This window comes from Chamaea fasciata, unplaced genomic scaffold, assembly GCF_029207755.1.
Source record: "Chamaea fasciata isolate MVZ Bird 193981 ecotype frontalis unplaced genomic scaffold, bChaFas1.0.hap1 SCAF_18, whole genome shotgun sequence".
NCBI lineage: Eukaryota > Metazoa > Chordata > Aves > Passeriformes > Sylviidae > Chamaea > Chamaea fasciata.
In genome coordinates, this window is record NW_027094103.1 from 3,117,801 (window position 1) to 3,231,122 (window position 113,322).

General features: G+C 46.2%; 6 protein-coding genes across 18 annotated transcripts; 3 read left to right on the forward strand and 3 right to left on the reverse strand.

Moving 5' to 3' along the window:
• Positions 1–4,184: 4,184 nt before the first annotated feature.
• PATZ1 (POZ/BTB and AT hook containing zinc finger 1) lies at positions 4,185–28,241 on the forward strand. 5 transcript variants are annotated; one of them, XM_066199853.1, is made up of 6 exons: positions 4,185–5,473; positions 7,843–7,906; positions 11,014–11,085; positions 13,441–13,612; positions 19,302–19,439; positions 21,234–28,241. In XM_066199853.1, the coding sequence occupies exons 1-6, from the start codon at positions 4,185–4,187 to the stop codon at positions 21,650–21,652; spliced, it is 2,154 nt and encodes a 717-aa protein (XP_066055950.1). In that variant the 3' UTR covers positions 21,653–28,241. The 5 variants fall into 5 exon arrangements, with proteins under 5 accessions (XP_066055950.1, XP_066055952.1, XP_066055951.1 ...); XM_066199855.1 differs by lacking the exon at positions 19,302–19,439; XM_066199854.1 differs by lacking the exon at positions 11,014–11,085.
• Positions 28,242–34,391: 6,150 nt separating this feature from the next.
• On the forward strand, positions 34,392–41,162 carry PIK3IP1 (phosphoinositide-3-kinase interacting protein 1). The gene is made up of 6 exons (XM_066199460.1): positions 34,392–34,695; positions 34,836–34,952; positions 35,051–35,167; positions 37,174–37,359; positions 37,475–37,553; positions 39,537–41,162. Exons 1-6 carry the CDS (start codon positions 34,620–34,622, stop codon positions 39,742–39,744), a joined length of 783 nt encoding a protein of 260 aa, XP_066055557.1. The 5' UTR covers positions 34,392–34,619; the 3' UTR covers positions 39,745–41,162.
• Positions 41,163–41,617: 455 nt separating this feature from the next.
• LIMK2 (LIM domain kinase 2) lies at positions 41,618–72,899 on the reverse strand. 4 transcript variants are annotated; one of them, XM_066199452.1, is made up of 16 exons: positions 72,783–72,899; positions 70,203–70,302; positions 57,468–57,603; positions 56,094–56,203; positions 55,683–55,871; positions 55,195–55,300; positions 53,666–53,862; positions 52,762–52,948; positions 50,295–50,381; positions 49,441–49,572; positions 49,121–49,177; positions 48,881–48,946; positions 47,905–48,079; positions 46,449–46,504; positions 44,500–44,657; positions 41,618–43,959 (listed from the first exon to the last, which is right to left on the reverse strand). In XM_066199452.1, the coding sequence occupies exons 1-16, from the start codon at positions 72,796–72,798 to the stop codon at positions 43,803–43,805; spliced, it is 1,929 nt and encodes a 642-aa protein (XP_066055549.1). In that variant the 5' UTR covers positions 72,799–72,899; the 3' UTR covers positions 41,618–43,802. The 4 variants fall into 4 exon arrangements, with proteins under 4 accessions (XP_066055549.1, XP_066055548.1, XP_066055552.1 ...); XM_066199451.1 differs by having other exon boundaries at positions 50,295–50,405; XM_066199455.1 differs by lacking the exons at positions 70,203–70,302; positions 72,783–72,899 and adding an exon at positions 62,522–62,848.
• Positions 72,900–73,062: 163 nt separating this feature from the next.
• Positions 73,063–87,738, reverse strand: RNF185 (ring finger protein 185). Of its 4 annotated transcripts, XR_010723340.1 has the most exons (8): positions 87,359–87,738; positions 81,597–81,830; positions 80,057–80,075; positions 79,299–79,411; positions 78,716–78,770; positions 76,671–76,788; positions 74,294–75,557; positions 73,063–73,900 (listed from the first exon to the last, which is right to left on the reverse strand). XR_010723340.1 is itself a non-coding variant. In XM_066199461.1 (7 exons), exons 2-7 carry the CDS (start codon positions 81,776–81,778, stop codon positions 75,460–75,462), a joined length of 585 nt encoding a protein of 194 aa, XP_066055558.1. In that variant the 5' UTR covers positions 81,779–81,830; positions 87,359–87,738; the 3' UTR covers positions 73,063–75,459. The 4 variants fall into 4 exon arrangements, 3 of the variants coding, with proteins under 3 accessions (XP_066055558.1, XP_066055559.1, XP_066055560.1); XM_066199461.1 differs by having other exon boundaries at positions 73,063–75,557; XM_066199462.1 differs by lacking the exon at positions 87,359–87,738 and adding an exon at positions 87,164–87,252 and having other exon boundaries at positions 73,063–75,557.
• A 472-nt stretch (positions 87,739–88,210) lies between these two features.
• On the forward strand, positions 88,211–109,195 carry CUNH12orf43 (chromosome unknown C12orf43 homolog). Of its 3 annotated transcripts, XM_066199458.1 has the most exons (10): positions 88,211–88,678; positions 89,050–89,097; positions 89,347–89,446; positions 90,076–90,149; positions 90,464–90,551; positions 90,938–96,191; positions 96,305–96,835; positions 97,642–97,799; positions 103,361–103,522; positions 108,967–109,195. In XM_066199458.1, the coding sequence occupies exons 1-6, from the start codon at positions 88,426–88,428 to the stop codon at positions 91,281–91,283; spliced, it is 909 nt and encodes a 302-aa protein (XP_066055555.1). In that variant the 5' UTR covers positions 88,211–88,425; the 3' UTR covers positions 91,284–96,191; positions 96,305–96,835; positions 97,642–97,799; positions 103,361–103,522; positions 108,967–109,195. The 3 variants fall into 3 exon arrangements, with proteins under 3 accessions (XP_066055555.1, XP_066055554.1, XP_066055556.1); XM_066199457.1 differs by having other exon boundaries at positions 90,938–96,835; XM_066199459.1 differs by lacking the exon at positions 90,076–90,149 and having other exon boundaries at positions 88,486–88,678; positions 89,050–89,098; positions 89,355–89,446; positions 90,938–96,835.
• On the reverse strand, positions 94,006–107,713 carry HNF1A (HNF1 homeobox A). The gene is made up of 10 exons (XM_066199456.1): positions 107,083–107,713; positions 100,289–100,488; positions 99,982–100,168; positions 99,434–99,672; positions 98,567–98,724; positions 96,954–97,155; positions 95,543–95,734; positions 95,159–95,280; positions 94,725–94,866; positions 94,006–94,133 (listed from the first exon to the last, which is right to left on the reverse strand). Exons 1-10 carry the CDS (start codon positions 107,415–107,417, stop codon positions 94,006–94,008), a joined length of 1,905 nt encoding a protein of 634 aa, XP_066055553.1. The 5' UTR covers positions 107,418–107,713.
• Positions 109,196–113,322: the final 4,127 nt, after the last annotated feature.

Here is a 113,322-nt window from a genome sequence, read left to right on the forward strand (position 1 = left end):
CTGAGAATCCTTGCTGCTAGGGTTGGCATTCTCATGGAACGATTCCCAATAATAAACTGAGCAAGCTTTAAAAACTGAATTTAAGTAATAATCAACCTAATAAGTAATGAATGCTGAATTAATTGCTTGTTATATCAGTGACAGTTAATTAAAATACCAGTGAAAGCTCAGAAAAACTGACAGCTACTCACTGAAATTGCAAGTGTGCCACGAACTGCGAAGTGCTGCGTGTTTCTGTGGAACACACACACAAAGGAAATGGTTCATATGACTGATTAGCTGGCACAAGTGCTATGCACAAATGTCTCTGCTAATATTATAATCCATGTGAAATTGTGACTAACCTTCTTAAAGAGTATAATAATGGGACTATTCTGAAAAGTTTCAGTAGCCTCAAGACCTACACAGATTCACGAGTTGAAAGTGTTGAACAAATAGGTATGACTCAACTCTAATTAACATATACCCAAATATGTTTGAACAGATTCGACTGTAACAGTCTTTTGTTACCTCCTATATTTGCACACCAATTTAAGGTCTGCACTTCTGAGTAAGGCCAGTAGCAATTGATCTGCAGTGAAGCGAGCAATGTACAATGTGGAGTCCCAAATGGTACACACATGTTTGGAGAAAAGGAGGATTATTAATACTATTGAAATACCAATCAAAGTGCTTCAGCAGGCACCAGGCAGCTGCAAAACATTTAGGGACACCTCAGGAATTCCCTTGAGCAGAAGTGAGACAGGAAATAGTGAGAAGCTGAATAAAGTAGCTGGGGAAAGCGCCTTTATTTAAAAGAGGGATGGATTCAAAAGAAGTTCAGCACATTCCAGTGCAGAAGATGTCTAAGAAAATAGATTAGGAATCATCTGAAAAGGAGAGGAAATACTGGATACAGGAAACGTAAATTTTAAAATGGAAATTTAAAACTTTCTTTCACATTATCTGGAACTTTGTCTTCAAAAAGTAACTTGCTAGTTGTGGTGGTCATTGAGTTCAAAGGTAATCATTCCTGTCTGTTACAGAGTTATATACGGAGAAATGCCATTTAGTCATCACACTAAATTTAGGGAACTTCACCTTACAAGTGTGTTCATAGTGATGAGCCAAATTTTTGCTCGGTGTGTTTAGTACCTGTTCATTTTCAGAAGAATTTTGGCAAGGCTGTAACAAATGCTAGCTGAGTGGCTACTTCGATAGTCTCATCCTCTGAGACAGGTTAAGTTTGGGACCAGAAAATGTTCTAAGCAGCAGTCCTGTAAATGTGCTGGTGGAGCTATAGGGTAAGCCAGTGTAGAAAGGCTGTAAGTTCCAAGAGGAGAGCTGCAGCCACTGCCATGGCAGAGTGCTGAGGAGCCAAGGCAAAGGGCTGCGTCTGTGTCCTTGTGGCTACCCGGGAGCGCGAGGTGCTGGCGGTCATCTCGAGCGAGCACCCAGCAACTGCTCGGAGTGTGAGCTCCCAGTGTGCTGGTCTGGCGTCCTCGTGGCAAGTGGGAGTGGGTCACTTGCCAAGAAACAGCCACGCTTTGGGCTTTTTTCAGCTTTTACCCAGAGAAGCAGGCAGGGTGTGTTGGATGGTGCCTTTTAAACAGGAGGGCTGGAAGCTGAAACCAGAACATTCCGTGGCAACTGGAGAAAGTTCTGAGGAAAGTGCTGTGAGAGAGGCAGGACCCCCCTCCCCCTGCCTAGAGGAGAGACAAAGAACAGGCGAGGAGGGAACTGAAATAGGAAGCAGGAACCATGTCAGGAGGCTGGGGGCTAAAAGAAAGCAAATTAATAAACCAGTGGGGGAAAGGCACACAACTGTCCAAAGCCACTAGCAAAGATAAGCAAATTCCAGATTCTTTAACTGCTCCATGAGTGTGTGTATGCGCTTGCAGCCTGGCTAGTGAGTTAAACATAATCATTTTCCTCACTGTAGCAAGTACAACTTGCATGTCTGTGGCACACAGACTTAGGAGAACACGAGCACTGTGTTATCTGTATAATAGGGTGTATTTAAGCTGGGTTTGTCAGCATTGCTACCACTGCACCTCGAATTTCTCAAGTATATGTTCGTACCAGGGTGTGTGCACACATAGTGCAGTAATAAAAAGTTACTAGTAATATTCTGACTGCAGTAGACACAAACAGTTCCTATCAAAAGCAGGAGAAATCTGGTGTACGGGCTGAGGGCACTGTGTGGCCTTAAGTGTTAAATGTAGTATTTTGGAAGTTAGAAGCTTGGTGCGCTCATTAGCACATCAGTACCCAGAATGCTTTTTCAGTTCCACCACTATTTAATTCAAGTGCTGGGTTTGAGCTTTTGGAAGGCTCTGTAGTTTGTGATGCCCTCACATGTGCCAAGTTCAGTATTTTCCACAGAATAGTTTAAGTGACGATATTAGACCGTGAATAGGTGGTCCAAGCATTCTTAATTAGGCTTGACGTTACAAATGCAAAAAAGTGTCCTTGAACACTTTTTTCCAAGCGTTGTCTTTAACAAAACAAAGAACTCTGTTTGGGGAGTGTGTGTGTGTGTGTGTGTGTGTGTGTGATAGTGTGATATGTGTGGGGGGAGATGTTTCTTCAAAAGTAGAGAAAAATTCTTGTCTGAGACAGAAAGCAGATTTCAGCTGCAAACGAGTAATGATAATGATGATGTTGAAATAGCAGCTCTTCATAGAGAGACCTCGAGCACACAGGGAAGATTCAGCACTAGGACAGTCCAGGCAACCCCGCGCAGTGAATTCGGCGGCGCATTTTGGGAGCGTTTAACCTGGGCCCGGGGAAGGGTAACTTGAGGGAGCGGGAGCCCGGCCGCGCTGGGGCGCGGGGCGCTCCGGGGGCCGTGGGAACCCGGCGGCGCGGGCGGGGCTCCGCGGGAAGCGGTTCCCCCAACATGGACGCGCTCGGGGCTGCGAGGTGCCCGTGCCTCCCGCAGCCCCCGGCCCGCGGGTACCGTTCCTCCCAACCGCTCCCGAGGGGAGGGCATTTTCGCACTGCAAGAATTCCCGCTGTACCCCTTCCCTCCCCCACAATGCCGGCGCCTCGCTCCTCCAGCGAGGCTGAGAGTTGATCGCGTGCGGGGGGTGGGGGTGAGAAATGCAATGAAAGACCGGGGGGAGGCCGGTCCGCGCTGCAGCCCCTGGCCCCTCTGGGATCGGCTCTCCTCAGGCGAGCCGAGGAGGTGGGGGCCGCTCTGCGCCTCTGCAGCTCCGGGAGGGTTTGCATTGGACGATTCGCGCCTGGGGAGGGGGGAAGGTTGCCTGCAGCCCCCCCCGCCGGCCCCTCCTCCTCTCTCCAGCGGGAGGGGGGCCTGGGGGGCGAGCTGCAGCCCGGATATTTGGGGGAGGGGGCGAGCGCAGCCCCACCACCCCCGTGAGCCGCGGGCGGGGGCCTCACTGCCGGCTCGGCATTGGAGGATCGGTGCTGGGGAAGGGGGAGACTGCAGCCCCCAGCCCCCGCGGGCGGGCGGGGTGGGGGCCGGCCTGCTGGCTCTGGCTGCTCTTGCATTGGCGGATGCGGGGAGGGAGGGGGGCAGGAAGCGGGGGGGCAGGGGGGGAGCCCGAGTGGCTGGAGGGGGGGGGGGTCTCTGTGAATAGGGTGGGGGTCTTCTCGTCTAAAGAAGAGAGGAAAGTTTGCGGCGCCGGCGGTGAGGGTGCGTCGAAGCGGGCGGGGCCCGGACCGGGGCCGGCGGCGGCGGCGCTTGGTCGGGGAGCAGCAGCCGGGGGGCCCCCGCTGGATTTTTGTAGGGGGGGTGGTATCGCCCCCTCCTTCTCCTCCCCCCAGGGGTGAAAGTGCAAGAGGAAGTGCAGCCGCTGCCATCTTTCCTCCGCTCCAAACACACAGGGACGGACGGAGCCGGCAGCCCGGAGCCGCCGCCGGACCCCCGTCCCTCCCGGCTGCCGCCGCCGCCGCGCCGCGCCCGCCCCTTCCCGCGGCGGCCCCGCGGCCGCAGCGCCTCGTGGCGGCCGGGCCCGGGCGGGGCTCGCGCGGCCGCGCGCGCGCCTCGGCCGCCCGAGCCTTTTGTCTCGCCCCCCCCGCGCCGCGCGAGCCCCTCGCGCCGTGCAGGGAGCGCCGCGCGCGCGCCGCCGCCGGCCCGGGCAGGGGCGGGGAACGAGCAGGAGGAGGCGGCGCGCGCCGCCGGGCGGCCCGAGAGCGCGCGCGCCCCCTGCGGGCGCCGGCGGGGCGGCGCAGCCCCCATGGAGCGGGTGAGCGAGGCCGCCGCCTGCGGCCCCTCGTCGGGCTGCTACACCTACCAGGTGAGCCGGCACAGCGCCGACGTGCTGCACAGCCTCAACCAGCAGCGCAAGAACGGCGGCCGCTTCTGCGACGTGCTCCTGCGCGTGGGCGACGAGAGCTTCCCGGCGCACCGCGCCGTGCTGGCCGCTTGCAGCGAGTACTTCGAGTCGGTGTTCAGCGCGCAGCTCGGCGACGGGGCAGGTGGCGGCGGCGGCGGCGGCGCGGAGGGGAGCGCGGCGGAGGCGGCGGCCGGCGGGGCCGCGGCGGCGGCCGGCGGCGCCCCCGGGGGCGGGCGGGAGCTGGAGATGCACACCATCAGCTCCAAGGTGTTCGGAGACATCCTGGACTTCGCCTACACGTCGCGCATCGTGGTCCGGCTGGAGAGCTTCCCGGAGCTCATGACGGCCGCCAAGTTCCTGCTGATGCGCTCTGTGATCGACATCTGCCAGGAGGTCATCAAGCAGTCCAACGTGCAGCTCCTCGTGCCCCCCGCACGCCCTGACATTATGCTGTTCCGTCCGGGGGCTGCCGACCTCGGCTTCCCTCTGGACATGACCAACGGTGCCAGTTTGGCCCCCAATGGCAATGGCATTGCCGGCATGCCTGAAGACGAGGCCACGCGGGCTGCGCTCACCGCGGCACAGTCCTCCCTACCGGTCCTGCAGGGTGTGGACCGCCTGCCCATGGTGGCAGGACCTCTGTCCCCACCGCTGCTGGCCTCGCCCTTCCAGAATGTTGCTGCTAGTGCCCCCACTTTAAGCACCAAGAGGGGCAGAGGGCGTCCCCGTAAAGCCAATCTCTTGGACTCCATGATGTTTGGTACCCCAGGGGGCCTGCGAGAGGCCGGTATCCTGCCTTGTGGTCTCTGTGGGAAAGTATTCACGGATGCTAATCGTCTGCGGCAGCACGAGGCTCAACATGGGGTGACAAGCTTGCAGCTGGGCTACATAGACATCCCACCCCCGCGACTGGGTGAAAACGGTGTTCCTGGTCAGGATGATCCCGACGCTCCTCGAAAAAGAAGCAGGACGAGGAAACAGGTGGCCTGTGAGATCTGTGGCAAGATTTTTCGGGACGTGTACCACCTGAATCGGCACAAGCTGTCACACTCTGGCGAAAAGCCTTACTCTTGTCCGGTGTGTGGCTTGCGGTTCAAGCGGAAAGACAGGATGTCCTATCACGTTCGATCGCATGATGGCTCTGTGGGAAAGCCCTACATCTGCCAGAGCTGTGGAAAAGGCTTCTCCAGGTAAGAGAGTGCTTGGATGGACCACTGACACAGGCAGAGACCTAGGAAGTTGATTTTCCTATCCCTTGGAAATGTTCTTAGGATAGTTTGACTGTTCCGCTTTAGAATGTTTCAAGGAATGAGACTTCCATCATTTCCTCTGGGAGGCTATTCTGCAGTCTCTTGGAAGGGTTTAAAAGTAATTAAGACATCGAACTGGGAGTCAGCTGGCTTCTGGCTGACGTTCCCAGCTTTGTCCCAGAGTTGGCTGTATGCGTGTCCTTGGGCATATCAGTTAGTGTCTCCCTCAGATGACTCTTCTGTGAAATGGGTATTGAAATAATTACCTGCCTCACAGAAGTGTCTCGAGATCGCTGATGTGTAGATAGTTTGAAGGTGCCGTTGAAGTGCAAAATAATACATCTCAAGATTATTATTTTTTCTCGTATCCATTTTAAATTTTCTTTTTCTTAACTTCCCTTCATTTCTCTTAGTTCGTAATGTTTTTTATCACCCAAATGTGAAGGAAGAGGTGAGATTTCAAAGGCTGCAGCATCAAGTATCTTTTAATACATGATCTTTGTGTCCTTTGGGTTTACATCCTTCTGAAGGGGATCCTGTTTCTGCCCTGCAACATACGTAAGATCTGTGCATTTAATGTTGCTGATTTTTTGTTGTCGCTGTTTGTGGGAGCTAATTTAATAAGTAGTTTGGTACACGTAGTTGTGTTAGTGGTATCTTATAGTCTGAGTTAATGAATTTGAAACTTTTTTGGAAGTTTGCCGCTCGCTTTGAGTGTAGAAGTAGTGGGGGGAGGGGGATGCATACACTCTGCTATTTCTGTGCAAGCAGTCGGTTTTCTACAGCAGTCGATTTGCTCTAACGTGAGGGAAGGAATCGAGATCTGAAAACAAATCAGAAGGCCACCGGGCTGTGTAAATTGTGGAATTGTGCCCCTGCTCTCTTTTTGACAGAGGGACTTTCTGTTATTGAAATAAATTATGAAAATGTAGCCCCACCCCCCGTTTTTTCTTTTAGATCGGCAGTAATTAGGGATGCATTTTCATAAGGACTGCAGATTCAGTGATGGAAGGTCACAAAATGAAAATTGCACCTGTGGCTAGAAGTGAAAGTACTTTTTTTATGATAGCGCTACCTGGGATCGTGTGCCAAGTTTTATTGTTTTTACTGACACTTAAAGATCTCTGCTGTTGCTGTGTGAAAGGTTTTTGTCATTGAGGGGAAGTGAGAAATACATGTTGAGGTCCTATTTTCCCCAGTAAGTTAATGTGAACAGGCGGGAACGCCGTTACAAAAGTTAACAACAAATCCGTTTGCGTATCTGTAAAACCCAAAGTATGAATGAAAACGAGAGACTCCTAAGTTTCAGCATTCACTCTTAGGAGCAGCCAGAGGAAGTTGGAAGCGTGGTGTCTGATTTTAGTGTCCTTTCCTGTATTCGGCAGCGCAGCACGTGAGGTTGCTGGGCTGGAGGTACCCGGAGGGTCCCCAACCAGTCTGTCCGGTTACACCGCTCCAGCCCAGCGCCGGGGCATCGGCTGTGAGAGCCTCGCTGCACAGTCCAGCCTGTTTTGTGTCTGCGCTGCCTGAATTCCAGCCCGTGCCCTCTCATTGGTGCGCCGGGGAAGTTGGGGGAGGAGAGGGTGGAGAACTTGTTTCCAAGCAGTTTTGGTCTCATACAATGAAAAGCTTTCTTCCCACTAGGAGAAACTCCCACCAGGACAATCTGCAGCTCTTCAGTCCTTTCTCCTTCCAAGTAGGCTTTGCTGGTTGTGAAGGATGGTCTAACTTTTTACAGTGATAATTTGCTCTTCCATTGCACCTTCTAGTTGGAATGTTCGGAGCACTTTATTCGTATTAATACAGTCTCCCTACCAAGGTGTCAGTTAGGAGTATTTTTTCATCCTGCAGGTGGAAAATGTGTCACAGCAACAGAGTTTAGATAGTCTTTTTTGCAAGAGGTGCTTAAAGTTGGCTTTTTACGTCTGTGTTCAGGTCGTAAACCAAAAGGGTCTGATTTTCAAATATTCGGCAACTAAATCAAAGTGCCCTGATTGTTAAGGTCTAAATAAGATTTTGGATGGGGACATGCAGGCTTGAAACTCATAAACCTGTATTTCCTGTCCCCTCTGATCATTCAGTCATGATTTCTTCCTGAGAAAATGCTGCTTTTTAGCCAGTTGGAGAGGGTACATAACAAGGTAGAATCCCAGTTATTGGCCATCTGGTTCTTGGAAAGTTAAAAATCACTATATTTGTAATAGACACAGCACTGGGATCTTTTTTTTTTCTTTCTTTCTTTCTTGTTAAAATTGTAACTTTACTTTTAGTATTTGTTTTAAGTGTGCTTATGTGTATTTTCCTTTAAGGCCAGACCACTTGAATGGACACATCAAACAGGTGCATACCTCAGAGAGACCTCACAAGTGTCAGGTAGGAGCCAGACTGATGTTGTGGGCAACCTTTGGCATTGCATTTATGTGTGCAGACCATTTGGAAGTACCAGTGGAAATACCATGTGATTGTGATTTGGGATGAATGTTTGTAAAGAACAGTGTTCCATAGTGACATCTGCTTTACATCCCTCACCTCATCTACAGCCTTGGTCCTCCTGCCTCCTCCCCTTCTTCCAGATGTTCTTCCACACTGTGCTGTCCCAATCTCACCCTGGATCTCTTACCTAGCCCCCTGGGCTTGGGTCCATGTCACTGATGATTCCCTCCCCTCCTTGTTTTTTTAATTGCAGTTGTTGCCATCAGGAGGCTCCAGTGCTGACTTCATTTTTTTTAGAATAACTTCAATAAAAAAAATAGTAAATTGTAATTATCGTAACTTGTCAAGATACTATTTTTTTTAATTGCATAGCCTTCAGAACATTGCACTGAGCAAAATTGGAAGCTTTTTTATCTCAGGGAGAATATAAATAATGGCATCACAAAATCCTTTGTTGTACAATGTCATAATGTTGTATATAGTTTTTTACTGTTAATAAGGTTTGAAAGAGCAAATGAAGGAAGATATTTTGTAATCCATTTATAGAGAGATTTAAAAGGTGCCTGGATGTATCAATTAAAACAAAGTTGAGAATCAGCTTCCACCATCACGCACTGCCATCAGAGAGATGTTGGGCAAACTTTTAAAACAGTTGTTGGGCTAACAATCTCCATGCTTGGCTTCTGAAGAAATATTTAATATTTATTTCAAGAAGCTGAAGCAAGATTATTTTCCTTTTTTTTTTTTTCTTTTGAAGACAGTGAAGGTTAGAGGATTTTTTGTTCTAAAATATTTAACCACTTTTTATGAACCTAGACAATCCTACATGATTGCTGCCTCCTGATCTGCATTGTTGCACATTTTGACACACCTATATTTCCTTCAAATTGTGCGAGTTTTGAAACATTTTGAAATTTTAAGAATCCTGAGAAGTTTTCCAGGCAGCTGGAGCCATCTAAAGGCTTCTGTTGACATCCATGTGATCTGTGAAAGCCCAGCACATTGGAAAGTCAGGCCATAGAGCTGTCACATTGATTTAACTCTGTCCTATATAAAGCCTTACATTGGCTCGAGCTTCTTGAGATGATTTATGGGTTACAGATTTATACAAATTGGAAAATTCCACTCATGAAAAGAATTGACAATGTGGGGGCAGCAAGAGGTCTGTGGATGAACTGATGATGAATGTTTGCCTCCCAACATGAACAGACACTCATCAGTCCTTTGCCAGTTGATGCCAAGATTACTAGATGAACACTGCTTACAAATAACACGGAATTATTATTAGCTGTGAATTGTCCTTTGCCAGCTGATGACCGATAATGCTTTTAGAGTTTAACATGGATTTAAGAATATTAAATATCAACTCTGTGTGAATCAGAGGATGCACTAAGAGCTCAGAAGTAGAGAAATATGGAAGCTAAGATGGCACAGCCCAGCTCAACTCCATTTCCTTGCACACATGTGTTTTGTGACAGCAGTTTCCAAGAACAGTCTTTCTTACTGTGTGTTGTCTAAAGTGCCATAATACTGTATGCACTGTTCATTTCAGTTAAAAGGTACAGGCTGTAGGTTACAATCATCAGGACAGAGTTGAGATTGAACTTCAGGCTTGGTTTGTTCTAGATTTTTGATTGCTTAGCCCTGCAAAGTTAATTTTTCATGAATCTTAAGGTGCAGAAAATTTGTTAATGACCTGTTGTGTGTCTTTGCAGAAAATGCTTTGTAATATCCTATCAGATTTAGAAACTCTTCTTGAATATGCACAGATCTGGCAGAAACCACAGAAGGGATGCAGTCACTGAGAACTTGTTTCAAATATGAAAACTGATGTGTAAAGGGATAAAGTTCTCCCTGTGATTATCTCATAACCAGTTATGTGTCTGTTCCATTATATGTATCTAACACAGGATCTGGCCACCAAGAAGGAAAATAATAATGTTGTTTGCCCATTTTCCATTCTCTTCTTCCATCGATTTTGTTTGGCAAATCCGCTCCCCCTGAGAGCAGCCTGAACAGCATTGAGCATCCTTTTTGAATCTGTTCAGTTCCTGTTTAAAATTCCTGTCATTGTCACGCTTTGTTTATGTTTACTGGAAAAGAGAATTACTCCGTCAGTAAACAGAAGAGCACCCCAGAATCCTTTATTGTAATGGCATTTTTGGAATTTGTGCTCTGTTATGATTTAAGCAAAGTGGCCATTTACCTGAGCTCTCAGGTATCTTTGCAAACTGGTGATATGTAATGTTTTGTTGGTGTGGCATCACAGTGCACTTTGGAGTACCAAAACAAAAGTGGGAAGGTGTCAATCCAACTTCAGAATAAATCAAAGTGTGAGAAACAGGACAATTTTAAGCTGAACATCCCTGCAACAGCCGTAGTTTTCAGTGCTCAGTTTGTAATCCTGCACTCATCCCTGTGAAATAATGGCTGTGCTTCACAGATCTTTCACAAGTATCCTAACTTCCAGCACCTCTAGCACCTGATGCCAAAGTCTTGACTCCAACTTTTTCATTTCTGTTAAGATAGACTCAGATTAGGGAAGATCTCCACAGAGCCAAAGCAGCTGAGAAATCAGATCCAAGAAGTTGTCTTGGTGTCCAGGCAAATGGCACTCTGGATCTTTTTCCTTGGATTGTTGCACTGGTGAATTTATTTTTTCCCCCCAGTCTGACAGTTGAGTTCTGGCTATAGGAGAAGGAGTGAGTCGTTTTTATGGCCAGAATGGGGCAGCCCAGTTACTGACCCCATGGGACGGGGTGAAGCTGTCAGCTTTGGCACATCAATGTACGAAAGTCAGGCTGCAGTTTGGGAGCAAACAGTGATCTGGAAATCTGTGGACATGAAAGAACAAGGGGAGAAAACAGAAGTTTGCTCTTCTCAGAGACAAGACAGGTTGTTCTTCTGGCAAATTAAATAAAAAAGAAAAATGCAGGTTAAATTAAAGCACAACTTAATTGGCATCCCAAGTCCAGTGCGTATCCCATTGATTTCAATGCAGAATGAGTTTCTTCCTGTCCTAATTTCTCTTACTTCCTGCCTATTAGCAGGAAAATGGCAGCCACCATGGAATAAGCTCAGAGACATCCACATCCATAGAAAAGTTGAAACTTCAAGAGGTATTTCTTAAACAATGTTTTTTAAACTTTATATATTCTTATTGATCTATTTATATACCTGTGCAATGTTTGATAGGAAAGCACTGGAGAGTTTTCTTCTATAATTAACAATTAATGATAAATACTTAGCACTCATTTAGCACTTCAGATCTTTCATAAAATAAAGCTTTTTTTTTTCTCTATACCTTTTATAAATATTAACTATTTGAATATTAACTTTGGGGTTTTCTTTTACCCTAGTCCTGTCTCCCATTGTTATGATTCAGCTAAACTGGTTCTTGCTTTCTCCACTGGACTTAATTATTGTTTTTAAGCTTTGTTGCAGATATATTTACTATATAGCTTATCCAAAGGCGAGCTTTACACAGCTCAGCAGCAACAGTGAGAAATCAAACACATAAATTTTTATATTGCTCTTCCCTAAGCTTTCAACTTGCTGAGTTCACTGTGGGATAGATTTGGTTTTACTTCTGGCATTGCTGTATTTATGTGATTTGTCTCTGGTCTGCTTCTCATCGGCTAATGCACTCCCAGTGCTGGGGTATGGACCTTCCTGCAGCTCCATAGCTTTAGAGTTATTGCTGATGGATCTCTTGGCTGTCATTGTTGATAGCCCAGTCATACATCTTTAGTTAACATCCAACAGATTGATTAGTATCAGTGCTGCAATCCTGCCTTAGGAGAGTGCTTACCTCTAAGAGCACTTTAGTAAGTGAAAGCTGCACCTGTTTTGCTCAGCGCTGTGTACTGAGATTACAAATGAAGAGAAATCATTCATGTTCAAGAGTTTGCCTCTTAAACCTCCATATTTGTAATTTATAAATCTTTGTCTGGTGGGCCTAGTTAAACTGTTTATGTCGCAGAAATCCAGATAATTTTACTGTTGCCTTTTTAATTTCATGAAGTCCTGACCCTCGGAGGTGTTAAGTCTCGTACTTGCTGTGGGACAGCTTCAGCCTCCATGGGGGTTTTCCACACTTAAGCATCTCACAGGATCCAATGAGTGTAAAGCCTGTTGAAATTGATAGGTGCTTTTCTGCTGCCTTCAATGGTTTTTGGATTGAGCTCTTGATTAACTGAATTCCATGTAATTACGTTATCCTCTTCTGTATTATCAATTCCACTTACTTGAATTATGATTTTGGAATTTTACTAAGATTGTTACAAGTCTTATCTCAATTGAAACAGTGGTTTAATTACACACTGATATTTAAAAATGCAGATTATACCCAGTTCCCAAGACATTGAACAGCCTCATATTATTTCTTTGGGGATTCTGGTTATAGCTCTTAAAACTGTGTTACTTTATATGAAGTTGGTATAAACAGACCGCTGTAAACTCTTGAATGTCACTGCTCTGGCTTGGTCTGGTCATTCTGATGGGTGTTTGGTTTGTTTCTCCTCTTGCACTTGTGAAATGGTTTCGACTATAACTCTAATACCTTGTGCAGCATATTGCTGGTGATCTATTTCCCTTCACACATTAGAGACAGAGCAAGCCTTTCAGAACTGGCAGGCCACTGTGGGCACAGCCTGCCTGCCTGCCCATTGCTGCGGTTATAAAAATGGGAGGGAGCCTTCACTTAGCATGCAGATTTCAGCTGGAAAGTGGGCAAATAGAATCAATATTATCTTACGACAAATCAAGGTTGTTTTGTGGTAGTAAGTGGAATATGATACCTTGACCAGGGGTAAGTTAAAACAGGTTACTATGTCATGCAGTTATTTTGATACCTGCTCAGTTTTGAGGCTTCACTTCTACGGTTTGTTTGCTATAATGCTGTGGATGCCAGGATGACTCTTCCACTGTCTCTGGTCATATTGTCATCCCAGATAATTCTCTGAGCCTTTGTTGGTATGTCTTCACACTCCAAAAGAATTCTGTGTACTGCAGTTAGATTTATCACATCAAAGAGTAGCATTTAGGAAAATGACAGAGAGGACATTTGAGTGGTTTAAAGTGATTGTAATGGCTCAGTGAAATGGCAGAACTTATTGTAAATGGAGCAAAGTGGTTTCTGCTATTTCTTCTGTTAAAAAATACTTAAGATTTTAGTATCTTCATCCTCAGAAAGGAGCTAAAGCCTTACAAGTCTATCTTGGTGTAAGTTTTATTGTCTGTAGTGTGTCAGAGCTGTTTTCTTGCTGCTTTAGTTCTTTTGAGTAGTAACACTACATCTTGTGCAATGTGTTGGTGTTCTGAATTTATCTGGGGGAAAGTGGCTTGTGCATCGTGTCATTTTTTGTGTTTGCACAGGATCTAAGGTATTCACTCTAAAGAATACTAAATCTATTCAACAATATCCGTGCTGTTAGCAGAGTTGATGAGTCACATGGTTCTCGTTGTACCTGCAGACTTGCAATGCTTCCTTTGCCACTCGCGACCGGCTGCGTTCACACCTGGCATGTCATGAAGACAAAGTTCCATGCCAAGTGTGTGGGAAGTACTTGAGAGCAGCATATATGGCAGATCACTTGAAGAAGCATAGTGAAGGACCAAGCAATTTCTGCACTATCTGTAACCGAGGTAATGAAGAAACTCTTTTTTTATTCCAGTGGGATGGGGCAGCACTCGAGGGGAGCTCTAAGGCTGCGTGACTCTCTGCAACAGGAGGAGGTTATACCCTATTGATGTACATACTCTGCTTTTCCTACTGAATACTTAACCCTGAAACTGATGGAGTATAGGTCTGGCCGTTTCACATGGCAGATCATTCCCAAAGAAATTCAGATCAAATCTGAAGCAAATTTTATTTGCTGAAGAGCCAGATCCTTATACAATAACCATGATAAGTTGCCTTGATGCTGTTCAACACACATCTAATTTTTTTTCTATACCTGGTTAGACTTGAGCCCTTGCAGTCAGTTTGGAAGAAGAATGTTTTTGTATCTTTCAACATCAGGTTGAAAATCATACACTGAACATAAATCTACATTATGTTCCTAAGTCTTACTTAACCTCCTGGTGCAGTAGAGTCAAGCTGCTTCTCCCTCTTAACACAAGAAATTGCTTTGTGCTAGTGTACCTTTCTAAAGCATACTTTATAAAGAGCACTAGAGATGTGCTTTACCTTTATTTGCACAAATATGGCTTTTCACAGTTGGAATGGACCCATAAAGGTCACCGAGTCCAATTCCCTGCTCCGTGCAGCACCGTGTAAAACTAAACCATATGACTGAGCTTGTGAAGCTGTTCCATCTCTTTGTGGTACTCTTCAGTTGGAGAGAGTTGGAAATTTAGGCTTTGTGGATGTACACCCAAGCTGGAAAAATTACTTTGATTTATTGGTGTCTTTTGTTTGAGGGATTAATTCACAACTTCCAAGTGCCTTTTTGGCTCACACAGATATACATAGCTAGTAGGTGTTAGAAGAGATTGCTGCTGTGTTCTGGGATCTTGTTTTTTCTGATGAGTCTTTTTTCCTGACCTATGTTCTGTTTTCTAGTTGAAGAGAGGTGAAATCTTTGGAGAAAAAGCTCTTTTGTGTTTAATATGCAGACTGTACAGGGAGCTTTTGGAGTTGATGAATAATGAGACATTAAATTGCAAGGGAGGTGTTTCCACTAGTTGAACAGTCTGTAAATCCTGAAAGTGATGTTATCAGTGTGAGTGGAAAAGGCATCTGGGTTGAAAATCTTTAGGTTTTGAAGCTCCAGGTAGATGGTGTGAAATGAAGCTTGCCCTCCTTTTCTTCTGAAGGCCTGGCTTCTGACAAAACTGCTTAAGTTTATCCCGATTGTTTTTGTGACAACAACATGGAAGATACTGTTTGAGATCCAGGTGCTATCCTGCTCTCCTTCCACTGAACGTGGTGCTGGACAGAAACTCCGATGGGTTGGGGGGAATTGTCTTGTTTCCACGATTTGTAAGCTTGAATTTCAGCTTAACTACCACTGGATGTCACTGCAGTTCTTTGGAAATGGAGCCAGCGTGACAAAGACAGACCCGGCACTCAAACAATAAAATGACTGAGTGGTTTATTCACATTTTACAAGTCTAGATGTACAGTGGCAACTTAAATAAAATACACCTCTGTAAAAGGATAGGGAACCTGTTGTACAGCGAACTTTAAGCAACTACTTTCTTCTTACAGTTTGTGTATTTCATGGGAGTTGTCAGAAATTATCTGCTGTGAATTTCAGCTGACATCAGGATTTTAAAATGTAATAGTGAATAATGTTAAATTTCATAGGAAGTGTTAAAATTCATAGGAGGGAGAAGCTACAAGACTGGATTTGTCAAACAGTTGTGTTGTAAACTCATTGTTTTATGCTGTAAATTTTGGTTATAGATGTATGATCAATGAGAGCAGAATTTTCAATCCCAGGTGTTCTAGAATCAAAGGATAATGTTCATTGTTTTAAATAGTTATTTTTTAAGTTGTAGAGCCTGGCAAGATTAGGTCTAATGGAAAATTCCTGGATTAGAAATACCTATTTGATAGGCATTGGTGCAGCCAGAAGCCACACAGTAACCTGATCACAGCTGTGCCATGGCTGAGGTGCTTGTGCAGTGGAATTTTGTTTACTCTTCCCTTGGCTAATGTGCTGATGTATTTTTTAATTGAAACTTAGCTGGTTCTGGATATAGTAATTGTCAAGCAAGAATGCTCTACAAGCTCAAGCTGCTTGTGCAGAGAATTTTGGATGTTGGCCACTTAAAGTGGATGAAAAGGTGACTCTACACAGCTCAACATTCCCAGTGTTAATGACAGAGTTTAGACTCCCTCAGTTTATCCCACTGGACTGAAAGCTTTTCTGTGCAACTTAATCAAGTGTCTCATGTTGTTTTAAAGGTTTAATGGGTTTAGGAGTTGGGAATGGATCTCAGTACCTGGCAGAAAGCAGTAGCCAGTGGTTGGCCATTTCATGTGGGTTCATTTGTTGATCATACTTAGTTCTTTTACAACGTGGCAGCACAATTTTAAAAAACTACCAGCTGTGATTTGGTGTTTTTTTCCAGGTTGTTTTCTTACTTGAGGGTTTTATGCTTAGAGTAATCATGGAAGCAACTAAATCTTGTTAAATCAGGGGAACAGTAACATGGTTTGGGGGGGTTTTGTGTTGGTTCTTTTTTCCCCCTGAGATTTTGGGGTTTGTTTTTCTTCCTTTTTTGGTTGGGTATTTTGTTGGGTTTTGGTTTTTTTCTTAAAGAATTTGTCTAAAATGTGCTTAAAAAACGAATCCTCAAGCCTCACTTTTTAAGACAGATGCTCTTTAGTCGGTTTAAATGAAGGAGACACGCTCCTGTTGCATTGTTACGCAACCTTCTATTACCATCCTTAGGAACTTTATTTTCCTTGTGTGGGCTTTTACAAAGAATTCAAGAGATTAATGACTTTGACAGGTCTAGAGCTGGTACTTCGCAATAACACCTGCAACTCGGAAGTTTGGGGTTGTGTTTCAAACACATACGCATTGTTTGTTTCACAGAATCAAATTAGTTAGGAAAAGGGCAAATATTCCAATCACAAATGGGAATTTATTTTTATAATTCTGAGGTTTTAAAAATTTAAAAAATTCCGAGTTCTTGTACATTTCGTAGTGGACACAGTCCATTAAAGCAAGACACATTCTCCTCATGTTCCCACTAAATCCAATTACCATTTTTGAACAAGGAGCATCCTGCAATTATTTCTATAGGTTATCTCCTTATAGATCTTATCTAAGAGATCAAGGGAGAGGTCCCATTTAAATAAAGGAGATCATTTCCTTGCTACACATATTTTTAATATTGGTTCTTCTAGTATGAAGAAATAATTTGCCCTGCAAAGTAGAGAAATGTGTATGAGTAAAGCAATGAATACATTCCTTCTCTGAAAAATACTGCCGCTTTATCCTCTGGATTAGTTTGACTCTGCTCTGAAAGAGACTTTTAAGAGTGAAGGATTATGGTCTATGAACCCCCATCTTCCTAGGACAGGCATTCATAATTAAAGTCTGGTGGAGATAAAAAGGCCAGTGCTAAGTGCTTCAGGAAAAAATTAGGATGAAAACAACCCCAAAAAAGTCTCCCTTTATACAGTTTCCCATGAAGCAGTTGGCATTCTTATGGTTTTGATGGAAGTTGATGACTCACATGTTCATCTGCCAAGTGCATAAAGGGGAGCTAACACACTTTGCAGCAGTTTTCATTATATAAAACAATGTACTCTACAAATAGAACTGCAGAGTTCAGAAAAAAACACTGCCGGCAGAGATTACAAGTTCAGATTTTCCTGTGTCAGTTGTGGTGTAGAAAAACACTGAATACCTGCATGGAGTCCTTTTTAATGGCTGGCAGTGGGATTTTAATGCATTGCTGCATCAAAGAGGTCGATCTCAGCATGCATGTGGTTATTAGCCACGTGTGTGAAATAAGGAAAGCATCTCGTAGGTGGAAGTGTCACCACTGTATCTGTACACTGTGCCCTTTTCTCTGCCAGTCAGACTGGTTCTTTCAGGTCTGCAGTGAATTTTTGGTATTTGTAAGAATTTTCAGTGCAGCATTTTGTGTCTGAGGGTAGGTCTTGCATTGTTTCAGAGGATAATATCCTTACATTAATTCCCCAGATGACTTGGCCTTGGCGATTCTACTCCATTGTATTTTGAGAGCCTTGTGTTCTTGGTTTCTTCAGTTGTTTTGTATCTACTTCTCTGAACTTTTATCTTCAGCTCAGGGGTCCACAGTAACTACCTCTTGTTCATTCTCAGCAGCCTGCCCCCTTTCCCTTCAGCAGGTTGCTGTGGAGTTCTTGCTTTGCAGGTCCTGTATATATAATTCTTAAAACCCCCTGAATAAAAGTCGGGGTAGAGGGATATTCTGTGTGCTAGGCACAGGGAAATCTAGTGTAAAGCCACATTCAGTGTTAAATTCAGCAGCTGAAACTAACAGCTGCAGTCAGAAAATCCACCTCAGAGAGGTGTGTAGTATTTGGTTTGCAGGCTTCCTAATATATTATTATATATCATCAAATGTCAATGCAGTTATATCACTACAAAAATGGCTTTATGGTAGGACATCTATTCGTATTTTAAGCAAAGTATTTTTATGAAAGTTCTCTTGCAAGGACTTGAGCTGAAAATGCTTTTAAAAAATCTAGGGCTTGGGTTTTCTCTCTCCAGAAAGGGAACCTGCAACTCTGGGTCTGTGATGGTGAACCTTGTGTTGTGTTCTTAGTTGTTAGTGGAAATGTTTCTAACATGAAAGAGCCATAATACTCTGTTCAAAATATAACAGAAATTTAGCTGGTTGGTGGTGGTAGCTTCACCTCTGTAGGAAGTCTTTGAAACTCTCTCCTCCTTGTGCCTTATATGTGGTCCAAATGTGCCAGTAGTAATTGCAAATCTTACTGAGGTTGAATTTAAAAACATTCCAAAGTACATGTGAGACAATTTATCGCATTAAAGAAAAACAACGTATTTGTGACACTTAAAAAAAAAATTTAAAAAGCACATGCACAAATGTAAAAATCTGGTTTGTTCAGCAATCAATTGTTTGATATATATGTTTTTATTTTCAGTGTTTGGCGCTTACAGATCAGAGCTAATAAAAATACTGAAATTTATTTTTAGTACTTATTGTTAACTACAGACAAAATATGAGTTCTAGTATATTTTTTTAAAACCCAGGATGAGCTGACTGCAGGAAATGTTTTTTAAAAATTAGAGCAAAAACTGTATGTCTTAAAAAGTCAATAGTTTGAGCTTTCTGCCTTCTAGAAGTCAGTATAAGTGCTAGAAACCTAAGGGGAAAGTGCTTAAAACTCAGCAAGGGTTGTTACTAGATAGCATTCCTTCAGATCTTAACAGCATAAAATCAACAAATTGGAACTATCTTCCAAAGTATTATCAGATGGCAAAAGTATTTTTAATTAAAATAAATAAAACAGCACAAAAATGGTGAAGAGACATGGGTGCCTTTTTGTATGATGTCTCTTCTGCCTTTTTTTCCAGAAAGTTTCGTATCACCTACTAGGTTTGCTTACACAAAATTTGTTTTTTAAGGAGGCTGTTCTCTCTTTGTGACTAACAAAAAGCAAACCCAGTCTGATGAAAAGTGTGCATTGCATTACTGCCTGATGATGACAGGACTCCTACGTGAGCATGTCAGAGGGAGCTGGCGGAACAGCAGCTTTGCAGTAGGGAGCAGGAGCAAGACAAAGATTAAAGGAACAGGGAAGGCAGATGTGTGTCTTTGCTGGTGGCAGGATCTCATCTCCTTTTATCTTGTTTAGGTTTCTCCTCTGCCTCCTACTTAAAGGTCCATGTTAAAACCCACCACGGTGTTCCCCTTCCCCAGGTCTCCAGGCACCAGGAGTCCATCCCGAATGGGGGAGCAGCGTTCCACTGCGTCAGGACCTATGGCATCAAAGGCAAGAGACTCGCTGCTCTGCACCTTGCTGCTCTGGGCAGAGCTTTGTGTTGTGGGGCGTTGGGCTGGGCACGAGAAAGGGGAGGGAGGAAGGACAGGGAAAACACCGGAGAGAAGCTTAGGGAGATGCAGAGAAATTCCAGAGCATCACGCAGGATGTAATAACACCTGTCATTGGAGAGCCAATTTTACAAGTCTAGGGGAAGGAAATGGACACAGAAGAGTATGTGAAGTTTTGGCAGCTTCTTCAGTTTGGAAAATTGGAAAAGCCACGTTAGTTCATCTTGACCCTCTTCCTTGGAGCAATCAGCATCTGAACTTTGCCTGAGGGCCAGTTCGTCAGTCCCATTCCACCTGAGTCTCGCGTCAGTCAAACCCCGTTTCTGGTTTTGATAGGAGCCATCCTGTACATGCAGCCAGCTGTCTGTAGCTAAACTTACCCTTCCAAATGCAGTTGTTGGGGAAGAGAGGTAAAGGGTGATAGTGCTGGTGCTTTCTTGTTGGTTTTGCCATTCATTTAACTTGGGCGGGGGGAGAAGAAGGTGTTACTGTAAGCATAGCTGAGGAGTATTTAACTTCTGAACAAGTAAAGCAGTGTGTTTATCTCTGTAGAATAGGATTTTGCTTCCTGGTTTGAGCTGTCAGTATTCCTGGTGAAAGTGAAACATCAGAAAATTCTTCAAAGCCGCAGTTCTTCTGGGTTTTTCCTTGCTCAGGAGAACACAGTGGGCTGGGTGAAACAAAGTCTGTGCTAGCAGAAAGCTCGAGTTGTGTAATTTTTACTGTTAAAGTCTTGATAGTTACTACAGAAACCCTTTTAGTTTTGGGTGGTGTGCTGACTTAACAAGAGGTTTATTCCAGCTCAGTGGTGTATTGATTTCATGCATATCCTGTTAGGTTTGTAATGCTGAGTCCAGAGCAAATCTGTCTTTTGGGTTGTGCCAAGTGCTTCTTTGGTCTCTTAGAGTTAATAGTAGGTACAACCTATTTGTATTCAGAGACTCCTTTAGTGAGCATGTCTGGGTTTCTCACGCTCATTCACATGCGCTGAGCAAAAAAGTGTGGACAAACTTCCTTGGCATAATGCCAGAGGAGAATGGGGAAGACTCCAAACATACCAATGGCTTTGCCAGGACATGTATCCAAATAACTTAAATAACATCCCTAACCTCTGTGCTGTTTCACACTGTAGTATTTAAAGATAGAACAATTTTAGGCTGTGAAGTGAACTTCTAATAGTGTTGCACTTGTGAGAAAGAGTTCCTTGAGACTAAATGGAATTGCACTTCTTAAATTGCAGTAGCTCGCTGCTGTTTTGCTGAGTGTTTCCAGGTTTCTTCACATCTTACTGCAGCCTGTTGGACTTCGTGAAGTTTCTAGGCTCTCCCCCAAAGTATCAACAGCATTTCAGAAGCGTGCAAGTGAATTGTACAGTTGAAAACTCATCATTAGGTCCATCCTTTTGTAGTGTCTGAGTTGTAAACATTGTGAGACATCCTTGGGATTCACAAAGTGTTATATAAACCAGAGACCCATTGTGGTTGCATTCAGTATCGTGACAAATCCCTAATGAAACCCCAGCTGTTGCTCTGATGGCAGCCTGGTGGTTTGGAAAGGTGACCTATGCTCAAGGGCTTTAGAATATGAGGGGTTGGATGTTAAGTGTGTATCATTCTGTTGTGACAGGCATTAATGTGATCAGGTGGTAACCAGTCTAATTCATTTTGATGCATGTTAAATGTCTTCCTTTGGGGGCTAAGATTCTGAAAACTTCCCTCTTTCCTTTTTCCCATAGAAGGCCAGAAATGTTCACATTCGGACGCGATTGAGAGTTCTGATTCCTATGGAGACCTCTCTGACACCAGTGACCTCAAGACTCCTGAGAAGCAGAGCACCAATGGGTCCTTCTCGTGTGACCTGGCAGTCAGCAAAAACAAAATGGAGACGGAAGGAGAGAAGAAGTACCCGTGCCCTGAATGCGGCAGCTTTTTCAGATCCAAGTCTTACCTGAACAAACACATACAGAAAGTTCACGTCAGGGCCCTTGGTGGCCCCCTGGGGGACCTGGGTCCTGCTCTAGGATCCCCCTTCTCACCCCAACAGAACATGTCTCTTCTGGAGTCCTTTGGGTTTCAGATCGTCCAGTCAGCATTTGCATCATCCCTAGTGGATCCAGAGGTCGACCAGCAACCAATGGGGCCAGAGGGGAAATGAGATCAGTTGGATCTCAACAAAGCAAAGCAGCAGTCTGGCTATAATGATAAGATGCTGTGAATGAAAGAGGAAATAATGGAATTTGGTTCTATAGCTGAGAATTTTTTATTCATTTTAGCTTCCCTCTTTGTCTCATGCCCTACCCCACCTTTAAACCTTCACTGGGGAGAGGGAGAACATGCTTCTTTAGCTGAGAAATTACAGAAGATGGTGGCCTTGAATAGGAGACATGACCCAACACAAATTGAGCTCTAGAGGCTGCTGCTGGTGTTTTGTTTGTGTTCTTTGAGAGTAATCAAAAGTTACCAGCACTGGTCTGAGAATGAGACAGTCCTAGTGACCGAGGCACCTGGGGAGCTGCAGCTACAGGGAGCTGTGATTTTGTCCTCTCTCTATTCCCCCACCCTCCCTAAACTCCCCCAGGAAAACAGTAAGTTTAAAAAACAGACCCATTATTGAATATAATGTTAAGTAAAATGCCCCATGGTTCCTAGCAGGTTACAACGCAGTTGTCCTTTTAAAACCAGAAACATTTAAAGAAGGTGAATTTGAACCCCTTCTGCCTTTGTGAGGCTGTGAGTGCTGCAGCAGGACTGAGCTGCTGAGAAAAATCACCTTTCAGAACAGGTTGTTTTTATTACTTTTGACCATTAAACTTGCTGTCAGGTTTTTAATTCTTTATTATTATTATTATTATTATTTTAGGACCTGTTGTAATGAATTGCTACTGAAAAGCCAGTCTAAGGCGATACACAGAGCACTCGTAAAGCAGCAGTCACATTAGGGTTAGTATTAATTTTTTTTTTAGATGTACCATAATTAATAACTTGGCTAGTTGGTTGTTTTAAGTTTATGAAAGAAATAGTTTTTATGAAAAAAAAAAAAAGAAAGAAAAAAAAAGGAAGGAAAAATACCATTACAGTCTGGTTGGCTGGTGCTCATTTTTCATGTGGGGACCTAGGGGATGAACACGATCAGCTATCGGGTTAACATGATGTACCACTGACTTGTTTAGTGTGAATAAACCCAGGGGTTCACAGAGTGATTTTGGTTTAATTGGATTGGACTCTATTAAAGAAGTTAGTATGTTACTTTGCATCCCCTCGTTTTGTCTGGTTTTTGAGCAATTTAGCCACCTGTCCAAAAGGTGTGCAAATGAGAGCCAGTAAATAATATGTGAATCCCACTCTGCACTGTGCTGTTTTCTCAGTGAGCTGGGCTTTTTGGCCACAGTTGTGCTCTCCTGATTTGTCTCTAGTCAGGTTTGCAAAAGCCACTGTTACTCCTTTCTTTTCCAAATGAGAAGGGTTTCTAGTATAAGAGGTGGGAATTGCAAACAGCATATCTTTGAAAAAGAATTGATTACAAAATGCAAAGAAGCTGCGTTCCAGGCTGTTGGACATTCCATTTAATCTGAAAATACCACTTGTGCAGAAATAATGTCCTTTCTTGACCCTCCCTTTCCTTCCATGTAACTAGTCACGGTTTTATGTACCAAACCCAGGTATAAATGTTGTTTAACACAGGGTTAGGAGTTAGGAATACTCTGAGTTTTAATTATGGTTCTGCTGTTGATGCTCAAGGTCACATAGAGCAGTTTCCTGAATTTATTCCTTCATTTCATACCTGTGAAGAATCTCCTCTACATCACAATTGCCGAGAGGGTTATTGAGCAAAGGTTTAGCAGTGATTTGGTAAACTGCTTTGTGTACTGAATGTTTCTAAAGGCCACTCTGAAGAGCCCATGTCCTGCACCAAACTTGCATCCCATGAAACAGTATCTGTCTCCTTGGACCAGGTTCTCATTTGCTGATCTGTCTGTGTAAACGTGCAGAGACACAAACTGTTATTGCACCACAGCCTGCATTGCCCAGGTGCTTATTAGCCAAACCCTGTAGCTGATGCTTACCTGATTTTCCATTTGGTTTTTATGTTAAAATTAGAGAGCCCTTTGTAAGTATGGATTTTGGAATTACGTTCTAAATTCTACAGAGTTAGAAGACCCAGATTCTCTCTTGTAAGAAGCTACTTTTTATACTTGCTCTCGACTATTATAAATCAAGGATGAATAATCAATGGCTTTCTCTTTATAGCACCAGCACTTTCTAAATTGAGAGCATGTTGCAGTGGACTTGATGTTTTGCTATTAATCTGTGTTGGGAGACTGAAGGACATGTTCTTCTCCAGTCATCTCCTCCCAGAATCCTGGAATAGGTATGAGCCTCATTTAAAAGGAAAAACCAGTGAAACAAACAAACCACACCACTAAAGCTTCATGGAATTTCTCTTGTACTGGTAAGATTAGTAGACAGGTAAAACCAGAACATCTTAGAAAAGTGGCAAAACATTTTAAAATACCTTACAAATCTAGTGCTGAGGCAACCTTGTAAACTGCCAAGCAAATCAGGAGAGAGTAGGCTTTCCAGTCAGCATAACAGTTTGTTGGGATTTGCAAATGCAGCTGCAGTCACTAATTTACTAATAGCTCATAATTAATCCACAAGGGAAATTTCTGTTGAACTGAGGCTGTATGCTGAAAGACAGAAGGTTTTGTCCCCAGTGTTCTTATATGCACTCAAAGAAGGTGCATTAGTCATAAAATTCAACTTCAAAAGCTGAGTCCAGAGTATAGAATACTTTGATCCTACATTTAGCTCCCCTGACTTTAGTGTTACAAGTGGGTTGAATTTTGGCTGTATCTATCAGAATTTAATTTTGAATGCTACAGAATTTGACCTGAAACAAAAGAAAAGCCTCTATCTGAAAACGAAGCCTTCTAAAACACTGTGTATTCTGCTTGTCAAAGAAAATGCTTACTAAGTTGTCATGAATACATTGAATGAAAACTACTTACTTCTCAGTCTAGTGGACAGGGAAACAATTAGGCAGGAGGTTAACAATCCTGAAATGACAGTTCTAGATCATCCTAGTGTTAATGGGAGAGATTTGTAACAACAGAGGAGGCTGGTGCAGCCTAGTGTCAGTAGGAAGTTGGGCAGATCTTTAGCTGGGGTGTGTTTTCAGTGCTTTTTGCTTCTTCAGGGCCATACTGTTCCATTCTGGACAGTAATTTAATCTACATGCAAATTCTTTCTATTCTGTACTTTGGGAAATGCCTGTTTCTCATAGGACATGAGACAGATCCAAACAGAAAACTCAGCCTCGCAAGTTCAGAGTTCAAGGGGAAGTTATGCAACGTGCCCTGAATTGCAGCTTGTTGCTATTTTATTTGATTTTTAATTGGCATATAAGTGTCTAGATGATAGTTCTGATTTTGGGCCACCTTCCCTTCCTTGCCTTCCCTTTTGGAGGGACTGCAAGCCAATGTTTGAGCTGGTGCACTTATCAAGAAGGAAACTTCAGTTCATGCAAATTTATATAATCAGACTTGTAGTATTTGTTTGTTTTATAGGAGTCCCATAACCTCTCATCTGAGGCTTAGAGCCTTGTGTATTAGGTACGATGAAAACATCTTCAGTAATTCATGATCTCTAATATCTAAAGACAGACAAGAAAGGAATAGATGCTTATAAGACAATGAGTGAAAGATAAAGGACTAAAAACCACTTGCATGCATAATTAAGTGTTGTGTTAAATGTGGGGGCACAAACTTCTCAGGCGTCTTTTATTGCCTGGATTTATAAATGTTAATCCAGAACAAATGCAAGGTAAAGCAATTTAATGTGAATTTATTCCATACTGAGTTTAATTAAGTGACGTGACCTTGCATTTGTCATGTCTTAAATGTGTGCAAGCAGTGTGGCCCACCTGACACATGGCAATGTGCATGTGAGTTCTCAATCCTAAAGGATTTGCCCATGGTGATATGGGAAATTGATAGCAGAACCAGAAATTGAACACAGATTTTTCCTTCTCTCAATCCAGTGCCTTAATTATAGTAGGGCAAAGTATTATATGTTGGGGGGGATGGGGGTTTTTTTGGTTTTTAAAGCCTAGAACTATTAAGATGGTGTGGAGTTGGTCTTCCTACCAATCTTTTGAATAATTGTAAATGCCCAGTCACAATTTTAGACCTGTTTGAGTGCCAGTGACTTAGGGAATATTTGTCATTTCCCATGTATTCCCTGAAATTATTGTTTCTCCCTCAACTGCTGTCAGCAGTAAGGAATGACTTGAATAGAAGAGCTGTGTAACTGAATGTCTATAACTCAACTAATTGAATTGCTAGTATGAAAGCTAACCTAGATTTTGTAGGCTCTGTTGTAACTTTAGTGTCTTGTTTTTTCACTAAATCTTTGTTCCTAGAATTCAGTATCTAAACTTACGTCTTGAGTCGGGAGTGGGGTACCACTTTCAGCTTTAATTTTTTTTAAGGTGCTTGCTTGAGGAAGTAGATGCCAAAGTAAACTTCAAAGGAACTCCAGACTTCAGTGTTGGAAGAATGAATGGAGAGCAAGAGCTCTCCTTGGGTTTCATGAGAGATAAATGGACAAAGTAAAAAACAGCCACCAAAATTCTAAGTAATGACACTGGAAAGGCTTTTCTTTACCACCCACAAAAATAATAAAATATTTTCAATTGTCACCAGGGCAGAAAGTCTGAGAGCAAGTGCCAAACAACACCATGGAATGTGCTGGCTTTTTCAGCATTATGATTATACCTTAACAGCATTGTCGATACCCGAATGTAAATCAAGCCAGCTTAGTACTGCTCACCTTTTTCTTGGGCACAATACCTGAGTTTTATTTGAACAGAGCAGAAGCTCGCAGTGAATCTCTGAGCTTAGGCTCTCAGTTCCACCCTGAGAGACAAAATAAATGAGCAAAGAGGGGGGGAAAAAAACTCACTAGGAAAACTTAAAAAGGAAAACAGATCCTGGAAGGCTCCGGTGTCTCCTAAAAGAGCCATGTTTTTTTATCCTGAACATCCTTTTCAAAACAAGATCCTTCAGCTGTTGTGAATGAGCCCTTGGGAACAGATTTGGCTTCCAGCCCAATGTGCTGCAGCTCCCCGTCCCTGTGAGAAAGCAGCATGTTCCAGAGCACAGTCTGAGACCCAGAGGGAGGGGGGCAGGCAGTGCTCCTGGGCTGCAGCCACAGGTCAGCACCAGCACTGGACAAGTGTCTGCCTGCTGCTTTGGCCCACACCCTCCACACATCCTGTGCAGTGTGCTGCCTGCTTGGATGCGTGCAGCCCTGCAGATGTTGGCTGTAAAACAAAGCAGGGAGCTATTTGGCTAAAAAGAAACGAGAGGAAGCACCACTTAAAAGGAGTGCTATGACACAAGTCAGTGATGCAGCCCAGGAGCAGGAGCCCTGGCTGTGAGGGGCTGTGGTGATGGTTGGAGTGGTTATGGCACAGCAGTGAGAAAGCACAGCTGTGCGCTCTATGGTGGCCTGTTTGCCAAGAATTAACACCCTGTGTCATCTCTAGCCTCTTTCTGTGTTGTGCTCCTTGTCTGTAAGAGGAGATGATGATAACCTTTAGGTAAGAATGTGCCAATATTTAATTGACATGCCAAATTGTGCTGCTGAACTCTGGCATAAATGTTTGGCCTCGCTGACTTCAGGTGTAATGCAAAGTTAAACAAACATTTGGCCACATTTTTCCTGAAAGGTGTGATATTTAAATTTATTTAAAGACTGCCTGGCACTATTGAACTGCTCTCAGGGTTTATGTGAATGAAGCTTTTCCTGGGTGGCCTCCATACTTGCACTGCAATTCTTGAGGCCTGGAAGTGCTCTGAGCGGAGATATGCTGAAGGAAGGAGGTAACTGGAGTCTCACTGATGTTCCAGTGACTCCCTCCCAGCTCCTGTGTTCCATGTGGACCATGGAGTCACTTCATGCAGCCACTGGCAGCCATAAATGCTCTTGAGCATCCTGCAGTCACATAGTGACCTTGGGTAAGTGATTTTAGAATAAATCAATCTCCTGCTTGCTAATACCTTTTTGTCTGCTGTGTCTACAAACTGGTGCCTTCTCCAGGCAAATTTTACATGCCCTCTGCAAAGTTGTCAGACTGACTGCTGGCTCTTAAGGAACCAACCAAGCCTTGCTCTTGGGCTCAGAATTTTTCTTCGGTACTGTTGTAATCTGAAAGTTTGCTGCAATTAGTGCAAATACCAGAGTAAGAGAGAAAATAAAAGGCTGTTCTTAGATGTCTTGTAGAGTGAACAACTGAAACATGAGTGTGGGATGAGTCAGGAAAACTGGTATTTTTCCCTGGCTGCACGCCATATGGAAGAGACAGTGCCTTGGAAGGGAAGGAGCAGAAAAGTTTGCCATTGGCTCTGATGAATCCCAATCCTGCTTCTACTGAAGTTGTTGGGAATCCTCCCATGGTCTTCAGTGGAGCAAGAAAGGATCTTAGGTGAGGATGGATGACTCTTTCCCTACTTGAATGAAGTCTCTTGCCTATTTATGGGCCTGCTTCTATTGAAACCGAGCCTGTTTTAGCCTTTTTGGGTTCTTAGGGACCTGTTTGTATAAAGCAACTTACCTACCTATCTTTTTTTTTTTTTTTCTATTGTGTGTATTTTTTGTATGTTCTGTTGGAAGGTGAAGCCTCTGTAGAAGGGGATACAAAACCTGATTTTTAAATAGTAATAAACCAAAAGAGAATTAAACTCCGCAGGCTGCATGCATTCATTTCCTGGAGATGGAGAGTAGAGACCATGGGTGCACAGAGAGATGGCCTGGACTTCTCATATCTCAAAATTTTCCCCTTTTCAGGGGCAGTTCTGCCTTTGCACATTTCCACAGCTCCATGTGAGAATTCATACTGGGGTGGGCAGGTTGCAACACTGCATCAGGATGGCCTGATTTCCACTAGGACAACCTTTCTCTGGCACTGTGTGGTGAGATTTCTTGGTTTACCATAAGTGGGTGGAGTAACAAGTGTCTGTGAAATTTGGTATTGTCCTCACTGAATGGCAGTGAAATAAAACTGAGGTCAAATAAATAGAGTTTTGCTTCTGGCCTGCCCACCTCAGGTGCTGGAGTGTTGGTCAAACGCACAGTGTTTTAACTCCACACCCTTACATACTAAAGAAACAAGTGTAAGTATTAAGTGAAACTTTATTAAGCCTTTGTTTCTTCCTGGCTTTTTATCTCCTCATGGTGTTACCAGTTGGAGCCATAACTTTCTAAAAGAATGGCAAACTCAAGACCAAAGTAACAACAAAGATTTGCCCTGTTCTCTAAACATATTTGAAGGAACAGTGTCTTTGCTTTTGTAAATAGATGTAAAAAAGTCCACATGCCTGTGTCAGTCATGAAAAGGGCTATCTCTGCATGCTTATGGCATGTGTGTAACCCAGAGAAAATACAGATTTGCCTTTCTACACAAGAAAGAAAGAAAGGGCAGCTTCCCAAAATTAACAACTCCTCCCACAGCCTTCAGACAAACACCTGTGAAGAGAGGCCTTCTGCAGTACCTGTGTGCCAGTGGTTTTATCTGCTTTCAGGTCAGCTAAGAAATAAAATCCAGAGGTGTGAGCTCTGCATTGTAAATGTCCCTGAATCCTACACTTCATGAGGAAACAGCAGTAGCTCCACTGCAAGGTTTGGTCTCTGCTTCTCTGCTCACATGTTGAATTACAGAGACCCATTACAAAATGAGTCTCTGCTTCTGCTCTTATGTTGATGACTCCACTCCTAGTCCCAAAGCCCTAAAGAGAGAAGAAAATACACGTCTGGCTTTTTTATGTGTCCAAGTTTATAACCTTACAGCCTTTCTGATGGCTTGGGATAGAGGTCACATGAGTGTTTGTGCTATTTAGAGTAGGAGTTTTGCATATTTAAGTGCAACTTTAACCTCATGTTTTTCACAATGAAATCTAACTGTTACTGTGGTAATATTCCATTACTACTGAAGTTTAAACAACAGAGTTTTGGGCTTTCACTTCTGTTTAACTGTGAAATTGGCTTCCATGGAGAGTGGAAGATTGGTAGAAGGATATTTAATAATCCCATCCAATTCACTGGAGGTTAATTTGAACAGATATCAGAACAGAGATCTTTATTCCTTTTGACTGAAGTCTCCAGATATTTTGATGCTGCCTTTTCACGTTCCTCATGTGCAAATAATAAACAGTTATTTTTAGATAGGCATCTTCTAACAAGAACAAATTGGGTTATCAGACTGCTTAGCTTTGCCAGGCACTGCTGGGCACAACTGTGGTTTGAGAAACAAGAAAGTTACAAAAGTACTTTTATACCTTGAAAAACAACCAAGCAACACATTCTTCTATTTTAATGAATTCCTGTATTAACGCTTGTTTGTGCTTTCATCTAAGTCAGCACTACACATGTAGAACTTGAGAACGTCTCATGCCTATCTCTCTCCAGGATTCCTTCCCCTACAAAACCATTTCGTAAGGTAGGTATTGGATGTCTGAAGCTTTCAAAGCACTTTGCAGACATATAATCATTTCTGCCTCTGTGACATAAGTAATATTAACATGGGAAACCAAGGCAGAAGCTTCCCTAAGGTCAGGCAAAGATCAGTTAAAGAATTGACAGTAAGGCTCCTGTTCTTGGCTCAGACTTATGTGTTCTCTGAGTAGATCACAGTATGTTTCAAAATAGCTTCCCTTCCTCCACACTTAGAAATGTGTGCTCTGGTTTTTGTCAGTGGCAGCCTGCATCTGTAGCATAAAAACAATCAAACAAACAAAAAACTCAACAACAACCAGTGCAACTGGAGACGAAAACATCTTTAGAAGCTGTACCCAATTCCTAACAATATTGCTATGGTTTTATGGTTTATCCTGCTACGATACACACCCACCCATTGGATAGCAGGTAAAGCAATCTGTGATCCAGATCCCGAGATTGGAATGCTGCAGCCAGGGGAAGAGCTGAGGGATGATCCATGGGGACCTTCACAAGTGCTGCAGTGGGCCAGTGTGAACACAGATATCTGTCAGCACTTGGGCTCTTCAAAACGGCTGAGGAGACTGGAAAGGCACTGGGCAGTTCTTGACAAAAAGGGACAAAAAAATGATGCTGTTAGAGAAGAGTCTGTGAAATTTCTTCAGTCACCGACTGCCGAGAGTATTTAGTGCTAATCTCTTAATGCTGGAGAAGTGTAGCTGCAGTGCTTCTCCCCAGTAAACAATAGGACCCAGATTGCCCTCCCGAGGCCTCTGGCCTTGTCTTACAGCTCACACACAAAACTCATCTGAGAGAGCACTCTGAGTTAGTGGAGCAAACTCTGAACCAGTCTGAACCAGTTCAAATATCGCATATGGTTGTTTTGCTTCTGCAGACTTCCTTGTTAGTCCTTGGAGGCTGTGGCTGGCATTTACTTAGCAATAGCTCATGCTGTCAGACTGAAGGGGGAGGAGAAAGCCTCTCTCTCCTCGAGCATGTAAGCAGCACGATGCAACAGTGCCAGCAGCTACTCGTGTCGCTCCACACCGACTCCTTTGTAGTCACTGCCTCTGCCTTGATTTTGGGTTATACTCGGCTCAGTTTCATAAAGTCAATATCTGATCCTTTTGTTGCAGCCCTGATGTTCCGTTATTAAGTTCAAATTGTATCTAGGTTAGAAATGAAACACATTTGTTTCCAACTCATACATCACTGCTTACAGAAGGCTTCTTACAGGTGAGACCCACAGTTGCTTTCATGATCAAGAGAGAGGCCAGAAATTAAACCCCTGCTTTTGTTGGAGTTGCAAGTACTCAAGTACTTAATAGCGTTTAGTAACATTCGATGGTCGCAGCTTTTTAAGCTTAAGCACAAACTGTTCATGGTGAGGTCTCAGAATTGTACTATCATTCTCAAGCATTGCCATTTATGAAAGACGCAGAAATTTGAGAAAAATGAGTTTTGGGGAAAACTGGAACAATTATTTTGGTTACCTAGGAAGAAGGACGGGGAGGTTATGGGAACATGACGTATGTCCTGTTAAAAGGAGGGCAATGGTCAACTTTTTCCATTTTAAGCAATCCATGTTAATTTGGCTAGGAGGGATTACTCAGATTAGAAAACTCATTTTGTTTACTCCCCTCCATGTCTTATTTAGTAAGATTAAGTAATAAAGCATGTTAGTTCTTGCATAGGAGGTTAGATGAACTTCTGCCTCACAAGATCTGAACACATTTGGCTGTGGCCAGAGGAGGAGGGTGGGTTTGATGGCTTCTTATGGAGTCATCCCAGAGCTGTAGGTCTGGGGCTACCTCCCTTGGCACAGAGTGTTACATGTTAGATTTCTTTTTTTTCTTTTTTTTTAATAGAAGTCTCAAAACACTTTTGATTTTTCCCCAGGTGAAAAAGTAGAACAAACAAACAAGAAAGAGCAGCTGACAGACAAGAGAGAGAGAAAGCAGACATTGTTCATTCTGGAACCTGTATAAAGAAAGGTACCAGCTCACAGCTGAAACTGGTTCACACTGAGTTTAGGGAGGATGCTCGATGTCCCTTATTCCTAAAAATAGCATATATATTCTCCTGTAAAACATGGGGATGTGTTGTGATACATGTATTTTTATATACCTACAGACATCTAAGTGTAACCTATGTGAGGAAGGAGCTGCAAAGCTATTAACTTACAGTTTGGGTGGTTTAAAATTAAGTCTTAGGAAATAACGTCATGTTTAATTTTTCTAAAAGTGTAGCAAGAAGAGCAAACCCATTCCCCAGCAGTGGAAAGAGCAATTGAGTCTGCCTCTGACAGCTGCCACCTGGCATCCTATTAAACTTAACTCTGTGAAACTGCCAGGCATAAATCATCCCTCATCCTGGAGAAAGCTAGAGATGAAAGAAAAAATTATGCTTAGAAGTCAGTTGTGGAAAAGACTTTGATCTTTACCATTAATGTGAAGGTTTTTGCATTTCTCCCAGATTCCCCATTGTCCTGTGGACTAGAAACTCAAATTGTTTGCTGAAACTTGGCTGAGTGTAATGAGAAGTGCAAACTTATCTTGTTACATGGTAGGAGAGAGATCTGGGAAGGTCTGAGGTTTGTTTCCACAGAGATTACTGCAGTTCTTGGATCAGTATGTACAGAAGGAGGTGCTTTCTGTGCTAGGTGGCATGGAAGCATTAGTTAGTCTCATGAAATGAGCAAAAAGAAATTAATTGTGCAGGTTGGCAGCCCATCTGCAAAGTTTTGCATCCAGTGCCTCTGGATGCATGTGTGGCCCTGCAGTTTCTGCTGAATGGAATTTGTCCCATGAAATCTGTGATGAAGAGCTATTACAAACAGGCAGCTTGATTGAATAGCCCTTATTAAAAATTCCTGCTGACTCCAGTTAGCCTTGCCTTTACAGAGAGTAACTGGAGAGCATCAGGAATGCAGGAACAGGGTGTCTGTGCAGACAATGAGCATAATGGCACAAAGGCTGCATCTTAGCTGGTGATGTCAGTCAGGACTGGCACATACCGTTGGGTTTTGGTTTTCTGTTTTGATTTTTTGCAACCTTTTTTAAAAAAAATCTGACCTTACTAAACTAAATTTTCTCTAGTGGTAAATCATGCTGTTAGAGCGTGAGTCACCCAAATGTGTGCTAAGACCTGTGGTTTCATACTTGGCAGTAGTGCCTCTTAATTGACGTTTCCTCATTACCCACCTTTCATGCTGGTACATCTGGGGTTTTGTGGCTCCATTGTGGACTGGATGCAGCAGATGACCTGGCTGTAAAGGGCTTAAAGTGCTCAAGACCTGGAGAAAAAGGGGCAAAAGTTGGGTTGGATCAGAACCTTGAGCAGGTTTGTTACACAATTACCTGTAGCAGCCTGACAGAGAGCACTGCCAGGATGGAAACATCTGGGAGTGGAAAAGAAAGACCACTGCTCCAGCCAGCGCTGCCTTGAAAAGCGATTCATCAAACACTGAAGCAGCTTCCTGGCATAGAAATACTTCTTATGTATTTAATGGTTTCCACGTGATTTCAAAGAACTTGAAAAGAAGGGAACTTCCCTGTCCTATTCTAAGAAGGAAGGTTTGATTTTACCTCATATGAGAGAAAGGAAGGGAAGGCGCAAAGGAGTGAGGCAGGCAGGTTGGCCAAGGTCAGGGAAAACTCTGTGGGAAGGCCAGAAATAGCACCTTGTGCTGCAGGCCTGTGCCTTGGCTACAAACCCATCAGTTGGCCCCGGCTGCTTTGCAAGCTCATTGTCGAACAGGACCAGCTATTCTGTGGCTTGTTTTTCACTGGTGTAAAACTGAAACAGTGCTGAGGACTTCAGATGCTTGTGTACAGACACCGGCACTGCACTGCCCGAACCCCTTGGCATGTTCAGAAAGAGAAGTATCTATTATAAGCCGTGTGAAATACCTGCAGACAGGCTTTCTCACAGTGGCTGGATGCCAGCAGTAGAGCTACTGTAAACCATCTTCATGCTGTTTACCTTGTTTTTTTCTACAAGCAGGCACAGCTCTTAGAGCAAGTACATGGAGTAAATGAAAAGTAATGGATTAGCAGAGGCGAGAACGTAAATCCTTTTAAGGTGGAGGTGCACAGCCTCCGTGGCAGTGTGTACCCCCCACAACGTCTCTTTAGAGCTAAGGGAACCCAAAGGACAGCAGGATTTAGTCCTTCATGATAATTCTCTAGGAGAGAGCGCAGTTTTAGTTCTCAGAAGATAAACACTTCTGCCACAGGCAGTAGTTCAAGCGTAGTTCCGTGTGGAAAGTCTCCTCTTCTGGTCCAAGACTTTTCCTGCGACTGTAGGAGACAAGCCGAGGGACGCGGAGTTCTCTGGAGCCCAAGAGCCCCGCGGCACCGAGCACCCACCGCCGGGCTCGGTCCCGGGGCAGAGGGTTCCCGGCTGCCCCGAGCCCTGCCCCGCGGCAGCCGCCCCTTCCCCTCCTGGGGGCGGGCGGCGGCAGCGGCAGCGTTAGGACCCGGCGGCGGCCGCGGGGCGGGGGGGGAAGCGCAGCCCGGCGGTTGTTTACCGGGGAGGGGAGTGCCGGGGCAGGTCTCGCCGCGGCGCCGAGCGGAGCCGAGCTGCGCGGCCGGGCTGGCGGCGGCTCCTCGCCCTCCGCGCCGAGGATGCTGCGCGCCGTGCTGCTGCTGGGCTCGCTGCTGCTGGGCTCGCTGCTGCTGGGGGCCGCCCGCGGCGCCGAGGGTGAGTGCTTTGTGGGGGACAAAGGCCGGTCTCGGGAGGGGGAGCACCCCCGTGGGAAAGGCGGCGGCCGTGTTGGGGAGCGGCCCGGAGCGGCGGGGGCTGCCCGGGCCGCTCGCAAGGCTCGGCTCGTCTCTCCGCAGAGTGCCTCCGCGGCAACGGCGCGTCCTACCGCGGCAGCCGGCAAGTGGCCTCCGGCGGCGCCCCGTGCCTCAACTGGCTGACGGTGCGGAGCGGCCCCGGCGCCGCGCTCCCGGCAGGTGGGTCCGGGGCCGGGGGACGCGGCGGGGGAGGGGGGGGGCTCTCGGGGCAGCGGAGGGTGCCGCGGCCGCGCTGACGGCCCGCTGCTCCCCGGCAGTCGATGAGGACCACAACAGCTGCAGGAACCCGGACGGCGACGCCGCGCCCTGGTGCTACATCCAAGGCGCTACCGGGATTCCCGAGCGGCGATCCTGCGACATCGCCCAGTGCTCAGGTAAGAGTGGCCGCCGCCGCTCCCCCCCGTTTTCCTGCCCTCCCTGGCGTGCCCCCTACCGCGGGGAGCTGGGGTTGTCACCGGGGTGGGGTCCCCGATGCGCACAAACAACCCCGGGCTACGCCGGCACCTCCCTCGGAAACGCCGCGTACCCAGGGCTCCCCTCCGGCCCCCGCCTGTGTGTGCACATCTGCCTCCCAGCTATGCCGTGCTCCGCCCCTAGAAAATGGCTTTTCCATTAGTGCCAGAAAAGGCCTGTGCAAAGCCCCCACTCCCCATAATTCACTTAATCACTATAGCGCTCTCTAGCCGCGTTGCAAAAGGCTGAGGTCTGGACATCTAGGAACTGCTGAGGTGGGGGTAGACTGTTGCTGTGGGACATATTACAGCTGACTAAAGAAGCTTCCTGCTGTTAAAGGATTGCCAGTGGGAATTTGAGTACGAGGCGCAGGGGAAGAATGTGGGGAAAAAATGAGAACTAGAAGGGAGGACAGTAAGAAATGGAAACACTGGATTCCTCCTGTATTATAGTCACAGTGAGAAACAGTTGGCCAAAACAACTGTAGTGGAAGCCTGTTTCAGGGAGAGGAGGTGTCAGTATTGACTGACACCAGAGTAACCACTTGGGGTTTTTTGAACTGTTTACTACTTTCTGAGCCCTGCAAGATTTACTCACACCACTGTCCCTTGAGACTGCTATCCTTGCATATAAATACTTTTCCCACGCACAAACACCCTCCCCTTTTTTTCACTTTGCTCTTTTTTTTTGCCTGTTTTTTCCTAAAGATGAAGGGAAAAAAAAAAAAAAAGTTCTGCTGCCAAGATCCTTACTCAGAACACTCTTGCAGCTTTAGGATCAGAAGAGTTACCTGACCTTTCAGCCGTTTGCATGTTTAATAGGTTTCATATTTTTGCATCTCAGAGTGGGCACCTTTTCATGGCCCAGCAGTTCAGTTTGGTTCAGTTGCCTGGGCTGACCCTACGTGAAGTTACTGTCTGAAGTTACCCTGATTTCCTGTCTCTGACTCGCTTCTGTACTTCCATTTCACATTCCACTGAGGACTCAAAATGGCTGCAGGTAGAAAATCCACATGGACTTACTGCCTGCTGTGGGGGGAGATGCAGGTGGGGTGAGTTTCCAGGTGTGGATGCATACTGTGAACAGCGTTTCCAAGAAGGAGGGGGCTTTGTGTAGAACAGGTGATAGATACCTACTTTACACTGTTTTTACAGCTTTTTCAATGCTACAGCTTCTGTTTAAACTCTGTGTCATGGAAGAGGGAGCTACTTTGAAAAACTTCCAATGCTGTTGATGAAAAAGAGCACTGATAAAAACCAGGGCTGGGAAGGAACTTTTCTGTATCCTTGGGTACCTTTCCTGGGCCTTGGCTGAGGAGGAGCTTGTCCTTTGTCAGTGGTTGTGCTGCCTGAGGGCTGCTCTGACTTAGCCTGTCCAGTGGTGTCTCAGACTATCAGAGTTTGGTACACCACTGCAAAGAGGGGCTAGGGAAGAATATCCCCAGGTTGCTTTCACACCAGCTGGAGTCTCCTGTCAAACTTTCCTGTGTCAGGAAGATTGAGGTAGAGATAAATAGGCTCCTGGGAGATTTGGGATGGAGATTCTCATAATCGTGTTCACGTCTGTTCAGCATGATTGAAGCTGCAGCCTGTATATCGATCTGTACACCAAATGAAGTCATTGTGCATCCTCTGGACTCATGCCCTGAACCTGGGTTTCATTCTGCTGTCTGACTTCTCCCATCTGTGGTGGTACCTTGGACTCTTAGTTAAATAGGTTCATGTTGAAGGAAAATGGGGGGAGGAGTACATTTCTTGTCTGCTCTGGGAACAACTTAAGGGGGAACGAGTGTTTTTCAGTGTGCTTTGAAGGCAGTTCAGTGATACCAGTCTAGAGCTGTCCCACTCTCAAGGCACATGCTGTTTTGAAGTACTTGTAAGTGCTTGGTATGTTGTATATATATATTTTTTTTTTCCCCTCTCAACAGATGCTACAGCTACCACAGCCCCAGTCCCTACAGCAGAAGTTGGTGCTTCCCAGGAGGATGAGCAGGTGTTTGAACCAGCTGATACTTTGCCCTCCCGGAGCGAGGCAGCCGCGGTGCAGCCCGTCATTGGCATCAGTCAGAGGGTACAGATGAACTCCAAAGAAAAGAAGGACTTAGGGACACTAGGTACAAACCCAGGACCACGTGATTCCTGGAATTCTAGCAGGACAGACCTGCTTTGATATTCTTATAGATGGATCTGCTGCCTGTAATTTTGGCTCTTTTCTTCCTCTTTCCACAGGTTATGTGCTGGGGCTGATCATGATGGTGATAATCATTGCCATCGGGGCTGGCATTGTGGTGGGATACATCTATAAGAGGTGAGTGGCTGTTCTTTGTTCAGAAGCTGGTGTATATAGAGCAGGAATGTCTGAGCACCTGCAGACCCAACCAGATCCCAAGGAAATGGGACAGAAGTATATGTTTGCACATTAAGCAAGTTTGCTTGTCACACTGAGGAAAGAACTACTGAAGAGTTAGTTCTGTTCTTCTCCATTTCCCCCATTATTATGATGTTCTGCCTCACTTAAAGTTTCAAATTGCCCTCTTTAATATTTGGGGTTTTGTGTGTGTATGTGCACCTTGATGTGGCTTTTTCAGATGTATCCAGGGGAGCTGGATTTTGTCAGAACTGGAAAGAGCAGGCCCCAGGTGCCCTCACAGGGAGTTTTTTTTGATCAGAAAAAGAACAATCCTCCCAGCAGGCCACCTGTTCCCCTGATTTCTCTAGTTTATCTTTAGAGGAAAACCAATTGGCAATTTTTTTTCCTACTCATGCATTGTATCCTATGAAGCTGACTATCAGGTAGCACTTTTTTTTGGTCAAAGTTCATTTTAGCAAAGCTCCTGTATACTTTAAGGTCAGTTTTGATTTGGACTTCAGTTACTATTTCTTCAGCCGCTTCTGTTGGGCAGAAATGTTTCTGTAGCTCAGCAGTGTTTGAGGGTAGTGGCAGTAGCAAGCTGCTTAGTTGTAAGAGAAGAGGGCAGGATTAACAAATAGCAGTGATTGTCCCTGCAGCAAGCAAAGGCCCAGGCTCCCTCCTCTGGGAGGGTTTGTTCTATGTTTTGGCTGTTTGACAACAGTCTGACACAAGCAAGCAGAAGGAGCCCTTTCCCAAGCTGGGACATGTCCTTATGTAAGTGTTTATAATAAATGCTGACAAAAAAAAAGCAGAGGGAGGAGTGTTACATAAGGGGCAAAACACAGAATGCTGCTTGTCGAGGAATCTGATTTGAGGTGTCACTTCAGAGAACAGTGTCTTGTGTGCTGGCAGCAATGGCAGCCACTGCTGCACGCTTGTAGGCAGCTTTGAAAAGCAGCCAAAATGCTGACAGGAAACCCCAGCAGCTCTGCCTGCTTGAGATCACGAGCCTCAGGAGGAGCAAGTGGTGCCTGTCCCACCTCTCTCCTATCCTCAGCGGGAGGAAACAATGGACCAATGTTGGGCTTTGTCCAGATGGGCTTCTCCAGTCACACGGAGCTGACAGCAGGGCTGTAGTGCAGGTTTACCGTCTCCCTTCTTGCCTTGATCTCAAAATTGCATGTGCAAGCTGGCAGGTTTGGGTAGTAGGTGTGGTGAGAAACCTTTAATGGGTTTAGTAGCTTTTGGTATACACAGCTCTTATGGAGACAACATGCTATTAATGCCAAATCCATTTTTAAAGCAAGGCAGTTCTTCCGCAGCACAAATTACAGAGGTGTTCCTTCCCTTAGCAACAGGCTGGAGTCTGAGGTAGGCTTGAGGAGCTGGTTGTGGCATTAAGCTGTTATAGCTGCAGTGGCAGAAAGCAGGGCCAGCTCTGAAGTCAGCTTTAATACTTTCTGGATAGCTTAATTTGCTGCAACAAAAGGCAGAAGCTGTCAGCACCTCCAGTATTTGTTTCAGATGAAGCAGGTTCCAGAAGCTCTTTTCCACAGCAGTGGCCTCTGCACTGTCTCACTTCTCCCCTGGGCCTGCACAAGGCAGTGCTGTAGGACTGTAAAGGATAAGGAAACATGGCAGCTCTGTGGTTTGAAGGAGGGGCCTGGCCTTACAGTCATTTATCAGCAGCAATGTCAGTGAATGAGCCAGTTTGAGGGAGTGACAGACTTCACTTGGCTGCTTGTTTTTTGGAGATGCTCAGCTGTGGTCCTCTGCTTACAGTAGGGAATATTTCTGGCCCTTTGTATGCAGCAGAAACCTCTGTTTATCTTAAAGAGCAGAGTCCCTTCTTCTATACTCTATCAACTTTACTGAGACTCTCCCCCCAAGCAGCAGCACTCACCCCACGTATGTATTCTGGTTTTTGTTTTAATGCAGGGGGAAAGACCTGAAGGAGAAGCATGAACAGAAGGTTTATGAGCGTGAAATGCAGCGCATCACGCTGCCGCTGTCCGCGTTCACCAACCCCGCGTGCGAGCTGGTGGACGAGAACACCATCGTGGTGCACACCAACCAGACACCCGTGGAGGACACACGGGACGGCAGCGGGCCCCTCATGGGGCAGGCAGGGACTCCTGGTGCCTGAGCAGCTCAGGCAGGAGCTCTACAGGCTGAGCAAAGCCTCCAGCTTCCCACTGTGAGTGCAGGGGTTGCGTGTGTTCATTTCTATTTTGTTTTCTTTTTGATGAACGCCGGATGAAGGTGATGCGGAGGAACAGAACAATGGGCTATTCATCATCTGTTTGAGGGGCACCATTCGGTGCATGACCAGCTGGGGACTGGTGTGGTGGACCCTGCTGCTTCCTCCCACCTGTCTCCATGGTGTGCCAAGGAGCTGGGAAGGATGATGGGCCAGGCTTACAACTGGCCACAGATCCCATAGCCCGGAGTGTGGTCGTGGCTTCCTCTTTTTCTGTTCTTTTCCTATTTAACGGTGTGCACTGTTACTTAAGTTTCAGCCTGGAACCTCAGGAGAGAACAGTACTGCAGGGACTGAGGGGAGCTTCATGTCAGATTTAGCTAGATAATTACACTCTGATTGTAGTTCCTGCCTTCTTGCTTTAGTGGCTGAGAGCTGGAAGCACTGTCCAGAATCCTGCTACTGGATCAGGGTTTTTTTTTCCAAGGAAGAGCTTATTTGAGGGATGTCTTTGGCCAGAAGCAGTATGTTTAGCCCCAGTGCTCTCCTCAAGCTCTTGACAAATCCAGGTCTTCCAGGGCTGAGGCCACTTCTCCATTCTCCTGTGGTGCTACGTGCACAGCCACAGTTACAGGTGTCGAGGGGGTCTGTCTGTGTCTCCTGCTCACTTACACCAATCAGGAAAGCAAGGACGACTGGTAGTTGTGGAGTGAAGAAAACAAACTGCCCTTCAGTTCCTTACAGCAGGTTAAACATTGAGGATAGGTAACATCCTCTTTGGAACTCCCTTGGCTTCCTACAGACCCAGTGCTGTGGGACTGTGGGCCACAGAGTGGCCAGGCTGTGGAGGTCACCCTGATCACACTGCAGCAGTTCTGGCTCTAAGGGCAGAACAGGGCAGCTGTTTTGTAAGATACTGAAGTTCTGGCGTGGCTCCTGGCCCAGCCTCTGTCACACACTCAGCTTGTGCAGCAAGACTACTTACTTACAGAGCCTGGTCCTATTAGAGAGGTTTTGTAACAACTTTTATTAGCATTTCAGGGGGTTTGGAAGGGATGGTTGCTGCAGTGTCTCCCTAATGGCATCAAGGCAAGGCCAGTTCAGGGAAACATCTGTCCCTGCTTCCGGGGATTCAAGCCATTCAAGTAAGTTTTCTAGCCATCTGCTTTATAGCTGTGGGCATAACAGGGAGCAGCACTTGGCAGCAGGGGTTTTAGTGTTAATGTTTGATTCAGAAAAGGGAAATATTTTATTTTTAAATGCCTTTGAATACCATTTCTTTGTAAAATGTTTTAAATACCTCATTATAAGAAGGTGAAGACTGTGCTACCTTGTATTAAAGCTTAAAAGAAGAATGCTCTGTAGACCTGTGTGGACTGTGGCTCATCTGTGCATTCCTCCTGCCAGAGCAGCATCCTTTGCCTTGTTTCAGACTGTGAATTGAGGAGAAGGGAAGATGCCACTTCACTTTGCCAGGCCCAAAGGTAAACCCCTACAAGCAGTGCCTGCACTCCCCAGCACTGACAAGGGGCCTGGAGCTTGTCTCCCTACTGCCAGCAGCTGTTCTCAGACTGGGACTGTTCCTGAAAAGCAGCTGTGGGGGTGTGAGCTGTGGGTGACTCAGCGGGCTGGCCCATGGGAGCACACTCTTGGTTACAGCCCCTTCCTGCACTGACCTGGGTCAGTTCTGCTTTGGTGCTGCTCGACAGCAACTCCATCCCTTGAGAAGTGCAATGGAGACAGAGCACAGCAGGTTACAGGAGGTACTAACAGAGTCTTAACAACTGTCCCCTGAACTCTGTATTTCAGAATAAGATGTTGCCAAGAACAGGCTGTATTTTTATCCCTGGATTAGAAAAGGAAAATGGAGAGAGGCTCCATGATCTGCTGCCTCCCGTCCACCCTTAAAAACCAACCAGTGAATGAACAGAACTTCACTTCTTCCCTTTCCCTCACTCCAGGTAAACAGTCCTACAGAGCACTGCACTGTGTTTCTGCAGTTCTGTGAATGTGGCAGAGTCCAGTGACTCAAGCAAGGGTGTTCTAGCTGGTACCTCATCTGAGCACTGCCGCTGTTGCCATTTTGTGACTACAATAGAAACCCGAGAAAGTTACAGCTTCCGGCTTTATTCAACACAGAGACCACAAACTCTTGTTCTCAATAGCATACAGTTACTGCTTTTTAATGGAGCTAGAACATGGACCTGTGCAAATCACAGTTCATAAACCCCACCCACACATCACTCAGGACTCTCCCTCCAGGGATCCCCTCACAAACCAGCCTGGGAGAGGGAATGAAAGGGCGAATCCTGTTAACAATCCTGGATCCACTGGACCCACTTTAGAGAGGCTCCTGCCTGACTCACAGCACAGGGAGTCCCCAGTGTTTCTAAAACACCACTACACAGACTAAAAACACCCCCCCTTGCATACCTGATGTCAGGTGATGGCTGGTCCCATGTTATTTTACATAATACTTTAAACTCATGGGTACGGGGAGGGAACCAAAATAACAGCAAAGACTAACACCCACTCCCCTCCATTCAATGCTGAAGGGAGGAGGAGGAGGGAAAAAGGAGAAATCCAGTTCAACCGTGATGTTTGTGAGACGTAGGAGCAGAACTTGATCCAGCTTTTTGTTCAGTTCTGACAACCATGTGAGCTACTGCAGCAGTAGCTTCCTTCCTTCCTTCTCCCACCAAGGGAGGAAGCAGAGAAGTACTGGAAGAAAATACACCCCTACCCAACCTCCCAATGACTCCAAGCCCTTTTTTTCCCCCCCAGAGCAGGGAATGACCCTGAGGAAAATTTCTGTTTGGAGAATCAGCTCAGGTGCTGCAGCAGCAGCTGCAAGAAGGACCTTCAAAGGGAGCAACTTGCACAATCTGCAGGAAAGGATGAGGTAGTGGCAACTGAATTATTACTTCTTCAGCTGCCACTGCAGGGAGGATGGGACATTCTCCAGCACTTTTCTATTCATGACAAGTCCATCCTTTAGTTAACCTCGGGCAAGTCCCCTTTTGCCATTGTCCATGCCCGAGGTTTGGGCCACTTCAAACCTTTGGCTTTTTGACAAGCACCTTCTGCTGCCATTTCTGTCACCTCACATCCACAGGCCAAGAGCTCAAGCACTCAGGAATGTCCACACCCGGTGCCTAGTGCAGAACTACACATTCAGGTTCAAATACTTTCACCTAGGTTAAGGTTTTGGGCAGGCAAACTCACTGCAGGCGCAGGGTCTGAAAATGCTCCAGTGGCTCATTTGCAGCCTGCCTCATTCGCCATCAGGAGGGGCAAGCAGAGCTCAGTCTTAGTGTTTCTAGGCAGGCTTTTGGAGGTATTCAGAGACAGAGAAGGAATAAAAGCCCACAAAACCAAAACAACAATTCATATGTGCTTCCCCAGAGACAAGGTATTTCAGGAGAGCTGCCCAATTCCTGGGGCTTTTTACTCCTTCCTCTGATGCATGTCAGAGGCCAAAATCTCAGTGGGTTGCTCTGGGAAACACATGCAAATACATACATGTGCTGTCCTGGTGGGACATATTGCTGGATGTTCGATTTCCCCACCGTTCTGGGCAGGGCAGTCAGTGGGGGAAGCTGTTCCAGAAGTGCTGGTCCTTACCCAGGAGAGTCTCCTATAGCAATTCCCTCCCTGGCAGACAGGCCAGGGTGGCTTCACAGCTTGCAGCCAAGTTCTAAGGCACCATAGTAAAGAAGCCTGAAAAGGCCAGAGAAATATTTCTCAAGCCAGAAGAGTAGTGTTCAGAGGCTTTCCTAGGTGCAGCTGGCAGGAAACAATCCTTTTAGCTTCTGAAACACGCCAGAAATCCACAGTGAATCAGGATATCCAAGAGGAGGGAAGCTGGCTGGGGAGAGAGAGGCAGTGCAGCAGATGCACAGCGTGGTGCCCCGTTAATGCCCTGGAAGTGGCTGAAGTGCATCTCCCTCCCTGACGCTCGTGCCAGCTCCATTGGAAGTGATGCAGGCAGCAGGACGAGCAGACTAGGTTGTGTTCTCAGGTAGCTTGTCGCGGTTCAGTCCATACTGCACACTCACATTGTGGTCCAGCTCCTCCAGCTCAGATGGAAGGGGGATGGCAAGTTCTCCCAGGTACAGAGAGAGAGCTTCAAAGGAATCTTCCAGCTTGGAAAAAGGGGGCCTAGAAGCAGCAGTGAGGAAACATGAGTAGGAAAGAGGAAGCAGAACAGCATCTGGAAAGGCTGAGCTAGCTGTCCATCCCAGTCCCTGTACCATGTACGGAGTGGTGAACAAGGCCATCATTTCCCCCCCATTCAGCTTCCAAGACTGCAAAACCCCCATCTGTCTAGGCTGCCCTTTTTTATAGCCAGTGAGTGACCAGGGAGGGCTGGCTCTTGGGAACCTACTTGGCAACACTGTTCTGAAGCTACAAGTTTCATAACTGAAACCAAATGAAGTATTTACCTTACTGTCAAAGTCTGCCCCTATTCTTTGTACCTAAGAAATCCTGAACAATCATTCCTCCTTTATCCTCTCTGCCTTGGAATTGTTTCAGACATCTCCACCATACAGCAGTCTCTCTCCCAAGTCTCTCACTCATGGAAGCCTTTCAGCATTCCCAGAGAAGGCTGGAGCTGCCCCCTGTGCAGAGCATCCACAATGGGAACACAGACACATCCTGCAGGCTGCTGAAGAGGAGTCCTCCAGACCCCAAACCTACCTGCTCTCTGGTTCCAGTCTGCAGCAAATAGCAGCCAGGGGGAAAAAGGCCGGAGGACAATCAGCAGGAACAAACTTCTCCCAGAACAGCTTGACATTAAGGCCGAAATCCAGTGTGCGTGGGAGACAGTCCGGGTCAGCATAAACCTGGCCTATGATCTAGGGAAAATTGAGAGAAGCACTTAAGTACTGCAACAGTTCCAGAGTGTTCATAGCCAGGGAACTTCTGCATCAGGCAGGGGCTCCTTCAAAGTATTATGGTGGAAAGGAAACAACAGAAACGCTGTTCTTCCTTTCCAACGAAGCCGCTAGCTCACGGCACTGGGTACAGACAAGCTTCACTGGAAACTTTTTCAAGACCTGGCGATGTGTCCATGGCTGTGGAGGAAGTCCCAGATGCCTTCTCCTTCTGCCCAGGGTCTCTCTGCCAGAAGACACAGCATGATGTGCCCCTCTCGGGGAACTCCACAGTGTCTTGCAGCTGGGGATGATGCAGGCCCTCCTGATTGCAGGCAATCAAGGCAACCCGCATCACCATCCCGTCCCCTCTCTAACCATCTTACCGCGCCATCAGCAAAGCCCCCAGGTACAGAGCCTGTCCTGAACAACGCTGGGAAGCCAACAGCAACTCTGAGCTGTTCTGCCAGTGACAGACTGAAGCCCCACCACAGCCAGAGGGCTGGGACAGACAAGAACAACCATACCTGACACCCAGGAGGCTGCAGGTAAAGGAGAGCCAGCTAAGAGCTGGGTGGACAGGGAAGCCCTGCCCCAGAACTGCCCCAGTGCTCACCACCTCCAGCACAAGTGTAGGAGGGAAGGAGCCCACAGCAGAGAGCTGTGGGGTCATCTGGACTCACAAGGTCAATACAAACTTTCACATGGACAGAGCATGAAGTTTAAAGCCTCATCAGGTATCGCAGAAGGGGTGTTATTTATAACCACCCAGGCTTTTCTATGCCAATAACTCAGCATGACAGCCACATCCTGTAACTACACAGAAACGCCCATTATGTATTTTGGCAGGTTTATTTCCTTATCTGTTTGAGTGTTTAATTTTAATTTTTTTTAGCATCATTGTTTTGATGACAAGAAGAATGTTCATATGCTATTAACATTTTATTTGTCTTTTTTTCTAGATGAAACAATTGTTTTAATCCCACATATAGATTCTTCAAGTTCCTAAATCTATCACTCACAACCACAACATTCTCTGAGAGGAGGGCCCAATGTAAACAGAGCTCCAGATGAGGCCACAAAGATTTATGCACAGGCATTTTCTGTCCCCTTCATCCAAACACTGAAAATGAAACTCTGCTGGCATCCCCTGGTGTTCCTGCAACTGCCGTGTTACACAAAACACCCTGCCTTTCATCTGTATTTCCATTATCATACACACCTTTTAAACTGAAAATACCTTGCAGATTTCAAGTGCTGCTTTTTGCTCTGCAGATGGAAAAGCCTGATATAACAGTCAGACTCTGCATTGGCTCAGAAATAAACTAAGCCAACAGACTTCAGGGTGCAAGCTTCATTAATCGACCTGCAAAGAGGTTTCTGTTTCCACTTCTTTGAAGTGAAGTGCCATCCCCAGTGGAGGCCCTGAATTTGCTGAGATTATGCAGCTGATTGTTCTTCTAATCAGGCAGAAAAAGAAAAAAACATCGCAGTTCTAGGGAATACATCTACTTTCAAATGGATACCAGGCTCAGTCAGAACCTGATGACCTTTTCTACAGTTTCTCTCAGTGCAGGAAGAAGCTGGGACCAGAAAACTACAAGACAGTGAGGAAACAGAGGCAGGTAAGCTTGTTCTCCCAGTCTAATTCACTAATAATGTGCTGTTAGGTCACAGGCTGCACACTCAGATGCAGAGGTCTGGGTGATACCATGTGTGCACAGAGATGGGGACAAGGTCCATTAAAGATGCCATGTAATGTCCTTGTCTTACCTCGCAGAGAACAATCCCAAATGAAAAGATGTCCACCATCTCATCGTAGCTCTGTCCTGTAGGAAACATGAAACATTCAGCTCTGTAAAGAGAGAGTTACCCATCCAGCTATTTCAGGAGCTGCCAGTACAGAGCTTAACTAAGACTATTCCCTGGAGGGCCCTAAAACAGGAGACAAAGCAAGGCTTAAACCTGAGCAGGATCAGCCACCCCAAGATCTGTATGTACCAGCTGCATTACACTGCCATTACAGATTTTCAGCCTGCTTCTCCCTTGTACTGGGGAATTACAGGATAACACCGTATCAGGTCTGAGCAAATGCTAAGGATGACAATGGAAAGCTTCTGCCCATTTCCATTGATTGCTGTTCTTGTGCATCTCTACAGTGCATGGAGGCAGTGCTCAGCTTCCCCAGCAGCCAGCGAGTCCCTGCTGCAGTGACTGCAGAGATAATAAATTACACACCAGCAGCACTTTGATCCCGGGAAAGCTGGCGGGCTCCAGCATGCCATGCTCTGCCTACAGACACACCCCTCCCAGGCCAGTAGCTGGTAAACAGCCTTGCTTTCAGAGGTGATGTCAGACTTTGCCTTTGCTGTTCTCTTGGCAAATGCCAGGACTGAGACGAGCTCTGAAAAGCAGCCTCAGACTCCTTTAGGGCTGGAGGCCTTGAGGAAAGGCAAACAGAACAGTACACAAGAAAGCAACACGGAGAACTGAGCTGGGGGAGAGGAGCCCAGTCCTCCCTTCCCCTGGAGACTGTGCTGGTCAGTGCAGATATCCCAGCCAGCCAAACTGCCCAAGCTGCTCAGAGACCTGCTCCTTAGGAGGGAATTGTATCCACTCTATGTCACCCTCACCTCAACTCCTGCAGGGGCAGCTTTTCCTCTAAGGGTCACAGCTCAACCTTAATGCAACTGAGGGCTGCATGTCAAAACCCAGATTTCCCTGCACTTGGGTAACTCCCACTTGAATCCTGAGGCTTCAGCAAACCTGGCAGCAGATGGCCTCTCCCTAGATCTATGCCACATCACATGTAAAGCTCATCTCACAGTGTAATGATTCCCTGTTCCAAGGGGCAGTTCCAAAGCATAAGGCTACAACAGAAATTGATCTCGGGTTCAGCTTTATCTCAGGTCTCTTTTGTCTTCCCTTTCACTTGGATTGTAGCAAGTTTACTTCTGTTGCCCTCCTGAAAAACCCTGTTGTCAAGCCAGAAACACTACCTGGGCTGGTACAAAGGCTTATCAGGTCTGCAGGGCTGCAGCTATGGCCTCTGTGTGTATAAAAAAGTTTCCACATTAGCAGGTCTAAAACCACAGGCTCTAAAAGGTTTAGGTGTTACTGGGGCGCAGAAATTTAAGTATTATATATATTATATGTCCTGAAAGTATTATAAATCCTGTGCCTTGTCCCAGGCTGTGTCCTTGCCTGCTCCCTGCTGCTGGACTCTTACCGTTGAGCATCTCTGGGGCCATCCAGTACGGGTTCCCCACCACCGTGTAGCGCTTCTTCCTGTCGCTCTTGCGCAGCGTTCGTTTCTTGGCAGACGGCTTCTCCAACGTGGGCTTCTTCCTCTCCTCCACAATCAGCCGGGACAGGCCAAAGTCAGCCACCACCACTGTCTTATCCTGCACAGGGCATTTAGGACAAACCACTGATTACTCTCAGCCCCTTTCAGGAGCAAAGAGGCTGCAGTTCCTGTTCACTACCAACTACAGTCTAAGGGCAACTGTCCAGGTTTCCTGCAGCCATGTGAGCAAAGCAAGATGTCCAGACAGGTGTATGATACCCAATTCATGATCCCAGCTCATCATTTCCTCCCTTCATTGTCTTATTTCCTCTGTGGTTGCTAGCAATTATCCCATCAATTTGACTACACTTGCCAGGGGAAACCTGGACCTTTCCTTCTAGATCTTCCTCTTTCGCCTGGTCAGGAATTAACTTGGACTTTTATCCTGGGTTGTCTGAAGCCAAGTGAAAAAGGGCAAGATTGAGGGAATGAAACTACACAAAAATCTTGTGACCCAGCATTTAAAAAAAGAGAGAACACACACACGTGCACACACCGACACACTTGTGTGAATCCTGAGCGCCAGTAAAAAGTCGTCAAGTGGTTAAAAGAACAGAAACAGCTGCAAGAGAACATCTCATAGTTGAGATAAAGAACAGAGCTGTACTAACTCTCAGAAAGTGACTCTTATAGGAGCTGCTACCAGAGAAGGGTGGTAAGAAAACAGAACACAGAAACAGTGAAAGCTAGGTCAGTCAGGAAAATCCTGTGTCAGAATAAAGCTCCTTTGCCTGGGGCACAAAGCCTCTCTGAAATCAGCTCCACCCTGACAAAAGAGGGAACATCATGTGGAGAAAACCAAGGCAGGAAGATGCCAAATAGAGGAGCAGCATGCTGTGGGAACTGAGGTGTAACTCACCAGCTTGATCAGGCAATTGTGTGAATTCAGGTCTCTGTGAATGATGCACATGGAGTGCAAGTAAGCCTGGAACAGGAAGGAGAAAAGCTGGTGTTAGGGATTCCCAGCTGAGCATTTACACACTCAACAACCCAATTCTAGTAGTCAGGCAGCGTCCACAGCCCCTCATACACCACCCTCCTGAAGCCACTAAGCCTGACCCCAGAGTTTGCTCCATAATGAAGTGACAGTCCAACTCACCATTCCAGAGGCAATCCCTTTGGCAAAGCTGACCTTCTGCTGCCAGGGGAATGGGTCCTGAAAGACAAACCCTCAATGGTCAGGGACCATCTGTCAGGGACTGGTGACAGCAGTTCCTTCACAAGAGGGACTCTCACAGCAGTCAGAGACACACGATACAGCCCTGGAAAGAAGAGGCTTCCTGCCTCAAGCTCACCCACGGCTACGAAGCAGCTTCACTACACAGCTCCAAAGAAGACTAATAACAAGTACATAAGGCTGGTAGAACCATCAGCACAGTCAGGCTCACTGAGCACAGGTCTCCAGGTGTCCATACTCACTGCATTGCGGAGGAAATCCTTCAGCGTGCCCCCCTCGATGTACTCGGTGAGGAGATTCAGCTTCTTGTCCTTGTACAGCACACCAATGAACTTCAGCACATTGGGGTGGTCCAGGCTGCGCATCACCTTCACCTGCAAGCAGACACATCCCACCCCAAAGAGTGAATGCAACAAGTCCTGACAGATCCATTCTGTGGTGAAAAGCACTGCAGTGCTCAAAGTCCTGTTCAGAGATCACACAGAACACTCAAACCCCAACCTTATGGCAGTCAATTAACTGTTGCCTCTTCATTTTCATGCTGTGCAATTAACCTGATCTTAGTCTTTAAGGAAAGCACCCTTGAGTTTGGCTAACTTCTCAGAGTGAGAAACCCTCCAGGGCAGCTGTGCTGTGTGTGTCAGGGCCACAGCAGCAGTGTCAGGTGTTTAGGGAGCTGCCTTTAAGCTAAATCCGACTTTGAAAAACACGGTAGCAGCCACAAAGAAAATAGTTTTGCTTAAATACAGCATGAGTCTTAAATATCTTACAAATATTGGCCTTCATCCTTTGTACTTATGCACAAGGCTCAAGGGATAAATCCTTTATGCACTGCACAGCTCAATTTGCCTCTGACTGAAGCTGCTCTTATCACTGAAAAATTAATGAACTGGAGCTGAAGCAATGTCTATTGCCCAGTGTGAGTCACACTTCACTGCAGCAAACATTCAGCTCATGTCAGCTTTTCCCCACGCAATGTCTCCCTCCTCAGCACCTTCATTCCTGCCAGGTTGCTGGCAGGATCTCTCTCTCTGGGGAAGATGGGAGAGTTCCACCACAATGCTGGCTCGGAAGCTTTTTGAAATCCTGCTCCTACCTCTGTCAGGAAAGTCTTCTGTGTTTCCTCATCACAGCGAATCAGTTCTTTCATCACCATCACCTTTCCTGTTGCTTTGTGAGTCACCTGGTGGAAAACAAAAACCCACAACTACAGGCAAGGCTCAAGAATACACAGCTCCGATGCTCCTGCAACTTCTGAAAAAGTGTAACATTCCCCTCCCTCCAGAGAACAGAGATGGGAGGAAATTCAGAGCCCAGGGATCTGCCAAAAACCGTGTGAAACTTCTCCTTTTGGAATCCACTGAAGGTGCTGCATGTGAAACAGAAACTACCTAAAGCTGACAGAGGATCATGCCAAGACTCAGAGCTGAAGGCTCCAGTTTGGGTTGACAGGGCTGAGTGTGCACACAGGCTGCCAAAGCCTCCACACTGGTGCATGCCTCAAAGTTCCCTTTGGAACACATTTGTCCAGCAGGATGCTCACATTTTGCACACAGGCTTTACCAGCTACATTCTGCATCAGCAAAGGAATCAATATTCACCTGCATCAGAGACCAAAACAAACAACCCAAAACTGCATTATAAATGCTTTGGTTTTATGGGGAATCTGAATCCCATCCACATGTAAGTGGAACTGGAGTGCACAGGCTGTTCAGTTAAGGCAGGAAGCAGTTAACTTTGCCTTGCTCCTTTGGAGCAGTGTGTCTCAACCTGCAAGGAATGTCCTAGAACAGTGGAAAACATAAAGAAATCCATCATAATAAAAAGGTAATAAATTTCCTGGCTCTTGACATGGAAAGCATTTCCAGTTCCTCAAGAACTGTTTGCCTGTCTCCAACTAGTTCCTGGCATTTTGCTGTGTTATGGAGGGTTTTTGTAACCAGCTCAGGCTTGCTTGCATGGGGTGCAGGAGTTGGTAGAAAGAGTCCAAATTCCTATGAGCACATTTTCCTGGAAATCCTCTCCTCTTTGTTTGCTTAACTTGGACAGCTCTGGCTCCCTGAGATCTGCAGGGAACTAAACAACCACCTTGCCTCTCTGATCAGAAGAGAATTATGGGACCAGATACAGCACTTGCTGCATCACACCCAGTCAATCTGAAGCCAAAGAAAAATGTCCCTTTTTCTTTTTTTTTTTTTTTTTTTTTTTTTTTAAGGTAGGAGGCAAAAAAAAGTCCTTTAGAAAACCTCTAAAACTAAAATCCAGAACACATGACCCAGCTATAGTATTTAGGAAGCTTATGAGTTCTTGCAAACACTGTGACACACTGGTTCTGTTTGGAGCCATGGACATAACAAAGCTGACGTAGGTGGAATGTGAGTGCATGGAATAACACAACAGAAGCAAGAGTACAATATTCTTCTGCTCCTGTCTGAAATCAAGCATCCATACACAAGGAATGAGCCAGGGAACACTGCATGTTTCAGCCAGGGATATGAAAGCCAGGGACATCTAATATCCAATGATAAAGGGAAGTGAAGAGACAAAGGCAAGGCTAAGTGGAATTCTTAAGCTGACATACCAGCAAAACTGAAACAAGTGTCACATGAAACTCCACGGGGGCAAATTTAACTCCCAGAGCATGCACCAGAACAGGATAGCCATGGGGTAATTTGAGCAGAAAAGAAATGCCTTTGTGCCAGTAACTGCTGGGACACAGATGACAAAAGCATGCGACAGAGCAAAGGTTCCACTTACCTGCACCTGTTATTTCTCTATGAGCAGAGGAGAAGAGAAATATGCTCATTAGTACGGATCAAGCGTTGGGTTTGTAGTGCTGGCTCATCACCTCCCGTGGAAGCATGAGATGAACGTGGTGGCTGGACACCTCAAGTTTATACCAGTGTAAGGGGAGAAGTCCCACCCCTGGGTAAGTGCAGTCTGAGGAGCTCACAGAACCTTAATGAGGCAGAGGAAGTTGCCCCTGATGCTGTCAGGAATGCTGGGATAGGAACTGCTGGAGTACCCTCAGTCAAGATCAGAGAGTTGAAATGCAAGAGAACTGCTATTGATTGAGATTAGAACTGTGAGAGTCATGCTGGACCTGACCACTACCCCCACACTGACAAGCCATTTAGGCTGTGCCAGGGGTTCAGACATGGTCACTGCATCAGCCTGAACATGCCCCACTAAGGGTGGGTAAGAAATGCTGGTGAGCTGAATGCACCTCATCCTAAGAAAGATGCTCGTAAGAGGAAGCACAGCCTGTTCCCTGTTCTCCCCACCTCATCCAGGAGGCTGCTGGGACAGGCACCCTGGAGTGCTAAATCTGACATGTATGGCCAAGGCTGACATTCAAAGGGGACAAAGTCAAAACCATGTGCAGTCAGAGACACTCATGGTCAGGGAATGAAACAGAAATGGATCTCAGAGCAAACCAGGGAAGATCCAAGACCGATCACTACCGGTAAGGCAAAACCACCGAGACTGTGGTGAAGGATGCCAAGACAGGCAGACGTTGCTGGACTCAAAGTAATTGATGAATGTTTGAGGACCTCCCTCACCTTGATTGCTTGGCCAAAAAATCCTTTTCCTAGAACTTCGCCATGGATCAGGTCACAGGGCCGGAAGATTTGCTGGGAGCAGCTGGAAGAGGAGCGCAGGGACTCAGAACGACTGATGTCCCGGCTCAGGAGGAGCGGTTCCTTTGGAGAGCTGGGGCCAGGAGACTTCGAAATGCTGTTACTTCGCCTGGAAAACAAGGATGACAGGAAGATCAGGGAAGCTGCTGGGTAACCTTTGATCCAGCATATCCCATCTTTCACTGCTAAGGGACCAGTTTCTAATGTGCTCCAGTGCTTTTACTGTCTCCAAAGTCAGATGCTCCCCCAGCACTGTGAAAGCTCCTTATGAATCCAGAGCAGCTTCCAAGTCAGAGCTGCCTAACAACAACAACAATAACAACAACCTCTCCTGCACTGGCAGTTTGAGGTGGAGCTCTGAGAACAGGGGGAGGAAGCTGTGAAGACACATCACTTGCTATCCCTAAACAAAGTACTGGTAAAAGACTAAATGAGCAGCTGAGTGCTCCACTCTTAAAAAGACTTTTTCCCAAGTCCCAGGTCTCAGCCAGATTCCCCTTAAGGACACGTTCTTCCCCAGTCATCTGAGGCTGGTAAAAACCTGACCTTTACATTTTCTGACTCTGAAACTTAGTAGCTTTTCTCTGTTAACAGCTCCTTATTTTTATTGAGGCAAGTTTGTCATCCTGAAAGGGAATGGAGAGAGAGTACACATCAACAGCAGAATCCAAAGCTTTCCATGACTTCTCCAGTGGTTTATACCACGGCTCACATCAGAGATAAGCCCTGTCCCCACGGTCATTGCGATCACAAGGCCTAAGCTGCCCCGCCAGGGAGCACAGGGCAAAGGCAAGACAGGTGAGAGGCAGTGCTTCCAAGCCTCTACCTGAGGGAGCGCCGTCGGAGTGTTCCTTCCAGGTTCTCCTTGATGTCCAGGGGAGAGAGGGAGCGTGGGGACATGGGTGTCTTCATGTGGCTGGGAAGACGGGAGTCCAGGCGGAGCCTGTCCAGGCGCTGCGACACCGGGTCGTGTTCGATCAGCAGCTGAAGGGTCTGGCTTGTCTTGCGAATCAACTCCTCCACCTGAAATCAAACCAAAGGGCAGGGTAGCAGCAGGCAGGAGGGATGCAAACGGCAGGAGACAGAGGAGACACAGGGAATGCTCCTCAGGAAGCAGAGGAGAGAGTTCAGTGAGATCACTCCACAGCTGTGGTTTAGTTGTGTGCACCACAACTGTCTACCAGACAAATCAGGCTGGCAACACAGCCGTTCTTGTGCTAGCCAATACTTCTTTCTGATCAGCTACAAGTAACCTATATAGACAAGATGTGGACAGGCTGGAGAGGGTCCAGAAAGGGCCCACAAAGAGGACTGAAGTGCTGTGAAGCTGCCACATGAGGAAAGGCTGAGATAACTGGGTGAGTTCAGCCTTGAGAACAGAAGGTTTAGGGGACACCTTAGCACCACGTTCCAGTATTTAAAGAGTAGCTACAAAGAAGGAGACTCCCTTTTTACAGGGAGTTACATGGAAAATACAAGGGGTAACGGGTACAAATTAATCCTGGAAAGATTCCAGGTAGACACAAAGACAGTTTTTCACAGAAAACAATCAGCCCATGGAATAATGTCCCCAGCAAAGTGGTGGATTCCCCAACACTGGACACATTTATATTTCAGCTGGACACAGTGCTCTAGATAGTGCTTTTGCCAAAGAAGATTGGACCAGATGATCCTTGAGGTGCTTTCCAGTCTGGTATGTTATGACTCTATTGAATACTTTTTTTTTTCTGAGAAGTGTTCAAAAACTACACAACTTTCCACCTCGAATGGTGCTGCAAAAAAACAGCTTTGCAAAAGCTACATGGAGATTTATCTGAGAGATGCCTTGTGCTCCTCATGTCTTCCTCAGCACCAACAGTAAATAAAACCCTTGGGAAGTGAAGGTAATGGTGCCCCCCTTACACTCTTGCAGCATCATCTGATATCTGTAGAAAGCATCTACTTGTAAGGACAGAGAGCAAATGGGTTTTTTGCAATGGGAAATGTCCCTAGGATCAGCTGTGTCCTCGTGTATTAGCAGTGCCTCTGAAAGGATCAGAACTCTGCACTTCACCAGCAGTACATGGGAAAGTCTTCACAGCCTCTCTGCCCTCTGTCACAGCCCCAGACTTTCCTTATTACCTCCCTTCACATTTGAACGCCACAAAATCAGGACTGAATCCTAACTGCATTTCCATCTGTTACATTCTCCCCTCCGGCTGGAAGGCAAAGCTTGCCCTCGCGTTCATTCCTCCTGTCAGCACGAGTACTAGTGGTGTACACACACTGTGTGTAGGGTGGGAGAACGGTGCCAGGAAAGAGAAAAGGTGTAGGAAGGCAGAGGAGAAGGAGGCTTCACAACAGAACTCTACCCACCTCCTCCACCTGTAGTGTACGAATAGGAGCTCCATTGATCTCCAGGATACGGTCTGCAGGGTGGATGGCGTTTCGGACATCTGGGCTGATGTGCATCCTGTTAACTCTGAATATGGGAATTACAGTCTGTACGTGAAGTCAGTTTAGCCAAAATTATCATAAATATGCTCAAAGTATCAGTGTTTTGAAATAAAACAATGCTAATCTACCAACACGGGGAGCTACCATTAGACCCAGTGCTTAGGTCTGAGCTGGTTTGGAGAGAGCTCTTCGTATCACCAGTGGTAAAATTTTAGTCCAAATGTTTTGTGTTCACTGGAGGAGACAGCACTGAGAGATACAATTATCAGTTAAGGCTGTCACAAGACTGAATAACTATTAGCCAGCCTACGTCCCTGTAATGCCAAGATTCCCTCAGGACAACAGTGCTGAAGGATTTTTACCAGCTCCCTCTGCACAGACACGTACAAAAATCTGGTCATACTCACTCTTTCACCTGGACACCAGTGGCATAGCTGGAGCAGCCACCTTCAACAGACACAGAGAAGCCCCTCTTGCCATCCGTGGCTGCTGGCATGGAGATGAGGGTCAGTGTATAAGGCAGCTGCTCACGCAGAGACTCAGTGGAGTGTTTTTCTATCATCGGTGTCAGCACAATCTGGTTATGGCATTTTCCACTGGAAGAAGTGAAGAAAGTCATAGTAATGTCCCATCCCTCCCTGCCAAACTCACACATCCGGGCTCTCTCACTGACCACAAGCCATAGTTTTAGAGTTTACACCACTCCTTCCTCCCTCCCTCAAAGGCAGCTTCCTGGCATTCCTCAGAGTAGCACCGGGCTGAACCACTCTGAGCCAGCAGCACACAGCTTACACTCAGCAGGAAGCGGCTCCTCTTACCAGTAGAGGGTGGAATGTTGCACCAGTGCATAGGTGTCCCCATCTTCGATGATCACTTTGCAGCTCATACAAGCAAAGCACTCGGGGTGATACTTGTATTCACCAGCCACCTACAGACAGAAAAGGGAGTAGCTTAGGAGGGCCAAAACCTGTCAGCAGATGCAGCTCCTGCTTTCCTCTCCAATTAACGTGGTCGTACACATCTCCAAGGCAAGTGGCAGTTTTTTACTGGAGAGTTATATTCGCCCATTCTGTCCTTCCTGAACCCCATCCATGGCACCTTGTTTGCAGAACTCCAAAACAAACACATCAACACTGTAAGCAAAGCTCGTGTCCCAGGAACCACTGCTGTATTTGGCAGCTGCTCAACTATCAAAAATAGTTGATAGTCTGCTGCAGACTAGTAAACAAGGTATTAGACCTTCCTGTTCAGTTGCTCTTGGCAAGATAACTAATGTTACGCCTGAATTCATAAAGCTGAAAGGGCTTTTTTTTGGCAGACAGACAGTGCACAAATTCAGATATTTAACCAGCCAGCTGACAGAGAAAAAAAAAAAGTGTGAACTGAGACAAAAAAATACCTTTAAAGAATATTTTTATTTATTGTTCTGTTTTCCTTATGAGAACTTCCTTTAGTGACATTATTACCCAAAGACTTTTGCAGGCAATGAGAAACTGTCTGCACATTTCTCAGTATTTCCTTTTGAGTTAGCAATCGTATTACTGAGTACCATCCTGCTTTTTATTTAGGTTCTGGAAAAATAGTGGTTTTGTTTCATTCTTGGCAATTTTAAAGTTTCAATATTTGCAAGGTTGTGGCAGGAGGGGAACATTTAGATGAGCCCATATTGGGCAGGAAGAGTTCAATGCATCAAAGCAGTTGGGGCGAACACTGCTTCTCAAGACACCATCAGCCTGAAAAAGCACTCTGGCCACAACCCAGGTGGGACTTGGATGGCAACCTCGCCACAGCCAGAACCTGCTGCTTATCCTGAGCCAAGAGCTTTGACTCCACAGCGCAGTGGAAAATCCCCCCTGGAGACACTGAGGCACTGTGCTACAGAAACTGAACAATGCCCCCTGAATCACCTTTCTGCTCCTCAGGTCTGTACTTTTCAGTACCTGAATTGTTCATATGCTTCAGATCCTCACATCTCCCTCCTGTAACAGCTACCCGCATTCAAAATTAATTTTTATCTAGAATCTGCACACACAAGCTTCATTTCTAATCTTTGATTAGAGATTAGGTAACAAGGAGATTATTATCCTCAGTTTATTTGGTTATCTGAATAACTAAGATAACTCCCAACTAAGTTTGAGGAGATGGAGGCAGGCACGTCCTGCCCCCAGGCAGGAGTGCTGCAAAGTCCTTACCATCACAGGTCCAGTCATCAGCAGAGAGCAGCCATGGCAAGATTCCCCAAACTTCCCCCAGTAGTCTTTGTGACAGTACAGCTTCCCATCCTTCTCATAGTACCAGTTAGTGAGGGCATCCTGGCATTCAGAGCACCTTGAGGGAAACAAAGGAACAAAGTTCCAGTTGGCAACAAGCCACAAATCAACGATCCTTTCCTGCATGGAGAACACGGACATCCAGCAGCAGCTCACCACCAGCTAGGTCTGCCAGCAATGGATGTACTAAACCCTTCTGAAAATTAGCACCAAACCCAAGGCTTGTAACACGAGGTGGATTCAACCAGTACAAAGAAGAAGAAGCTTCCAAAGTTTAAAACAAATCCCACACATTGAAACACATCAGTAGGTTTATAAATTCGGCTTTGTAAATTTTGCTCCTCTGCTTTCTCCCTCTTTCTGGATACAAGTTTCCAGCTGCAGAGCTGCCCAGCACAGCAAGAGCTCTGCTCTGTTTCTGTTCAGTGTTTCTACAGCATCACTCGTGTACCAGGGCACTTGCCTCCTCAGCCAGCTTAGGAAGTGGGACAGAGAGGCAGGATCCACTTCCCTTTGAAATACAAAGCCAGTTCTGCACCAACCTTTCTGGAAAGCTTTTCTTTTGTTCTGCACGGAGGCCTCTCCCAAAAGGTAAACTGCAGCTCTCTGCATTTGAGGGAGAGTTTTCAAAGCAGTTCATCCCTTGAGCTCCATGTACCTACTGCATCCACCAATTAACTGTGATGAAATCCACCTCTTCCAGGCTATTGCTCTCCCTTCTGCTGATCACAGTGCATGAGAAAATAACCACAACCAACCCACCAAAAAAAACCCTAAATAAAACTAATTCTCTGATTTCATTAAGAGAATCCCCAAATCCTTCACATATCTGTCAGCCTCTATTTCAACAAGAAGCCATTATTAATTGTCTATCTACATCTTTTCAAGACACAAACCTCCCTCTCAAAAAAAAAAAAAAATCAAGGAAAAAAATGCAGCAATTCTACTGCAGATACCTTTTCAGCAAATCACAAGCAGAACCCAGGCTTGCTGAATGCAAAATAATCCTGCCTCAGCAAGATGCACTGGGCAAGGGAGTTTAACTTCAGCAGCATGGAGGTGTGACTTACTGGAAAGATAAGGCACAGACAGGAGTTGCATCAGTGAGGATTATTACATTAGCCCTGGGCAGCATGTTCTCAGACTTTAAAAGGAAAATAAGTCTGGCACAGGTCATTTCTAAGTGCAGAATCCAAAGCAGGCTAGTCACCAGTAACTGGTTCAAAGAAACACCTTGAGGATCAGCGGTGTCATTGGTACAATGGTTTCCCAAATCTGAGAAGAAGACTATTTTCTATCCCCTCCCCAATGCCTGTCCCAGTTGCTGCCCAAGGGGGGGACCACTGCAGTGGGGTGGGCCTTCAGGTGGGTGTCCCTCAGCACCCAGTGTGCTGGAGTCTGCCGGTGGCACTGGAGGAGCACTTTTTCCACGCTCCCAGGGCTAAGACGAGAGCTACAGCTGACTTCACCTCTCACGAGCTTCCTGAAAGCTTATTTGTGCCAAAGACATTCCTTGTAAACTCCAGCAGCTTGTAACGAGCGCGATGATATGTGAGGCTGGTCGTGCTCCAAGAGAGCACGGAGAGAGTTATTTGCTCCATCTCAAGAGACTGCAAAGCAACGAGGGAAAGCTGCTTGGAAGCAGCCGCTGGCTTTAGGGAAAAACACACCTCATGGAGTATTCAGTGCCGTACCCTCCCCTCAGGAAGACTGCTCCTTAAAATGTATCTGGCTTCTGCGGTGTTTGTTCTCCCAGCTGAGGAGCATCAAGTCCTGTCCCCCCTCCAAGTGATGGGAAAGAACTCCAGCACATGCAACAGCCCCTGCCAGTTTTGTGTGAAGCAGAGGGAACAGTAATTTAAGATTGCTGTAGGTGGTACATACATCACTAGAGCCCCAGCCTGGGGGCACTGTCATGGTTACACCCTGCTCCTGGTATGCAGGAGACCCAGAGGGCATCCCAGTGCATTCTGCCTTCAACCACTGGCCTTTGGCTCCCATTTGCAGTAAATACCCCGTGCTGAATGAGCAAATAGGTGAGTGGGAGGGAAAAAAGAGCAAGTGGAGACTAACAGCAAAGATTTCTATCACTTTGTGGCAGAAACATCTGGCTCAGCACGGGCAAATCGGATCCCTGAGACTTATCCAACTCCTCCATGCGTGCCTGTACCAGTGTGTGTGCTCCAGCAGTGATTACATCTTCAAACAGGGAGCTGTGACCAGACCTGCACTTGGGATGCAGACAGCAATGCTGGAGACTGCTTCACCACGATTTCAGGACTTGTCTTTCTATGTTCCCTCCACGCAGGTGGGTCACTTATTTGTGCTTAAGTACAACACCTTCCCCTCCTCATCTCTCTTCAATTTCACTTTCAACCCCTTCCTTTTTCTCCCTAAGTAAATGTAAAATTTCTTCAAAAGCAATACAAACTGCAATTCTGTTTAGGTGGGCTCCATGGGATCATGTGCATCTGTCTTCCCTTTACCCTTCCTCTGGTACTAAACGGTCTGATTCCACCTTATAGCACTTAGTTAAGCTTGCTTCTATCCGGAAATAAGCACTGGTATCTAATTTGGAACACACCCCTAGCAAAATGAAGGTGAGGAGGTGGAGCCAGCAAGCAGTCACTTCTCTGCTATGTAATTAAACAAATCTGGGCAGGACAAGTTTGCAGCTTAAGGCTCAGAACCCCACCCTGGGCAATGAGGCAACAGGAACAGAGCAAGCAGCCCTGCAGAGGCTGGATGCTGGAATGGGTCTAACTGGCTGCTTTGTTAATCCCTGGAACAGGACACTGCAGCCCCTGCTGCCCAGCAGCACCTCTGTTACTTACCGTGCATTCTGGAACCTTGAAAAGACTTAGGTCTGGCAGGTGTGGGAAACTGGCTGACAGCACACAGGTACACAGGCTTTGATGCCTTCACCAAATGATAAAAGCATCCCATGGTTGTTCCACAAGGCTCTCATTGAAGGGATCTGTCAGAATTTTATCCCAGAGGATACAAGAGTTGCCATTTCTTCCTCTCCCGCCTCACTGGAGCTGTGCCCTTGCACCAAGGTTCACATCAGCTGAGACAGGAATACAATCACTGCTACAAGTATTAAGGAAGCTAACCTTTGCCAGTCACCACAACCAAAAGAAAGGAGTACGCCATGCTCCTCTATCTAATATAGATTAGAAACCACTAATCTTCTCCTAGATTATTTGCTACTCTTATTACAGAGTAGCAAACCTCGGTAATCAGGTTTCATGGAGGACTGGTAACAGCCATACCTGACATGTTTCCTCTTGCTGCCCAGCCACCATTTTCAGAGCTGCAGAACTCTGCTCTGATTTTACAGACCAGACATTATAATCCTTCACTTCCCAGCTTTGCCAGTAAATTAATCTGCCTCCCACAGCCATCCTCCAGGAACCGCAGGCAGCACCTGGGTGCAGAGTTCAGCCCTGATGCTCTCCAGCACAGCAAGTGCAGAGAGAGCTCACAAATCACTGCTCCGTGGACTCTTGGTTTTGTGGGGGGTGGTAGGAGGATCGGGTCACAACAGGTAACCAGCCTAATTTCAGTTGAAAAGCAGCACTGGTGCCTGGTGGCATCTCTTTTATAGCTAAATGAAAGCCAATACCTTCGTGGAAGCAAAGACTTCCCTGGCACTGAGGAGACAGATCCCTTGGAGAAGGGCTCATTAACGAAATGCCCCCCTCACACACACTGACTGTCAGGCCAGATCAGTTAACGCCAGACAGGCTCGGGAGAGCCGTGGCTCCAATTCTGCAGGCAGGGCAGGGAGAGGACAGTCACACAGCCAGAGAGCTGCAGAATAAAGCATTACCCCAGCCTGTAACTCACCCAAAGGCTTACTCACCCCGGCTTAGCAGCATTGTGTGCACTGGCTACGTAAGAGACACCAGACAAGGAAGAACAGACGCTAGAAAACAGACCACTAGAAAGACAGAGTGCTTAAGCTCTGACTATGCAAAACCATTTCCACACACACAGGAGAAGGTGTATCTATGGCTTAGAGTAATACCCTACACATATTACAAATAACGAGCGTCTGCTCCCTTTCCTTCTGAAAGCAGCTGCTCTTTCAGAAAGTTGCCTGAAGAAGCTCAGCAACTGTGCAGCAGTATCTACTCCTATCCCAGACTGTTTTACCAATTCCTCCCAAACCACTACTAAAGTGTTTGCAGAACAGGATCAAGAACAAGCAAATCCGAGCAGAGGGGATAGGAGGGAGACAATGAAAGTGCAAGCTGTGCCTTTCCCCATCCATCCACCTAATCAGCACATCAGTGTCAATCCCCAGCCGGGCTGTGTTCAGCCCCACTGATCTCTCACTGTGGAGATGCAGTGCAACCACAGTCTTGTTCTGGAACTGTCGCCCTTCTCGATTCTCATTTGTTCAATTGGACCAAAACCGATTAAAAGTTGAATTAACCAAAATACCACAGAAGAATGCTTTCCATGTAAGGGAAGTGTGCTGCTCATCCCTAGTTACCTGCAAAGTGCCTGATTTCTTAAACAGGATTATGTGCTGCCTCGGTGCAGATTACATCACCTTCCTGAACTCCCACAGCAGCACCTCACCTCACCCAGTCACAAGGAGCTTTGGAAGAGAAGCAGCAGCAGCCACATTAATCCCATTGCTCTGCTGGCGAGCAAAGCACAGGGGCACAGGGTACAGTGGCACAGGGTACAGCGGCACAGCGAGTGCTCTCGGGAAGGGAGCCTGCCTGGCTGTGCACACACTGGAGCTGTTCCCTCGAACCAGGGGGCTGGGAAGGGACTGGCCATAGGAACCTTCCCTGTCACCTCCTCAAAGCAATTCGGGATCCCAGTTCGAGGCCGGCTGTTTCCGGCACACGAACACAGGACCTCGTTCCTCCAGCCTCACACACTGACTGCCTGGGATGGCATCGCAGGGGGAAACCGCACTCTGAAGGCCCACTGCTAACCTGTGCAAGACTTACCGAAAGGGATCCTTGGGAGCAAAGTAAGCTGGAGCAGACAAGTAACTTCCCATCTTCAACACTGGATAAACCGGATCAGCCACAAACTTGTCCAACTGCCTCTGAAGAGCTCTGTTCTGCCAACATGGCAGCAACCAGGGCTCATTTACTCTTGCGCTGATTCAGATACTTCACCTCCCTTTGAAGCTGCCCAAGGAATGCCAGGTCTCTCGGCTGCTCCTTCCTTTTCAGAATTTTCCTGGCTCCCATTGCTGTGACCATCTCGTCCTGCGCTCAGCAGCAGCAGCAGCACCTCGGGAAGGACAGGATCACTGCTAACCGGGCTAGTGGGACATGCTGCTGCCGGAGCTCTGCGAGCTCTGCTGCCTGCGAACTACTGGCCAGTTTTCCCTTCTCTGGTTCCACCCAAGGGTGGGAGGGGAGGAGGAGCCATGGCAGGCGGACAGCGGCGGCTCCGGAGCCTCAACAGGCTCTGCTCCTTCACAGGGGTGGAGCTCCGACCCAAAGAGGGGCTGCGTACGTAGTGCTGAAAGAGAGCAGCTCTGGCCAAAGAATACAAGCACACACACGTGAAACTTGTCTTCGCAGCAGCCGCACGTTCTCATGGAGGAGTCAAAGACGGCAACGAGCCACATCTACAAGTATATCAAATTAACTATATCCATTCCTGAACCCTTCACAGTGAGCGGGGTTATCCTGCACCTGTTCACCCTGCCGCATGAGATAACTCAGTGTGCTTCATCCGAGGAAAAACTGCTTTCTTTCCAATACTCTTTTAGGACATCATTAGAATCCTTTCACTGAATCATCATCTCCTGAATGGAAGCTGAGAGGTATAAATCAGCACGGAGTACTCTCTCCGGCTCCAGCACACGGAGTTGTATCACTGTGCTTGTGTGAAGCCAAGCATGATCTCTAGTGACCTAATCAGCTAAAGCTGCTCGCAAGGCACTCAAAAATGCAGCAAACATATGCTGCTGCACCAAGCCCGCCCATTTCTGTACAGTCAGCAAAGCCTGGCATGCCTGAACACAGCCTGAAAACCATGCTCTGTTCCAGAGGCAAGAGCACTCCAATGTGCTTTTCCTGGAGATGCTCGTCTCAGCTGGCACACTGTTCCAGGGACGCTTGGGGCTGGAACAAGGCTGTCTTGGCTGCAGATTTGACAGCTGCTACTCGCTGTTGAAGTATGCAGAATTCTAGGCAACTTTTTGTGTTCTTTTTTTCTCCTTTCTTAAACATTTTTTTTAAATTTAACTTTTAATAAGAAGCCACCTTTCTGAAGGGAAAAAAAAAAAAAAAAAAACAAAGAAAAACTTCTCCATTTTCCCCATTCAGCGTAGTTGGTAAGCTTGGCTGTAAAAGTGCAGCGAAGCCTCGTGCTGCAGAGCCCGACGTGCTTGTCAGTTCCAGCACGGGTCTAATTCCTTCTGACATTTCACACAGCTCCACTGGAAGCAGCAACACGGTGAGTCTGTGTCTAGGAATGCGCTCTGGTCTCCCACAATCTCTGCATGTTGCGCGCTGAAAAGGGGCCAGCGCTGGCAGTCCTGCGCTTCCCCGGCCATCAGCACCTCCCCAGCGCACACACCTCCAGCGCAGCCCCGGCCCCTGCCGCCTCTAGCACCGACACACAAAAGCCTTTCCCCACAACCCTGCTGCCGTGGGCTCGGCGCCCTCCGAGGGCCATTCCACGTGACCTCATAAATCCCAGCTCTTCAGACGAAACCTTTGAAGATTTGATCCACAGATGTGATAAGCAGCCAGCTAGTCTGTGAATGAAGCCAGCAGATAAAGCCGAACTTCAAAGTAATAAAAACCACCCAGACAGCTAAGCAACTAGGAAAGGATTTTTAAAACTTCCTTAAAGCCAAAGGACACATAGTCAAATGTCTATTTAAACAGGAAACTTCTTATCAAAATGATTTTATTTCTGCAGCAAGACCCAGCAGCAGCAGCCAGTAAGTTACTTTGGCTACACAGAAATGTCTTGTTACTTCTTGCTTTTTCTGTTGTCGCTATGACCTATCTGAGAACACAATGTCTCTGATAAAAGGGCTCTGGAAAAGGTGTTAATGTGTTCATACATTCTAGATCTGAATTCCTGCCAGAATGACTGTACTTCAAAAATGCTGATAACAGGTGTGTGTGCAGGGGGGAGGGGGACCTTTTGCAATTTTACCGATACCATCTCTGGGGGCCAAAATGCACAGGAGTAAGTTTCTTTTGCACCAAGTAAAGTCAGACATCAGCAACTTCTCTCTTGGAAATGCTGACAGCATTTCCACTACAAACAGGTAGTCCTCACGGAGGAAGCTTTTTTCCTCATTACGGTTTCAAACCGTGCAGTAACTTCTGCCAGAGAGACTATAACTAACAAATGAAAAGGAACACAAGAAAAGCCTCGCCAACATGATATTTATCACTCAGTCTCGGCCATTACAGATTTATCCCCACAGAAATGAATCACACAGCTGTTGTGATATTCCAGTGGTGAATACCTTGAGCCAGCTGGGGCTGGGCAGCCTCTCCACACTCTCTGCCACACATCCCGTGCTGCGTATCTGCAGACAGATGGATTGCTCAGCACATCCGCCAGCCCTAAGACACACAAACTCATCCTGGCACAGACAGACACTTGGAGATGTGTGGGACCGAGGGAAGAGGAATCTGCTTGATGCCTGAAGAGTTTGCAGCAAGCCTTTCCTTCAGCATGGGCGCAGCTTGGAGGCATTCCAAATACCTCAGTGCAATCCCAACACCTCATTGTATTTCCAAGGCACTTAACGTGTAACACGTGCTTTGCTGCTGTTGAAAGACAAGAGTCAGCTCCTGAAACCAGCACCGTTTGGATCTGCACGTAGCTCCGAGAGGTCCTGTACGTGGATCTTGAGTAAACTAAAACAAACAGTGCCGTGAAGCTCAGCTCCATCACTGCATCTCACTTCTAAGCAGCAGCCGCACTTCAGAACAACACCGTGGTGCTCCCAGTACATCACCAAGCACATTAGGAAGGAGAGTTTTTATCCCCACCTGATGGCTGCAGCTCTCCTGAATGTGTGCGGGCTGAGGAGCAAACCAAGGAAATTCAACCCACTGAAATCTCATCGGTTATACAGGGTTTGGGAAGCAGTGGCTTCTGCTCTGTAAATGCAGCAGATGTGGCAGGAAGACTGGCCCTGACACCACTGCATCCTCACTCCTCCTTAACGTGCTGCTTTGGTCTGTGAAGACCAACCTCCTCATGGAAGGATCCTGCCTCACTCCTGTGAAAGCCTGCCACATTCTGGGCTGCCTGAGTAATTCCAATTACCTTGATGTAACACTGCTCGATAACAGCGCCCTAAAGGACAAGCTGCCAATTCAACCAAAAGAAAGTCTGGACTGGAATGCTCCGTTCCTCCTTAAAGGCTGGTCATTGATACCCTGCAGCTGATAGATGCCCCTGAGGAATTCGGCCACCTGCGAAGTGCTGCATTGTTCCTTTGAATGTGTAAACTCCTGGGTCATAGTGATCTGTGTGCCAATAGGCAGCTATTTCTCCCCGAATCTGATAGTGAGCTCCTGAATTTCAATGCTGAAGAAGACACCACCAACAGGAACGTTCCCAGGAGTCTGCAGGATTAGTGAAGAGCTCTCACCTCTGAGGCCCCATCATGAACTTTCTGTAACTGCCAGAAACTGGAGAGAGGGAAGAGGGGATTTTTATCTTCCTGCTTCTACCTTAATTCAGCTGCCTTTTGTTACTACTGCTCTTTCTTCCCGCTCTCAAACTCAGCTGCTGTGTGTATAAACCTGCTCACAGGAGAAAAGCTAAAGGAAAATTCAAAGCACCAAACATCCCACCATTTAAATTCCTCCTAATACATATCATTGCTTACATCTTCATTTGTCCACATTTGTGCTTCAGATCCTGTTCAATCATTCGTCCTCTGGGGAGGGAACTGCTTTTGGAAAACGAAGGCCTGTGCCAAAGAGATTGAACCGACAGAAGTGATCTAAAGTCTGGAAAATCCAGTCTGGAGAAAAGGCAAAGTCTGCTGAGTGCAGGGCTTCTGCCTTGTACGAGGGACTGATGGGAGACACAATCTGCTTTCGGACAGGGGAAGGTTACGTGCGGAACAGAAGCAGGGGAAAAGCTTGTTTCTCATGAAGATGGCTAGAAGAAAAGGATTTAAATTGCAACACGGGATTTCTGAAGATAGTGGACAGAAGGCTCTAACCCTGAGGATAATGAAGTGCCACTACACAGTCTGGGAGACCAAAATCCTTCAGTCACCGGAGGTTGTTTGATGACCAACTTCTCGATCATCCCTAAGCTACAAAAATTACTTGACTCAAATGTAAGTTGATAGTAAATACACTAGAAACAGAAAACAGATTTATAAAAGAACCCTCAGAAATCATCTCGTTTATCCTGCATCCCCAGACCAGGTTTAATTATATATAGTCTTCATACAAGTTTGCCTGGCTTGCTTTCCCCTGCCCCCAAATGTAAAAAGAATCAAAGAGATTTACTGAGTTTTGTTGAGAAAAAAAAATATTTCTGTAGCACACAAAATATGGCATTCAGCATCGAAAAACCACATCTCTGTAAGACAGTCAAATCATAAGAGCTGGGAAATTAAGTGTTTTCCTTTCTGTTCAGTAGGCTGGAGCTTAGAGCACCCCCTTGATCCATGGATACCAGTGCTCTTCAAACTCCTGACGATTTTTCAGCTTTTAATTAACTGCTTTGGGTATAAACGGTATATTTTAAATCTGTGACTGTAAAATCACCAGTAATCCATCACCTTCTGTTACTTTTGAAGATATACCGTGAACATTTTTTTTGGCTTTGGCTTTTGGTTGAGATTTCTGCAGCAAGCCAGTGTTGCTTGGCTACTTAAATTAGGTTTATTTTATAGACCACAGAACTAGACATGCTCTGTCATTTCATGGTTAAGAAGGAACTGAGCCTCAGCTGTCTTCCTTCCGAAAAAGTGCTTAAGCACCCTGCTGCAGTAGGAATTCCTCCCACCATTTCCAATGATTTTCTTCCTATGTATCCATTTCCCACCTGGATCTAGTCTTGACCTGAAGTTGTGGTTTTCAAATAATCAAAACTGGATTTTTAACAAATACCATGTCCTTCAGATAAAGCCATACAGCTATATCGGGGTGTTCTCATTCCATCCTACTGCACTTCAAATACACAACGTCCCTACAGAAAGTGGGGATTGTCTTTAATTTCATTTGTCATTAACTGCAGAAAAACAACACGAAACACCAAAAATAAACACTGCTAACAATACTTTATTCAAAAGTATAATTCAAGGTGTTACCTTCTCTTTTGCAATATGGAAAAAAGTTGGACAGAAAACAACAAAACCAGCAACCTCTTGGTCAAAAAAAGGCTTTTCCAATAATCCCCTGAGGTAAAAGTGATCCAGACCTAGGAAAAAGGCACCTTTTCACTTCTGTCTTTCCCTTTCTTGGTACAATGTTTGAAGTTCCGTGCAATGCAACTTCCAAATCCAGTCAAACTGTGCAAAGCAGTGACCTTTGAAAGCGTGTGCTGTCCCAACAGAACTCAGAGGCACAAAAGCGTATTCAGAGTTAATTCTCAACAGACACTGTGACAGAAGCATCTAAGAAACTTCCTCAGCCAGATCCAACCCATCAGATTCAGGCCTAAGGAACCAGCTGGCCAAAGAACAGTTTAAAATATCCGAGATCTACAAACAGGGACTTGCTCTTCCTTCAAGCCACAGCAGAGAAAATGCAGGATTCAGAGACAAAAGCTCCTGTAGATGCAGTTTGAGGAAGAAGGGAAGGGACAAACTTAAATCCTCAGAGACGCTCATGTACGTACGTCAGCTCCTGCCAGCGCCAAGCCTGACCAAGAATAAACAGAGCTAACGAGCCTGGAGCAGTGCCAATCAGCATTAGAGAAATTATGTGCCAGGCCAGGGAGTCAGCTAATCCACAGGAAGACTGTAAAAAACACTCCACAAGAGCTGCCGGAACTCACAGCTCCCAGCTGCCAAAGCCTCCTACCCTCAGAGGCTTTTTAAAGTTTGCCTTTGGGATAGCAGGCACAAGACTGCTGCTCAGCATGGTTTGGTGACAGCAGAAGAAAAGGAGGAACACAGTGCAAACTGGAAACTTGTTTTCATGTGCAGTCCTACCCTGGAACTAGGAAAAAGGGAAGGGCAGCTTCCTTTCCTGCAGCTTCCTTTCCTGCAGGTTCCAACTGTCCACTGAGCACAGCAGCCTCAGTGGGTGCTCGAGCTCATCAAAAGCACAGAGCACAACAAGTGGATCAGTAAATGCAAAAAGTGACTACACAGCTCAGAGAAAGGTTGGTGTCATCACTGGTACAAAAAAAACCAAACCAGCCCAGAACCAACAACCAAACTTCCATTATACACTATAACCCATGAAAACAAATCCTCTGTAAAGTGTCCCAAAGGCAGGATTTGCATCCAGCTCAGCTTTTCCCCACCTAAACAGCCCCAACAGCAAGAAGAACCAAGACATTTGCAAATCAAGACCCACAAGAGAAATACGTTCACTGGCAGGAGGGACAGATTTCCCAGCACACACAGCTTGAGGTCTGGATACTGGCACAATCAAGGAAAGCTCAACAACAGGATACTAGTCCTTCAGGGAGAAGACAAAACCAGGATTAAAAGCTGCTTCATTATAGCTAAACATGAACGCTACAAACCCAACAGAAATCCAAAATACTGGGGTTTGTCATGATATCAAAGCGTAATTGTGATTATTAATGTGTCACTGTAACAGCATTTTCCAACTCAACTGAGCCTGCACTGCTTTAGCAGCATGAGACACTTTATTTTTTAAAAATATACCAATAACCACAATCCTCACTTCAACAAAGTTGGGGTATTTTGTTGGGTTGTTTTGGTTTTTTTTTTTGTCCTTTAAACGAGGACTATAGATGCTTATTTTGGCACAGAAAACATTTCTCTAAAACCACACTTTGGCTTCCTTTCCCCCTATTTTCTTTAACAGTATCCAAAACATTAGCCTCCCTTTATTCAAAGAAGCCAGTAGGAGCTAAGGTACTCAACCCCTCTCAAAAATACAGACCCCTTCAGAAACGAGATTCTGGAGCATGAAAACTGGACTGAGGATTGATGGAACATCAAAAAGAGGCATTACTCCTAGCACCAGGAAAAAGCATGGCAGACATCCCTTTTTGTCCTTGCCGACAGAAACCTTATCTAACATATTTCATAAGTTTGTCTGTCCTAAGTCTGAAAAGGAGAGAAAGCAAAAGGTGAGATCTCTCTCCTCCCTCCTCTCTATCAGCACCCTGATAAACACCCTTGCACCTACCACACGTGGAAAAAGCAACAGGCTGTGCAAATTGCCTGGGCACTACTTTGGAATGCTGCAGAAGACAAACATGGAGCCCATGGCTTCTGCCACCAGCAGTAAATCAGAGCTTTTATTTGCACTTTATCTGCATCCCGTTTGCGTCAGCACAGCCGCGCTCTGCCAGGCGGTGTCAGCTGCTGCTGGGACTGGATGCTGTCCCCGAGGTAAGGCCACAAACGCGAGCTGGGAACAGGTCAGGCACACACATCACTGCAGGAATTCCCAGCTCATGCTGATCCCTCACCGCCAGATCCCAACACAAGGAGGGTTTAAAGGCTGGAGCTTCACCTACCGGAAACAGGAGATGTGCCAAGCTTCATTGACAGTCTTGTGGAGGCGCTGCCCAGCAGCAATGCTGTCCCCACATCCCAGACATCTCCAGACTTCTTCACCTGCATGCAGCAAGAGGGGACAAACAGCAACCAGTTCACACCAGAGAAAACAAAGATTGGAACACCCTTCATAAAGAACAACCTTAAATTTAGTAACTGACAGGAAAGCCTTCCCACGTGGAAAGCTGCAGGCAGCCTATAACCCCAGAGTGGGAGCTCCCAAATCAAACTCTGATATCTTGTACGGTTTTTTTTTCTCCAGATGTGACATCTGCTCCTTCACATTCTTCAGGAGAAAAAAATAAGACTTTTCCCATAAAACAGCTCAGTTACAGCTCTGTCAGAGCAGATATTTCAGGAAGCAACACGGTCTAGTGTAACAATTCCAACAGAGAACCATGCTAGGCCAGGAAGCCACACTACTGCTTCCCCCACACCACTGACTCAGCACATAACGTTTGCTCTCATTTGTATAATTAACTGGATTTCCCAGAACTGAAAGAAAGGAAAGGCAAACTTTATTCAGTAGAGAACAACTAGACTACCAGGAAGGAATTACACTCTTGAATGAATATTCCCATAGAGACTGTACAGCCAACACCAGACTACTGTCAGGCTTAGGAAGGGGGAGTGATGCTACTGGCCTATTGCCCTTCCAGAAAATACTTACAATAGTTATAATAGAGCTATAATGGTTTTTGCTAGAACTGCCAGAAAGCCCCAGAGAGAGCTGGTTACTTAGATGCAGGCAAGCTAGGAAAACAGAATGAAAGCTTGTGCACAAAAGAACATTTGGCACACAGATAAATGCTATCCAAAATCCCAAGGGCAGTGCAGGCATATTAAAGAGTCAAGAATCTTAGTTGAGCACAGGATGGCACAAGAAATGTGTCACAGAGCTGAGCAGATCCCAAACCTGTTTCTGCCTGCTACCAACAGCTTGCTTGCAGCAAGGCTGCATTAAAGAAAAAGGTGCATTTAGACAAGGAAAACCACAAACCACGGACTTCCCTTTTCCAAAGAATGGTACAACTTGGTAGTTGCTTAGGCAAGCTGATATCACTGTTAAGTTCCTTGAAGCTACACCAAACAGAAGCCATCAGCCTTCCATGCACCTTTACCCCACTGTGTAGCTCAACGAGAACGTTTAAAATTAACCAAGATGAATATCTTGCACTTTTCACAGGAATAGGTATTTCAGGGAAAAAAACTATTTGTTGCTCAGCTACAAGCACCACAACTACCAGCAGTGCCCAGAAAGGTTTCCATGCAGATTGTAAGGCTCAAAGGGTTCCTTCAAATGTGACCAGCGGTGTAGGTTGTTACTTCAGTTCCCAGGTGTGCATCAGCTGCACACTGGAGCACCTGCCCCTGTGCCCTCCTGCTAATCCAGAACACCAAGAGCTCCACCTGAGCTCAGACCTGCACAGCAGAGCGAAGGTCGGGAGAACCTCGGAAAAACCCGACCCTCCCCGTGTTGTCCTACAAAGCAAATGGCTTTTCAGCACACCAGACGGGCTAGGGAATAAAAGGCCAAGTTGCGTGTGCCTGTGCCTCCATTCACAGGCAGCCACCGCTCTCCCCTCCAAGCAGGACAAGCCCTGGAAGTCAGCTGAACTTCTGAAATAGCTGCAAGCCAAAAACACCTGCTAACCAGACATTCTGCAGCTCCATCCCCTGCCATTCAGTGCCACCAGCACAACACACACGTGTCAAAACGGTGGATCCTCTTAAAGACATTTAAAGATCAGTGACCACAGCCGACTAAAAGCAACGAATTACTCCCCGACCATCTTACAGAATCTGACCCGTCGGCTTCAGAACTCCACGAAGCAGACACCTACTCTCAGCTGTAGCGCTACATCTGTTAAAGTGTGCCCAGGAAGGCTGATTAGCTCACGAACGGAAACGAACGGTCCTCAGTCCTCAATCCAACAGAAACTGCTCCAGTATGCAGGAGAAACGACGGAAATGAACAAAACAGAGCAGGAAACAGTGCGAAGGAAACGCGAGCGGACATAATCCATGTAACAGGTCTGCCGAGCTCCCCAGGACGGGAGGAATGTGTCAGAGGCGGCCAGCGAGGAGCAGCCGCAGCGGCCCCGCCGAACCTCGGGGGCACCGCGGGACCCGGAGCGGGACAACAGGGCCGGGCTGAGCGGCACCGGCAGCCCCGCGCTGCCGGACCCCGTGCCGCCCGCGGCCGCCTGGGGCCGGGGCGCGCCGCATCCCCCACGGCCCTCACCGCACCGCGGCTGCGGGGACCCGCCGGGAGCCCGCGGGCCGCGCGGTGCCACCCGCGGGAGGGAGCCGCGGGCCGGCTCCACAGTGTCCCCCTGCCCGGGGCTGACGTCCGGCCAGGGCGCGGGCCCGGAGGCAGCGGCCCCATCGAGTCCCGCAGGGGCCGCCCCGCGACACCGCCGACACACCAGCGGCCGCATAACGGGAGCCGCGGCCTCGCGTACGCGCGCCCGGCCCGCGGCGGCGGAGGGCGGCTCCTCCCGCGGGGGCGCGCCCGGCCCGGCCCGGCCCGAGCTCACCTGGCAGCGCCTCCATCCCGCGCCCGCCGCCCGCCCGACGCCAGCGGCGGCCGCCGCACCTGGGCCGGGCTCCCCGCGCCGCCGAGCCCCGCCCCCCGGCACGGGCCAATCGGCGGCGCCCTCTCCGCGCCCCGGCCAATCCCCGCGCCGCCCCTCCCCGCGCCGCCCCGCCCTTTCCGCGCCGGTGACCAATGGTAGCGCCCCCCGCCCGTGCCGTGAAGGGCGTGGCCCCGCCGCTCCCGGCCCCGAGGCAGCGCAAAGGAACGGCGGCGCACTCCGCTCAATGTAAAACCATTTTTTAATTCTAAATCACTTTCACAACAGTGAAAATTAGTGAGGAGGAACGGAAACGCACTAACCGAGCCGTCCGGGCCGTGTGCGGTCGGGTTACGGGGCAGGGGTACATACAAAAGCACACCACGGAAAGGGGGAACCAAGCGTTAACACTTTTAGACTATTTCATCCTTGAATTGCCGGAAAAGAAGAGCTCTGTCATGTTTCTTCTAAAAAGAAAGGCAGCCTTCCCTAAATCCATTATCTCTCTCATTCCTAGATGGAAATCCCCCCGAGCCATTAAAATTGTGGTTTTTAAAATGTATTACTTAAATATATTTCAGTACCTCTTTAATCCATTGCAGTCACTTCTCTATCCTCTTCATGGGATAAAGGCTTCAAAGGGCTACCCTTCTCCTCCCTGCATAACCTCCCAGCATCAAGTTTCTCCGTACAAAAGGAGAAAGAATCCAACCCTTACCGCCACACGAACCTTCCCTTCCCATCAGCAGGTGGTGCTGACTGCGCAGGAGAGGAACCCAAAGCTGCGACATTGCGGGACAACCAAAGCAAGCCAGCCTTTCTCCTGGGAAGGGCCCCAGTTATTAAGTTACGCACTTGAGAAGAACCCCATCCCGAAGTTCAACTTCTCAGAAGTGTCGAACAACAAAAGCTGAAGCACCACCTCAACTATAAATAGTTGAGCATTATATTCTGTCAGATTATCATCGAGTCAGGTATAAATCTGACGTGACAAAACACTGCAGAAGCTTTGCAACATTCTACTTGCCAGTTGGAATTCTGGAGGTAGGCAAGTTAAACTTCAGTCATCCTCTGCCTTGACACTAAAAGGGAACAGTTTATAATTACATAAATAAACTTCTATAACAATTAATCAAAGGTGTCCTGCCCAGGAAACTCTTCCATACGCTAAAAAATCCCAAGCTATTGAAACAAAATTTCTATTAATTGATTTATCAGTTTTCTGTCTACTGCCAGGGAAGTCACAACATTCATCTTGCAGGAAATCATTATGACTATGAGTGACCTGAATCAAAAAAATCTAATAATATTTAAGAGGAAAAAAAAATGGAATTGCCTAGTCAGAGAAATATGAACTGTTCATCTTGCTTGGGAATCTCTCATACCTGTTTTGAAGGAATCTACACAAATACATCAGGAGTACTCTTTAAAGCTGAATACCCAACAGGATTCCAAAGTGGCTGCAGAGTGCTCACCTTCTGAAATATCCCCTCAGCACATTAATGGTTGTGGTCTCCTCCAGCACTTCAAATTAAAATCTTTGGTAGATACTGCAGAGACTCTTGCACTGTAGCTGTTCTGCTGTGGCACGGAGGTCTGTGTGCACCTGCAGAGAGAAGGTCTTCCCAATGTTCCCTACCGAGCATGTGCTGGCAAAGGCAGGACCTCATGTCTCCTGTGTAATTTTACAGTATGACAAGTTTTACCTCAAAACTCAAGTAAAGATGCCTTTTGTTCCTCTCCCCAAACAAGCTGATCTCAGATCTGTAATAGGATTTAATCTGGAGTACATGACCTTGTGTAGAAAGTCTCAAAGCCTTGGGAAAGATAAATGTGGCTACAGTGATGAGGTTGTGAGGGGATTATCCGTGAGTGCAGCCACAGGTGCTGCACAGAGCTGGGGAAGACAACACTGTTTGTCAGTGAGGGACTGGGCTGGCTCCAGCAGCCCCACCTGGCTCCACAGCCAGAGAATCTTCCAGTGTCTGGCTCCAGCACGCTCAGGCTTTAAAAAACTGCAGCATAAATTTGTATCCCTTCTTCTAACAGCCACCAGAACCATCAGGAAGGGTTTTCCATCACGCCGGGAAATAACAGACGGAAAAGAAACCAGTCTGCAGCCCTGGTTCCGTTTGCATCACGAGCTGTGCCCCAGAGAGTCCCAGCAGTGCTGCAGATGATTTCCTGGAGAAGGTCAGATGCTGCTGGAGACATTAAACAACATCTGCAGCTCTGGCAGATCCATCGTGGCTGCAAAGCAGGAGATCCTGGTCGCACTGGAGAAGTTTCCTTACCTGCCCAGTCTACCTTGGGATAACTGTCTATCCCGCAGACCTGGTGTCACAGGATTTCAAAGCAGCACTCCCTTTCAGAGTGCAGCTCAACACTAGGCCCGTGGTTTGTGGCAGGAACCTGTTGTACAAGATATCTGAGCTGAAATATGCTTTTAAACCAATGTTTTAATTCCCAACTCTGGTGCAAAATGTGAGATTCCTCATTGTGCTGTAGTACCAGCAATTCCTGAAGCCCATAGTTAGCTATGGAACCAGACACCAAGAAGTTTAAAATGGGATGGGGATGCAGTTTGTAACTTGTTTCAGTGGCCTTGTTGGTCATGAATATATAGAATAATGGAAAAGACTTATGCAATCAACAGCCAGAACATTATCACCAGTGCCACAAACAGGAAGAGGCGGGAAAGGAACTGCTCATCCACATATTGAGGAGTCCCTGGAACAGCTGGAAAACAGGAAGTAAAAAAAAAACAACAGTTCAGCTCCTTCCTCTTCTCTGTGATTGTGTATATTCTGAATATAGTACACTCATACATTGAAAAAGATGCAAAGAATCTGCTTGGTGAGAAAGTTGCTATTTCCTACCCTCAGCCCGGCTGGCTGCATGGGAAGATCAGAAGGAAGACAAGTATAAGACCCCTGAAGCAGGACTCCTTAGTTCAGTCCCATCCCCAACAGATTTCCAGGGGACACTGAACTATAGTGAATAGGGAAGAGCATTTGACCCAAGGGCAGCACAGGACCATGGCAACGTGACGTGTGTGACACGAAGAACGAGTTTGTTCCTCATAATTACTGTGCCAAAAGACACGGTGGAAGATTTGCCAGGCACAACCTTTCATAAAAGAAGTTCAGAAAACCCTGGGCAGTAGGTGTTCTTGTTCAAAACAGATTCAGTTTGTCTACAGTGAAGACAGGGAGAGGTTCCCTAGGGATTACTTAATTATTAGAGAGCAAGGTCACCCCTTGGAGTAACCCAACTGTTTTTTGTTAATTAAAAATGTGAAGTAATTTCACTGGAAAGTTACTTCTTGTAGAATACAGATGATTGTCCAAGAGATAAATATCTGAAAAATGAACAATCTTTGCAGTCATTATTTTGTGGTACAGAGCACCATTTTAAATTTTCCCTTCTTGTCTTTCAGGAAATGGTCCTTTCCTGCTGTTTTTAAAATCTGGGTCTCCTTCGTACCCACCTAGTGACTCCTTTTCATTATTATTAGAAAGTCTAGTCCAATTTGTCTCACTTTTCAGGAGGAGTCTGCTGAGATCTGAATTAAAGGAGAGTAGTCTCCAGTGCCACTGTTTCTCTGCAGACACTGGTCTCCCAGGAGGGCCTTAAGCAAATTACATGGATGTGACAAACCCGCTTCTTTTATAAGTCTGTGTACAAAACATATCAGCCACAGACCACGTTCTCTACTGAGTGTTTCTGCCCCCATTTCATGTTTCCACTGACAACACTGGTTACTGTTCAGAATATTTTGTTGTTCAGCAGGTTATTTAGGAGTTTGTAAAATGTCTGTTTGTGACAGGACAGGAGAAGGATCCGTGGTACCTGGAGGAGGTCGCCCATCGTTTATGTTGAAGGCTGTTGCAAATATACCAAAGGGAAATGCCCCAATTCCGAAGGACATCTGGAAGCCGCCATCGCCAAACCCAAAGCCCTGAAATCCCTGCAGAGAACAAAGAACGGAAGACAAAAAAGGTACCAATCATTTCGAGCCTATTTCAGAGTATTTTGTGGAAGTGCAGACATTCCCTCTCCCCGGCTGAAGGAGGGCCACGCTGCCTGGCAACTTTCAGTCTGACCCACTTTTGTAGATATCCCCTTGGCTCGCCTGGGTTTAAAATGTTTCAGACAGCAACAAATTTGCCAAGCAACCCAAAGGTTTGAGAAAAATGAAAAATTAGCAACTGCAATTCTTGCTTGAGGGCCACAAATTAGGACAGTGTTTCTCAACTGTAACCTTTCTCAATTTAAAGTAGAGGGTATCTGCCAGTGTATCAAAATCAATAGAACAAATTCTACTTAGAATGTCTTAACAATGTATCATGTGTTAACAGCTGTTAGTCATATGAGAAAGGTACTTAAGGAAACAATCTAAATTTATTTTTGTGATCCCTGCGCATCATTGAAACACTCAGTGAAATGATAAGTTGCCAGTGGGATGCATAGAGCATTTGAAGGAAAAGTACAAAAAAAATTTCCCAGGGGGACTCAAATCAAGGTGGCAAAATCACCTGGGGTAGGAATGCAAGATGTAAGGAAAGGAGGAAAAAAAGGAATTACAATGCAATAACGCTGACCCCGTGGGATCCAGACTAAAATACCACATCAAGTCCCAAGATAAGTGCTCTGAACTGAGATGCATCCTGCTCTGCAGAAGCAGTGTGCTGTTTGAGAACCAACAGTGCGTGAATCCAGGGGCTTGTGTCATGCCTAACAACTGTGGAGAACCCACAGTTCTGTAACCCCACAATCTGTCCTCTCACCTCAGGATTAAAACAATGACAACCAGTTCTGAAAGGCCCTCTGGTTTATCACCACCAACAACGGGAGGACAAAGATGATTTTACTCATCTAATAAAGGCCAAGTGTATCTTGATTGAGCCTTGATTTGAGGAGTTGGTCTTTTGACCGTACTCTCTCAAGCATTTTGCCACTAACTCTGAGGGACAGCAAAGCTCTCTGTAGCCGGTACAGGATCTGAAGAGAACAGGGAAGCAGCACCACTACTGCCCTGCTTTCACACCCATCCCTCTCATTTACAGCAGCACCAGCTGAAAGGTTCAAGTAAGGTACAGGAGCTGATTTAATAAGGCAGCAATGCCCTAGTAAAAGAGCTCCCAATACATTCAATACAGACGTGCACCTTAATCACACCCTGCAGAGTTGTTTGCTTGGAGCATGAGGGAGATGATCCTCTCCAAGGACCCTGGGCTGGTTACATGCAGATGTGCCATTGTTTCATCAGGTCACGCTCGCTGCCATCGTGCTGAAGAACACTGTGGTCTGTCCTACCGCCTACTCCCACGTCTGCTCCATCTGCCAGCTGCTGTCTACATTCACCCTATGTCATCTCCTCAACAAAACCACAGATGTCTCTTCAAATTAACATGTATCCAATAGTTTTTCACTTCCTCTTGCGTCCAGTAACATCCCATCAAAATGAGAGAAGCAGGTTTTTGTCAGTGTCAAAAATCTGAGTTCATACGCGGACTACATATTTCAACGCCACGTATGTTTTAACAGAAATACACTTGCACAAAGACTTTTCAAAGCCAAGCATTCCTTGTATTTAAGCATGGAGAACAATCTAGCATGAAAAGCTTTTCCAGGGATATCACACTGGGCTGGGCTCATGAAGCATGATCCAAGTTGGGCTGTTCTTTGGGAAGCTAAAGGGTACCAAGGGAATGGAGCTCCCTGCCACACCACAGCTACCAATGATCCATGAACAACCAACTGGGGAAGAGCAGGATGTGTAAGCTGCAGGATCCTCCTGCAGGATCTCTCACACACATTTCTGTCCTCCAGGACGAATAAATATCACTATCAATAAAAACAACTAAGCCACTCAAGCTTGTTTGATCACTTACCCCTCTGTTCTCTGGTTCAGGTCTCTGTCCTTGGGGTCGTGGTGGAGTTTTCTCTCTGCAGGAAGTTGCGGAATTAGCTCAAGTGCAAGGAGATGTGACAACAGTACCTGCAGTAGCCTGGCTAATAACACAGAACCTCCATAAAACACAGTCTCCTGGGGCCATCCAGCAGAGCTGGAGCAACGTGTGACAGAGCCAACCATGCGGCTTTAGACCTTAGCAGCACATCACTGAATCAACGCTGCACTTCTGAATAACCAACACCCATTGCAAAGGCTAAAACTGAGGACATGAACATTTAATATAAGCTTCTCTGGTCAGATAACAATCATTGCAACCTGTCACTTGTAACTGATAATTAATACTTGACTCAAATTAAAATGAATTGCCAGTTGAAGAAGACATGTCTGCAAACCCAGGCTCTGAAAAAGCCGGAAGTATTTGGCAGAAATATCAGATCTATGTCTTTCGACAAAGTATTTAAAATTGTGAATCCAGCACTTTAACAGCTTATTCTTAAGACCCTAAACTGAAGTTTCATCCTTCATTTTCAAATGAAAATAGTTGCATTTAGGTTTCTTACCTGGGGTCCTGTTGCCCAGTGCTACCTCTTCCATACAGAGGAATAACTTTATCTCGACTGATTCCTGCTTTGCACACAGGACACACTTGTCTGTTTGGCCTGGTTTCTAGCCACTAAAAGAAAGGAAATTATAAGAAAATGACTAAAATACCACAAAAACAACTATGCAAACCTCCTTTGCAGCCAGGCAGAAAGACTTTAGCAATTTCTCACAAATGTCTGGAGCAAAACATTTCAATAAGTGCCAAGTACTCCCCAAAGTGGAGTTGGCACTTTGGCTGTTGTTCTGGTGGGAACAACTTGCTGGTGTGTACATATTCAGACCTGTGCTGGAGTAAAATAAGAAATTAAGACTACCAGCAGTTCTGCATAGGCCAAGGGCTAGTGCACACAGCCTTCCTGTCACCCACCTTTTCTATAATGGTACCACAATGTAAAACACTATGCACACAAAGAGAAGTACACTCAGCACTTATACCTGCAAACTAAACCCTGCAAGCTCCAGCAGTAATTGTACCAAAACTGGAATTATGCAGGGTTTAAGAAACTCCAAAGTGGAGGCAAGTGGGACAGAATCTAAGTTTTCCTGTTGCTCGAAGAGCAGATTGCAAGGTGTTGCACATGGAGCTGCATGAGCAGGTTGTGATTGCCCTGGAGAGAAAAGCGCATTTGAAAAGAGAGGGAGACTCCAGAGAACCAAGGGCTTTACTGAGCAACTGGAGCTGATGAAAGACAAAGTAAAAGAAAAGCTGTCTTACCTGGTGTAAACAAGGCCAACTGTGAGCATTCCCAGGACGATTTGTTCCCAGAGCAGAAAAAGAGAAGAAAATGGAATTAGGTACAGAACTCGATATGACAAACGTGCAGCATACAGGGATAGCACAGCTTGGTGACAACAGAATCCTGGAATCCAGCTGGGCCAGTTCTGCAGCCTCTCACTAAAATAATTTTTGCAAGCACAGCCCAAGATTGATCTCCACTGTTTTTTTTCAGGTTACACAATCTAAATTCCTAATGTGCTTCTGTGCATCTCCCATTCCCAGGTCCTCATCCATACCAAAGGCCCAGACAGAGGCTGTGTTAATCTTAGGGTTTATTGTACCAATTTTCTCTTCTGATACCATGAAAAGATATCCCAGAGCCAAGATGCAAATGAGCAAGACGTCAGTAATGAGACTTCAGGATCTTAGAAGACTGAGCTGAAACATCAGCCACATTCCCAGATTCATGGAATAACTCAGGCTGGATGGCACCTCAGATAGCCTCCAGTCCAACCTGATGCTCAGAGCAGGGTCAGCTACTGAGATCAGATTCAGTAGCTCAGGGCATAGAGATTCCCATTATATAGATTAAATTGCTGTGATAAATTAAGAAAAGGTGAAAGACAAGCATGCTACAAGATAAAACTGATAAACAGCCTGATAAATAATCTGCAAAATGGTCTCAATAACAGCATTCAGACAAGACACCTGGTATCTTTAAGGTTCCATTCTGCCGAATCCTTTTGTGCAATAATTTAATCTTACTTCATCTTAACATGCCCTAAGCAGTGACTTTCCATCTCCCCAGATAAAAATCCGGATTTTCAGATGTTATGTATATTTACACAGGAGAAAAGCACTTTCAGGCCTTTTTTTATTAAAGATTTAGCCTACTGTGTGAAACAAACTCCAACCCTCCCACATTTGTCAATCTTTAACTTCTTAACATTCAAGAAAGGGTATGCTCAAACCAGGTTACCCGTAACAGAAATTCTGCACATGTACATCTGTGCTGTACATTATTTCCAAGTCAAATTAAAGAACTGAAAAGTTCCTAACACAAGTGCAATATCATGGGAAAAGAGAAATAACCCATATGTAAAAAGCTTATTGCCTATTTTTTCTTTTTTATGGTTAAAAAAGAAAAAAAGAGCAAGCTTGTAGGAGAAACTACTCTAGAACCTAGATCCATATCCAGGTTTAGGTATGCAGAGGTTAGAAAGGAATTTAGGTCTAAAGAACACATCTGTGGCAGGCCAGACAGCACAAATAAAATAACACACATAAGCAAACAGTGTCAATGAGCACTGAACTGTCTGTGTGGGGCTGCTTGTTTGTTTGCTTTTACACAATAATCCAGAAGTACAGGGGGTTTAAGACACAGGAAACCCACTCCCTGGAACACAAGCAGAGAAAAACAGACGAGGAGCAAACCCAACCTCTAAACCAAAGCCATAGGCCCTCTAGAATGACAAACAGGTTTTTCTGGGATCAGACAGATGGTGCTCTGGCTGATGTGTGGGGCTGCAGCACTCACCAGAAGAGGTGCCCACACAAGCTGATAACTGCATCCTTGGCAGTGTCTAAACAGATGTTGCATTCGAAAGTGTTGTCCTGATTAATGTTGTCCCCAGAACCATTACTGCTGCTGCTGCCACTGGTCCCTCCAGTGCTGGAGCTCTTTGTCGATGCAGAAGCCGTGGGTCCTTTGCTTGCCATCCTCAGGAACTACCCAGACAAGGTCAAGAGAATTCTCCTCTTGGAATCCTAGCTGTGAGAAAGGGAAAAAAACCAAACAAACCTCAACAACTCATTGGCATTATAAACATTGCATTCTGGCCCCATTCCAAACTGGTAGTGATTTATCTAAGAAGCTCTTGAATCCTGCTGTTGATGGTTTTAGTTTAAGGTAGCCAAGAGGGATCTTTTTTTAGAAACTAAGCTACTTTACAGTCCCATAGTATGACCTGGCTGATGTGTGACCTCCATTTTGCTGTTACTGATAAGCATCCACAGCCAAAACAACCCCCCTGTACTTTCTTATAAATGCCATTTGCTGTAAGGAGAATGAGCTCACCTAGTCATACATGCTCTTCCAAAATCCAACACAGCTTGTATCTGAGAATGCAGCCTGAAGCAGACTTTAATCGTGAAGTGATTAACAGTTTGAACAGACCGACAATGCAGAGTTTTAAGTTCAATGTTCATTAGTTTGGAATATTAATGACAATCATGGCAAAGGTGGCTCAGAACTCGACTTGTCTCCTGAGCAGTATGTTGCTGCTATCACGGCAGCCTCGATATGACTATCAAACATTCCTAGTACTTTCAAACTATCCAACATTTCTAGTCTAGGAGTAAGGTAGTAATGCAGAAGTATTAAAAGCTTTACCTTAATGTGCTTGAATTTTACTTCAATGCTTTTGCCTCTCATTAACACAACCATATTTACCAAAGAACAGCATTTATTTTATTTCAGTAGCAACAACCTCTACAGCATAATTCCTTGATAAGTAAATTCCACACAACCTAAAACTTTGAGACTCAGCACAAGGCATTTACATTTCTAGAAACACTTTTACCAGTACAAGATTTTTTAATCCAAGAACCAAGAGAGTTTCAGTAGCTACAGAAATTAATTCACTAAAACAAAAACGTTTAAATTATTCCACTGTGCTTTTCATAACACTCTAACATCACGTTGATGCTGCAGGAACAGGAATACTTAGATAAAGCTGTGAGAAACAAACAGGTGATTATCTGAACTTTTTGCAAGTGTACAAACAGTGAGGAGTTTTCAAAGGGCAACCCGAATTTTTCAGAAGGTAATTTCTTTGCAAACTTACCCCCCAGGCACTAAAGGCTTCCCTTTGTGCTGCCTTTGTAGCAGAGCTGCAGCACAGGTGCAGGGCAGCAAACTAAAGCCTCAGGATTTCCAGCTGTTATTGGCAACAGCTTTTTTCCTACAATACAATCCCACTGCACAGTCAGGAAAGCATCGCACTGGAGGCTTGTGAAGTATTGCAGCAAAGACTCAGTTACAGCGGGTAAAATCTATTTCTGCAGAGCTTTTTCACTCTGTTACATCATTTTACACAGTGTCCCAGAAGGGCAGATTTGTATTCACAGATGCTGCACTTCAACATACGCTGCTTTCAGCAGTGCTGACTCTTAGCATTTCACACCACCACTCCATTTACACTCAGTTCATTGTACAAAATTAAAATCCCTGTTAGATCAAGGCAGATGGAAGTGCTGCCAACCCACAAACTGTAAGCCAAAGACACTTGGATTTTTCACACATCCTTACAACCAGAATCTTCAGCCTGTCTTGCTCAGTAGTTGAAGTGAAAACGTATCAACTTGGACCTATATATATTAATATAAAAATTGAGAAAACCTCCTTAAAACTAAGGAGTTCAACAAACTGTAAAAAATACAGCATGCCTGTATGGAATGGTCACAAGAAACATCTTGACATATAACACAAGGAAAGGATGTGTACAAGAGGCAAATAAAAAAAATTCTGACTCCCTAACACCAATGTGGAAAAAAAGTTCCCTTTCCAAATTAAATTCCGTATATTAATACAATGAATCTGGAGAGTTGTCAAAAGGATAAAATCTGTATCTCCACAAAAACTTACTGAAAAAGTCCTCTCAGTTTTTAGTAACTACAACAAATAAATAAAATGTTATGAAGAAGGATGACAAAGAAATCCTGAGAAAAATCAACAATGGAATGGAATAAAGATGGCTGAGACAGAGGAAAGATTAAAATGACATCATGCAACAGGCACTGAATCTTCTTTCCCAGAAGAGGGTCATTCCTTAATCTCCACTGGGGATCCTCTCCTAAGTATTTGTTCATTGGCTGATGGAGCCCAGCAACCTATTAGGCTATAACCAATTTAAAATAACAAAACCATAGCAAAAGGCAACAGTAAAAATAATAAAAGCCTTCTCAAACATTTCTCTTGTCCCTGAAATATTGTTTAACATAACTGGGTCTGTAAGAAGTGCTGCTGGGCTCTGCACATCTGCACATCTACAAAGAAGCAAACATGAAACAGCTTCCAGTGGCTAAATTTACATTTGATAATCATATATTGTGCAGCTTGCGAGCGTACTCTGAATCCTAAAGTAGGAATTCGACTGCAAGTGGAACTTGTTCTGAGTGCAGAATGAGCTCAAAACTGAACAGTCACTCGAACTTCTTAAACTCGGAGATGAAACTCTCTAGGAAAAAAAAAAACCCAACAAACCATAAGCAAATCCCAAACTAAAAAAATCAACAACTAACACAGCAGGCCAAACCAACCCCATTTTCATTTTGCTTTAGGGTTTGGGAGGAGAACTATGAGTACACTGGGACAGAACATGACTTCTGGGGTTAAGTAAACACAATTGAGAGATGCCAGTCAAGGTCTGATAGCAAACCTTGTCCTTCAGATCAGGTCTCCAAATCAACCCTAGAGGCATGATGAACAACAAACAAAACAAGGGAAAGGATATAAAAATCTGCTGATACCTAAATGCAGGCATTCAGACGTCTTTTTCTTACTTCTTTGCTCTCTATGTATTTACAGGAAAACAGTATCTTTGCTCCACAAAAGCCATCCAGATTAGCTGTTTATTTCCTTTAAACCACGACCCCTATGTCATAACCCAACAGGCTGTTGTGCAAATGACTGACTGACATTTACTACACCCAAGAACCAAGAGCGGCGGCAGATGAAGGTTAAGGAGCAATTTGCAAGCAGGCTTCCTAAATAAATACAGAAATCTGGCGGAGCGTGAAGACATGGAAATGGAGCTACACGAGAGGGTGAAACTCCAAAAGGGCAGCCGGGACCTGAGCGTGTCCTGACGGCCAAGAGCACAGGACGCCCACGACAGGAGTAAGTGCAGGGCGCTGCCAGTGTCCACGGGCTGGGGGTGGGTACTGGGCAGAGATCTCCTTAACAGCCAGGAAGAAAGACAGTTGCCTCTAGTGTTTTAAAAACTTGATCTGTAAATCTGCTGCGAGCAACTGCACAGCAGGAAAGCAGCGGCTGCGTGGCTGCTGTCAAAGGTCACAGTTCTGAACTCGGCAAATGACAATGACTGCATCTGCCAAAGTACACCGGCCCAACCCTCAAAACACAGGAAAAACACTTTAAGACAGGCTAGAGGAGTCTAGCCTGTACTTTTCGCCACAAGTTAAAGTACACAAAAAATATCTGCTGGAAACAGCAGGCGAACATTAACATTCAACCTGGGAAAGGCAGAGAGGGAATATAAATAACAAGGTAATTTCACCTATACAAAACACTCCTGGAATACCTGTTCACAGCATGACATTAGGATATCCCAAGTATTTAATTGTTTTCATGAACAATGAGAAGAAGTTCTGGTGAGGATACAGAAGTCTGGCTAGTTTATTAACAGAACTCAAAGTTTGTTCCTCTTTGCCATAACAATGAAATAAAAAGAGCAGCACTGTTGGATGTCAATTCCTCTGGAAAGATCCTTTTCCATATTTCTTTCCTAATGAATCTTATTTTAGCAAAGATCAGTGAAATTGAAATAATCCAAATCTAGTTTGTTTATGAAACAAGTTCCGATTTAGTTTCTGAACCTTTTGCAGTTTGAATCAAAAAGACTGGTCAGTGTATTTTTCTTATCACTAAGGTAACAGTATCATTTTCTGACACTTAAAAAATTTTATAAAAGGAATATTAACATTAGAAAATCAATTTAAATCTCAAACTGCTACTGAGAGTTTATATAAATACACCCACTCACAAGTTTAACAACAATCCAACACACAACATATTACAATTGCCTGGGCTTCAAGTACAGCAATCAGGTAACCTTAGCTGAAAACTGCTGACAGTGCTTAGAAGAAAGTGCACTGGCTTCTTGACAGTCATTTTAGACATTCTTAACAAACACATGACTGTCCTGCTGTTAATCATTAAATACATATTTATCACCCACTACCTTTTTACTCTTTTCTGTCCCCCAAACACGTTACATTTTAACTCCTTGGAAACATTCCTTGAGTTCATCCTTCCACTTCCTGTAACCTGCACAGCATTGGGCACCTGCTTTTTATTATCACCCTACAGTGGTCCCAAAACATGAATTCATGTGATCACTTGCTCTTGCAAAACCAGCCTTTTGCCTTGCAGCCCAACGTGCCCTTGCCTGGCCTGGCTTCACGAACTGGGATTCTGCAATGCACATCTGCGTTACAGTCGGTGCTGCCAGGGCAAGGGCTGCTTCGGGAACGCTGAGGAGTCCGCGTGTTTGGAAATGCCAACAGTAAAAACCCTGAGGTGATGACAGCAGTTGCTTTTTTACCCGTTCCATAAGGGTTTAACAGAGACTCCGAGAAAAATCTTTTAACAAAGATTTTATCCTCTTACCTCGCAAAGTCCAAAGGAAAAAAAAAATATATATATATGTGTATATATATATATATATATATATATATATATATAAAACCAGTTGGGTGATGCTGCCCCAGAGTTTTCCTGGTCTGCAGTGCCATGTGAGACAAACGTACCCGGCTAACCCAGGTTAGCAGCAAAACGTCAAAATATCCAACACTTATTACATACAACAGATGCAATTTAAAAAGTAACAAGCGAATGTTAATATATGAGCAATTCTCCAAATATAACCAATGCCATGTACCAGCAGCTGACGCCTCGCGACATAACCACTGCCAGACCCATCTATCGCGACAGAGGCGCCGCTGCCGGCAGCGCAACCCCGGGCGGGCACCTGCGGCCCCGGGACGGCGCCTTCGGGGGCAAACCCCGGCCGGAGCTCGGGGACACCCACCGGGACACCGGGCCGAGGGTCCCGAGCTCGGGGACACCCACCGGGACACCGGGCCGAGGGTCCGGAGCTCGGGGACACCCACCGGGACACCGGGCCGAGGGTCCGGAGCTCGGGGACACCCACCGGGGCACCGGGCCGCGGCTCCGGAGGCACCGGGCGAGGCCGGGGGTCCCGCGGCGTCCCCGCCCCGCCCGTCTGGAGCAGGCACAGGCGGTTCCGGCCTCCCGAGGCCGAGGCCGAGCCCGGCTCCCCCCGGCCCGGCCCTGCTCACCGGCGGTGCGGGCTCCTCCGCCGCAGGTGCCGAGGCGCCGCTCCGCCGGGCCCCGTCAGCTGACCCCCCGGAAGCGCGGCCGGCGGAAAGGCCCGGCCCCCGCCCCGCCGACCGCGGCCGCTCCGCCAAGCGGGGGGGACACGGGCAGCGACGCCGCCCGCCGCGGCCCCTGCCCGGCCCGCGGGCGCTCCTCACCTCGGCCTCCTCCGCGGCTGCTCCGCCCGCGCCCGGCCCCCGCCGCGACCCCCGGCTGGGCGGCTCCGCGGCCGGGGACGCGTCCGAACGGCCTCCGGGAACTGCCGCAGGTTCCTACCGACGGCTCGGCCCAAGCAGGAAGGGAGGAAAGAAAAGGAAGGACGGAAAAGGAAGGACGGAAAGGGAAGGAAGGAAGTTCGAGGGAAAGGAATTGGTGACTTGCGAGTGTAGAGTGCTAGAATCTGAGCTGAGAAACATCTCCAGGATGGAAACAGAGAGCTCGATAAAGGTATTTCGAGCTTGATAAAGGTGTTTCCACGGTTGTGAGAAACCAAAGAAACAGAGGGAGGGGAGGAGGCCTGCCCGAGAAGGCACTTCTGCAGGGTTTGTCCCAGCTCTGAGGGCACCCCACCAGTCCTGAGGGCTCCAAGGTACAAACCAGCCCAAAACTGCTGCTTCTTTTACGCAGTGGGGAATGGGCGAATCCTAAACCAAGGTCTTCCACTAAAGAAGGTGAGTTTTACGAGGAAATAGTGAAGAAATGAAGGGAACCCGGTGCCAAGGGAGCCCATCGGAAAGAGCCCGAGGATATTGTCCGCAGCCTGCGTGCTGCCAGGTGGCCTGAGACTGCACAGCTGTGGTGTGAAGGTGCAAGCCGAGAAGTGTCCAGCAGGATAAAAACATACACGGAGCCTTCCTGCTGCTTTCTGCAGGAAGCTTGGCAAAACGCACTGCAAAATGGTTATCCAGAATCCCGCCTGGAACCACCAAACGCGTTGTTGTATCACAGCAGAAAATTTCAAGGTGGGATGAAAATATGGTATGTAACGTGATAGTGCTGATGGAATGAGGAACACACAAAGCAGTTCTGCCTGCACGAGCAGTGAAAATCTCTAACAAAGCAGCTCTCTCATTTTCAACCAGTTAGAAAAGCAGCAGAGTTGGGCACAGCTTCTACATTCAAGCAAAAATTTGCCACGTCAGTGTAGTAGCTGATTAGGAAGTTACCAGGCCCCCAAAGACATGAACCGTACCCTCCAGGAGCTGGTTAAAACAAGGATGGGTTTATGAAATTCGGCTGTGGGGGGCCGTGTGGGACTACAGCCCCCGGCATGCAATGCGGCCGGACTACAGCGCCCGGCATGCACCGCGGCCGCACCGCAGCGCCCAGCGTGTCCCGCGCCTGTAAGATGGCGGCGCCCAGGGGCGGCTCGGGCCCGGGCAGCGACAGCGGCTCGGACTCGGACAGCGGCGGTGAAGCGGCCGCGCGGTTCCGGGAGGCCGCCTGGGACTGCACCGCGCAGGCGGAGCCGCGCGGCGGTGAGGGCGGCAGACAGGCTGGGCTCTCCTTCCCCTCTGTTCCCCGCCCCGCCCCGCCGCTCCGGTCCGGCCCCCTCGGCAGCTCCTCCTGGCCCGCGGGGATTCCTCTCGGCCGCGGTGCCGGTGTCAGGGCTGAAGGCGGCTCTGCCCGGCCCTCCCCAGGCCGTGTCCGGCGTCCAGGCGGGCCCACAGCCCCTTCCCGGCAGTCCTGGCCGAGGGAAGTTTCCCTTTCCCCTCATAACTGTTCTCCCCCAAAGTGGGCCGGGGCTGTCTTTCTGGCATTATTCTTTATGCGCTAACATGTGCCTGACGGGGGTTAAAGGGATCCTGGCCGCAGGTCTCTAAATGTGCCTTTGCTACTCTCTTTTCAGGGGGCTTTAGAAAGGATCGGTTGCTGCCTAAAGATCAGCCAAGCCTGAGGTATTTTTGCTTCTGGATTCAGACTTAATGTTTCCCTGAAGAAAAAATTAATGTTTATTAATTCATGCTGCTTTTACTTTGTACCTTGTGATACTTCATACTGAAAGGGCCAGTTCTGTTTGGGTAATTAGTCTAACCATAATCTGAAATTATGCTTAAAGCTGAACAGACTAATACATTTTTAAGGGTTTGGGTGAGAGGGCCAGATGTTAGTGGCCTCGAGTTAATCCTTGTTCTTATTTCAAACGGGCGTGAGGCAATGGGCCGCCAGGAGGGTGACAATGAGCTCCAGACCACGCCAGAGTTCAGAGCACACGTTGCAAAGAAACTGGGAACCATGCTGGACAGGTACTGCTGTGCAAGGCTGGGAACGTTCGTTCTGTGGGTCACTGACACTGATGTGTTTGTGTGCTAAACCTGGGAAATTCAACATCTTGTCTCCTTCATCCCTGTATCAAGCACGAGCTTCCAGTATTCTGTGACCTAACCTCGCTGAGGTGCTGTGCCCATCTGGTCAGAACTCTCTGTGCAGCACTGCCTGTCTCCATTTGCCTCTGTGGTGAACGTCTTGTGGGGAGAAAAGAGAATCTGGGTGCCTTAGCACTTCCATCGTGTAAAGGCTGGCAGGAGAATCTTTGATTCGTTCTTACAGCCTGTAGCAGTACCTGATTCGGGGTTGTGCTGGCAGAATGCCTGGGACTGGGCTGCCACTCTCTATTGTGGAAGCGTGGCCCTGGAGAACTGGAATTCCTGCTGTTCAGAGCTGGCTTTACAAATGCTGGTTTTAAACCATTCTTGTGGCTTGCATTGCTGAGGAGAGAAGGCCTGGTCTGCTCTGGAAACAGGGAGCTGGGGCAGCCTCACTAACAAAAAAGGATCCATGCAACATCTCCCTCTAGTCTTGTTTCCCAGAAATACCCACGTTTAGCTCAGTTTGCACAAGCCTGTCTGAGATCTGACTGGGGTTTTCTGTTTAGTTTCATCACTGTCTTGAAGGACTCATCAGGACCATCCCAGGCTTTGGTGGCACAGTCTGACTCTGAGGATGATGGTGAGTTCCAGTCTCAGCCATGGTGGCTGTTCTGTGACTCTGACTGCTGCCTGGTGGGCTGGATCCTGTCCACCACCAGCTGTACATCCAGCTGACTAGTAAACATTTGCACCAGAAGGATTTCTGTTGGTGTCTGGGGGCTGCTCCTTTGCAGCTCTGACCTCTGTGCCCCAGCTCCTCCCACACAGTCCCAAATAATTGCTGTGAGCACTGTGGCAATACAGGAACAGCACTGAGGCTTCCAGGGAAACAGCAGTTGGCTGCTTCCACCTCTGTTTTATTTTCTGCCTAAAACCCCCCTTTCCATCCTTCAGGTTTTCGCCTCTTCTCCTCCTCTGTCCCTGGAGACTGTGGGAAACCAGAGCCCTGCCCTGCAAGGAGGAGGAGGCCAGTTAGCTCCAGGTGAGGTGCTGCCAGCTGCTCTGCTCCTCAGGTACTGTTACATCCCACGTTTCAGAGGCAGCTGGCACTCCCACAAGGGAATAGGAAACTGAAGAGCTTGAGAAGAGTGTATTTATGGCTCTAATATTTGTCTAGACCAGAATATTGTTTCTTTTTTAGTGCTGGGGAACTAGAAATGTTTGTGGGAAATTTTCTTTCCCCTCCTAGAGTGTGTGAAGAACACGTTGGCCTTCAGACTGGTCAAATGCAAACTGTAGGTGTGGGGGTCCCAGAGCCACTGAGTGTTTATTGTGTGTTCTCATCTCAGATCACTCTGCTGTCCAAGTTTTGGGTGAATTCAAGGCAAAAGTACAACACAAGTTCCTTCCCTCTTGTTACCTTTGCAGTGACACAGACAGTGACCAAGAGTGGCAGAGGTTCCAGGAGGCTGCTGTGTCAGCTGCAGATATTCTGAAGCAAAGTGCTTTTCCTGCATTGTCCCAGGGTTCCAGCCAGGAGCAGAGTCAGGCTAATGTAGAGCCCAAGCAGAAAAAAAAGAAGAAGAAGAAAATTAGGAAAGAGAACAATATTCAAGAGCAAATAATAGACCCGGCAGAGTGTGCCCAGATCTGCAAAGATTTGCCTCGGTTGGTGTCTGCAAATGGCCAGCAGGAGAGACAGAACAGCAATCACAGAGAGAACGCTGTGCTGCCAGGAGCTGTGAAGAAGAAAAAGAAGAAGAAAAAAGAATGATGATTTTGCTCTGCAAACAGCAGGTGGTTGTGATGGGTGAAGGAAACTGAAAGAAAAACCTAACAACAAGACTTGCTGCAGATGAGGGAAAATTAATTGGCAGAGCTTCTGTTCTAAAAGCTCAGTGGCCTGAGAGACTAATTAAGTGACTTCCTGTGCTGCTGGCGTCCCTGAGGAAGGGAACATTGTTCTCCTCACACAGCAGTTGTCTGTGCTGCTGCTTAGGCAGGCCCAATCTAAAAGGATTAAATACCGTGCCAGACTTGCATGGCAGAGGGATGTGATCATAGCTGCATTCCTCCTGCTCTGTTCCTTCACATCGTGAAACCTTTCTGGAGAAAGTATGTGATGAATTCAATTTGGTTTACATGGCAACAGGTGATGAACTGCTTTTTCTCTTTGCAGACTACTAAGAACAGCTCCAGCCCTTGGGAGACTCATTTATCAAAAGCATCCTGTCAGAAATCAGGGCCCCTTACTTTTTCTCTGCAATCATCATAACAATCTGTTGGTGAAACCTGCTGTGTTGCTAATCCCTCTGCAATCTGCACCTCTCCAGGGCCCCTGCACATAAACAGTGTGTGGTGAGCTGATTTCAGGCTTGATGTAAATGCTGTTCCAGTTGTGTCCACTGAATTTTTTTTTTTTCGTGTATAGGGGTTTTTTATGGCATCTGTTGTTATTAAATTTTACTACACTCTTGGACCTACTTAATTTGATAGGTTTTGTACAACAGTGGTTTTCTTGCTGTATTCTGATCTCCCCAGCAGAGATTGAGGTGGCTCAGGGTGGCTCTTTAGCTGCTGGGTGAGCAATGCTATGAAATTGCTACAGGAAGGACTTAAGCCTAGTTTAAAAACCACCTTTCAGTCCTTCTTTGGGGTGGTTAATGACTTCTGTCTGAAATTTTGTGAGGTTTGGTAGTTTTCAGTGTGACTCTTTGTCTGCTTATTCTTCACTTCCAGTCTTTCAGGAAATTAACTGTTGCTGATAAATACTTCTGTTTTTAAGATTCCTGGGTTTCAGTAAATCTAATTTACTGGCCCACTTCAGAAGATCAGAAAGCCAGATTTGAGAAACCAAAAGAGTGAAGTGTAACTCTTTGAGCATGGGAAACTGTTGTAAGATTCTTGCTGGTTTTTAGTCAAGAAAACACAGCTGACATCCAAAAATAGAAAAGCTAAGTAGAAACTTGGCTTGTAATCTAACAGAATGTGCCAGCAGAAGTTACTTGTCTTATGTGCAGTTAAAACTTCAGTGTACTGAATTTTCAACCTGGCCTCTCAAATGCATGGTGGCCTAAACATTTCCTTTTGCTTTGTTTTGGGTTTATTTTTATGCTAACTGGAAATTAGATATATTTGCAACTGATGCACATGGGAAATTAGGAAACAATTCTAGGATAAAATTCCTCAGGGAACCTAGTTACTGAAATTGTTGATGGTATCTAGAGGAAGCTCTTATCAATGAAACTTTTCACAGACATCTGCAATTTTGACATTCCCAGATATGATAACTGAAGAGTTCACTGTTGGGCTTTTTCAATTCTCCCTTCCAGTCTCAAGGTTTTTTCATCCATTTCACAGTTGAAAGAGTAGCTCAGTTTCAGTCCCAGACAAAAACCTGTTAGCTGGGGCTGTTTTCACATCTGGCTAATGACCTATCAGTGATGTGGATGTTGAGAGTAAATAGACAGGAATGATTAGACGAGGAATGACAAAACCAGATCCTTGGGACTCAAACCCTTCACTTAGTGCAAGCAAGACTCTTAGACCCCAGGGTAGTTATTTGCATACCAAGAACTACAATTCAAGCCTACATGGAAGCTGAGAAGGAGCCATGTTCTGTAAAATGAATCCAGGCTGAGTGTTTGTAGAAAAAAACTGGAGGAACCTCTACTCTGTGTGGAGCATGGAAACCTCCCAGGTGCTGGGCAGTGCCAGGGACCAGTGGGGAATGCCATCCTGCAAATCATTCAGGAAGATTAGAATCCATAGGGTTAATGCAGAGAACTGGAATCTCCTTGCAGCTGTTAAACTTTAATTTCTGCATTTAAAACAAAGCAGAGCTATATCAAAAACAACCAAGCCATTTCCATTAGGATAGCATGATTTTGGAGCAGGTCGTTTTTAACTGAGAATGTTTGGTATTTCGGTAGTTAATTATGGATTTGTAGCTTGTCAATGATCCCATACTGACAGGTTAGTGCCAAGCCATTCCCAAATGTTTCTTCGTTATTCTCATTGCAAAGTCAGGAACTTCCAAGGTGCTGTTGTTTCTCCTAGTTCCTGTTGGTGCTTCCTTGCAGCAAAGGAGAGTGTTTAAAGGTGGTGTCCCTTCTTTGGCAGCTCAGCTTTGCTCTTTCCCACATGATTTAGTCTGGTGCTGGCAGGTCAGTACAGGCCCAGCTTGATGAAAGCTGAGCTGAATGAAAGTCCCATCCACGTCCTGGCACTGTTGGGATTCCTTCTTGGGCAGCCACAAAAGGATATCTGGCCATTCTGAGCTGGCTCCTGGAGTTTAGGTTTGTTGGTTTTGTGGGGGGGCAGTGGATTTTAGCAGTGCCAGCATCATCTTTCCATGTTTCCTCTCCTGAGCCTGAGCCGTTTTCCCTCCTGAAGGCAGCTGAGCAGGGGTTTGTGTGAGGCTGTGGTGGCAAACACGGCTGGAGTCGCACCTGGCAGGTTGGTTGTGGCAGTCACTCAGGAGCTGCTGGTGGTGGTTACTGGGTGGAAGATGCCATCTGTGTGGAGATGAAGGTCTCAATGACGTTGTGAGTGGATGGCAGCAGCTGGCTGTGGCTGTTGGTGGAGTCAGAGTTTTGGTAGAGCACCAGGCTGCTGGAGGACACTGCCAAAGGTACAGGCAGAGGTCAATTGCAGATTCTCATCAGTCCCCTTACTGTGCAGGTACACCCCCCATTCCCAGCGTGGCTGTGCTCTCCTGGCTTAGGGGCATAACTGCTTTTGTCTGGGTGGTTTGTGTGCTGCTAAATACCTGCCTTGGGTCCACAGCCAGCCTGAAAACATTGAGGGCAGCAATCTCCAGAGTATTCAGTTCTTAGAATTCTAGTTGATGTCCTAGTTCTCCTCTTAGAACTGGGAACACCCAATTGGAGTCATCACGAGGGAATCTTGGGCTTCTCATCCCTGAAAACTGCCCACAGGACTGGGTACTCAATGACACTGATTTTGTTGATATTTTTCAAGGTATTTTCCTTTCTAGATTCTGAAGGGGCAAATCTCCACAGTCTGGCCTTACACGGACCCTGCTCTGAATCTTTTCCTTGTATTGACTTTTCAAACCCCTCAGGACACTGGCAGAGCCAATTTAGGGAATTGTGAGCCCCAATTACCATTTTCTAACTGGATTTTGCAGTGTTGGCAAGAAAAACTAGCTAATACGTGGCCTAAGAGCCACAATAGTGGCAGCTGATCTTACCAGCAGGGCTCGAGGTGAGGCGTGGGCCCGGCTGAAGGTGCTGGATGGTTGTGTCTTGGTTCTGTAGATGAATTGTTGGTGCCTGTGACACTGGTGTGTGCATCCCAGACTCGGTGTGAGTCTCTGAGTCAGGTGTGAATGCCTAGAGAAAAGAGAGTTAATAGCGCCTGGCTTCTGCATCCCTTCGGACAGCTGGGAGAGAAGCATTGAGCAGGGGCAGTTTCTGGGGAGATGAAATCCTCCTTGATGATGCAGTGAAGAACTTGCTTTAGTGCCTCCAGTACTGCAGCTGGTACCAGCAGGGCCAGGAGATAAGAAAGATGCTTCTGCTGGGATGGAAGGGACACACCCAAAACCTCTTTGACGTGCAAGGAGCTGCCTGCGGACTGGTGCAGCTCTCAGGAGGGGGAACAAAGGCAAATCAAGGCTGTTACCTGTTTAGTTGGTGTCAGGTTGGTCAGGGCGCTGAGATTGGCTGTGTCTGTTATCACCATGGTTTGTGGTAAGAGGCCTGTGTGTGCGTATTGAGTCACTTCGGATTTGGGGCCATAGAGAGCTGTACGTGAAAGAAAACAACATCGTGTGGATGCTGGAGCTTTGGCTGAGTTGTTCTGCTCATGCAGTGGGACCTGCTGTCTGTCTCCAAAATGCTGGGAGTGGAGGGACAGGGAGATAAATGCAATAGAAAAATAACTTCATCATTAGAGTGACAATAGCAGAGGAGGGAAACAGAGTGCTGCAAGCCCAAGGACCCAGGAAATGCTCCAGAACAGTATGTTCCTTCTTGTTTATTTAAACAAGTGAGTTCACGTTCTTACCGTGAGGGTTCTGTATCTGAGCCATGGTAGCCATGAAGGGGCTCTGGTTGATGTGGCTCTGGACTTGCTGCATGAGGGGCTGCTGGTAGGATGGGTGCAGTTGCTGGGAGAACTGGACAGGCTGCAGGGTGGTGAGGCTGCTCCCCATGCTGTTGATTACAGGAACACTCTGGGGCTGGGTTGAGGCCAGGCCTGGAAAACAAGGACTGATGGCAGTGGTGTCCCACACTGCAGGAGTGTGGCTGCTCTGCCATAGGGGCATCTGAACAGCCCTTGTGGCAGCCTGGCACTGCAGGGGGACTTCAGATCCTGCTTTTCAGGTGTTCCCTTGGTTGTCTGTGATTAAGAATAGATTTCACGCCTGTGAGAGCGAAGTGGAAATGTCCAAAAACTGCGTAAACCCACCTCTGGTTTCCTATGTACATCCTTGTGTACCAGTATAGCCCCTTTTCCAGTTTAGTGATCACCAGGGAGGCTTCCTCAAAAATAAATTCAGAGCATCACCTCAGTGCCCAGTTAATTTACACTTTTTATTTTATGAAGCTATTGGCAACAGAGACAACTAGGCTGCAGCTGTCTGGCCATGTGAAATGGAGTTTCAAGTCTTTGCTGGGGCTGCCAAATTAAGGAATTTGGATCAGTGAGAGAGGTAGAGGGTTTCACACATTACTGCCCATTTCCTACAACTGTCCAGACCCTGCTCCTGTAAATCAGCAGGTCTCTCCAGCACTCCAGTCTGATTTTTTTTTTTTGTTTGCACAGAATTCAAATCCATATCATAATCTTGGGAAGCAATGGAAATTAGTTCACAGCTGTCACCGTGGAACAAAACACGGCCTCTCTCTTTCTGGGAAGAAAGTGTAAGAGAAGAGTATACATTTTATTTGCCTTTCTCTAATGAGATGCACTTTGGCAGTAGACTAGTCTTGGAATGAAAAGAAATCTCATAAAAGTCCAGAAAAGCTGTCAAAGTGAAAAATACAAAAAAATAGTAATTACTGCTGTGGATTCCAAAGGCATATGCTGCTCTTTGCAGGAAGTGAAACAGGATGTTTTGTCTTTCAAGCACTATGAACATGCTTCAATTTTCATATTTTTAAGGAAGTATTGTATTTATACTTGGAAAGATGAAGAGCAGCAAACCAAAACATTGGCATAGGAATAGACTGTAAAGGGCCCTACTCTTAACATGCGGGTTTTGTGTGTAACTCTAACGTGAATGAGGAACATCTCTCCTTAATCCCACTGGCGCGTGCCAACAGTGCTGCTGACCTTCGGTGACCGTTTCCTCAGGTTTGTATCGCTGCCAGCACAGAGGTAAGGCTCCGGGGATGGGGCAGGTATCTGTAGCAGCGGGAGGCAGCTGTTGCTGTGGGTGCTGGCCCAGGGTCACTGCTCAGGCCCTACTCACCGATCACCAGCGTGGAGGCCGCGGTGTTGGTGAAGGCGGGCGCCAGGGACGGCGTCTCGCCCGCGCCGATCGCCATCACCCCCGGCAGGGAGGCCATGATCAGGTTCTGGGTCTGCTGGCTCAGCGTGTGGGGGCTTTGCTCCAGGCTGTGCAGGGCAGTCAGGGTGCTGACAGGAGGGAGAGTTCCTCCAGAAGCTGATACCTGTGGGAAAGGAGAGCCCTGAACGTGCCGCCTGCAGCAGGCGAGTCCCAAAGCTGCGATAAACACCTTTCTTCCTGCTCTTCCCCCTTGCTAGCTGGAAAGGCTCCACATGCCCTTGTCTGCAGTTCCTGTGTGCTCGTCGATTAACTAGCACAGGTCAGCTGTTGACATACTAAGAGTAAATCCCTGCTTGTTTAGTTCTTCCACATTTAAGAAATTGCAAGAAGGAGATTAAGCCCACTGCATTCTCTATAGGGAAAGATCATCTGTTTCACAGCTGAGGGCAGAAGGTGAAGCTCAGAGAAATTAAGAGGCTCAGGTAACTTTACGTAGTAATTCTAGTAGCAGAGTTCAGCATGGAATCCAGGAGTTCCTCTTTCCTTTAGAGACTTGTAGTCATAGTATTGTGGAAGAGCAAAAAATGATCAGCATAATTTGGCTGATAGAGAAAGTTAAATGCTTTATACTTCTTTTCTCTCCCCTCAGACAAAAAGTTGTAAGGAATCTTTAGTAAGAATAAGCACAAAGAAGTTAAACAGTGGGACAAGCCACCTTGATATCAGTTTTAGAAGACAGACATAGAAGATGTCCAGGACCCCGTGAAAGACTTACATTCTTCAGCAAAAGACCAGAAAGCCAGCAAAGTGAGTGACTGATGAGATTTAAATCATGTTTATTTTTAGCAACCTCAACTTTGCCTCTGGCCAGCCTGTGCTAATGCAAACTTCTGCTGACTGTTTCTCTGAACGCAAGGGAACATGTGCAGACTGAAAATGATCACTCATGCAGTTCTGATGCTTCGTTGTTAATGATGTGGGAAAAGGTCTGGTCACATCTCAGGAGGAAATTTGCTTTCAGGATGCAATCTAGTTATCCAGTACGTGTCTGCATCAGGCTGTTTGGCTTCATTTTTGCAGATAAGACAGATGTAAGTATGGGTTTGTGTTGTGGTAATCCCACTGGTTTGATAAACCCTCTTGAGATGGGTAGAGTCCAAATAAGAGAGAAGAGATGAGAATCTCTCTGTGGAAAGGAGAGGAGAGCAGGGTTTCCAGGGTACAAGGAAATCTTGTCATACCTTGAGTGCTGTGTTTTCAGAGTAGACTGTTTTAATTGCTCATAAAAAGAAATGTCTTTGTGTTTTCATGCTCTAATACCTGCCCTCACCACAGTCTAGAGGGCACATGTATCTCAGGACTATTGATCTTACATGGGCAGTGCAAAGGGACTCTAATATAACAAATTGTTACATAACACGTTATGCAATAATATGTTACATATGACTATGGAACATAAGAAGGTGAATTTAAGAACATTCTAGCCAAAAATACCCATGAATAGTTCATACTGTGGCCACAGGCAGATAGCCTGACATCTTCCAGTCAGCAGAACTGGAGCATCCATCACTTACCAGCTTAGTGTCTGTGCTCAGCAGGTTCTGGCTGGGCTCCAGTCCAGGTGGAGAAACCTGATGCAGGATGGTTTGGGTGGTCACCATGGAGCTGTTCCCATGGTGGTTGCTGCTGGAGGACTCTGCCTCGCTGGCTGGCTGCTGGTTGTACCTCACTCCTGCATCACAACAGGAGGGAAACAGCTTGTCACAACTGAGAAACTTAGGCAGGCCCTAAATTCAGTCTCCTGTGCAGGCACTTGCCAGCAGATATTTGGGCAGACACTTAATGGTCGGTGGGGAACCAGAAGAACCGGCGCTGACACCCTGCCCTGACCCTAACTGCCCCTCAGACACTGACTGGCTGTGAGTGCTGCCGGGAGCAGGAAACCACCCCTCTGGATGTGGCTGTAAAGGGGAGTCTGGGTGAGATTGTCTCTTCCCAGAGCAAGAGCAACCCCCAGCTCTGGCCTGTGAAACTGGAAAAGCTGTGCTCTTTTGGGATGGAGAATGGCTTTTCCTCATGCCTAAAAACTCTGACAGTTTGATGGGGCTGGCATTGAAAGGGCATGGAACTGACTTCCGATAGGCAGTGATGACTCCTGGAACAGGAGGTTTGGGGATGATGCCTGCCTGCTGGGAGGCCTCACAGTAGGTGAGAAGCTTTGGCTCGGGGTTTTGTTACTGAATTTTATCTCCCCTGACATTCTAGCCGCTCTCCTCACCCAGAAACATGGTCTCTTTGTCACCTTTGCTCTTCCCTTGTGCAAATCTGCTTTTTCTGTCTGTAGATTCATTTCCTGAAGGGCTGGACTTGGGAGACAGTTTGGGTGACAGAGTTTGGGGAGGTTCACCCCTCTTTCAGATCCCCCTCTGGTTGTTTCTTACCATGAACTTTGCTGGGTGAGAGAGCAGGCGGTGGCTGGAGGGAGGAGGAGCTGTGGGGGGTTAGAGGAGGGGCAGAGGTGGGCTGGGGTCCACTGAAGGTGTCCATGGCCAGCTTGTGCCGGAAAGCCTCCTCCTTCCTGCGATTGGCAAACCAGTTGTAAACTCTGACCTCTGTCACCAGGTTTGAGCCCAGTCCCTGGGCCTGAGATGGGGAAACGCCTCTCTGAATACACTCTGCCCTGTTGGGAAAAGCACAAGAAGAGCCTTGCTGAGCTGGGCTTAGTCAGAGACACAAAGTAAGCGCACAGCCCCAAAGCAGCTGTGGGCTGGCACACTGTGTGGAAGGGTCCTGCAAGACCTGAGGCATTCCTTGTGCTCTGTAGACAAGAAATGATCAGTTGTGACATTTAATTGAAGCGTGGCTGGTGTCGGTGGTGCCACTCAGCGCTGTACCTTTGGCCTGCCTCCCAGCGGCACCAGCAAACGCCAAGAATGCAGAGGGACCCTGCTGTGCCCCTCTTCCTCAAAGACACACCCCCACCCTTTACCTGTTGCACTCTTCCACCAGTGCCTCCCTCTCTTCTTTGCTGGGGTTTTTCTGCCTCTCGTAGGCTTGGAAGAGGATCTGCTGTGAGGCAGGACCCCACTTAAAGCGGTTTCTTCTTCCCTTCTTGGTGGGCAGGTCATCTCCCATGGGCTCGTCTGTCAGTATACCCTGGCCAGCGTGTGTGAATTCTGCAAGCACAAAGGGCCAAGGGAGTTTTGTCCTTGAAAACAATAAGGAGTAAGGAGGAGCAGGGGAGAGCAGAAGCCTTTATGAAAGTGAGACAGGAGAGCAGTTGTTGCCATACTTACGCTGGGCCACCTCTCGCTGCTTCCGGACATACCAGGTGTACAGGGCTGCCCTTTTCTGGGTCTTCATGGGAGTGCCCTTGTTGAGGTGTTGGGAGAGGTGGGATTGGTTCAGACCAGTGGTGTCCACCACCTCCCGCTGAGGGATGTTGTGCTGCTGGAGGTAAGACTTCACCATCTTTGCTACTCGCCAGGGATCCTCTCTGGAAGGAACAGAAAAGGTTTCTCAGGGGAGAGAGATCAAACACCTGCTCTCAGCATACTTGGATTTCAAGGAAGTGCAGTAGTGGCTCCTGAGGGACACTTGTCAGTCATCACCATCACATCTGGTGAGGCCAGAGTGCTCATTGGCTGCAGGGGCCAAAGCTGTTCCTCAGTGTGCTGCCGTGCTCAGTTTTGACTCTGAGTGCAGGGTAAAACTGCTTGACATTGGAAATAAAGTACAAAAGATGTAGCACTGGCTTCCTTTGAACTGCTGTCTGTACACACTTAGGTCTGCCCTTAGGAGGAGACTTTGCTTACCAGGGGAGTTTCCCAATACACAGAGGCAACCTGTCTCTTCTCTTTCCCGACATAACTTTTCTTCCCTGTCCCCTTCTCATTAAAGCAGATGGAGCAGATGCATTGAGTTTTCCAAGACAGGTTGATTGTGATGCTAGACTGAACTTGACTCATGCCCTGATTCTGGTCCAGGTTGGGTTGCCTTGCAATGATTCAGTAAATGGGAACAGGCTGTCATTCTACTGTGACATGACAGCTCTGTATGCATATGTATGTGACAAATCATCCAGGATTATGTTCTTACACATCTGCTATGTGTTACTCAAACACAGTGGTTCACACCTAGATCTACTCAGCTTCTAATTGCAATGTAGAACTGCAGACAAACCACTAATTCCTCCTGCTGCTGCCCTCCTTTGGGTAACAGCTGAGGGAATAGAACCATTTGAGACCTGCTCACAAAAGCTGAGGAACAGTTTGGGATTTTATAATTAATATGTTCCTCTGGGTTTTATGATCTCCAGTTAGAATATCCATTAAGGTTCTTGAGGAAAATAGAGAAAACATGACTGAAAACATGAAAGGGAGAAAACGTGATGTGTATTGATTTCACCACAGCTGGAAGTCAGAGTAGAAATAAAGATGTGAAGCCCATCAGTCTAAATCCAAACAGTGCCAGAGAAGCTCTGCAGAAAAGCTCCTGGCTCACTTTGAACAAGAGCATCCTTCTGTGCCTTCTGTGTGAAATGTCTGGAGGAAATGGCTTGCAGTGCTGTAGGAAGGCACTGGTGTCGTATTCAACACCAGCATCAAAGGAGCAGTGGGGAGGAAAAAAGGTCCCTGGGATGGTGCAGAAAGTGTCACAAGAGCACACATGTCTGAGCAGCAGGTAACAACTGTGCTGTTCATGGCTTTGTTGACTCAGGAGGTTGCCGGAGGCTGCACAGTGATAAGGAGGACAAAGTCCACACCTGTTCTCTCAGTACAAACACCCTTATCTCTGTTCCCTGCAGCCCCTCTCCCAGGGGCTCTGTAGTCCAAGGAGCAAGCTCCACAGCAGTTAAAGTGTGACACAAATGGTGTCAGTTACAGCTTTTTGAAGAACCTGCTTAAAATAGAACATTTGTTTCTCTCTTACATTGGAGCACTTGCCATAGAGCCTTTTTATTTTTAACATCTTCCCTTAACTATCTTTCAAAAGCCTCAGATTGAGCTGAATTTAAGAAAACTTTTCTTTCCTTGTGTTTGGGGTTTTTTTTTGTTGGGTTTTTGTTTTCCTCCTGCTGCCTAAACCAGTCTCCTGCCTTTGTACTTGTGATAGTCTGGCCAGCACCTGCACCCTGCATTCATTGTCCAAGTCCCTGTAGAGAGGAGAAGACTCTGACTGGGCCTCTTCAATTTGAGGTCTGGCTCAGATAGGAAGAGGAAAGACTGTGTTGCCACTGATGGAAGCCTCTGTTCTGTGTTAGTTCCTTTCTGCACCCAGTCGAGTCAGTTTTGTCTCCCCTGTTGAGATCCTCACTTTGTGGCAGGAATAAACCAGTAAATTCTGTGAGTCTCTTCTCACAGTGGTTAAAGACTTGTGGGTTTTGTCTTCTTTTGGCACAGCAGGGAGCTTTGTGATGCAAAATAGCGCAGGGGATCTTAGCACAGTGTGATTTCCTAGGACAGCTGTATGAAATCCTGGCTACTCTGTACATTGTCAGAGGCCAGTCTGCAAAACCAATGGAGCAGGTCCTGTAGGCCCAAGTCCAAGTGATGACAGTCTGGCCAGCTGAACCCTTGCTCAAATACACAGTTCCACCTGCAGAGCCTCTATCACAGGCTAAGACATCAGAAGTAGAAACATTTTCTCTTTGACTGGCTTTAAGACTATCGTTGACTGTCAGAGGGGAGGATTTAACTCTAAACTGAGTTCTCCTGCTTGTCAAATCTCAGTTGTTTCAGTGAGTCAGAACTGAACAAATGGATCTGCCTTGCTCAAGCTCTCTTTCCCTATCTCCAAGACTGTTTCCTGCCTTTTAGTTTTCCTTTCTCCTCAGATACAAACTGTCTCCCCAAGGTCTTGTTCTCCAGGGTCTAAACTGTCTCCTAGTTGCTCTCACACAGGTAGCTTTTACTTCCTTCTTCTGAAGTCTTGTTCTCCTGCTCTCATTTGCTTATTGCCATGTGAGCATAGCCCTTCTCCATTGCTCATCCCCATCACAGGGGCCAGGGTCCTCTCTCCATGTCAGCTTCTCATTTTCTTGGTTCTGAGGTCACTTTTTAAGGGCGTTTTCACCTCCCTTTTGTTACCTGAACAATAAGTAACCCAGGTAGTTAGTTATAAACTCAAAGGGAACAAGAGGCTGGTTGATAATTTATAGCAACATCTCAAATTTAAATGGAAAGTAAATATCAAGTTGTTAGCATTAAAGAAAACCCATTCCAGAGAGCTGGAGATGTAACATTCAGGGGACCTTCTCCCTCCTTCACTCTTCCTGACTTTTTACTTTTCCTTTGTTATTTTCTTTCTTCTCCTCTTCCTCATTCTCTTTCTCTCTCTCTCTCCTTCTTTCCTGTTCTGATTCTCAGGAGGGAGAAGCCTTCATTTCCCTGAGGTGGGTTCCGAATTGCTGCTTTGGACCAGACCCTGTTCCAGCAGAGGTTCAGAGCTGGGAAGTGCTCAGGACCATCCCCCGGCCCTTTCCTCTGGAGCTGCTCCACAAGCCAGTGCACAGCCTGGGCACAGGGAAGGTAAGACCATCCATCCTGGCACTGTTCCTTTCTGTTGAACTTGGCCTGGTTTGCCTCATCTTGGTTTATATGTGGAGATGAAAGGGGTGTGGCAGCTTCATCTCCAGATTCCCCAGCTAGAGCTGTTCTAAGCAGGGGGAAAGACTGGACCTTTGTCATGATATATCTTTGTTTTCCTTTTTCCTTCTGGAAAACACACTTTCATCCCTGCCTCCAGGGGAAATCTGTTGCTTATCTCAATTTCTCTCTTTCCTAATGGAATTTCACCCCTTGCCCTACAGGTGGATTGCTGCTATGCCTCTCTCCATTTGCTTTACCTGCAGTAGTATGGTCCCTTCCCCCAAGGTAGCTTCCTTCTTGCTTTATATTCTGGGAATATCTGGGAGTTTCTCCACACAGCTCTACCTCCCTACTGAGTCATTTATTTCTTATCATAGATGCAATTTGTTTTCTGTGTGGATTGATATGGAAAGAATGTTTTTATTCAAACTGCAAATCTATGGGAGATGAGTGAGACCTGTGAAAGGACAAAATGAAATTATGTTAATTCGCCACTAGAGAAACCTTTATCTGAACTGCTTTTAGCTTGTTTTCTCTGCAGGGACAAAATCTAATCAACACCCAAGGGTGTACCCAGTCCTGTGGGTGTATCATCCCTGTTCTACTCAGCTTTGACCTGAGGTTTTTGAACTGGTTTCAGCTTCAGTGCTCCTGTAAAGACATAGTTGGTCTCTTGGTGCTGTCAATTTTTTCTTTTTCCTTATTCTGCTTTATAAGCAATGGCTGCAGTTACCACAAAGACTTTCCTGTATCAGCAATAGCTGCCCACAAGTCTATCTCTCTGTTAAAATTTGGTCTGCAGACCAGGGATTGTTAATAATGCCCAAAGAGGCTTCTGTCTAAAGGGAGAATTGCCTCTATCTGGTTTCTGCATTTGAAACCCTTTCGTAGATGCTGAAATAGTTTTGCAAGCATCAACGTTTTGCTGGGAATCCCTGGGCATGGAGATTCTTGCCCACCTTTCTTTCATCTATTGCTGGAAGTCATTTCTGCCATAGACTTTTCTGCCCTGCTCTACAATACTTATAATACTGTCTGAAGGACATTACTTTTAGGCATCTATTAATGGAAAGGTTTGATCTTGAAACAAAAAAAGTTTATTAGCAGATAACAACTTCTTAAGATATTATCAGCCCCTGATACTGGTTCAGATTCTTTGAATAGATTTTTAGACACACTGTCGATTTGATGAGAAATTTGAAACGTGTCAGTGCAGGCTTCCTACCATTTTCATTTTAACTTGATTAATTTCAATCTATTATAGACTTCCATAAGTGTACTTGTAATTTTTTTTCTGAAACTGAGGCTTCTGGGGTCTTCATAATGTCCTCAACAGCAGAAGTGAATTGCTCTATCCTGTGATGGGGAGACTGATGACTCTGATCTCTGATGTTTCAGAGTAAAGCCTTGGTAGTGGCTTTACTAAGAGCTAGTGTGAGGCTTAGGAGATCCCTGTCCTTGCCCAGTCTCCTCTGTGCTGCCTCAGAGGTTTAGGTAGGTCCTAGAATTTGTCTGTGCCTCAGTTTCCATTTGTGAAATGGAAATGCTGCTCAGCAGACCCTCTGTTCATCAGAAAGTGTTAATGTCACAGGTTTGCAAGAGAGGTAAGACTTGTGGCGAGGCTGGTAAGCACAGGGAAGACTGGCAGCAAGATCCTAGAAGGGCAGGGAGGATCAGAAACCAGGAATGGTGCTTAAGTGAGGGTGACAGGAAGGAATTCCCTCCACCCGTGTGTCTGTTCTTAGATCACAGCGGATGTCACTTCAGTCCTGCTTCACCCAGTCATTAGAGAAAAAGGGACAGAGCCAGGGGGATCCTCCTCAACTTCCATGGCTTTCTTTCTGGAGAGATACTTGATAAACCATCAAAAGTTAATGATCAAAAAGCTTATCAGGGTCTTTTCATCTATAAATTTATAAGACAAAAGAGAAATAATAAAGCCATTGGATAATTAGTAACTAGCCAGGGCCCGCCCGGTGCCACTGGGCTCAAACTGCCCCAAGACCTGTACGCAGACTCAGGAAGATGAGAAGGAGACAAGGATGAGGGGAAGAAAGAGTGGGAGGCAGAGGGAGAAACAGCCAAGGAGACAACAAAATGGGAGGAACGGCAGCAGAAACAATAGTGAGAAGGGAAATAGGTAAAAAGAATCTGAGAGATGTAAAGGAGGTAGAGAAAACTTAAAGATGTAGAAGAGCTGCAAGTTGGGAAGAAATGAGACAGACTGGGCCAGGAAGAAGACTGAATTAATGGGGATGTTTTTCCCACCCAGGTAAGAGATGATCCAGTGAATTTTCCTCTCTTAGGTTCTGCAGAATCATCAACTCCCAGTCTGCCAGGGAACTTTCTTTTAAGTATTTACAATGAATGCTAACTCTCGTCATGCTCTTTTCTGAGCTCTGGCCTTTTGTGCTGGGATTTGATGTTTGCTTCTGCTGCTATATTTTCTGTTGATTTCTTTTGCATGTGAAGGAGAGTGATCAGGGAGCCTGAGAAATTCTCTAGCTGGATTTTTAGTGAAGATTTTAGGTGCAGGATGTTGCAGCCCCTCTGTCTTCTATCAGCTTGTCATTTCAAAATAACCCCAAAACAGGCAAGAACCTGTTGTGGTAGATGGTAGGATGGGCCTGATCCTTGCTTGGACAAACCTCTTGGGTCTCTCCTGGGGATTGTACCCCAGTAAGAATCCCAAATGGGAAACTGAGGGAATGTTTCTCTGAGTCTGTTGTGAGGCTTATTGGTTCAGGGAACTTCACCTGTCTTTTGATCTCAAAAATCCTTATATGCAAAGGCAAATCTGTGTGGCAGCAAACCCTGTAATTGTTGCTGCATATGTACTTTGTAACTGTGACAGGCAGTGGATGGTAGAAGCACAGTGTTTTGTCCGGTTTTTAACCTCTGCATGTATTTGGTGTATGCTTTTTACAAGGAAAATCCCCACTGAAGTGAGGGAACTTCGCACTCAGAAGAACGACAATGACAAGGTCTCTTGATTTGGCTTTGGCCAATAATCTATAGCAAACCCCAGTGAAATTAACAGTATCATTCTCCTTAAATACAGCAGGGAAATGTTACAACTTCACTGTGTCGTTCATACAAATAGAGTACCACCTCAGTGACCAGGTTTTTTTTCTTTCCTGATGACTGAAATTGTGAATTGTATTAAAAATTTTAATCCTAAACCTTAACATTCAGTCAGAGAGATGAGAGTTAGACAGGCCTTGGACTATCCTGAAACCTGATGCTATAAGCATGTCAAATACGTAATCAGGCTCCATAGCTTCCTTAACACATTTCAGGCGAAATAAAAGGAAAATCTGAGCATTTATAAAGCATTTGGGGGTATTTGGGGGGCTGCTAGTCCTGGCATGGATGAAGATTGTCTCTGTGCAGCTAGATCAATTGTGAATACTAGGGACACTGAGGAGAAGGGGAAAGGAAAAGAGTTAGAGGGAGAGTACAAGAAAGCAGCGAAAGAGGAGCGGTAAATCTGTCCTTACTGTAATAGTCTTTCCACCACAGCCTTCTGGTGAGCAGCCTCCTCAGGGCTCAAGTTTTCCAGCTCCTTCATTATTGGAGGGGTAAATTCCTCTCCGTCATCGGAGGTTTCATCTTCTGACGGCCTGGAGTCGCCCATGCCGTTGGGGAGGTGGGGGATGTCGGGGCAGGGCTCCCCTTTCTCGGTCTGGAGGGCATTGATGGCGCGCTGGCTTTCGCTCTGCAGCCCGTAGGGCTCCGCTTCGCTCAGTGCCTTGATCAAGGTCTCCTTGGTCAGCCCCGACTCCAGCAGCGCTTCCAGCAGCTCCACTTGGAGATGAGTCAGCTTCGAGACCATGGTCTTCAGCCTGGTGTCTCTTGGTTTTGGAATTTCAGGTTATCCTGCTTCCAGCTTCCCCTACACCATGTTCCTGAGGTAACACGCCCGACTGTCAGGAGAGTGGGCACAGCACGGCCTCCCGCCTTTACGCCCCCCCCAAAAAAACAAAATACAAAATTGAGCCACTTCAGACCCCCCACGACTGTCCTGAGCCAGTGCTGATAAAGGGACCCTTGGCTATCTGTTTACATTGGAGCAAATGTAAATTCTCCAAGGTTCATATTTATCTGTGTGCTTTAGCAAGTTACTGAACTTTGGACTTCAGCACCGCCGCAGCAGTTCACAAAGTGCAGAGGGAGAGAAAGCAGGGGGAGGGGGAAAGGGAGGGAAGCGGGAGAGAGAAGGAGAAGAAAATGAAGGGATAGAAAATCTGCGGCATGGAAAAGTGAGTACGGGAAGAAAACTAGAAACTAGGAGGATGGGGATGGAGAAGCATGGCTTACTTATGGCCCCATTAGTTTTGGAGAAGGAAGGAGGTGGAGTGGCCAAAAGGAAGAGCTTTGCTTGGCTGCCCATGCTTCAGGACGAGGCGCTGCCAGTGGAATATCTCAGAACCTGCTCGGAGCTCTGGCAGTGGTGAAGTACAGCCAGTGTCAAGCACTGCCAAAGGCTTTGGGCTGAGAGAAAGCCACACTGGCAGCTGCACTGGCCTTTGTGCGGCCCCAGCAAAGGGGGAGGCGACCACGGGCTTTACGTGAACATTCCCGAGCCTTGCAGGGTGTTCTGAAGCTCCAGCTGATTTCTGTGACAGAGCATCAAGACTTACGTGGCTTTCTCAGTTCTGGCTTTGGCTTGCTGGGTATCTCGATGTGCAAATACTAGTAGTACCTCCATTTTACCTTGCCATGTTTATTGCTCCTATGAGCACGAGCAGTGTTCCCACATAATTTGGGGGATTGCAGGGCTTTCCCTTCTGAGCTTGTGATTCATGCTCTGGTCAGGCTTGTGGTTCCCCTTTATTATCTGCTTCCATCCCCTCTTGATACCAGCCCTGCTCTGAGGTTCTGCTCCCACCTCTTGTGTGATTTCCTAAAACACGATCCCTGGCTTGGCTGGAATCACTTAAAACAGTTCTCCAGGAATCTTTATGACTAAATTTTCTTTTCTGCTCTGAAATGATATGAATGAATCTATCTCCTTTGAGTGGCTAAATGAGGGAGTAACTTGATATGCACGTGTGGACTCGATGCAGGAGTGTCTCATGCGAGTCATTCCTTGGAGGATGTAAAGTTGTTGCCCCAATGGAGGCTTGCCGGGGCAGCTGCCTGTGTCCATACACTCCCATCAAGCCTGAGCTAAACAGAGCCTGGTAGGGCTGTCCCCAGACTGGGCAGTGTCCCAAGACAATGCTGCAGAGGACCTTGTTCCCTGTTGTCCCTCGTGGGCACCGCTGGCCAAGCTCTCCAGGCTCCCGAGTCAGCAGCTGCAGGACAGAGTTCCTGCAGAGGGACCCTCCTCCCTGCGGGCGCCGGGCGGGACTGTGTTAACTCTTGCCTTTTTATTTCAGATCTGCTCTGCGCCCAGAGCACCGCGCCCCCTCCCTGCAGGGCGTTAACAAAGCTCTAATGGATACGGACGACTGTGTGTGGCTAAAACGGAGTAAGAATTCTGAGTGCATGCAATAAACATTTATTGTAAGAAATTGTCATGTGAACATTAATGTAAAAAGACAACTTCAGCTTCTAAAGGTTTTTTTTTTGGTCATACTCTTAATAAAGAGTTGTGCTGGTTTTGCAGCCATCACAGGAGTATTTAAAGAATGGTGAGCATTTTTTGGCATTGAACTGACAGTGTGTTGATACAATTTGCATGCATTTTATTTGTTATTACAGTTCTCCATTATTCCCGCCCCTCAGGTAGACATGACAACATTACTGGCTGATAACCAGTAATTTTCAATTGTAATTACAGTATCCAACCATGACATACAGTTTCTGCATGATATGTCCTTATAATTCAAGGATTTTGCAAACAGACACAACAGATTGTGGAGCTCTTGCAGTATGTGACAGGGGAGAGGCTGTCATTCTGTGTTACTTTATTTCTGCCTCTCTTCGGCATGGTGATCTCCTTTACATAAACCAAGGTGGAAAATATTACCACTGTTCTTGTTAAAAAGATTGTCCATATTCTATTGGTACATAAACCTACTGAATGTTGGAGGGGCAAAGGGGACACAGATCATTGAGTTTAAACAAAGAACAGCAATATTTGTCAATGGAAGCTGTAAAGAGAAGAAAGCATAGCAACAAATTATGTCTAAATTATGTGGTTTCGAGGATTCCTTATGCACCCAGAAGTCCTGATGCTGCTGCTTCTGCTTGCCTTGAAGACCTTCAGCTGTAGAAGCTTTTTTTTTAAACCAGTGAACTTTGAAGTCTATAAAACCAGAAATGCACATCTGTTTGTATGATAGGACCTCCCTGAATGCTACAACTGGATGCCATGTGGAGAATGGTTAGCTGAACAAGGAAACATTTCAGATGCTGAGGAGGAGGTAAATGTTCTCTATCACTTCATCCTGAAGGGCTTTTTCCCTTGGTCTATAAGAATTGTCCATTTTAAACTATAGGAGCCTGGACAATTAGGTCAAAACCAAATAAACTTACCCACTTTCATCTTGCCATTCATTGCAACCTGCCAGGCTGTGCCAGTGAATGGCTCAGCCCCACTGAGTATTTCAGATTGCTCAGTGCAGGAAAACCAGTGAGCTTTTCAGTGTTCCTTAAGTGTTAAAAATAGCTAGTGGTCAGACTGAAAGGGATTCCTGTTGTGAATTAGCCAGCATCCCTATTTCATCGCCTGGCACTAAGGACTGCAATATCGTATTTCTCAGATTATTACAAGTGCAGTGTGAGGTGATGAGAGAATAGCAGAGGACAAGGGTGGAAGCTAGATTCTAGTTCCATTGAAGGGAGAGCTCAGTTGCAGAGTGCCATAATCAGACAATGTTCTCCTGTAGCTGAATTGTACTCAGGGATTGTGCCTTGAGGATGAATATTTGAAATAAGGGGACTTGGGTTTCCTATACCCACTCTTATCTATTACCAGTGCTTACTATATGTTGATTTCCTTAATTGTAACCATTTCCCAGGCCACGACTTGATTCTCAAGTCACTCTGATTAATATGATCTTGGTCATTGTAACAGGGGAAACTTAAAGTTTGAAGACACCAAGAGACACCTGCTTGTTTTTCTCATGTTTGCAATACTTGGTTTTGTATTAACTTCTCCAAAGTAATCTCTTCTTCCCTGCATCTAATAAAGTGAGTGAATTACTTAACACTGAAGACACTACATGAAAGTATGAATGGGTACACAATAGGAACATTATTCTTATTTTACATCTACTAGTCTATATTCTGCCTTTTGCACTAGGGCAAACCCACAGTAAGGGACAGCAGAGTCCCGTGAACAGCAGGACTGTGGAAGGCAGAAGAGACTCCCAAAGCCTGACTCCTTTATCAATACCATTTTTACCTCTGATGTTTTCATTTACTGAATGATGTCTATTATGAAGTGTACATGATGAAAAATACAGTAATTTGCTGGTACAAAGCCAGTGTAATGTGGCTTCAAGGAGCATACAGAAAAGGAAAACTCCCCCCCAGGATATTTATGATAAAAGTGCTAAAAGACAGAGCCCAGAGTGTTCCCTGACTAGGGCGGTAAAATTGCCATTGGCAAATGAATCACGGAGAAATGGTTCTTTTAATAATTCTTTACCATGTTACTGTTCTCCCTGCTGCGTCTGCTAAATGCTTTCTTTACTGGCCTGAATGGCATTAACATAATCCCCTCCTTGAAATGTGAGAGCTCTTATGGTAATGTTCACCCTCACTTCTGTTATTGGGGGGAAAGAAGCTATATGAGTACCAAAACTGATTATTATTTGTGCGTTGGGAGCTTAGTCCCAAAAGGCACACAGGAGTGTGAAAAATCTGGGATAATTGTCATTTCTGCATTGTTTTCATAGGGTTGGATTTCAGCTATTTGTGCAAACCCTGAGTATCTCAGTGGGGAAGGACTTGCTTGAATACATGGTTTGAATGTTTCCAATACATACCCATTTAGGTTCTAATGTAGTAGTCTTTGGTGTAAATATGGGATTATAATTGAAAAATGTGATTTTACCAAGAAGGAAGCTGGGGTTTTTTCATCAGTGGGCTGGGCTGGATGCAGAGCTTGGAGTTGTGGTGTGCTAAATCCATGGGGCCAAATGGGTTTAAATTACAGACTTTCTCTACACATTCCTCTCCCTGTATGTGGAAACAGGACGGTGCCTCCTTCCCAGTCCTCTGTCATTTTCCCTTTCCACTTATTCCTTGTTTCTACCATCAGGCTGAGGGTGAGGGTGGAGATCAGGAGCAGCTCTGGAGTTGGGTTATGAAGGAGTTTCCCACTAGGTGGTAGTGAAGAGAATCGTGTCACACATGGTCAGTGCACATTTTCATTAGGTTTATTAAGGGGAATCCCACAAGGATCTTACAAGCAAATAGCCTAGTGTAGCTCCCAGCTGTACAGTCAGAAGTGGATCTCTTGATTTTTGTTTTTTTTTTCTTTCCTTCCTTTTCTGCTCATTTCCATGCTATTTGTTCCTTCCTAAACAAAGCAGGGTTGACAACTCTACCTGTCATGTCCTTTCCTGAAGGGTGAAGTGTCTACATGAAGGTCCTCTGGTTCTTTCCACTTCCATTACAGCAGAATCAAGACATGGTTAGCTAAATGTCATCTGCTGACATTTAAACTTGGAGGTGAGGACTCTTTGTAGCCAGTACTTTCATTTGATTTTTCTCTCCCATACTTGCCTCTGGGAGCTGCCCTTCCAAATACAAAAATAATTTAAAAAATGGTTTTGTTTGCTGCTAGTCCTGAAATACCGTGACAGGTCTAAGTAAAGCATCAGTCTACATCAAAGGTTCCAGGCAGAACAGGTATTTTGGGAGGACTTTGTAATGTCAGAGTAAACTGTCACTGAAATTCAGACTAAAGCTCTCTTGTAGGTCCAAAGAAAGACTGAAGACAAAAGATATGCTGAGAAAATAGTCTGAGGAATGCCAGCAGTGCTCCAGTTTGCACCGAGAGCAGATGCTGGGTCTGCAAGGAGGAATAAATTTCTCCTGTGAATTCATCCCACCGCTACCCTGTAATGATAGAGCAAGCTTGCAAAATCATTTAATAGTCTAGTCACAAAAGCCTGAGATGCTGGAAAGAAATTATACTTTAATTGCTCATCAGCTATAAATCATTCGTGCCAAATTAATGTGCTGGAAATTTTGCAAGACTGAGAAACTGGAAGCTATTTGAATACGAACACAAAGCAGGGATATTGTTTCATAGATACCAATATCAGTTTTACATCCTTATTCTCAGCAAAAAAAAAAAAAAAAAAAAAATTAGGAAAGGCTCTTCAGTATCTAGACAAGGCTGAAGCCTGATTTATCTTTCCCTGCATTGATTTGAAAGGACTGAGAGGTTATTTTTCCTTCTTGCATTTACTCTCTTATAATCAATGAAAAGGGTAGCACGAGCAGGCATTCCAGGCACTCAGGTTTGCACCACAGCAGAGTGAGGATTCCAAATTATTTGTTCATTATCTAAGCATGTCCGCAGGTCTTTCTTCTGTGCTGAGAACAAAAGCAAAGAACTTATCCATTGTGCAAATCCTACCCAGAGCCTGGGTTTTTTTTTAGACAGGGAGTATGTGTATGTGGGAACAATAGAGTTTCCCCCCAAACTGACTGACAGAGCTGTGGACAGCACAGCTCCAGCTCTGAGTGTGACTCCACCCTTCTCCTCTCACATCCACCAAAGCTCCTGGATCTGCTGACATGGGCACAGGGAGTGTGCACGGGGACTGAGG

Bases quoted from the DNA above. Each gene is read 5' to 3' on its own strand.
- RNF185 (XM_066199461.1), bottom strand. From the start codon at position 81,778: ATGGCAAGCAAAGGACCCACGGCTTCTGCATCGACAAAGAGCTCCAGC. The intron at 78,771-79,298 runs GTAAGAAACCTA...AACTTCCTGCAG, and splicing joins ACTGGGCAACAGGACCCCAG to AGAGAAAACTCCACCACGAC. The intron at 75,558-76,670 runs GTACCACGGATC...CCTGTTTTCCAG, and splicing joins CGATGGGCGACCTCCTCCAG to CTGTTCCAGGGACTCCTCAA.
- HNF1A (XM_066199456.1), bottom strand. From the start codon at position 107,417: ATGGTCTCGAAGCTGACTCATCTCCAAGTGGAGCTGCTGGAAGCGCTG. The intron at 97,156-98,566 runs GTAAGTGATGGA...CCTTTCCCACAG, and splicing joins TGAGCACAGACACTAAGCTG to GTATCAGCTTCTGGAGGAAC. The intron at 94,134-94,724 runs GTAAGATCAGCT...TACCTTTGGCAG, and splicing joins CCTCACCTCGAGCCCTGCTG to TGTCCTCCAGCAGCCTGGTG.
- LIMK2 (XM_066199451.1), bottom strand. The intron at 57,604-70,202 runs GTAGGTGAAGCT...GTTTCCCTCAAG, and splicing joins TGGCACATCTCCTGTTTCCG to GTGCTCTGAATGCCAGGATG. The intron at 50,406-52,761 runs GTGAGGGAGGTC...CCTTGCCTGTAG, and splicing joins TTTTTGGCCAAGCAATCAAG to TTGTGGGTTTTTGTTTTCCA.
- PIK3IP1 (XM_066199460.1), top strand. From the start codon at position 34,620: ATGCTGCGCGCCGTGCTGCTGCTGGGCTCGCTGCTGCTGGGCTCGCTG. The intron at 34,696-34,835 runs GTGAGTGCTTTG...GTCTCTCCGCAG, and splicing joins GGCCGCCCGCGGCGCCGAGG to AGTGCCTCCGCGGCAACGGC. The intron at 37,554-39,536 runs GTGAGTGGCTGT...GTTTTAATGCAG, and splicing joins GTGGGATACATCTATAAGAG to GGGGAAAGACCTGAAGGAGA.
- PATZ1 (XM_066199853.1), top strand. From the start codon at position 4,185: ATGGAGCGGGTGAGCGAGGCCGCCGCCTGCGGCCCCTCGTCGGGCTGC. The intron at 7,907-11,013 runs GTAGGAGCCAGA...CCTGCCTATTAG, and splicing joins AGAGACCTCACAAGTGTCAG to CAGGAAAATGGCAGCCACCA. The intron at 19,440-21,233 runs GCAAGAGACTCG...TTTTTCCCATAG, and splicing joins CAGGACCTATGGCATCAAAG to AAGGCCAGAAATGTTCACAT.
- CUNH12orf43 (XM_066199457.1), top strand. From the start codon at position 88,426: ATGAAATTCGGCTGTGGGGGGCCGTGTGGGACTACAGCCCCCGGCATG. The intron at 89,098-89,346 runs GGTATTTTTGCT...TTATTTCAAACG, and splicing joins TAAAGATCAGCCAAGCCTGA to GGCGTGAGGCAATGGGCCGC. The intron at 90,552-90,937 runs GTGAGGTGCTGC...TTACCTTTGCAG, and splicing joins AGGAGGCCAGTTAGCTCCAG to TGACACAGACAGTGACCAAG.